The following is a 143202-nucleotide window of genomic DNA, read 5'->3' as shown; positions in this document are numbered from 1 at the left end:
TAAAATGTATAATTTATAAAATATTTATTTTACCTTCACTTTACACACAATACACAATAATGACACAGAGAAAACCTGTTTTCTTTTTAAGTTTGTCATTTAAGTATAAAAAGAAAAACTGATACATCTCATGTAGCCTACATAAGTTGTCAGACACTTTGCTTTGACATTCCAAACTGAGCTCAGACACATATCATGTGTCCATTGATGATCCTTAATATGTCTCTTGAACTTGATTGGAGAACACCTGTGGCAAATTCAATTGATTGGACAGAATTCAAAATGAAACACGTCACAATTAGGTCCACACTTCACACTGCATGTCAGAGTAAAAACCAAGCCATGTAGTCCAAGTCTCCATAGACCTCTAGTATTGTTGTAGATACTGTCAGGGGATCGGCTCTCACAGGGCTCTCATGAGGCTTTGCGGAAGGCTCTGTATAAATGTGTTTTGTCTTCACTGATTTCATCAGCTTCAACTGTGATGATAGACAATTCTGTTGTAAATACACTAAATGGACCACCAACGCAGAGGAAGGGAGGAAGTGTCCAATAAGAACTTCCTACAGGAGTTTTGTGGTGACTTCTGAAAATGAACCTGTGGTCTGAATCAGCCAGAAAAATGTGGACTGGTCAGCGACTCAGCCGGACATTGTGTAAGAAGAGTCAAGTGCACTCTACAAGTACTTAAGTCTTTCTAGTGCCCTACTTCACAGGTGTTTTAGTTGGTAAAACTCCAAGATGGCCCCATTTTCAGGACGATCAGAGCCCATCTGTCTTCCTGTGTTTGGCTCCTCTGGAACATAGTGTAGTTATGCAGGATGAGGTATAGCTGTATGTTTTGTCTCTGTGTGGAGTGGACCCCAGAAGCAGATGATGAGGATCCTAATAAAATAGCAGAAGCACCACCACCACCTTTCCATAGCATGCAAACACACACAAACACATGCAAACACACACACATACTCAATCTCACACACGTCCCATTCTCTCAGTGCCCCCTGACAGGAAAAATAAACTTGACCTGCGTATCCTGCTGAGCTGTGACCCCCCTCCCACCCCACCACCCACCCCAGCAACCCCCATATGTCCTTCTCTCCACTCCTTCCTTCTTATCCTAACAGTGTCCACCAATCCCCCCACACTCATCACCATCCACCCTACCCCCAGGAGGGGCCGGGAGACCCTGTTTACCCAGGTGCATGGTGGGTCAGAGCTCAGAGGGGAGCAATTCTCAATTAGATTTCCAATACCCTTTCTTGTCTGGGCCAAACTGGCAGCAGACCTGATGACACACACGGTGGAATTGTTTTGTTCCAAATTTATTACATTTTTTTAAAAACAGAAATGCATTGAAGATATGACTTAGACCTATATAATTGTGTATACTGGCACAATATATAAGCTATATAGTAGAACACCTTACTGAGAAATTGATTTTGATGTAGTAGTTTGAGTGTTATCAGATCACAGAACGGGCAGGAGAGGCTGCCAAACTACAGTGAGTTCCTATGCATTATTTTTACATACAGCCTTTTTTCATTGTTTTTGTTGATATTTTAGGTAAAACAATTTGCCTTTGATTAGGATAGGTGCACATGTAAAATATGTGATCTGTCCCTTCAAAGATTTTGGGCACTAGCCAGCCTTGAAGATGGGATGTCACTGGCCCAGTTTATGTAGTATGTGTGAGGTGTGCACACTGCAGGTACCTCCTTGTAATGAGACCACTTGCTTATCATGACATTGACTCTAATTAAGGCATGTATGACGTAGAGGTATCATTATTATCTACACAGATATCACAAAAATGTTAAGATAATCAGGTCATATAATGACAAAGACCATGGCATAGACACAGCTGCATAACCCTGGATTCATACTTTAAATCCGTGTGAGTCCATCATCCCAAGGGCATTATTACGTTTGGTTATGTTTCTATGTGTCGCATGATTCTGTCATGTTTAATTGAGCCGCACCATTTTCTTTGATTGTATTCAGAAGAATACATAGTTCTTGCGAACTGGGCAAAATAAGCCATTACGTGAAATGCTTTTCCAGAATACTTCATTTGTGATCTTTTCTGGGGAACCCTTACGAGACAGATATCAATAAGGCGTCTGTAAATATAGAAACGTATGTGATACAAACGCGTGGTGTAGGCTATATCAATCGAAAGGAGAGGGATATTTTCCGCTAAATGTCGTCAGTGGCGGTTGTCTTATCACATACAGACAATTGCCAAAACCAAATGGTTGGATCTACAAACTCCATTCGAATCAGCAACACGTGGATGTGTTTAGTTCTGCTGTAAAACGCCCACAAGACATGCTGTCAACCAAAAGCTAACCTAAGGAGTCAGTGGAAAATCACCCTCATCAGGTGCACTAACAAATAAATTCCTTAGAAATTACCTGTTGGAGATGAAAAAAAGTTATATATTCAGTAGAGCCTCTGGAACAAGGTGGTGGGTTTGGTTTTGCTCCACAGGCTGATCTACAAAGGTAAAGTTAAGCAAAGTAAGCTGTGTGAAAATGGACAATGAGGGTAAGTTTTCCCCCCAAACAATAATAAATAAACTTTTCCCCCATCTAGATGGAGAATATGCAACTTTTTTTCAACATTATGGAAAACTTGGTACATTTTATAGGATCTGTTTTTATGCACCATCTCACCAAAGGCACTTTCATTGTCATCTCAATTCATTTTCCATTATTTTATTCAGTAAAGACTAATTTTAGTTCAGACAGACCAACTGGTCAAACTGGGAGACACTTGATTGGTGAGATCTGCATGGCCATCATCAGGTCATAGATGTGCCATCCTGTAAGAGTTGACCTTTTTCATGGCGTAGAATCCCGTTTTACATGTTGCTATAAATGATGTGTCAGGAGAAATGTTCAACATTCTCTATTAAGGCTGGAAAGCTGGAGAGCCAGCCTTGTACGCAGTAGATGGCAGATTTGATTCATATTGTCAGACATAAACACAACACAAAAGTACTCCCCAATACTCTTTATTGTAGCAGTAACATACACATTTAAGTAAATATACAATGACATGCTTTACAACATATTATGAACTTTCGTGCAACTAATTACCAATTCACTAACTTGCATTGACAAGAACATGTGGATTATTATATGATAGGTTGTAAGGAAGATTTTAAATAGTTCCTGAACTAATGTGTTTTCACATATCTGTAAATTTGTCTAAACCCGTCATGTTTCCTTTGCTATTCTAATTGTTCTTGAAACCTACATACTGGAAAGCCTTTACAACCATGAGGTCACATCTACACACTGGAAAGCCTTTACAACCATGAGGTCACATCCTTGAACTTGCCTTTTTCTGACAAAATTCCTTCATGCTCAAGACTGAAATACATCTTCCTGAACTAAACCATGTGGTGTTGCTTTATTTTTTGTCCACCTGTTTTATTATGTACATTTGAAAAAATGAATACATTGTATTGAACATGGATGAAACAATTGGTAGTTGGCTGGCTTACTAGGTCTCACAACATATGAACCCAGTTTTCATGTTCCCAGATCAGTGACCACCTTCTCCAAGGTGGAATATGTCCACTCCATGCAACCTGACATAATGCTGCGTTGTCCCAGTGCTGACATGTATGTCTCAATCCATCCATTCATCCCCTGGGCTTGGTGTGTGTTAGCCACTGTGTCTAACGCTAAACTAATAAATTCAAGGCTATTTCATCATTGAACATTTCTCCTGTCTATTGAACAGTATCCAATCTAATAACAGTAGCAGTGCTGAGGGGCTTTAGCTTTTATAACTTTCCAAATCCTGTCTTATTGTGCAAGGTTTGTGCCATACAGGAGAGCCAGTTATTTTATTCTCTAGTCAGTTCTCCAATGTTAACAATGCAGCAGGCTGGAAAAGGAGCAAAAGTTCACAGAAGAAGAGAGAGATAGTGGTGGGAGGGAGGCCTGAGAGTGAAAGGAGGGAGGGAGTATGGAATGAATGAATGGGTGACCCTCAGAGAAGAGGTGAAAGGTGGTGAAGAGCTTAGAGGATCCATCAGTCCCATCTGTATCAGCTTCAGTGTGAGATCCATGTGGGAGACACAGGGGTGGAGGGGAGGAGGAGGCAGACAAGGGTGGGAGTCACCCAAGTTCCCACACTCCAGAGAAGTGTTCACCAGAGGCCTGAGGCTGCAGGGTGTCAGTGGGCCAAGCAGCCTGAACACGGTCAGCATTAACACTTGACAGCCTGTAGGGTTAGTACAGAACTTCAATTAATGACCTATTGACCAGGAGGCCAAGCAGCCTGAACACGGTCAGCATTAACACTTGACAGTCTGTAGGGTTAGTACATAACTTCAATTAATGACCTATTGACCAGGAGGCCAAGCAGCCTGAACACAGTCAGCATTAACACTTGACAGCCTGTAGGGTTAGTATATTACTTCAATTAATGACCTATTGACCAGGAGGCCAAGCAGCCTGAACACGGTCAGCATTAACACTTGACAGCCTGTAGGGTTAGTATATTACTTCAATTAATGACCTATTGACCAGGAGGCCAAGCAGCCTGAACACGGTCATCATTAACACTTGACAGCCTGTAGGGTTAGTACATAACTTCCATTAATGACCTATTGACCAGGAGGCCAAGCAGCCTGAACACAGTCAGCATTAACACTTGACAGCCTGTAGGGTTAGTACATAACCTCAATTAATGACCTATTGACCAGGAGGCCAAGCAGCCTGAACACGGTCAGCAGTAAACACTTGACAGCCTGTAGGGTGAGGAACACAACTTCAATTAATGACCTATTGACCAGGAGGCCAAGCAGCCTGAACACGGTCAGCATTAACACTTGACAGCCTGTAGGGTTAGTACATAACTTCCATTAATGACCTATTGACCAGGAGGCCAAGCAGCCTGAACACAGTCAGCATTAACACTTGACAGCCTGTAGGGTTAGTACATAACCTCAATTAATGACCTATTGACCAGGAGGCCAAGCAGCCTGAACACAGTCAGCATTAACACTTGACAGCCTGTAGGGTTAGTACATAACCTCAATTAATGACATGTTAGAGGCAACAGTATGTTTATGTGTTGCTGAAACTAGTAATGCTTTTATTTACCTGGCTCGTAATTCCCATTCTAATTTAGAACCCTTTATGTATTTGGGATGATATTCGTTCTCTCCCCTAGATGCTAATTCTTTTCTCCTTCAGTCTTTGTTTTTGCTTCCACGTACTACTAACTGCTTTACAATGAGGGAGATGTCAGAAAGTGTGTAAAATGCTGACCACATTTGCCAGAGAGTTGGATGCTACCACATAAACGTGATCTATAGAATGCGCTACTGACTGTGACTACAGGGCTATTATTGGGGCATTTTTAGTGATGCCGTAATATTTAGGTTTTCAACATTTAGATCATAAGAAAAATTACAAATCAAGTAGGACATCACATATGGAGACAATGGGGACAGTAGGACATCACACAGAGATACTGAGGACAGAAGTACATCAGACATATGGAGACACTGGGGACAGTAGGACATCACACATATGGAGACAATGGGGACAGTAGGACATCACACGTAGAGATACTGAGGACAGAAGGACATCAGACCTGTAGAGATACTGGTTACAGAAGGACATCAGACATATGGAGACACTGGGGACAGTAGGACATCAGACATATGGAGACAATGGGGACAGAAGGACATCACACAGAGATACCGAGAACAGAAGGACATCAGACATATGGAGACACTGGGGACAGTAGGACATCAGACATACGGAGACAATGGGGACAGAAGGACATCAGACATGTAGAGATACTGGTTACAGAAGGACATCAGACATATGGAGACACTGGGGACAGTAGGACATCAGACATATGGAGACAATGGGGACAGAAGGACATCAGACATATGGAGACACTGGGGACAGAAGGACATCAGACATATGGAGACACTGGGGACAGAAGGACATCAGACATATGGAGACACTGGGGAGAGAAGGACATCAGACATGTAGAAATACTGGGGACAGAAGGACATCAGACATGTAGAAATACTGGGGACAGAAGGACATCAGACATGGAGACACTGGGGACAGAAGGACATCAGACATGGAGACACTGGGGACAGAAGGACATCAGACATGGAGACACTGGGGACAGAAGGACATCAGACATGGAGACACTGGGGACAGAAGGACATCAGACATGGAGACACTGGGGACAGAAGGACATCATACATATGGAGACACTGGGGACAGAAGGACATCATACATATGGAGACACTGGGGACAGAAGGACATCAGACATGGAGACACTGGGGACAGAAGGACATACATATGGAGACACTGGGGACAGAAGGACATCAGACATATGGAGACACTGGGAAGAGATAATTGGGATGAGAGAGAAGGAAGAATAAAGGAAAGGGAAAGAAGGCTTGTAAATAGACAGAGAGAGAGAGAACAGTGAGTGCGGCACTAACATATGGTTCCAATTTCACGGCTGTGGACTGAGGAGTGCGGGCGGATGCAGAGGCAGGAACAAGCATGCAATCTGCAGACATTAATACCTCCATAACAGCCACATACGCTTCAGACCAGGAAACTGCTGCTCTTTCTTTTGCTCTGCCTTCTCTCCCTCACTATCTCTCTTCTCTGCACCAATCCATCTTTCTTTCTGTCTGTCTCTATTTATGGACAATTAAATCTTTCAATCTCTCACTATTCATCTATAATTCTCCCTCTCTGTTTCTTCATTTTTGTTCCTTCTACTCTCACTTATTCTCTCAAACCGTAACCCTAGCTTTAACAGCTACCCTAACTCTTATGTAACCCTCACCTTAACCCTTAAGTAACCCTAACTATAACACTTAGCTAACCCTCAGCATAACCCTTACCTCACCTTAACCATAATCCTTCCCTGAGGACGCGGACATCTTTTTTCAAAAGTAGTCTTGTTATAAAAACGGGTTACAAACTACAACCCTGTTTCTAAAAAAGTTGTGACGCTGCGTAAAATGTAAATAAATAATTCTTCCCTTTATTTAAGAGAAAATATTACAAAGACAACATATCAAATGTTGAAACTGAGAAATGTTATAGTTTTTGGAAAAATACATGCCCATTTTGAATTGGATTCCAGCAACACGTTTCAACATAATTGGGACAGGGGCATGTTTACCACTGTGTTGCATCACCTCTTTTTACTCTATAAGCATTTGGGAACTGAAGAGACCAATTACTGTAGTTTTGAAAGTGAAAGTGAAATGTTTTCCCATTCATTCATCCTTTGTCGTATTTATTGTTTCATAATGGGCCGAATGTTTTCAATGGGTGACAGGTCTGGACTGTAGGCCAGTTTAGCACCCAGACTCTTTTCCTACGGAGCCATGCTGTTGTAGTAAATGCAGAATGTGGTTTGGCATTGTCTTGCTGAAATAAACAAGGCCTTCCCTGAAAAATAAATTGTCTGGATGGCAGCATATGTTGCTCCTGTATATACTTTTCAGAATTAATGGTGCCTTCACAGATGTGCAAGTCACCCATGCCACGTGCACTAATGTCCCCACACCATCACAGATGCTGGCTTTTGAACTGCGCCCTGATTACAAACCGGATGGTCCCTCTCCTCTTTAGTCCAGAGGACGTGGCCTCCATGATTCTCAAAAATAATTTCAAATTTAGATTTTTCAGACCACAGGACACTTTTCCACTTCACCTCAATCCAGGGTTGAAACTCTGATATTAACTTACATGAAATTTTCCTTAAGAGCAATTCCTGAGGGGGACACCAAAAGTAGTGCTGTAATACTGTTTTATTTTGCGCCATCGGTTTGCTCACTACTGTAGCTCTGCAAATTCTGCTATTGTGTGTGAACCATTCCTACATAAAACAAACTGACTGGATTGACCTCACGTTAGCTATGTTCATTCAGTGCCTTTGAGACGGTAGACACAATCACATGCCAGCTAAGGAACACTACAAACATTGCATGGGTTCTCAACCACACTGACTCAAATTCAAACAGCTGCAAACAAAGGTTGATGTTACTGTAGCTAGCTAGCAAACATCATCTAACCGCTAGCTAACAAAGTGTGACCTGTAATTCAATGCAGCAAAAATGAAGACTGATAATGGTTATAAATGTATTTTTGTACTGAGTGTTAAAAGTAAAGAAATGTATAACATATCCCTTGTTTGAATTACTTACTGAAAGTCAGCCACCAACATCAGATTCCCATACATGCTCGGTACCTGCATGATGTGCCACCGCTGAGAGCTGGGGGGGGGCAGTGGATCAAACCATTGTGAGGCAAAGGGCGGGGGGTCGCAATCTTTAAAACCTTTTTAAAATGTTCTATAATTAAGTGGCTTTAATTAGCACAATTGCTTTAATTGCGTGTTATTAATATTATTACAATTAAATAGTTATGTTTACAGTGATTCGGGCGGACAAATCCTGGTTTTCCCAGGATGAGGGTCTTGTGTCCCCCACCTCCTACCCCGGGGTTTCCGCCTATGCCTCAATCCATCTTAAATGAGCTTGGGCCCTGAGGAGGCGGCAGCGGTTCTGGGTCTTGTTTCTATCTGGTTTCTTCTTTGTATGGTAGAATTTTTACTTGCATTTGTGGATGCAGCAACAAATTGTGTTTATGTGTTGGCTTAGGAGAAATAGGTAAAATCCTTTAGAGGGTTCCACAGAACACCATATGAAGTAAGAAGTTATTGCTTCTTCATCAAAGACAGAATTAATCTAAGATAACGTAAGAAATCTGGAAAAGGTTTTTGCCTAGAAGGTTTTAAAGTGTTTGATAACAGTATTTCTTTAATGTTTTCATCCTGCTTTTCACCCCTTTATTGGTCCTCTGTCAATACTGTGACATCCCTTTCTTCTCACGGTAACTCCCAACTGGCTCGGGAGCAGAATGTCTTCGTCCTAGATGTCTGTGCCAAACCACTCAGCTTTTTCCACACTTTACGTCCAACCAGGAAGTCAAGATCAGCCTGTGAGGACACACTCAGTCAACTGATGACTTTAGTTGCCTCTTGAAGGCGCCTCACCGACCTTAGGGGGTCATTAGGACATGATGAGACATGAGTATTCCCTGTTGACAATGCCCCCCCAAAAGAGCGGTATTTGAGCAATATCCAAGGCCCCTTTGGTCACCGAGCCACACATCAGGCTTGAATCTACTGTGGTGAACAGCATTGCACTACTAAAGGCCGGTGCACCTCCTTGGAGCTCCTTGGAGCCGGTGCACCTCCTTGGAGCTCCTTGGAGCCGGTGCACCTCCTTGGTGCAGTATTCCTTCTGGCTGCAGAACCATCTATTCTCAGTTCCACACGTGTACTTATTCTGCTATGGTAAAATCTCTCCACCCATATTGTGATATTATTGCGTGAGTTAAAATGACTTTTAATGGTCTGTCTCCTTACACCATAGGCTATGTGTTTATATTTGGGATGTAAATAAGAACACTGCAGGGTTCTAGGTGCTTCATGTTCCAAAACATGAAGCACCTAGGGATGAGTTGCAGCTAGCTTGCTATACGAAGGGATGAGTTGTAGCTAGCTTGCTATATGAAGGGATGAGTTGTAGCTAGCTTGCTATATGAAGGGATGAGTTGTAGCTAGCCTGCTATACGAAGGGATGAGTTGTAGCTAGCCTGCTATATGAAGGGATGAGTTGTAGCTAGCTTGCTATATGAAGGGATGAGTTGTAGCTAGCCTGCTATACGAAGGGATGAGTTGTAGCTAGCTTGCTATATGAAGGGATGAGTTGTAGCTAGCCTGCTATACGAAGGGATGAGTTGCAGCTGGCCTGCTATATGAAAAGACCATAAAGAGAATGAATAAATAAATGTGAAAGATGTACATGCACTTATTCTCTAAAGGTCTGGCAAAAAATGAATCACCAGTTATTCTTAACTGCTTGGCACTTCTCTCACCGTTTGGCCAGGTGAATAGATTGCACTCACTGCATGTGGTTCATTCTGTGTTAATGGGAAACCGGATATTGTCTAAATCAAAACCCAATCCTGAAATACATTGTGAAGCCAGTTTAAACACAAGTTTCTAATAACTATTATCATTTTTACACTTTGAACACCACAATGTTTCTGGCTCATATCGATCCCACATAGGCATTATAAAAAGGGATGTGTTGTTTTTCAAAGGGCTTTTCAGCAGTGCCGTGTTGTCAGGTTCCCATTAAAACCTTTCCATCCCTGACTCTCTCCCTCCCTCTGTCCCCCCAGAGCCACCAGGGCAGAGCAGGCTGTAGTAATTGTAGCTGTAGTAAACAGTGAGAGCATGGCAGCAGCCGGGCAGAAAGTGCAGAGCTGGCCGCTGAGAGCCGTACTTCCTCTGCCTCCTGTGCTTCCTGTGGCCTTAATGAGCTCTGTTACAGTAAACCGCCAAAGTCCACATGTTCCCTTTCCCTCTCTATTTCTTTACACAGCTCCCCTCTCCTCCATCTCCTCTCCTCTCGATTACCCCTCCATTCTCCTCTCCTCCATCTCCTCTCCTATCTATTACCCCTCAGTTCTCCTCTCCTCCATCTCCTCTCCTCTCTATTACCCCTCAGTTCTCCTCTCCTCCATCTCCTCTCCTCTCCATTACCCCTCAGTTCTCCTCTCCTCCATCTCCTCTCCTATCTATTACCCCTCAGTTCTCCTCTCCTCCATCTCCTCTCCTATCTATTACCCCTCAGTTCTCCTCTCCTCCATTTCCTCTCCTCTATTACCCCTCAGTTCTCCTCTCCTCCATCTCCGCTCCTATCTATTACCCCTCAGTTCTCCTCCATCTCATCTCCTCTCTATTACCTCTCAGTTCTCCTCTCCTCCCTCTCCTCTCTATCACCTCTCAGTTCCTCTCTCCTCCATCTCCTCTCCCCTCCATTACCCCTCACTTCCTCTCTCCTCCATCTCCTCCCATCCTTTCCTGTATTCACGTGTCTGGCACATTGTATAGGGAGCAGCCATAGAGAGACAGCCCAGGGACCCGGACACAAAGGATTAACAGCCTGCCAGATAGACAGATTCACAGGGAGACTAACTGACAGCACAGGCTTAGGAAAAAAACCTAGGGCCCAGAGTTTTTCCTTGCCAGGTCACGTGTGTGGTGAGCTCCTGCCTTTAGAAACGCCCAGCACAGTGGTGTGAGGGAAAAGAAACAGCTAGTAATTGGGGCTGAGCAGGAATGTGAGAGTTTTAGAGTTTGAGACTAATTAAAGTATCTGTGGTGCTGTGGTGCTCTGGTAGAATTGCTTTAGTGTCAGTCAGATGACGTGGTATTATAGTTTCTAAGGCTGTTGACACTGGGGGCAGGGGCGGATTTTGGGGGCTGAGACTAAGGCTGGGACTGACCATGGGGCTGGGGCTGACCATGGGGCTGGGGCTGACCATGGGGCTGGGGCTGACCATGGGGTGGGGGCTGACCATGGGGCTGGGACTGACCATGTGGCTGGGGCTGAGGCTGACCATGGGGCTGGGGCTGACCATGGGGCTGACCATGGGGCTGGGACTGACCATGGGGCTGGGGCTGACCATGGGGCTGGGACTGACCATGGGGCTGGGGCTGACCATGGGGCGGGGGCTGAGACTGGGACTGCTCCTTGATCTGGGGCTGACCCTGGGGCTGGGGCTGAGGCTGACCATGGGGCTGGGGCTGACCATGGGGCTGGGGCTAACCATGCGGCTGGGGCTGATCATGGGGCTGGGGCTGATCATGGGGCTGGGACTGACCCTGGGGCTGGGGCTGACCATGGGGCTGCTAATGCATCTACGCATCCATCAAAACAAGGTTTCTACAAGTTAATGTGGTTAGAATATATCTTTGTTGAATCTCGTTTGTTGTCATTTTAATTCCCAAATACCAATTGGAGTGTAACATGAGACCCCCTAGGGGAGACAGACCCCTAGGGGGTCTCATTTGGGAGATTGGGGGTAGCCACACCTGTCTGCCACATCCAGATTCACTGCCAATGGGACACAAGAGCTACAGAGATGGGCAGAATCCAGTTTTAACAAAATGAACCAGAGATGCACCCAGTGGGTGAGTAATTAAAACAAAACTTTCCCTCCCCTTCTGCTCCGCAGAGACCTAACAGGGTTGGTCTCTCTAACAGGGTCGGTCTCTCTAACAGGGTCTGTCTCTCTAACAGGGTCGGTCTCTCTAACAGGGTCTATCTCTCTAACAGGGTCTATCTCTCTAACAGGGTCTCTCTCTCTAACAGGGTCTGTCTCTCTAACAGGGTCGGTCTCTCTAACAGGGTCTGTCTCTCTAACAGGGTCGGTCTCTCTAACAGGGTCTGTCTGTCTAACAGGGTCCGTCTCTCTAACAGGGTCTGTCTGTCTAACAGGGTCTCTCTCTCTAACAGTGTCCGTCTCTCTAACAGGGTCCGTCTCTCTAACAGGGTCGGTCTCTCTAACAGGGTCTCTCTCTCTAACAGGGTCAGTCTCTCTAACAGGGTCGGTCTCTCTAACAGGGTCGGTCTCTCTAACAGGGTCGGTCTCTCTAACAGGGTCTCTCTCTCTAACAGGGTCCGTCTCTCTAACAGGGTCTCTCTCTCTAACAGCGTCTCTCCAGCAGGTTACAGCTCAGCTCAGAACAAGAATTGATATTTGGGCCCCAATGAGGCCCTGCAGGGGACATTCCCTCCTACTAGTAGGACAGACAAGAATGGTAAACTGTGTGTGTGCGTGTGCGTGTGAGCGTGCCTGTGATATCAGGTTGGTGTTTGTTTGTTTGAGCTCTTCGGGAAAGAGAAAGCCTGGTGTTCCTCCTCTCAGGGAGACGTTGGTTTTACCTCATTGTTTTACTTAATTCGACCGTTTCTCACCCTGCCTATCTCAAGACCAGTCCCAGCTGTCATTACCGCTCAATGGGGGACAGAGCGACCCTGGTCACACATCAAGCCAGGTCTCGCACACAAGGGTCACCCACCAGCATCCCCTCAAAGAGTCTGCTAGGCTTGAGGCTGCCGTTCTGTGAGATACAGGCTGGCGAGAGGCCTAGAGACCAGGTGACGTTTTAACATTGAGAGGTGGAATGAAAGAGTGAGCTGGGATTTTTCCGGTCTGTGTTGTACTGAAAGACAACCTGTTCATTCAAGGCCCAGAGGGCACTGACATTGACAGAGGAGGTGTCCACTCCGGACCGAAATGTTTTGATGAAAGCTCATTACCTCGCTCAAGCGTTTACGACCGCAACAGAATTCTGCAGTGGCTGGTCGTTTTAATTACGTCATGTGGTGCCGTGTCTAAGCTATCAGTCATTTTCGTGATGGCCTGACACTTTCATTACACCACGTGTTGGCATATCTTGGTAGTCATTCAGACTCATTTTATAACATTTTAACAAAAGTGAAAGTTAGGCATTCACTGAGAACGGTTAAGGTTAAGGTTAGGGATAGTAAAAAAGCCTTACACTGGCAGTGAACATGCAGCCTTTGAAAGACTAAAACATAAAAACCAGAGCCTGGTACTGGGACCGTACGCGGGACCCTCCGAGTCAGACTCGAGGGCAACACCGGTCTTCAGCCATACCTACCCACAATGCCCTGGGAAAGCGTCCAGCGTACTCAGTGGTAATACTCTACACACCAACAGTGCCCCAAGTGGAGAGTGTAGCTTCCTCATTTCGCCAGTTCCAAACGTAACCTGGTACCACCAGAATCGGCACCGTTTGCCGTATTCTGTAAAAGAAGGGGCTGAGTGAAAGACAGACAGACAGGTAAGTAACTAACTAACCCGGCTCCATGTTGGAACGTACGCTACAGGAGCCTCTCTGTCTGGAACCAACACAACTGAGTGGAAAACACAGGAGTCGCACAGCAGCAGGCAGGCTGACCAATTAAAAGGTGAGAGGGGAGGAAGTCCAGGATATTGGAAGCCAGAGGCAAGCTCCCTGAATTCTTCCACACTGTCCCTCATTGTTCTGGCCTGGCCCGTGCAGGCGTCAGGGCCTGGGGAAAACGGGGGCGGGGGGGGGGGTCCCAGAAAAGTCTGCGGTGGAGGAATTGAGCGAGCAAGAAAGCGAAGCGAGGCATAGAGGAGAGAGGGGTAACGGGACGCTCCTATAAAGCATGGTAGTGTCCTGGACCTGGAGGAAGGGAGGGAGGGAGGGAAGGAGAAAGAGGTACAGGGAGGCTTCGGGCCACATTCCTGCCCTGTCTCCTGGGTCGCTCTACACCACACAACTACTGCCTCCAGTCTAAACAAGCCAGTCCCAGAAGACTAGCCACCAACCAAACCCAAATAGAAATTGTCCATTTTTAAACGCAAGATTCTGGGAAAGGTTTTGTATCCTCTGTCACAACGCGCAGGCCAAAGTTAGTCCACGTGTCACATTACAAGCTTTTGTCATTGTGATGTTTAGCTTTTCATTGCATTGCTTTGGGATGTCTCCCAGCCACAGTTTCTTTTTTTGTTTCTCTCTTTCAGTATGTGTGTGTGTGTTTGTGTGTGTGTGTGTGTATGTGTGTGTGGGTGCATGTATTTATGAAAGAGAGCAGATAGGGAGAGAGAATGACACAGAAAGACGTATCACAAAGGCTTCTCACAGAGCCTAAGTATGCCTGTAAAAACATGTGCCGCCAAATCTCTACGCTATAAAATTTTACGAGGCCATTTTTGTTTTCTCAAATATTCTGGAAATTTCCTCCCATAAATGTGATTGTGCCAGGATTTAAAAACCAATGTGGCAAATTGAATGAAAAACACTTTCACCACTTAAAGAATGTTTGTTCTCCCTCAGCCACCATCTGGACAAAATGGGCGTGGCCAACAACACTAAAGACTCCTGACTCCTCAAATGGCCGCTTCATTTATTCAACAAATAGAATTACAGCCACACCGACATTCGCTCATCCTTGAATGGAACTAGGATATTTGTTTTTTCTATGCAGCCCAACCTCCACATGTCCCCTAAACAACAAACAGAGAAAGACAACTTCCTCAGCTGCGGCAGCCAGGTCCCCCCGTCAAAGTCTCAGACCTGAGGGGGGTTCTTCAATAATGTTGTGAAACGGTGTGGCGGCTGGGTACAAAGAGAACATTGAGGGTAGTTAAACGCCCAGTGAGTGTCCCCCCCCGTAACACCCACACGTAGGACAAAGGCTGAGGAGAGCTGAGGCTCAGTCAACCGTCCCCTGGTCACTGATGGAGACATTGAGCCTTGCCTAAACACGTGAGCGACGTGGCGGGCTCTCACCAACGGTGTCAGCCTTTTGAGCAGGAGGGGGCATGTGAAAGGAGCAGAGGACGGGCCAGAGGCGGTCAGCGTCGGTCACTATGGGGAGTGGATGCGTGATATAAGTAGCTGCGGACAGATGCTGGTTAATAACGTGTGAGGACGTAGTGTGGAGGGAGTAGTGAGGAGGTAGTGTTCAGGAGGTAATAGTGAGGAGGACGTAGTGTGGAGGTAGTTGTGTGGAGGTAGTAGTGAGGAGGTAGTAGGGAGGAGGTAGTTGTGTGGAGGTAGTAGGGAGGAGGTAGTAGTGTGGAGGTAATAGTGAGGAGGACGTAGTGTGGAGGTAGTTGTGTGGAGGTAGTAGTGAGGAGGTAGTAGGGAGGAGGTAGTAGTGTGGAGGTAATAGGGAGGAGGTAGTAGTGTGGAGGTAATAGTGAGGAGGACGTAGTGTGGAGGTAGTTGTGTGGAGGTAGTAGTGAGGAGGTAGTAGGGAGGAGGTAGTAGTGTGGAGGTAATAGGGAGGTAGTAGTGTGGAGGTAGTAGGGAGGAGGTAGTAGGGAGGAGGTAGTAGTGAGGTGGTAGTTGTGTGGAGGTAGTAGTGAGGAGGTAGTAGGGAGGAGGTAGTAGGGAGGAGGTAGTAGTGTGGAGGTAGTAGGGAGGAGGTAGTAGTGTGGAGGTAATAATGAGGAGGAAGTAATAACAGTGATCTGGACTACTGGTGGGAACCAGGAACAGGAAGGAAGGGTCTTCCCACCGGCTGTGGCCAAGGTCAGAGGTTAGGGGTCAGCTAAGAAATGTTCATCTTAACCTCATCTCAGGTGTCTGTGTGTGTGTGTGTGTGTTAAAGCATTTTTGTGTGTGTGAACGTTTGTATTTGTGTGTTTGTGCGTATGTGTGTCTAACCTTAACCCTGCACTGCCCAGGGGCACGAGCTGTCCACTCACTCCTTTCACGTTGTGCCTCCTCGTGCACTCTTTCCCTTCTATCTTTTCTCTTTCTTTTTCTCTCCTTCTCTCTCTGAGATGTCATGAGTTAATGCCTGTAAAATGTTGTTTGTACAACATTCCATATTCATAGATCCATACATTGATCCCTGTGTCTTCCCGTTTCCTTGTCCCTCATTGTGACTCTCTCAACCTGACTTTCCTTCCTGCACCTCCTCACGTGAATGCAGGGTCCCATTCAGGCTGCCATTTGCATGAATAGGCCACACTTTTACATTAAACAAATACACATATATTTTCATGAAACCCATTCAACCTCCTCATTCTGTCTCTCTGTAGAATGTGTCTATCTTCCATTCTTGACTGTATTTTCCCTGTAGCCAATTTCTTTCCCCCTAACTGGCTAAGCCCTGTCCGCATACATTTTTTTCCAGAGCTCCTGATTCGTCAAAAGACAAATGAGTTTGATTTCTGAAATGGGCTGACTGTGTTTATACAGCTACAAATGTCATCCAAACATTTGTCCTTGCTTCTGCTGAATGCTCTCTGTCTCGCGTGTCTCCATCACATTTTTATTCTCTGTCTGCATCAACTACTAATTCTATATCCATCATGTCTTCATTGTATCGGCATCATGTTTTATTCTGTCTCCATCATGTCTTTATGCATGTCTCCATCATGTCTTTATTCTGTCTCCATCATGTCTTCATTCATGTCTCCATCATGTCTTTATTCTGTCTCCATCATGTCTTTATTCATGTCTCCATCATGTCTTTATTCTGTCTCCATCATGTCTTTATTCATGTCTCCATCATGTCTTTATTCTGTCTCCATCATGTCTTTATTCATGTCTCCATCATGTCTTTATTATATCTGCATCATGTTTTATTCTCGGTCTCCATCATGTCTTTATTCTGTCTCCATCATGTCTTTATTCTGTCTCCATCATGTCTTTATCTGCATCATATTCCATTCTCTGTCTCCATCATGTGATTATTGTGTCCATCGTGTATTTATTCTCTTATTTTCTATTTCCATCATCTCTTTACTTATGTCTCCATCATGTATTCATACTCTGTCTCCATTTCTTTCACTATCTCTATGTCTCCTTCACTCTCTTTCTCGCATTCTCAACCAGCAAGCCTTATTGTCCTAGTAAATGTGGGATTTTGACATCCCTCTTTCTTTCTCATGCCCCCTCTCTCAATTACTCTTTTTCTCACCCCCCACCCCCCCCCCCCACACACACACACACACACACACACACACTGCTGCCCTCCAGTCACAAGTCCAGCAATTTCAATTGTCTGGCGTCTGACAGATGTTCTTTCAAAGGTTACATGTCAATCAGTTTTGATCGCCACGATGAAGATTTAAACCTGCAGCAACCAGGCTATGGTCATGGAATAACCCCTAAACCTGTAACTTTATTGCATGTTATTCCAAGAACATAAGCCTAAAATATGGTTAGAATATTCCTGCATTCTCTCAAGAACGTGATTACACTTCTGAATAAAACATTTGAATCCTATTTTGCCCTGTATTTCCATACTAGACCTCGAAAATAATAATAACAGATACAATCTTGCCAATATATTTTTTCTTCTCCCAAATATGTTCCGATTTGCTGAGTGTGAATAAAGACAGTGTCTCCGAATGGGACCACATACACAATCTGCCTCTTGAGTTTTTCTCCACTCCCCACACTGGGATCTGGTGCGTCTGTAACCATGCAGGCCTTGTATTTAGGGGTGGTGGGAGTGTCAAACAGGCCTCTTCAGTGGAGCCAGAAGGAAGAATAGAGAGGGGCTTGGTTGGCATTAGGTCATCACCCCTTCATACAGCAGCCTCCAGTCCAGACTCCCGACTAGGAGTGCATCTCCAGCTATGACAGAGCTCATCTCACAGTGCTACGATGCAGATTGACATCTCAATGAGAGGCCAGCGCCAGTCTTTTACCAGGACCATTTCACGGCTGCAGGCTTTGTCCCCCTGCGCCCCTCTGGACAGAAGCCTCCGGTTTTAGGGGTTTGGGGGGGGGACACCGTCACGCCCCAGTGCCTCTCAATCAGTCACTGGCCACAAAACGGGATCACTCCATATACCTAGCCTTAGCATATGAATGGTCCAGCCATTGTCCAGGCCTAAACGCACATTAAACCTGTCTGGAAACTAGCGAAAGGTGGCAAAGAAAAATTATCTCTAAATAAAATACTAAGTATTTGGACTGTGTGTTTCTGGGAAGAATTTCCTCATAGTGCAAATCTTTTTTTTTTGTAGGCAAAGGGGAAATGTACAGTGTAAAGAAATAGGATGTCTATTGTTTTACCAGAAAGAGAACACAGTAGTCGGTCTAGATTAGTTCGTTTATATGCCTCCAGATGAGATTGGAGTATTTATTCTTAGGGTGGTAACAGGCTTGTTGAAATCTGACTGGTCTGTGGACAAATTTTTTTTTGGTCTCAGATATTGTTGTCCACTATCATCCATTCCAGACGGACAGTATTTCAAAGAGTTTATGATGATTAGAGTCCTGCTCATTTTCAGTTTACTTCCTGATAATTCAAGTATATCTGTGTGTTTGATGGCTAAAAGTAAAAATAGCTCTAATAAAAAAAACTGTGGTTGTAGCCTTATACGCTGGGACGTCACCAGGCCTATTTTAGGGGGGCTTTAGCCCCACTCAATTATTACAGTTTTTTACAGTCGCTAGGACACATTTTCCAAAACTTAGGTCACTTTTTCAAAACTGTTCACACAGTGAGCACAACAGAAGTATAAGTGGGCTAAACTGAAGATCAATTACCTTTGCTTTGGCACAAAATGCATTCAATGACTACATCTTTCAAATTACATTAATTATTTTCTCACTTCGACACAACACCCGCCAAAACTCTGTGTACTTACAGGCCAATTTGCACATGCTTACATATTGTTTTCAAAACTGTTAAACTTAAGTTCAAAACAATAACATAATACAAAGCTGAATATGACCGCAATTTGCTACAATTCTACAGTCATATTTTAATGAAATATATTTAAAATCTTAAAATTAGATGCTATAAAAACAATTGGACCAACCCCAGCTGATTCTCATTGTAGAGGAACATCTACACAGTTGTTACTCTTTCAATTTCATTACAAAAAGGAGACAACTGCTGAGTAATTTTGCATTGTGATGTGGACCCAGCCAGAAAATGGACCCAGCCAGAAATAGACAAGTGGCTGAAAGAGGAAGAAGAGTGGCTGGGTGGGGGCAAGGAATACGTATGTGTGGTGGAAGAAGAATAAGAGGAAGATCAAGAGCTGTAGTCTCAGATGAGATCAAAACTACTGTAATTGATCATGTAGTAAATCATCGTCTCTCAATGAGAGAGGCTGGTCAGAGAGTGCAGCCAAATCTGCAACACTCAACAGTGGCATCTATTGTTAGAGTTTTCCGGCAAACCAACAGGTAACTTGTATTCTGCAAGGGCATTTGACTGAGTTGCACATTACAGAAGTAAATAGACTTGTGTGTAATTGCTTTTGCATATCTGCTTAGGACTCAATGGTTACCTCACACAGGTGGGAGAGGAAGGATGTTCACTGATGTGCAGGAAACTGCCATTGTTGATGTGGTCATCAGAAACAATGGCATAAAACTCACTGAGATTTGAGGCAGAGTCTTGGCAGACAACGTTACTTTTGCAAATATTCACAGTGTAAGCATAACAACTATATGTAGAGTCTTGAAAAAACATCAGGTAAGGATGAAGCAGTTGTACACTGTGCCTTTTGAGAGGAACTCTGAACATGATTGGGAAGAGAGCCACAGTGGATGTCCCAGGCCAGAGGGGTGCCAACATCACAATGTGCGCAGCAATATGGACTGCTGTTACACAAACCACTAATTGGGCCATACAACACTGAACGTCTCCTTGCGTTCCTGCATGACCTCTATGGAAGGGTTGTGCTAGGTGAGGAAAGGGATGGAGAGAAGAAATCAGCCAACATTTATAATTGTATGGGACGATGTGGCATTTCACCACTCCCGTGCAGTCACTGAGTGGTTTGCAGCCCATCCCAGAATGGTGTCACTTTTCCTCCCACCTTACTCTCCATTCCTCAACCCCATAGAGGAATTATTTTCCTCATGGAGGTGGAAGGTTTATGACCACCATCCACATGATCAAATATCCCTCCTGGACGCAATGAATTCTGGATGCCTGGACATATCAGCAGAAGATTGTCAGGGATGGATTTAGGCATGCCAGAAGATTCTTTCCTAGGTATATTGCCCTAGATGACATGAGATGTGATGTGGATGAGAAACTGTGGCCAAATAGAGAAGACCGAGTAGATTAGCATTACTATTGTATCAGTGGATGGTGTGTATACAAATTTCTTATATTTTGGAATTACTGCAAAAAATAAATAATGAATAAAAGACTTAAAACATATTGTGGCTTTCTGAATCATGTCTGATTCCTTCCAGTAACATACAGTGCAGTGAATGCAGTGAATTATAAACAGAGATGTGTCCTTATTTTACACAAGAAAACATTGTAAAATGCTATCTGTTGTTAGTGTTTTTTACGTCATTGTTTTGTGGGTGACAAAGTGTGTTTGTTGTCTGTCAACCTTTGGTAGTGTTCTGGAAGAATGAGTTGATTTGAGACATGTAAGTGATTTGGTAGTTTTATTGCATTTTGAAGTGTGAAGAGTTTTGAAAAAGTGACCTAAGTATTGGGAAATGTGTCCTAGCGACTGTAATTACCCCCTCCCAAATAAATCAATATATCAGTCAATATATTTTCTATGTGATTTCTTTTTTCGTCACACGTTCCATCGCATCTTAAACTTTTACAAATTGTAGGCCTATTGTATAGAATCATGTTCATTTGGCAGCATGTTCGGTTGAGTTTGATATTTTGAACGTAACTCGCTCATCTGAAGCGCCCTGTAATTAGTAGCGGAGGTCTCCCTACCACCCATCACCCCATTAACGGCCGTTTCTGGTGGTCCGAGCAGTAAATCCTCTCAAGTTCAAAATGTAAATGCACTGGATAGCAACAGTACGTTTTGCTAATCAATATACACTTTCAGCTAGCCCACTACCATTTTTGTTTTTAGAAATGTATGGAGGTTAAAAAAAATTCAGATTTTAAGTCATGTCTGGAAAAAAATTGACAAGTTGCAATTCGTGAAATTCGACTTGCGCAACAGACCAGACGTCATGTAATATCAAAGTGATCAGTCTTTTTTTCTTTACCAGAAGACAAGAAAGCTAGCTAGAACTTTCTAGTAAACACATCATTGATGACTTGATCAAATGATCACTCGGTACAAGAAGATGTTTTTCAAAATTGCTGTTGGATATGCCGATAATAGGGAGTTCTACGAGATTAGTTAAGTTCAATTCTTCGGTTTCAACGGCCTACCACAGTAGCAAAAGTGCATGTTTCACAGATTTATATGTGTTTGAGTATAAAGTTTACATATTTCAATGTATTCTGTTCATAGGAAGGGAGATCCAGTTATTAAATGTTTCTTATTTTTAATTATGATAAAAAAATGTATGACTTAATTCCGAGATGAATAAACTAATGACTAAATCAGTTTTTAAATGATTCAGAGAAATCATGTTTAAAAACAGAATATGTATGTAAATGTTCATTTACTTTAAACTTCGGTTTAGTTGACAGAAGTATTTTGGTAGTTTTTGTGCCTTTTGTTGGTTTTGGATGGAGTGGACTTTAATTTCTTTACTTGGATATAATTTAAGTCATTAGATCTTTGAGATAGGTGTACTTTTAGCCAACCTTGACCAAAAATAACTATATTCTGATAAATGTTACACCCATTGCTACTCTCAAAATACATGACGAAAATATGTTTAGGGGAGTATGCCCAGACTCCCCAAACCGAGGCTTAGCCCCACCTATCCATGAATTTCTAGTGACGTCCCTGCTTTTACGAATAATATCAGCAGGGATTTCCTGGTCACATTACATTCTAGTGATGACCTTGGTAGCCTGCAATGCTAATTCTGTTCCACAGGTTAGCTTGTCCTAACACACCTAGTGGCTTTTTAGTTGGATAAGCAGTATGGCCGTTAATACAATTTAATATGACAATAGTATTTATGAATTGCACGGGGATGACGGTTTCAATAAATAAAATAGTCTTTCTGGTAAAAAACTGGGTAAATTGCACATTCCAAGACATTTGGGACGTTTGCTAACGCAACAGTTTTTGAGGATAAATCATTAGTAGAGTTAACAACTACATTTTAGATTTTGTTTATAGAGCTGGAAGGATCGACAAAACCAGACTTTGTACCATTCCATTTTAATACTCATGGAACAAGAAGGTGCCCCACATTACCTTGGAATGTAAAGTTTAAGATTTTCACCCGTTTACACTATAAAAAAACTTAGCTCCAGTGCAAATTTGGCCGCAAGTCTCATTCATCACATTAAAACTATATTTTAATATAGTTGGAACCAAGCCTTAACCATCTTCTGCAATCTTCCAACTATGATCCTGTTTTACTGTTCAAAGCATGCTCCTCACTATTTGTTGGGGTACTATTTGGTCCATTGTAAAAATGTGTTCCCTTTAAAGGGCAGGCTTATCAAAGCTTCAATTGATTTGAACCACTCTTAGTTATTGACATTTATAGCACTTGCCTAATTCATGAAGTTCAACATCCTTTTGTGTCATTTGTGTGCTTTCTCCCATGGTGGCAGATAATTAAGGGAGGTTGGCATGTGTGTCATCTCAAATGTATACCCCAGTGGAACAAGAAGTCGCTAAAAAACATAAGGGTTCCAAATTTGCCAAAGGAATTTGAAAAAAATTGAGTTGGTTCATAACAATTTGTAGGAAGACCAATAATTGTGACATATAATTGAGATACTTTTTTTGTGTGTGTGTCTGTTCCAGCTTTTACAACAATGACATTTACAACAGTGAACATCTCTCTTAGCTTATCTTTACATAGGAGGCCACTAATTTAGGAGAGCACTGTATATTGACAGAGAATATAGTATTCTTATTGAGGATTCATACTTACCATAGTGGTTTTATTTTCAACCTTTTTTGTGCTTATTTATGCCAAAACACTCAGATCAAAACCTTTCTACTGTTCATTCAAAGGCATCTCTGTCCAGGGTGCAATAGTGGGGCAAATCTTTCTGGCATAGCCCCTAACTGATGCTTTGTGCTCAGGTCCACAGGCTGTTTGGACTCATAGAGCACCATGTGGGGCAGCCTTAGTCCTCTCTCTGGGGTCCTGAGGGGCAGGGTCCTGGGGGAAGCTGTCTTCAGCTCCAGGCCCGGCTATTGCAGCCATCAGCTGCCCAGTGGGGTTTGTTTATGACGGGTCCGAGTCGGTCCACTGCAAAGGTAGGACACAATGTCCAGCCTGCTGGTTCGGGGGGCTGAGCCCAGGAGCCAGCTGTAGGGGCCTCTCAGTCAGGGGCCAACAGGGACAGCACTGGGCACTCACCATCACAACACAGGCAGCTGCAGTATCAAGCGCTCTCATCTCAGCCTGCTTATTCTTTTAATTAGACACTCGGAGAGCTAGCTCCTGGGAGCCCCGCCCATTGCCCGCCACCCCAAACTGCACCCCTATGAGACGCAGCTCATATAAATAGTCCAGCCAGGCCCCCGCTCTTTGAATGGGGTTCCCCTCTTTCAGGGCAGAGAGCTGCTCTATAGGAGCCCACACCTCCTGGTATTGCAGTGAGAAAATGAAGACCTCTGCTCCCCTCTAAATCCCCAGGAATTTCTCATTAAGCACAGGTCTCAGCTCCTGAAGACCCTGGCCCCCCTTGAGGAGACTCAACCCGGGCAGAGAGAATGGCTACTCGAGTCCACTTTGTGTCAGCTGCTCTTTCCCAATGCCTGTTATTCACATCTTCCCTTTCTCCCTGCACAGGAGGCTTCTCCCAGTGTCGCTTTTCAAAGCCCCTCAAGACTTCCTCTTCTTTTCACTCTGTTTTCATTTGTGAGTGTGTATGTATGTGTGTGTGGAAGGGCCCGAGCTTTGGGTTGGAGAGAAAGGAATAATTGAAGTGACATTTTTTAATGGTCTCCTGAGATATTCGGTGTGGAAGTAGCCAGGGCGGATTCATCCGGACACTCGTATCAAACAATATGTTTTTTGGCGCCTTGTTCTCAAGTTAACGATAAGCTCAATGCATGTGTATAAAAGAGAGTGGAGAGCTCTAAGAAAGCCATAGAGTATGTTTAAGCCAGACGTTAATAACATCTCTGGCTATTATTCAGCCATGGCCATTATTACTTTGTCTAACTTCTTGTTTTGCTGATGTAAAAACATAAGATGCTAGGTCCCTTTGTCAAAACCACAAATCATTTATCCATTACTAATTGGTCCATTATTATAAGAAAAAATAAACAATGGAATATCAAACCTCTTCCTGTTTTAATGCTTTATTACATTAGTAGGTTGATGCGTACATCTTAGGATTTTTGCCACAATTTAAAGCCCAATACTATGTTACTATTAGCTATAAAAAGTTGTACTTTTAAATGTAAATCTGCTCAGATCCTCCTCTCTCGTCCCCATAGTGCTTTTAATTTTGCAAACAAATCTACTGTATGTAGATGCCCTTACCTCCCCCTAGTGGTGAACTAACATTCCTACAAGCGCTAAGAAATCATGGTAATGGTGCACATAAATGTTTGAGACTTTCACACAGCTGGAACATAATCCTGCAGCAACAGGAAATTAGAATTTTCAGGATTATAATAATGGACATTTTTGTAGGGTTGATAGATTTTTTTTGTTAGGGAAATTTGTGTCTGGGAATTCAGTTGAAATAACTCCAGAAACAATTAAAACAAAATCAAAAAACAAAAGGATATTGGATGATCCTTCACATTAAAACAGTGGGAGTTGTTCTTCAAGGAAAAACCTAGCAAGAAAAATTGAGGAAGCTACTTTCTTTTTTTTTATTCAAAAGGTTATTTGAGGTTAAAACGGTCAAATAATTTTAACATGGACTATCCGCATGCAGGTTACAACAACAGAAAGCAAATCAAATGCTGTCCCAGACTGCTGCACATAGTGCCCTTCCACATATAACAGTTTAGTTCAAATGTGGGTAGAACTGTGCCCGTTGTGAGGGGTTAGAATGAATGGCTTGGAGACTCATTACTTGAGTCCTGTCAACAGACTTGATGCAAGAGGGTACGTGTGTTCCTTTCACTCGCCGTGATCTCCACTGCTCCTAGCTGATACGGTACTACCTCTGGAAATCAAGGTCCCCTGTGAGGAGGGGAGAATAATAGGGACGGGGGAGACAATAAGAGTACAGTAGAGGAAGAGAGAGCGAGAAAGAGATGCTGAGAGAACGGAAGAGTGAGATAGAGGGAAAGGGAGAGGAGAGAGCTGTCACAGACAAGGACAGCTGACAGCTGGGATCAGGGAGGTCAAAGGTTGCGGTGGAAGCAACGGGGGAGTGGTGTGGAATTTAAAACAACAGGAAGAGTCTTCCACAGACTTGGTTCCGGAAGGGAGAGGAGGACAGCATGGGCCCCCGGACACTCCCCTTTGTGAAAGACTGACAGAGACATGGATAACACTGTCGTGTGTTGTCATGTTGGAAATGTTTCTGTCTCTTCGGTTTATTTGTGAAGTGAGGTATATACTGGGGTCTAATTGGTTTGAAATTAATAATTTCCATTTCTAGTCATTGTATCAAATATCTTTGCATTATTCTTTTTTAATAAATTGCCCATACATGCATTATACATAACACGCAGCACAGGGCTAACATACACAATACCTATCTATGATTTCAATAGTCTTCAAATGCAAGGAATAGATTGAATTTTGATTTGCCTATTTTTTGCCAGCACACCTTGACAGCACATTTTCTTTTACAGTAATGATTACAAATATATTTTTTGATACATATACAGTATGCACATCATATACCCACTTCATGAGAGATGTCTGTGTAATGAATATGAAGGGAGACGGAGTGCTGGTTTCAAGCATAGAGAGCAGCAGGTGTTTATTTTGTAAACTACCACATGAGGAGGCTGGTAAGTTGGTCAAAGAACAGGAAGAAGGTCATACACAGGGAATCCAAAAAGGTCAGGCAAAAGTACAACAGGGTCAAGCCAGAGGCTTCGTCAAAAAACAGTCTGAATATCAGAACTGGAGTCAAAGGCTATGTTGCAGGTAAGGAATCAGGCATGGAATCAGAATCTAAGGTAAACAGGCAGGAAGAGGTCAGTACATTCAGGTTAGAATATATGAAGTACTTCAAAAAGGCTTGTATTAGTTGTGATTGAACAAACAATACCTCACAAAGAAAATAAGAAGGACCGTAATCTAATAGAACTAAATAGGCAAGAGATGATGGGAACAGGTGGTGCAGAAAGCAGGTGAACCGAATGAAAGTAATGGGGAGTGGCAGTGGTTAAACAAAAGAACCAAGCATACATATACAAAGCAAGATCTACACATAGAACTATGAAAACTAGAACCATTAACTGAAACACATAGAAATAACAGACACAGACTAGGGAAATAACAAAAAGAGAAAACACCTTACAGTCTGTGTATTACACAATTCAATTTATTGACTGACTGGTTTTCAGAGCAAAATATCCCAAAGGTTAAATTAAAGATTATCCATGTTTATTATTTTAAGGTGTAATGGATGACGTTTTAAATACTATGATTCATTTAAAAAAAAAATGTTTTATGTTATGTCCCTCTGATTACTGGAAAGGTACACGGCACAACAGATTATTATGGGTTGTGCTGCCTCTTGGTGGTAGAATCATGACATCACTAGTTTTATTTCAATGGTTTTTTTTTCAATAGGCCTATGTATTGCATGACTTTTTATTAAAAAACTTTAGTGGGTGCCTACAATTCCATATACTTCGGCTATATTTCATTCAGTGTTAGTGGCTAATCAGGAAATAATGCAAACATCTAAACATAAGCCGTTATTTCCAGTAATTTTTACATTCCTTATGCTGATGTGATGATGTAATCTTGAATCCTATTGTTTTACTGAACAAAGCCATATCTTTTCATTCCTTATGAACAGACTTGGGCCAATCGAAACAATACTAGTGGCTTTGGGATTTGGTTGGCAGAGGTCAGGCTTAAATGTAACCACTAGGTGGTGTGAGGAAGTGAGTCGTGCAGTGGAGCCTCTTGGTAACAAGGCTCATTCATTCATGTCTAACTGAAAGTCTGTGACATTTGGTTGCCAAGCTTGAATTAAATCCTTTTTGTGACCAGAGTTCACTCTTGCCCATTTCTCCTGCATCCAACTCATTGACTATGAGAACTGATTGTTCGCTCACCATCTAATCGACTCAGACCTTGACATGTGCCCTTGTTAGGAAATGATCACCATCATTTGTTTCACCTTTGTGTGGTCATAATATTCTAGCTCTTAAGTGCTTAAGGCCCTCATGATTCTTAAGGTTAATTTTGGAGTTCTAAGACCCTCTCGGTTTTAAAGGCCCTTTGATGTTCAGAGAGAAGGTTTACCTATTCCATGCTAACTACATTGTTCTAATCTTTGTGTGTGGCCTTTTCCCACTTAAAGGTAGTAATTATTAAATAGTTTGTCCCAAAAAAAAGATTAGAAGCTAATTGGTTTCCTAACCCTGTAAGCAAACCTTAACGCAGTTTGATACGAGTTCATGCATCCTAGGGCCAGGAAAATAACATCTAATCCTGGATTGTGTTTTTAGATTGCTGACAGGGCAAGAACATCTGGGTGAATCATACCTTTAATATCATTGGAACCAATCAGCTTCTGTCTCATAGGGTGGATAATGCTGGGGGGAGGAACGGTGTGCCGCTGTAAGGGCTAGCCCAGTTCCTGTTCCCAGGACCGTAGGAGACACCCTCCCTCCACCCTTTTTCACTCCTTCTTGCTTTCTCTCTCTGGCTTCCACAGCAATGACAGAGTCACGAGTTTGTGATTAAACCATCCAGGACTTTCATTGACTGCTGCATCAACTACACAAGCGGACAACAATAAAAATGCACTGCATGCATGATTACAATTTGACAATGAGATTTTTGCACACAACAAAAATTTTACTGTTTAATACAGTTGATATGCCTTCCTCCTTCACCACCTGCTTTTGGAACACTGTATGGTATTATGCTCCAATGGCTCTGAATTCCAAGCAGAAGGTTGTTTTTATGTAAAGACACTGGTAGCAATGGGGCAAGGTGACAGATATATTGTTTATATCTGTTGTGCTCATATGTTTGCATACCCTGGCAGAAATTGTGAAATGATGGCATTGAGCTCTAAAGGTAAGAGGAATCTTATGAAAATTGATGGCAAGATGAATGCAGCATGTTATCAGAAAATACTGGCAGACTATTTGCATTCTTTTGCATGAAAGCTGCACATGGGATGCTCTTGGACTTTCCAGCATGACAATGACCCTAAGCACAAGGCCAAGTTGACCCTCCAGTGGTTACAGCAGAAAAGGTGAAGGTTCTGGAGTGGCCATCACAGTCTCCTGAACATAATATAATTCAGCCACTCTGAGGATTTCTCAAACTTGCAGTTTATGCAAGACCACCAAAGAATATGCATGACCTGGAGGCATTCTGCCAAAACGAATGGGCAGCTATACCACCTGCAAGCATTCAGGGCCTCATAGACAACTATTACAAAAGCAAGCAAGCAAGCAAATTTAGTTGTATAGCACAATTCATACATAGAAGCAATTCAATGTGCCTTAAAAAGAAAAAGAAACAAGAAACCAGGCAAGCCTAGTTCAGACGGCCCACAATAAAAGGTGTTAATTGTGGCTGCCCTCTCCAGAATCGAACTCAGGTCGCCCACGTGAAAGGCATTGTCATTAAGCACTACACCATCAAAATGCACAAGTTTGAATATTTTGTTAGACATTATTAACTAGTGTTAAACTGACTAAAGTTTCTTATTAAATTTACATCCACCACAAATAGTTTCTATGAACTGGCCGTTTTGAAATCTTATTTGCAAGTAATATGTCGCTAGACGCCATTATATTGTGTTAAACTGAGTAACGTTTCTTAATAAGTTTACCTCTAGCACAAATTGCATCTATGAACTTCATGGCTTTTGCCACTGGCCGTTTTAACAATAACTACTGTATCAATATAGGTGACGATAACTGACTTTTTCGTCAAGTGAAGCCAACAAGGTTTTTGTCTATCCTGAACAAATCCTCTTTTGCCACTGGCCGTTTTAACAGCTAATGACATAGATACAGTATCTATCAATATAGGTGACAATAACTAGTCACATGCAGAATATTATGCTGGCAGCACTCAGATTTTCTTTATCACAATAAAACCCATAATTGAAATGAATAAGGCTATATAGTTAACAATCATGTCTGTGGAAAAAGAACAGACAAGAATAACATTGAACATAAAATGCACAGACAAGATTGTTAACTATATTAACTTATATAGTTCAATGATGGAAAGAAAATCTGTGTTGGCACTGTGAGCATAATATCCTGCTGCTAGAAAAACGGTAATGAAGCCTCGAATGGCCATCACTAATGATTACTGACTTTTTTGTCAAGTGAAAAGACGAGAGAACCATGAAGTGTTTGTTTATCCTGAGCTGATCCTAATATCCACCAGAACCGTTTCATTTTAGACTTCCTGTTACGTAGCTACTTAAAGTTGTAGTGTTGAAGTCTAACACTTCCCCGAGTTGGTTTGATGGAAAGGAGAACCAACACACCAGGAGTCAGGTCAATGACCAATTCCGTATCATCCGTTTATTACAGAAGCTTCTGGAGACAGAGTGCCGCCCCACAATGTCTGAATATCAGCAGTAACACGAGTACTGTTTATACTACGAATACACCTAGAAGGCGGGGGGCGGAGGTGGCCAAGCATGTGTGCCGTTCGTTCAGTTTATGTTCTTTACCTTATATGTTACCCTTGTGATTTCTGTCTTGTGTCTATTCTTAATCCAGCCCTGCCCAGACTATGTGTATGTGTTATTAATCTGTCCCCCTCTGTTTCCTGTTAGTCTGACACAGGCTTAGTCTGCTCTTCTACCTCAGAAACAGCCTAAATAAGATTTCCTCCTTGCAACTTTCAGTTTCAGGTTATGCCACATACATTCAATATCTTGCTTTAATGCACACAACAGTTTGACAGTTTATACACTCACCTAAAGGATTATTAGGAACACCTGTTCAATTTCTCATTAATGCAATTATCTAATCAACCAATCACATGGCAGTTGCTTCAATGCATTTAGGGGTGTGGTCCTGGTCAAGACAATCTCCTGAACTCCAAACTGAATGTCAGAATGGGAAAGAAAGGTGATTTAAGCAATTTTGAGCATGGCATGACGGCCGGTCTGAGTTTTTCACAATCTGCTCAGTTACTGGGATTTTCACGCACAACCATTACTAGGGTTTACAAAGAATGGTGTGAAAAGGGAAAAACATCCAGTATGCGTCAGTCCTCTGGGCGAAAATGCTTTGTTGATGCTAGAGGTCAGAGGAGAATGGGCCGACTGATTCAAGCTGATAGAAGAGCAACTTTGACTGAAATACCTCGTTACAACCGAGGTATACAGCAAAACATTTGTGAAGCCAAAACACGCACAACCTTGAGGCGGGTGGGCTACAACAGCAGAAGACCCCACCGGGTACCACTCATCTCCACTACAAATAGGAAAAAGAGGCTACAATTTGCACGAGCTCACCATAATTGGACAGTTGAAGACTGGAAGAATGTTGCCTGGTCTGATGAGTCTGGATTTCTGTTGAGACATTCAGATGGTAGAGTCAGAATATGGCATAAACAGAATGAGAACATGGATCCATCATGCCTTGTTACCACTGTGCAGGCTGGTGGTGGTGGTGTAAAGGTGTGGGGGATGTTTTCTTGGCACACTTTAGGCCCCTTAGTGCCAATTGGGCATGATTTAAATGCCACGGCCTATCTGAGCATTGTTTCTGACCATGTCCATCCCTTTATGACCACCATGTACCCATCCTCTGATGGCTACTTCCAGCAGGATAATGCACCATGTCACAAAGCTCAAATCATTTCAAATTGGTTTCTTGAACATGACAATGAGTTCACTGTACTGAAATGGCCCCCACAGTCACCAGATCTCAACCCAATAGAGCATCTTTGGGATGTGGTGGAATGGGAGCTTCGTGCCCTGGATGTGCATCACACAAATCTGCAAGATGCTATCCTATCAATATGGGCCAACATTTCTAAAGAATGCTTTCAGCACCTTGTTGAATCAAGGCAGTTCCGAAGGCGAAAGGGGGTCAAACACAGTATTAGTATGGTGTTCCTAATAATCCTTAAGGGTGAGTGTACATTCAGTGTATCCACAGTAACCAGCAAAGTCTTTGTCTGTCCTGAACCTCAGGCATCATGTGTTTAGAATGTTACGGGAGGCGAACACGGGACCTGTTGTTTTGGAGTCCATGTCTCTAATCACAGCGCTACTTAACAAGAGGTAGTCAGTCAGTCAGACAGTCAGTCTTTCAGTCAGTCAGTCATTCACTCTGAGACATTCGCTCTTCTTAGCCGGCTCAGCTTACACGATCCGGCAAAAGCAAATACTCAAATGAAAACATCAAAACAACATCTTAATAATAAAAAATAGAATAAGAAAGAATAAAAACGGGATAATAACATAGGAAGCTGTAAAAGCTGTAAGGCTAAACAGTGTGGTTAAGTTTAAGTGCTCAGTCATAGGCGCGTGAAAAGAGAAGTGTTTTTAACCTGGATTTAAAAATGTATACGTTTGGGGCACGTCTAAAATGTTCTGGTAGTTTATTCCAGATGTGTACAGCATAACTGCTAAACGTAGCTTCTCCATGGACTGTGTTCAAGTGTCTAAGAGACCTGCTTGGTTTATATTCTTCAAACATATCAGAAATGTGTTCAGGTACTAAACCATTCAGAGATTTATAAACTAAAAGCACCACTTTAAAATCTATCCTATAACTGACTGGAAGCCAATGCAAAGATTTAAGAACCGGAGTGGTGTGCTCTGTTCTCTTGGTCCTGGTTAACATTCTAGCAGCAGCATTCTGAATGAGTTTTACAGTCTTTTTGGGGAGTCCAGTTAAGAGGCCATTAAAAGCATTGATGAGCTTCTCTTGGTCTTTTTGGGACACCATTTTAAGATGATAGAATGCTCTTTTGGTGACTGCTTTTGATATGACTGTTAAATGTGAGGTCTGAGTCTATCAGAACACCAAGATTATGCACTTGATCCCTGATTTTAAGGGCTCGAGAATCCAGCTCTTTACTAATACTTGTTCTTTTATTTTTGTTGTAAAACACAATCTCCATTTTATCTTGGTTTAATTATATAAGTCTGATGGCAGTGTGTTGAGACAGCGAGTTGAAGCTTTAAAATGTTGAACTGTTTCTTCTAGGGATTTTTGATCAATTGTATTAAATTGTGCATAACCAAGTTACAGTGGATATAAAAAGTGTACACACCCCTGTGAAAATACCAGGTTCTTGTGATGTAAAAGAATGAGACAAAGATAAATAATGCCAGAACATTTTCCACCTATAATGTGACCTATAACATGAGCAATTCAATTGAAAAACAAACTGAAATCTTTGGGGGGGGGTTGTATAAGGGTGTATACCCTTAAACTAATACTTTGCTGAAGCACCTTTTGATTTTATTACAGCACTCTTTTTGAGTCTATTAGCATGGCATATCTTGAAGTGGCAATATTTGCCCACTCTTCTTTGCAAAAGCGCTCCAAATCTGTCAGATCTTCAGATCACTCCACAAATCTTCAATTGGATTCAGGTCTTGGCTGGGCCATTCCAAAACGTTAACCTTCTTCTGATAAAGTTAATGTTGCTGTTGGCCTCTCTGACCAGTTATCTTCTTGTCTTTTCATAAATTTTGGAGGGATGTCAAGTTCATGGTAATGTCTCTGTTGTGCCATATTTTCTTCACTTGATGATGACTGTCTTCACTGTGTTCCATGGTATATCTAATGCTTTGGAAATTATTTTGTACCGTTCTCCTGATTGATATCTTTCAACAATGAGATCCCTCTGATGCTTTGGAAGCTCTCTGTGGACCACAGCTTTTGCTCTGAGATGCAACTAAGAAAATGTCAGGACAATCCTACTGGAACAGCTGAACTTTATTTGTGATTAATCAGAGTCACTTTAAATGATGGCAGGTGTGTAATGACTTCTATTTAACATGAGTTTGAATGTGATTGGTTAATTCTGAACACAGCCACATTCCCAGTTATAAGAGGGTGCGCACACTTGTGCAACCAGGTTATTGTAAGGTTTTTATTTTTCATTTTTCCTTTTCGAAGATTTCAATTAGATTTTCTATTGAATTGTTCACATTATAGGTCACATTAAAAGTGGAAAATGTTCTGACATGATTTATCTTTGTCTCATTCTTTTACATAACAAAAACCTGGCATTTTAACAGGGGTGTGTAGACTTTTTATATCCACTGTATGTCTTGGTGGTCGTATTGACGGTACAGTGTCCTTGTTAGACTGTAGTTCTGATGGTCCGTCTAATACTTTCACTAAAGAAACACGCAAATTCATTACATTTCACAGTGGACATGAGTTCTGATGCTATCTGCTTTATTGGGTTTGTAAGCTTGTCAACCATGACAAATAGAGTGCGGGTATTGTTGATATTCTTGTTGATCATTTCAGATAAATGTTGCTGTCTGGCCCTGCGTAACTCATTGTTGAAGCTACCAAGGCTTTGTTTATAAATGTCATAGGAAATATCGAGACCTTTAGAGATAACCAGATCCATAATGTGGCCTCTAATGAGTGATATCAAAAGTGTCAAGTAGTGCAAAAAGTTAAACAGGGGTGTGTAGACTTCACTTGCAGTTTAGAAATGAATGGCTGTGTTGTGTTATTCTGAGGGGAAAGTAAATGTACACTGTTATTCAAACTGTACACTCACTACTTTACATTTTAGCAAAGTATCATTTCTTCAGTGTTGTCACATGAAAAGATATAATCAAATATTTGCAAAAATGTGAGGGGTCTACTCCCTTTCGTGAGATACTGTATATATCTCAACTGTCAGTTCTCTGAGATCATGTTTTTTTAGATATTGATATAGAGATGTATGTGAGGGTTCCACTATCAGCCACTTTCACATCTAAAAAAAAAATCTGTGTCTTTAAATTCCATATTTTTTATTAGAGGGAGGCTAGCCTACATACAGCTATAGTATGTACAGCCTGTCAAACAAGACAGCAGTCAACAGTCATTTACAGAAAGTATTGGCTTTTCTGGCTGTGAGGTCTCTATGCCTTCATTATATTTTGGGAGTGTTTGAATAAATCACAGCCAATTTGTTTTAAAGATGTTTTATTATCAGTGACAAATATATAAATAATTACAAGTGTAGACAGGCTTGGTGTTTATATTTTTTACCTGCAAGAAGATTTCAAGACATCAAAAACCAAGGTACAGCCACCAGGGGCACCGTATAGGGGGGAAAGTTAGGACAATTCCAAGGGCCCATGACTGACAGGGCCCCCAAAAAATAGGTAACAGCTGCGCAGAGGTGGCCCAATTTGATTTTTTGTCATGGGGCCCAAAATTCCTGGCGGCGCCCCTGACAGCCACTAAAACACCCAGGGAAACTTTTTCCAAAACAAAGATGCCCTTTTCTAATGTTGCTGAATTTTATGTGCAGCCCTGGTCAGTCTTCCCAGACCTTGGTGGATTTGGGTCTGTTGGGACATCCTGGAAATCAGGGGGCATCCCAAAGTGTCCTGACCAGAAGCTGGACAGGTTAGGATACAGGGCCCAAAAGCTCAACCCTGGACCTCGAGGCCAGTTCCACAAATTTTTTTATTCCAACCCCTAAATCAGAGCCTTTTTTGACTAGGGACACCAACTGAGTGCAATTAAAGATGAGGTAGAACAGAAAGCAAGCAGGCTCTGGACCATGCAAGGCAACAGTTGAACACCCCTGGTATAAGGACAAAGCTGTGACTCAGTGTGCCCTTGGAAGCATGACAATTATCATATATAAGGGAGGTGTCAAAGATTGTGCTATGGAGCTCAGCCTTGGATTACTACAATCTACATGTGATTTTAAATTGTCTAATCCAATGTGTAGAGTTTACTCAATAAATGTATTCAAAGCTATGCTGCCAATCTGACATCAGTATTTTGGAGCCCATATCTTCCTCCCATTTTGCTTTGAAAGATTGTGAAAGGGCCAGAAGGTTTTCTTATTTGAATTGATTTATGATGAAGAGACATCGGCTACATAATCATGTCACTCAAATTAGTCAAGGACTGAGAATCAGAAAACCAGGAAGTTTGGGGATTTTGGAATTTGGACAGTACAATCAATAAAAGACCACTTTAAATGCAAACTGGACTGTTCCATCACCATAGTGCAATGTATTAGCAAACTCATTTGATAATTTTCTTGGGTTTGAGAAATATACTGTATTTACAGTATATCTATACAGCAATGAGCTTTTACTCTGTCACAGGCCATTGCCGGGCCTCGGTTGGCAGACCATCAGCAAGGAGGACCAGTTTTGTTATCTGGATTGTTGTCGAATGTGTAACCACAGTTATCTAAAATAACCAGCTGACTCATCTTTTGCATTGGCCATCAGCTTAAAACTATTACTAGGCAGTTATAAAATAACACATTACCTTAGACAAAAATCAGTCTGTGTACTAACCAAGTCAGGACTACGGCAGGTAACTGTTGGTAAGGCAACCTCCTAATGCCATCATCCTTCAATTTACTGAGATTGCCCAAGCTTGTCTTTTGTTTAATCTTCCCAAGTTCTCCCACGCCATCCTGCTCCTCTGCGTACTCCACTGGTATTCACTACAAAACCATGGTGTCTGGAGCAAATGCCAGTCCTATAATGTTCAAACCCTACATGAGTACATAGCTCATTATTCTGCAAGCTCTTCCTGTTGTTATATAGCCCTTAAAGAGAGTTCACTGTTTATTACATATGTTATATGCCACTTGCAAGGAGTTCAAATTAAACATTACCAAACAAAGTATAGCTATGAAGAATTACATTTAAGGCCTGTCATAGACAGCTTAGTTAATGTAAGTGACAACATTGAACTGCAGTAAATTGGCTGATGGACAGACGTTATAATGGGCCTGTCAATCATTCTTTCTTTACTTACTGTAGCCTATATACAGGTAAGATCTTATAGTCCACTTTGTAAGTGGGAAGATTAAAAAACGGTGGAGATGAATGAGCACCTGTATAAACCTGGCATGACAGTTAAGCTGGTGATATAAAAGAAAATACGAATTGAGTGGTCCATAAAAATAATAAATTACTGCCGAGTAACGTTTAGCAACTCATTTGCGCTTTTAACCACCATTCTCTGCTGATTTTAGTGACTCGCGGATGTTACGAACTGCATAGGGGCAGCAGAGGTAAACACAACATATAAGTTGATGTAATACTTTAAGACGGATATAACTGCCTACAAGAAAAGGGTAGGTTGTATTTCATCTTATGGCACTTTTCTTGAAATTGCTGTCTTAAAACCAAAGAAATTCTTATTTTATAGGGCTTGAAGACGCATGAACATGTTTGATCTGTCGGGGCGCTGTTTTGACTGAGTGCCGCACACTGCAGGCCCTCACTTCCAGCAGGCTCATGCGAGCGAGGCTGAGCCGTTCGAGCCAGCGCAGTTCTTCCGTATTGTTCAGTTTCCCTCTCGACCAAAAATATCGCACATTCGTCACATAGACTGAGAATACATACGCCTTTTCCTAATGCGAAACTGTTCAAATGTTATTTCAGTAACGTAAGATCTGTGTATTTTATATGGTTAGTAAGAACACGCAACACCCATTACCCGAAAAAAAACAAAGTGTAACATTGTCTGGTCCTAGTTTTTCATTAACCAAATATCTGATGGGAGATTGTTGTCATGATTCGCTCGTTGTGTACCACTTTCAGAAACTGCAGGCTTAATAGTGGCTTGTGGCTTACACATCCACGGTGTCTACCATTATATCCCACCGTTGCAATTCACACAAATAAGCCAATACGTGATTAAAACAATATTAAGGGCATGATGGATTCCTTATGAAAATGCGCATTATGGTACACTGCCCCCTACTACACACACCAGTTACATTTGCCCGACGTGAGTCTTCTATAACCTGTCATATGATACACTAATACAGTAAATATTATTGAAACGTTATCTTTGATGGTGTGTGTGTAGAATGTACCTTTGCAATTGGGGCTTTGGGATGTTTTTAATGGATAGGAAACGTTTGCGTAATTGCCGTTCAACCTTTTGCGCTTTGATGTGAACTTTATATCGAGCATATTTTAACACTTTGTGGCCTGTTTTTTGTGAACAGACTCCATTTTGAAGGACCCGGTGAGCAGCAGAGAAAATGCTTTGCAACTCGTCTAAAGAAAAGGAAGCCGTCCGTTTTCCGGGTACAATTTACATAAAGATATTCTTATCCTATAATATTAAAGCGCACGAGTTATCCATATGAGGTGTGATATGATGCCATTGTTGAGAAAATGGCACGCATGTCATAATGATTAATGTGAATGACAGTAATTGAAAATGTATGTAATCATTTCTTAATTAAGGAAATAATGGACCAGTAGCGAAGAATGTGTCCGTCTTTTTTTCATTCCATTTATCTTTAGGATTTTTGGTGGCAGTCAAAGCCAAAGCAATACTTCAAGCTGGGGGTTGGGAGGCAGTGCCGATTGGTCCGCTTTCACAGACAGACACGGGCAGTCAGGGGCTGCAAGGGGCAGGTCGACAGCTTGGAAATAGTAATCATTTATTGGAATAAGGCATTGAGTGTGAGGTAACAAGGAATTGGAAATATATAGCAACGTAAATGGGTGTTTCGCTTAGTAAGTAAAATGCGTGCATATATTTATCTTTTGAAGGGGCCGCTGGTGGAGTAACTGCTATCGCAAGTAGAGAGAGAGTATGTCCACAGGATCCTGGCCTAGTATTGCTGCTGTTGGCTTCTCCTCATCCGGTTTCACAAATTTGGAAAATATCATATTAAATGATAGAAATGAAAGGTTTGACAGTTGTTTTTGCGGTGACCGACTTTAAAATGGTAAGATTCTTGCGGCATATCATTATCATCCGCGTTTTTTTGTTTAAACATTCCGTGATTGTGCATGCAGGCTACAGTAGACATCTGTCGGTGGAAGTCTGTATGTGTGTGTGGCTATGTGAACTTGTGTGTCGAAAGACTAACTATGTTCGCGTGCCAGTAATATGCACTATCGCTGTGGTGCCTCGTGAGCCATGGCACAGAGTTGATGCACAGGCGCTGTCAAGAGCTGTCCATTTTATATTATGGAGATTCGCGATTTCTACACTAGCATTTTTAAATCCACTTTAACCCTTCGTTGTCTCTGGGAAGGACATCATTACAGTTACGCTGATCTAATTTGAACATGACTGGCGGACAGCTACTGTTGCAGCAATATCCTTTTTTTATTCTTCACCTTTTTTAGGCGGGGCCAGATAACCGTCTCACACTTCCACAGTTAACGACGCACACTAATTTTAAACCTTATATACTTTCCCAATTTTAGAACACGATTGTTTTTGATAACTTTTGAATAATTATTTCAAATGTTACCCTTTTTGCCCTCCTCCTTAATAGATAAAAATACACCACAATTAAAAGAAAATGAATGTAATCCAAATCGGTTAAATTAATCTTTCCATCACATTTTAACAGTTTTTGTTTCATTTTTATGTTTAGGATGGAGCCTTGCCAGCATGAGTCGGCCCTATGAACTGCCCACCAGAGATGCTCAGGCCTGCTGCTCTGACCCAACATTGACCTCTGGCCCCAATGACCCGGTTTCCTTCTCCTCAAAGCGCCATAACCCCAATTCTAGACCAGAACCACAACGTGCCATGCAACTGTCCACCGCCCCTGCCCTCAAACCTCCATCAACCTATGGGTTAATCCATAAGAAAATATCTTCCTCCTACAGCCCACTGCGAAGGCTTCAGGACTTGACAACCATGGTCAGCCACCCAGACCTGGTCATTCCTGGTGTTGCGGATATGGCCTCCAAAGGCTGTAGGGATGAGTCACTCACCCAGAATGCTGTTGGAAAACCTGACATTAAGAATTCCTTGGCCCTCGTGGATACCCAGCAAGGCAGCAGAGACAACGATAAAACGAATCCCATTGTGGAGAAGAAGAGTGATGGTTGCTTCTCTGACCCACCCAGTCCAGCATTCTCATTGGACAGCAACAGCCCCTTTGCAAATGGTTACCTGCACTTTGAGTCCACTTTGTTTGATGACGACGAACAAGAGGCTGAGGATGCAGCTTTACCTCTGACAGGCAGACAGAAAACAGTTGGAAAGTCACATGAACCTGTTCCTGGATTTTTAAACTTGAAGTTACAGAATATACCAGAGCCAGGGCTATCCACTATCAAAGGCTCCCCTGGTGGCCCCCCATTAACAATGTGTGATGGGTCAGACGAGGAATGGGGAAGTGACTGTGAGCCGCTATCTCTTGGTAATAGCCCCTCTGGGCCTGCAATGGCAAGTCCTATTACTGACCTTTTACTTAACACGGCTATTCACAGTCACATCATACAGTACCTTACAGCCATCATATGTCATGTTATGAACTGTCACAAGGAGAGATGGAATGGCTGGGGAGTGGTATAACTGTTTAGATAAAATTATTGGGTGGAGTACCTGGTCGGGGATTTATTAACAAGAAGGAAAAAATATGAATTAGAAATTATTTAGGGAATGTAATTCGATACTTTCGGTGTCCTTGAAAATTAGCCAGAAAGGTCACACAATGTCAGTTCTTAATAGCTGGAGAGGATAATGTCCTTCAGTTCCTGTTTTGCTCAGTATATGCCAGAATCTCCTATAGAACATTGGAATCAATAGTTGTACTATTTGCAGTCAGGGAGTTTTGCGTGATTAGTTTATACAAAGTTAGGTAATACAAATCTGATTAGCAGTTTAATGCATAACTTTTTTTTCAAAAGGGTGCCGTTAGTTGGAAACTTGAATATATAGGTTTGAACTTTTTTTTGATTAGCCACATTTTATTTTGTATTGAAATCACAAACACTAAAAAACTATATTCATTTTTCTTGATGTATCATTATTATTTTTGTAAGTTATTTTTTGGTGGAACAGTCCCGCTTATTTTTCTTTTCATTTTTAAGAATGGAACAGTATTGGAAAGACAGTGATAGTCGAGTCAATTTAAACCCTTGCTGATTCCTAAATATGTGCTGTCTCCCAGCCTCCTAGACCACTGGACCAACTTAGTCCACTCAATATATTATTAAACATAAATTCTACGGCATATCAAACAGCATATCTATACTAGCTTTTAAATACATAGTTGATTGTATTTAAAATAAGCATATATTAATATTCTTAAATTGATACACATTTTTGCTTTGTACTATAGCATCTACGATGAAATGTTATGGATTAGTGGAGATATTGGTAATGCCAAATGTCACGTATTTCAATTACATAAATTATGCTTCAGGATACCAAAGTCATATACAGTGGGTATTGAAAGTCACCACCCCTTTCAAAATGTTCACCTTTTGTTGCCTTTAAGCCGGAAATGAAAACACATAATCAGACTTTTCCCAACTTATTTTTATTTCTTTTTTTTAACACACACAGTAACCCCCAATATACATGTGAGTATTTATTTTTTAAATGTATAACAATCTAAACAGTAAAATACTCTGTTTGGATAAGTAAACATCCCCACCATTTAATACTTGGTGAAATCACCTTTTGCTTGAATTACAGCCTCAAGTCTCTTTGATTGAGTCTCTTTGAACTTCGCACACCTGGACAATATTTGCACATTCTTCCTATCAGAATGTTCAAGCTCAGTCAAATTGCATGGTGACTGCATATGACCTGCACTCAAGTCATTCCACGGATTCTCCATGGGATTTAGGTCAGGGCTCTGACTAGGCCACTCAAGGACATTCACCTTCCTGTCTGTCAGCCACTGTACTGTTGCATTATGCTTTTTGTACTGTTGAAATCCTCAATAATCTGTCAGGATTCTGCACTGTCCATTTTCCCTTCTATACTGACAAGTGCTCCCGTCCCTTCTGTAGAGAAACCTTCACAACAGGATGCCTCCACTGCTGTGCTTTAGTGAAGGTGGAAAGATGTATTGGGTTTTTGCCATACCCTCCCATAGAGGCCAGATTTGTGAAGCATGATATTGTTGTCACATTGACCTGTCTGTGCCATTGGCCTGAAGCTCCTTCAAAGCTGCCATTGGCTTCTTGATTGCCTCTCTGATCGGCCTTCTCCTCCTTGCCTGGTCATCCAGTTTAATGGGACGGCCCATCTCTGTAAGGTCTGGGTGGTGCCATACGCCTTCCACTTATTAGTAATGTTCTTAACTGTGCTCCAAAGGGATGGACAAAAGCCTTTGAAAAAAATTTCTGTCCATCCCCTGACTTTATCTCATAGATCTTTTGAAAGTACTTTTCTGCTGACAGTGAAATCTTTGCTTTGAATTGCACTACTAACCCATGGAGTTCTCTAACAAACTACTGGATTTATTCTGAATTTAACAAAATCACTACCATTGATCACGTATGGAACCCAGTTAGCTTGATTTATGATCTGGAACATAGTTGGTTACTAAGGGGGAAGTGTTCACTTATCCAAATAGGGTATTTTACTGTTTTAATTACATTTTCCAATTTTTTTTAATTGGATATTGTGGATTACTATGTTTAAATGAAGCCCCAAAAAAATCAGATTTCATTTCAGGCTGTAAAGCAACAAAAGGCAATTTGATAGTAAAAATGCTGAAAATCATGATTTGTTTGGTAGTTTCAGAAGGAATCACGCACATGTAGAGCTGAGTCCAAAGAGTGTGCGCAGGGTTTCTACAGTGTTAAGATAAAAAAAAAAAACTTTTAGGGTGTTTAAAACTGTATTAAAGAATTTTAAAAGCTAATTTATGATATAATTTGAGCTTGCTATGTTCCAACAGATGAAAATTGGAAAACCGATGCAGGCATGTAAATTTTTTTAAACTCTCAGCCACCAGTTGGCTCTTTCATGCACTAGCAATTAATGCCTGGGGATGAGGTTAAATGTTACCTAACTTCCTAGTAAACTCCAGTAGCAACCAGATTGATGATCTATTTTAATGGTGGTCCTGGCCACTTACCAACTGTAGAGTCTTGGAAAATATTGGAATGCTTTTATATATTTGAAGATAAAGATTTTGACAAACTTTTGACAATTGTTTAATTGTCATATGGGTTGAACTTATTTCAGTATGGACACTTATTTGGTGTCTGTCAACAGATGGGCAGCCCAAAGAAGAAACCCCATCCACCTGTGAAGTTTTTAGAAGGTGAAGTTATATGGGCAAAATTCAACCGAAGACCCTGGTGGCCTTGTATGGTGACCATTGACCCAGTACAGGGAACCTACCACAAAATGAAAGGTATGCCTGGTCCTGGGTACTAATTATGTAAAATATTGTTTGCTTTGAATTGATCTTGTTGGACAGATTTACACTATCACAGTCCACATTACATTGAAATGGATACATATAAATATATTTTATAACTGTGACAAAAGTTAAATGAAATCAACAAACAGTAATACCTAGTACCCTTGGTCCTTACTGTGTGGCTATATTTTAGAGCCCAGTGACCGGTCTTGTCGACAGTACCACATCAGGACCTTTGGGGAGCCTGTGGAACTGGCCTGGGTTGCAGGCAAAGCTATACACACATTCAATGGAGGCTTTGAGTTCCAACAGCTCCCTATGCTACGCAAGAGAGGAAGGCAAAGGGATGTCGACTACAAATATACTGTAATTATGTGGTACAGCTTTCGCATTATGTTTATGGACAATTACCAATTATTATTTGAATACATGTATATTTACTGATATTTGTGATTACAGATAAGCTTTATTCACCTTTATAGATACCCGAGCGGTTTAAGTCATCTTGGAAAACCAGTGTGGCTGATGCAGAATCTTTTCTCTCAGAGCGACCCAAAACCTCTTTATCTTACTGTATAGATACAACACTACATGATGGGTCCACATCAGGAAAAGAGGGCAGGGCCCTTCCAACTCCCCCTTCCTCCATTCTCTCAACATGCATACCCACTGCACAAAGTAACTCCATAAATGGAACCTTGTCACAACAAAATAAACCTTCCCCAACAAAAGGCACTTCCAAGATGCCTAAAAGGAAGAAGAATCCAAGTAAAGGACTGAAAGCAAAAAATAAGTGCAACACTAAAATTACTTTTGGCAGTACAGACAAGCCAGAAGAGGACATGAAAGACTGTCCATATTCAGACCTTGACTCCATCCCGAGTATTTTGTGTCCTAAAGCACTTGAGCGTCACTCCAAACCTACTCTGACTCAGCCATCAGTTCTAGCAGTAAAAGAGGTGAAGAAGCAGCCTGAAGTCCACACTGGCCTGTGGTTCAGCAAACCAGGAAAAGATAGGCGACTCAATACTACTGCGTCAATATCTAACCACATTCCCTTCAGCAAGGGCCCATGCAAGAAAAAGACTCAAACAGCAACCAGTATCAACAAAAAAACTCATGCCCCCAGTGTGGCCATCAATGAAGACTCTAATCATCAATTAAAGTATCCAGTGTCCAGTGTAATAGTCAAAGATTGCCCTGCTGATGAGTCAAATACTCCAGTGTCCAGTGCAACGGTCAAGGAAATTAGCAGTGGTCAGTCAAATACTTCAGGGTGTAGTGTAACAGTTAAAGAACAATCTGTTGATCAGACAAAGACTCCAGTATCCGGTGTGACACAGCTGTCTGATCAGTCAAAGGCCCAGGGAAAACCGTCTACACATCTGCCTGCTAGCAACCGCCTGATGACTAGAGCTCTTAAAGCTATGGAAGAAGCAGAACGGAAACAAAATATTTTGTCCAGCTTAAAGCCTGGCTGTTTTTTGTCAATGGCAGAAGACAAAGGCAAATCTACCCAAAAAAACTCTGAAAAACCAGAGACACAAAGTCACAAAGTAAATTATACAGAGTCCAAACCCTCAGAAGTTGACAATGATCAGAATAGAGGTTTGACAAATGGCTCTACCTCATATTTTCACAACTCAATGGATGCAGAGGTTAAAACTGAAGATGAAGGCTTTTCGGTCTCCCAGACACCTGTGGATTTTATACCTCTGACTTCTGGGAAGGCAAAGAAAAAAAACTCTGTGTCTGATATCTCCTGTTCCTCTCCCTCACCATGCTTCTCTCCCATGGATGCTTTCAAAGACATGGAAGAGTTGTCTTTTGAGTCCCTGAAATCAAGTGAGGGTGATAGGAAACCGGTGTCTTTTAAACCAGACACCAACTACAAGTTCAGCACATTTCTCATGCTTCTGAAGGACATGCATGATACCAGGGAGAAAGATGGTACTCCTTTGGAGCTGGAAATTGGACCACCTAGTGCCCATGTAAAAGAGGAGCCATCTGTGATTCCACCCTTTCTATTAGAAAAGTCACACAGTGAAAGCCCTAGCTTCAGCAAAAGTCAAAAGGTCAAGAGCAAAACCAAGACCAATTCTAAACCTTCTCTGAAGGTAGAAATCCCACATCTACAAGGTAGAACAAAGAAGGTCTTGAAACGGCCAGCCAAAAAGAAAGGTTTGCCCAGGGCAAAAAAGACACCTAATGGAAAAGTGCCTTGTGGTAAGAGGTCGCCTGGACCTGGTTTCCTTGGCCTGGAAGCCTCACACCACATTCCAACCAACGCTTTGCAGAAGTTTGACCAGGATTCAGGGACAATTGGGGATGTGGCAGAGGAATGCACTGGGCTAACAAATGAAAGACTACAGAAATCAGTGCCTTTGGAGGAGGGTGGAACAGACTCATCACTGTCCTTTCAGCCAAAGACAGGGTTGGACCAGCATATCATCTCTGCCACAAATTCTGAAAGCAGGACTCCATGTACTGGGGAAGTGCAGGAGGCTCCCACAGGTAAGGAAGCGTTTTTGTTAGTTGTTTACATGGTATGACACAAGCCTATGCCAAATTATGTAATTACTGATAAAATAATTTGGGAGTTATTTGGAGCTACACTACCGGTCAACATTTTTGAATACCTGAGTTTTCTGAAAAATCACAGTTTGTCAAAATGTGCTCCAACAGTTGGAGACAAATTAAATTGTCACGGTTGTGGAGGCAGGACCCAGGCTCAGAGACGTAGTTGTGGCAATCCATCATTTAATGTGGCCAAAACAAAATACCATCCAATGGCGTTAATAATAATAATAATAATCCACACCGGATGTGGACAAGAACTGAACATAAATGGGATCCCCAATTGGAGGCAACGATGAACACCTGCATCCAATTGGGGAGAACAAAAACAACTATAGAGGTGCCTAGATGCATCTCTTACTGCCAGGACCTGACTATGGCCCCATCCCAGCGCAGAGTTGACTAGGGGCATAGCCAGGACGTGACAGAAATCATGGAATTGTTTTGTTTAACACAATGAAATCTAAACCCATCAAAGTAGCCACCTTTTGCAGAAATAACAGCAGAACATTCACTCTACAATAGAAATCAAAAATTGTTTGAAAAGGTCTTCCCAACACTGTTGCAGACGTTCACACAAATGTGTTGCACTTGTAGGTTGCTTTACTTTCATCCTTCTGCCCACTCCATCCAAACCAGCTCGATGGGGTTCAAGTCTGCAGGCTGTGCTGGTCGTTCTGTGATTTGCCGCCCACCGTCTTGTTATTTTCTTTTAAGCTAGTTGTGACATAGCCTGGAGGTGTTTTTTGGGTCATTATCTTGCTGTAGGTTGAACCCCTGAAGAACTAGGCATGCACCAGAGGGTATGGCTTGATGCTGCAAAATGCTGTGGCAGCTGTTTTGGTTCAGGGTGCCACTCACACGATTGTACAAGTCACCGACCCTCGATCCAGCAAAAGAGCACCAGACCATCTTGCTTCCACCTCCATGTTTGACAGTTTGTGTCACAAACTGAGGATACATTCTTTCGCCTACTTGACAGCAATACCCTGCTAAATGAACCGAAGATTTGTCTGCCAGACCTCTTCCTGTCAGAGTTTGCTTCCAGTTTCCAAGTGCCATTTGATGGTGTAGGAAACTGTACTCACTGAGATCTTGGCATTGTTTACAATTTTTCTAAAGGAAAGACCTACACTTTTAAGGGTTACAATGGTCTGTCTTTCTACCTTTGTTAATTGCCCTTTTCTCACCTTTATGATAGCAATATATTACTTGCTGCAGTACAATACTGTCCACATAACGCTTAAGAGATTGTAGTAACACTGTCTTTTCCAACGATACTTTTGTACAGACAGGGGGTTTGTAAATAATCAAAAGCTGGGACAACTGTAGGAATTTGAACTTTTTTGTTAAACCTCTGGCAGTTTATCGCTTACCTTTGTACCATTTCAGGTCAGTGACTGAAATGGTAGAGTTTAAATTAAAACTGGAAAAGTGGGGGTGTTTTAAAACTTGACCGGCAGTGTATTATGATGCCTACGATTCTGTAGATAAAATATTTTTACAGTGGCATAATTTTGTGGCATTTTACACACTCCCCCACAGTTCAAAAACGAATTCGAAAACCAAGCAAAAGACTGATAGAATGGACTGAAGAGTATGATCAAATCTTCTCCACAAGGAAGAAACAGAAGAAGTCACTTCAGTCTGTGGGAAAGGTAGTTCTCTCATATTAACATAACATATTACATCTCTTCGATTTTCTGTTTTGTATCATAACCCTTATACCCTCATGTTTTCCAGGTGGAACAGTCCAAAAAAACAGATCCCCAAACCAGATCAGGGAAAACCACACAGGACCACACCCCACCAAAGTCACTTTCTGGAATACAAACGCTTCCCCCAAAAGAACCATCAAAGTCCTCCAGTGGACAAGCCCCTGTCCCAATAGTGGACATTCTCCCTCAGGATGCACCCACCCCATCCATAGATACTCCAACTCTGCTTTCTAATGCAGACTGTTCACTGTTGAGTGATGGCCTGGCAAAGAATGTTGGTGAGAAAACATTTACATACATAACATTTATACTTTGCTTAAAATACAAAATATTTCATTACTCATTAGTTTGCTTTGAAACCAAGAAATAACGGTAATTTCTTAACTCCTTTGTAGTGGTAATCAAGAACACATCATAATCCCAGATGTTTGGAAATGTCCATAAATCACTGTTGTCTTGTTGAAGGTGATGCTCCCTACTTGGAAACCATCCAGAAGAGACAGAGGAAACCCACTCCAAAGATTCTGGAATACTCTCTTGAAGCAGAGGCTGCTACAATCCTAAAGAAAAAGGTGTGGAGAAGTGTGATGGTAATTCCATCGATCGACACTCTTAAAGGAGTAAGAAACAGAGACAAAATTCTCGAGGCACCATTTTAATATCATTTATTAATATTTGCAAATATGAGAGACGCGTCAAACGCTTACAAACATAATCATCAGTCTCTAACTCCATACATGAACAATCCGTATTTATTTCAAATGTTAGAAGGGGTGTGGTAAGTTGTTGCCATCTGTCTTGTGTAACATTTACCCAAAGGGCAGCTGTCACCCCACCTTATCCTTCTCAACTCCTGAGGAGACACAATGTCTGGATATTCAACAGGGACACTAAAGGGTTAACCTGTTATGGATGGGTGAGGAGTAGACGTCATAGACGTCTTACAGTTGTGGCTAAATGTATTGGCACCCTTGCACCTTCTTCATATTTTTGACTCAGAACCAATTATATCAGAAGATCAATAGAAATGGCATTGACAAAATGATTGACACCCTACACTCAATATTTGTTTACACAGACTTTGGTCAAAATAACAGCAATCAAGTGCTTCCTATAGCCAAAGATGATCTTCCTGCATCTCTGTACCGGCAGTTGATCCCACTCTTTTTGGGCAAACTGCTTCAGTTCTCCCCGATTTGAAGGCTGCCTGCAGCCAAATGTAGAGGTGGTGTTCTTTACCAAAAGGCTCTTATTTGGTCTCATCTCGCTACACAATATTGTCCCAGAATGATTGTGGCCTTTTCAGGTGTGTTTTGGCAAATTGCATTTGGCTTTCTTATGTCTCCCTCAGCAGTGAGGACTCCAACCATAAAACTCCTTGTCAATTAGTTGTTGCCAGATGGTGTAAGTTGAATTTGTCACACCTTGTGTCTGAAGGTCAGCTTGAATCTGTATGGCAGTTGATCAAGGTGATTTCTCTAACATTTGAACAATCCTTCACTGCAATCTTCCATCAAGGTCTTTCTTGCGGCATGATAACATTAGTAAGTTGCACAAAGGAACATTCATCAAAAAAAAGGAGAAACCTCATGTTCTCATTAATTTCTTACTACTTCAATGCCAGTGATATTGTTTGGGACATTTTCAGTTTTCTTAATTTAAGATTTAGTTAACTCAACTGCAAACCAAATGAATACATAAACTACTGTTCAAAAGTTTGGGGTCTGTCATGATTTGGTGGGTGGTGGAAGTAATCACAGGCAGTGTTGTGTACAAAAAAAAAAAAACAACCAGCCAGCCAACACCATGAAAACCAGGACGACTTAGATAGGGTTCCCAATCAGAGGCAACGCAGGCCAGCTGCCTCTAATTGGGGACACCTGACACAAAACACAGAGATGTCTAGAGGTATCAATACTCTCCCAGGTCCTGACCATGACCCCCAGACCAGTGTAGAGATGGCAAGATGCCTTGTTTTTGAAAGAGAAGCATATTTTTTAAATAAGATTAAATTGATCAGAAATACAGTGTAGACATTGTTTATGTTGTAAATGACTATTGTAGCCATAGGCATACAGAGGCCCATTATCATCAACCATCACTCTTGTGATCCAGTGGCACATTGTTTTCAGCACAACAGTTTTCAGCGGTGCTAACATAATCACAAAAGAGTTTTGTAATGATCAATTAGCCTTTTAAAATTATAAACCAGGATTAGCAAAAACAACATGTCATGTAGATATTCTATTGAAAATCATCAGTTTCCAGCTACAATAGTCATTTACAACATTCACAATGTCTTCACTGTATTTCTGATTAATTTTATGTTATTTAAATGGACAATTTTGTTTATTTTCTTTAAAAAATAAGGACATTTATAAGTGACCCCAAACTTTTGAACGGTAGTATATGTGGATACTTATTTTTCAATTTCAACAGTTTTTCTTAAAGAAATGCATTATTTGAATAAAGTACCTTGATGCCTGTCTGCGTGCTTGAAAAGCTAGCAACAGCCACTTGACTAATATTTTCTTGGAGCAATACCTTTTCATAAAATGAGTGGTGTGCCTATAAAATTGTCAACTCGGTGTGTATTTAATTTAACATTTACAAAAATTAAGTAGCAATTGGAGAATGTCCTTTTGATTTTAGAATCTGATGGTTTGATAGATGGTTCCATTGATTAGTAATGAAGATTTTACAGTGGGGTTATTCATGTATTTCAGGTCAAGTCCCTAAAGACCAGCTCATCAAGCCATGCTGTACATTCAGGTCAGTGTACAGTGTAAGAATCTCTCAGAATTGTTTGAATTAAAAACTGTCTGCATTTATATCCCATTTTTGAGAAAGATGAAAACAAAAAAGGGGAAACAGTAAGGGTATATTTTGCTTTGTTTGGAGAATAAAACAAACAGATTTTTAACCTGCTGGATTCTATCTTGGATGCTCAAACCACAAGACTACCTGTTGGCCTTAGGAGACAACGCTTCAAAAGCAATTTGTTTAAATAAATGTTTTAATTTGATGTTTAGTCTAAATTCTATTTAAAATAGTTTAATATATATATATATATATATATAATAAAACAATAAACAACACCTTCAACATGTACCTCAAAGTAATTGAGATATGTCAAATAGTATACATCTCCAGGTCTGGAAATTATAATGTCTAGATTATATACTGTTTATCACAATGCTTTTGATATGGGTGTCTTTAAAACATAACAATTAAATCAGAGAGTTGACATGTAAAGTTGAAATGTTTTTGTTCTCAGGCTCTGGCCGTAACTCCTCTAAATTCAAGATCAAGCAACCCACTACAGTCCCTCCTGCAGCCTCCCTGCCAAAACCCTGCGCCCTCGAACCCTGCCCCCTGGCCGCGAGCAACCTGGAAAAACAGACTGACTGTGACCTCACCACACCCTCCACTGAAGACACCAAACTGCATAATGATGGGAGGAACACCCTAGACCTGGAGGTCAGAGGTTATCTGTAGCTCCTTTTTACCCAATTATAACATATTAACATGGTGATTAAATTATAATAAACAAAAAGTAACAAAAATAAAAAACGAATAACAAGTCACGCTTGTGCTTAAACCTTCCTGCTGATTTTCAATCTTCTTTGCTCTTAAGGGTTCTACATTCAGTTTGGATGACAGCTTTTCATCCACGATGGAGGAGTCCACATTATGTGACGATACACATAATAAGGTCATTGAAGAAAAAGGGGGAACGGCCTTACTGAAGGAGAATGTGTGCCAAGTGAGTCGGCCTCGCATCACAAAAGGGCTCGTTTAATGAGATACGTGATTATTAACACAATTTCCTCACACTTAGTCATGTGTGTGTGTGTGTGTTATTTCCATGGTATGTTAACCCTTTATTGTCTGTACGGTAGGTGTGCGAGAAGACCGGGGAGCTGCTGCTGTGTGAGGGCCAGTGTTCCGGGGCCTTCCACCTCCAGTGTGTCGGCCTCACAGAGCCCCCTAAAGGGAAGTTTGTCTGCCAGGAGTGCAAGTCTGGTACGTGGGACAGTACGCAGTCCGCAAAAAACGTGACACGTTAATGCCCCGCCGCCACGCCGACAAAGCCACGGGAAGGCTTTTAATGCGTCCACGCAGAGTAACCCGTGTGCCGCGCAGCTGCTTTCACACGCCGTTAGGCCGATTCGCTCCCTTTAATTGTCCGTTCATGTCGAGTCGAAGGGGAACTGAAGTGCCGTGTTTGGGTGCTAGGTGTCCACGCCTGTTTCGCCTGTAAGAAGCCCGGGGAGGACGTGAGGCGCTGTGTGATCCCGTTGTGCGGGAAGTTCTACCACGGGGAGTGCATCGCCAGGCTCGCCCCCGCGGCCGCTCTGCAGAGGGGCACCCGCTGCTCCCTTCACGTGTGCCTGGCCTGCTTCATCGCCAGCCCTGTCAGCCCCTCTGTCTCCAAGGGTGGGTCTCCGCTCTGCTCCACACCGTATAGCTTGGTTCTGGTTTTTTACAGGGCTGTTAGGAGTCACTGTTTAGCAGATATCTGACGGCTCATTCTGCACCCCCCCCCCCCTCGCCTGTGTTGTGTGTGTCCTGCAGGTCGCCTGGCGCGGTGCGTGCGCTGTCCTGTGGCTTACCATGCCAGCGACTACTGCATGCCAGCGGGCAGCGTGGTACTGGCCAACAACAGCATCCTTTGTCCCAACCATTTCACCCCCCGCCGGGGCGTCCGCAACCATGAACATGTGAATGTCAGCTGGTGCTTCGTCTGCTCCGAAGGTGCGTCCGTCTCCGGCTTGGTCAGATGTTCTCGTATAGTCAGCGGATTCGGGCCTGTCATGAAGCTCACTCACTAGAGCGTGCTTTGCGCCTTTTTGCATTGCCGTTTTAATTCCTTTGACCGGTTCAGTAGAATCTGTTACTCCACTCCCATGCTCCAGGGGGCAGTCTTCTGTGCTGTGAGTCGTGTCCTGCAGCCTTTCACCGGGAGTGTCTGAACATCGACATGCCAGAAGGCAGCTGGTTCTGTAACGACTGCCGGGCCGGGAAGAAGCCCCATTATAAGGACATCTTGTGGGTCAAAGTAGGAAGATACAGGTCAGTACAGCCTCCTTGGAACCAACCTCACTGGCTTAGCACTCGTTGGTAGAAACAAACTGGCAACCAGTATATTAATGAATGTCCTCCCCTGCCATTATTACATTAAAGTGCCGAAACCCCGACTTGTCTAGACATTAAACATTCAAGGTACTGTGAACAGAAATGCAACTGCATTTCTCACAGTGGGCCTGTGACCCATTTTCTATTTTTCCCATTCATATTGTATTTTCCTCTGTCTAGGTGGTGGCCTGCAGAGGTCAGCCATCCCAAGAATATTCCAGACAACATCCTACGTATGAGGCATGATGTAGGAGAGTTCCCTGTGCATTTCTTTGGCTCCAATGATTATCTGTGGACCTACCAAGCCCGAGTCTTCCCATACATGGATGTGGACACCAACAACAAGGAGAAAATGGGGAAAGGTGTAGATGCCATCTATAAGAAAGGTATTTGCACAAACTTGGATTGGCTGTAAGTGAACTTTGAAAAGGAGTATTTACATTTAAGGGGAGTCTTCAGCTGTGGAAGTGTGCGCGCTGTGGGTGTGTTTAGACAGTAGGAGTGTGTTGTTGAAAGGAATTGTGACAGGATTGTGGTCAACTGAATGTTAATCTTCCCCCAGCTTTGGAGGAAGCTGCTCGCAGGTTTCTGGAACTGCAAGCAGAAAAAGAACTGCGACAGCTTCAGGAGGACCGAAGGAACGATAAGAAACCCCCTCCATACAGACACATCAAGGTTTTACAACCGCCACAGATCTTGCTGCATTAGACAGTGTTTACAGTTTGAGACTAATGACAATGTAACTCCCCTGATATGACCCCCCCCCCCCCTTCAGGTGAATCGTCCAATCGGGAAGGTGCAGTTCATCACGGCTGATCTATCAGAGATCCCACGTTGTAACTGCAAGGCGTCAGATGAGAACCCGTGTGGCATAGACTCAGAGTGTATTAACCGCATGCTGATGTACGAGTGTCACCCCCAAGTATGCCCTGCAGGTGCCAGCTGCCAGAACCAGGCCTTCACTAAGCGCCAGTACAGCCAGGTGGAGATCTTTAGGACCCTGGCCCGAGGCTGGGGCCTCCGCTGTGCCCACAACATCAAAAAGGTCCATGGTGGTGATTTTACACGTTATCTATAGAGCAAATGTGTTTGTTTCATAATGTAAAGATCAGTGTGACACACTGAAACTGATAGCTAAGAAATAGCTTCTTTCTTTTTTTATTCCAGGCAGATTTTATTCTCAGCCGACATTTTCATCTAGAAAATGTACACAATATTTTGTCTCTGCACCTTATTGTCCACCAAAATGAAATCAGAAGGGGGTTATGGCTCTGTCTTTGTCCAACTTCTATCACAAAATATATGACAGACACCATTTTCCCTAACTATATCTTAAATAGTTGTGGAATAAATAATTAATATGAATTAGATTGGCCCAAAGGGATTGCATTGATTTGGGCCTGCTCTCCTAACTGTGTTAGGTAAGGTCAGACTCATGTTCTAGAGTTTGATCTTGCAGGAGTGAGTCTTCACCTTAAACTTAGCAGAGAGTGACAGGGTGTTGTTGAAGGCCAAGGTTCTTTGCAATCGGGGAGGGGTAAACAGTATAATTGTCTACTATGATGGAGAGTCAATTTTGATTTAATTTTGTCATACAGTAAAAGGATGACAATTCCAAAGGGGGGTAAATACTTATGAGAGGCACTGTAAATAAGATACTCAAGTGAGAGTGTGGTGTTGAGCCTTCCGCTCTTCTCCAAACAAGTGGGCTCTACTTTCTTTGTTTCAGTGACTTTGTTTTTGGTGCCAATAATATTGCTTAACATTACTGCTACCGTTGCTCAACTTTATAGAAACATCTTTCAGCCAAGAGGCTAACAACCTAACAATTGACCAGTAGACTTAATGTGGTAGGCCAGGATTGCCTAACAGAAAATAAACCACTCCCCCTCCTGTACAGGCACTGTTTACCAAACAATGACAGACTGCCTTGGCCCTTGGTCCTAGTTTATCTGTCTAGAATCAGCTAGCTGCAAGTAATGAGCATTCAGCCATTCACAGATCAAGTAGGATACTGGGAGTATAGTGCTTAAAGTCGATGGGCCCCAGCTAGCCAAGTGCATTACTGAACAACAGATTTAAAAAAAATATTGATACTTATCAGTGCAGAAGAAAACAGGTATGATGTCAATAATATGAACATAACGAGGCAAAGTCCTGTAATCCTGGAGATCATGGCCGTGAAATATATATTTGCAGGTACCATAGCGGTTAGAATATCTGACCAGTGACTGAAAGGTAAATGCCTTCAGAAAAACCTAGATGAAATGTCTGAGCCGGCACAGTGAGACATGAGCAAGGCAGTTAACCCTAATAGTTCCCAGATCTTTGCTGTAAATGTGAAAGTGTTCTCAGTCAACACTCCTGGTATGATAATGGTAAAGGTATTCACTCTGCCATTCACTTATAACAATTATTTCAACAATTATTTATTTAGTCAGATGTTTGATTTGTTTAATGGGTATGGTATGATTAGTGCTAGAAGGAGAGTTCCATCGTTTTCCCCCAGGCAGGATATAGACTGATTGCAAGTAGAACGTGTGTTCCGCTGTGTCTCTTGCTGAGTACAGAATGATTATTAGTAAATGTGGTGCTCCACTGTACCCATGCATGTGTGTGCCGTTTGTTCGCAGGGGGAGTTTGTGAATGAATACGTAGGAGAGGTTATTGATGAGGAGGAGTGTCGAGCCAGGATCAAACACGCCCAGGATAACGACATCTGTAACTTTTACATGCTGACTCTGGACAAGGTGGGATTCAGGTGTCAGGAGTTGAGAGATCTCATTAGACATCTCATTTAGCCCAAGGTGTCGCTGTAATCTTCTGACCTTTTATTTCTGTAACTTACCTCTGGACATAGTAATAGGTTATTAATGCTACTGGTTAAGTTACTAGTTATTACTAATTCTATAGATTTATCTAAAATTCTTGCTGTTTTGTCTGTTTTTCACCTTGGAAAATTGCATCTGCTAATCATTTTAAAACAAATAAACCCAATCAGTTAATAATCATTTATTATTGTTCTCGGTGTGTTGTGTTAGGATCGGATCATTGACGCTGGCCCGAAGGGGAACCAGGCCCGCTTCATGAACCACAGCTGCCAGCCCAACTGTGAGACCCAGAAGTGGACGGTGAATGGAGATACTCGTGTGGGACTCTTTGCTCTTATAGATGTCCCTGCAGGTGACTGGAGCTTGGGCCTCAACATTTTGTGCCATGTTACAGCTTTGGATTTTGGCAACCATTTTCGTTGTGTAGATCTTGGCATAATAACTTTAAGGGTAGCAGGTGAGGAAGACTCAGAAGTTGCATAACATTTTGCACTGCTAGGGCACTGTAGTTCACAAGCAGTATAGTTTCCTTACCAGTCTGTTACAAAGCAATTACATGACAGTTCATGTCTATCTTAGCCTCACTTGTTGTGGAGACTAGTTCATGCAGTGTCTGTTCACTAATGGTGCGTCTGTCCATCTCCAGGCACAGAGCTCACGTTCAACTACAACCTGGAGTGTCTGGGGAATGGGAAGACTGTTTGTAAATGTGGAGCTCCAAACTGCAGCGGCTTCTTAGGTGTCCGACCAAAGGTCAGAGCTCACTGGGAACAAATGTTGTTCTTGAGTTTGATTACGTGAGCTTCAGTATAAATAACAGAAATCAGAGAAACAATTTAAGGCATTTAAAAAATATATTTTTATCTAAGCACAGTTGATACTGTAGTCAGAATGTTAGGTACAGGCAGTGATTCATTTCAGCCAAATCCGTCTGGAACAGTTCTGGACTGTTTCATTGTAGAACCTATTTGCCAGGACCTGGGAAATATCGTGGCACAAAAAAACCAAACAATTCTTACTGTTTGCAATGCAAAAATGATGTTATCCCTCGTCTGATGTCCTTAGGGTTGATTCATGTTGGGCCCACCCAGGCCTATGGTTTGCATGACATTGTAGCCTTGAGACTAGTGCGTATAATGAGCACTGTGGGCTCCATCAATGTGAAATGAAAGCAGTTTGGAACCACCAAGACTCTTTCTCACAGACAGACACACAAACAGGAGCGACAAACAGCACAAGAGGCAGTTGGCTTTTAAGTAGAGAACCTGTCACTTGCCCAGAAGGTTCTCTTTTTAGCTGTGAAGAGGCATCTGATGAATTTGTCCAATTGGCAACATAGCCACTACAAGATTTGAGTTTTCAGTGTCTCTGTCAGATTTCAGTGTCTCTGTAAACATCCTGCCTCGTTGTCCTTCCCAAGAACAACCCCCCAGCTGATGACAAGGGCCGCAAGCTGAAGAAGAAGGGCCAGGCCAAACGGAAGAACAAGATGGAGGTGACCAAAGAGAGGGAGGACGAGTGCTTCAGTTGTGGGGATGGGGGACAGATTGTTTCCTGTAAGAGACCAGGCTGCCCCAAGGTCTACCACGCAGACTGTCTGAACCTCACCAAGAGACCTGCAGGTTAGTTGCCCAGTAACATTCCTGTGTAAGGAGATGAGGGCGTTGTTATATGAGTTTCTATTCTGTTACTGTAGGTTTCAATGATTAGAGAATGATGCAGGTTCTCTGTTGGATTCTCAGTGGGATGATTGCCATTTGGCGTTGCAGGTTGTGTCTCTAACAGGCTTCCCCTGTGCTGCAGGTCGATGGGAGTGTCCTTGGCACCAATGTGACCTCTGTGATAAGGAGGCAGCCTCCTTCTGTGAGATGTGTCCCAGCTCCTACTGTATACTCCACCGCGACAGTATGCTCTTCATTTCCAAGCTAGACGGACGGCTGTCCTGCAGCGAACACGACCCCTGTGGGCCAGACCCCTTGGAGCCAGGGGAGATCCGGGAGTACCTACCAGACAGCAGGCGTCTCTCACCAGGCCTGGGGACTGACATTGTCCCCCCTCCTGCTGCTTTTAAGCTCACTACCAGTGGGACGGGGGAACTGCAGCGTAGCCCTAGCCCTGAGTATTTTCCCCCTCTCCCCATCTCTGACCCCATCGCTGGCCCTCTCCCTATCGCTGGCCCTCTCCCCATCTCTGACCCCATTGCTGGCCCTCTCCCCATCTCCGGCCCCATCTCTGGCCCTGTCCCCATCTCTGGCCCCATCGCCAGCCCTCTCCCCAACTCTGGCCCCATTGCCAGCCCCTTCTCTGGCCCCATCGCTGGCCCTCTCCCCATCTCTGGCCCCATCGCTGGCCCTCTCCCCATCTCTGGCCAAATATCTGGCCCCATTATCACCCCTGTACCCAGCACTGAGGTGCCCGATAGCCCTCACCTGTTCCTTCCCCAATACTCACCAATCTCATCCTATGGAGATGAGAAAGAAGACATGAAGGAAAAGTTGGGAGATGAAGAATGTGATGAAGAGGGTATAGAAGGAAAGTTTGGGAATGGAGAGATGGAGGGCTTTAAGCTGAAAGATGAAGAGGAGGAGCATGCAGAGGAGGAGGTTGAAGAAGAGAAGTAAAGTTTTTTTTTTAAACCACCATTTCTGTATCTTGGCTTATAATTCCATACAGAACAGGGGGAGACACTGGCCAACCCAAACATAGAATAGCTCTGTCAATCCCACTCTTCTTAGTGTCCAGTCCAATGTGATTGATCTGCAGGCCTGCCATGGGGGAAAGAGGGTACTATCTTGTTCTTGAGGGTGGGATTTAGTACACCATCATGCAGATTACCACGTTGGTTAAGGATCTTTTAATTCCAGTCCTCCTCGTTAGAAAAATAGAGTGATCTATTGAGGGAGTTCCAGAGTTGCAGAGTGGTAATGTCACTGCCCTCCAGAACAGCTGCAAGACAGCTGTTCAGCTCCTGGTTGCAGTATACAAATAATGCCGGGGGCCTCGCATGTGGCATTGCAGATTGGTTCAGCTTTGTCTGGGGCTGGTAGATGTGGTGTTGGGTAAGGGTTGTATTGCCTCATCACATTCTAGTGACTCCTTGTGGTGGGTCAGGCACCTGCAAGCTCAATTGTGGTTGTCAGCCCATGAACTTGTTCTCCTTCAAGAACAAAGAAACTGGCTAGTATATCATGGTTAGCGAGCATTGTGATGAAAAGCAGAAATGTCCTCTGGTGGGCACGTCTTGACTTTAAACCCCAAGCTTGACAGTTGACAATTTGCTGTGAAGCAAGGCCATAAGGGCACATTTGATTTCATGGAATTGGGTAGAAAAGTAGGTATTAATTGCATAGAATATATTGGACTTCATTAAAACTACTGGGCCCGGTGGATTTAGAAATTGCAGGATGGTTCAATGGGGACTAGAGTTGGTGTGCTGAAATCATGTAGGATAGAGGTTCCCATGGACCCCTGAACACTTTCTGGTCAGTATTAGCTTTCTTCGCTAATAGTCAAGGTTATTGTTTGAAATGTGCCTAACCGCACAATTGGCTGTAATGGGAAATTTAGTCAAATAGTTTTGACTGAGTTTTGCTTTTTGAACGTGTCATTTCTGAACATCGAAATATTCATATTTGAGTTCATAGCAGCTAACTCATCTGAAGCTTCATTGTTATCAGAGCGTGGGACTGAAGAATAGAAGAACAGGACTGATATTCCACAGATATTCTTTTATTAAAAAGTAGCAAAAGTGTGTTTGATCTGTCTGTCAAGCTGTTTTTCAATGTAGCAACTCTCCCACATGGCACAAATGAGAAAAGCTGTGAAATTAGTATGTTAGCCATGGAAATTATTAGTCACACTTTCAATCAGTCATTTCATTGGTGTGCGTTGCACAGTCTATATTCATTCCTGCTGACATCTGCCTTACCATACCAAACTATACAGACAACTAGGTAATACATTTTAAATCAAATGGCTGTCAGTAAATGTAGGCAGGAGCGAGGCATGGTGTTGAACAGGCCAGTATCCTGAACCTCGACAGCCCTTTTCCCCTAACCCTGGCATTTCCTTGACAGTAGTTCTTCTGTACGGATGTGTGTTTGGGTGTGGTTGGCTGTACTGTAGGTCTTTGAGCACAAGCTTCCTCACATGGTGGAGCTATCCCTTCAAACTGAAATGAACCGTTAATGTGAAAGTGCTGGTGTGTATTCAGCTGTTGAGTAATCTACTCAGCGTAAAACTTAGCACTAAGATAGCTAGTTCTCTGGTGTGTACTAGACACTATATGACATATTTATATTGACTTTTATAACGCACAAATGACTTATAATAGTGAGATTGTCTATTAAAATAACCCATACTTTTTCAGTCTGTCTAGTTTATCACTACAAAGGACACATCGGGTCCATTAACCTGCTGAAATGCTTGCACTACAGTTTGGGTTTGTCTCGGCTAGGTGTTCTGTGACTGTCCCTCTTGAAGCTTGTCTCTGTCCAGATTTGTGTTGTGTCTGAGGTATACATCTTTTATTTTATTTTACCTGTGCTTATGCCTTTCCAATTGAGTAAATCAGTGTTGGGGTTTCTGTGAAAGAAGGGAAGTGATGTTGATTTTGGAAGGCCAGAAAACAGAATTAAGTGGATTTGCCAATTTCCAGTTATGGGATAGTTTTCCTTTTCTGAAAATCATAAAATGCCTTTACCCCAAATCTACACAATAAGCAATATTTGTACTGCTTTAATATAATCCAATCTTGTCACTTTAGTCATGATAAATTAGGCAGTGTCTTGTATTCTTTACGTATTAAAACATAGCGGGTTTAGTTTGAATTTATCATGAATGGGATGATGCAGATGAAAAGATATGTGCAATTTCATATATTTTAATAGAAAAACAACCTTTATATTACTTAAAAAATGGGTGAAATGTTTCCATGGGTCTGTTCTGTTTCGTAATGGTTGCCATGGTGCCCCCTGCTGTTTCTCCAATATACAGATACAGGCACCCGTATTCATGGCGACCAATAGTTAAATATTTATTTATCTGACTTGAACGTTTTAACCCAAGAGTTATCCAGTAACTCGTACTTATATATTTATAGCACTAAAACGCCTAGGAATTTTAACAACACAGATATAACTGAAGAATCAGAATCTGTTGGGAGAGTGTTTGTACATTTTAGGCTGGCCTTGCCTGTCCTTCCAAAATCTTATGTATATACATTTGTAGATAAAAGTTATATGATGAATGAAAAAAGCAAGAACCTAAAAAATAGGAGCATGTAAATAGTATGCATTCTCTGGTCACAGCTTTGTCATCAACCTGTTCAACAAACAGGATTACTTCAATTTTACAATTTTACATGTTGCTTATGGTTGAGTTGCTGTCAACATATGTGGTTTATGATATTTTATATAGGCTATAACAGCATACAGAATGAGGAGGTCAAGTGTCAAGAGTCAGAATGAGAACCTCCCAACTATCACTAAAAAATATTTGGCACTTGATATGATATGAGCCGTTTATCTATTTCCTTTAATACTTTGTTTCTACATTATCAGTTAGACTACTCCAGCCTCTTCAAATGGATTCTCTGATGTGGCACAAAATGAGCGGACGCTGTATCACTTTTTCAATATAACTAGCTACTCTAACAAAGCTGAATATTGATTTTGAACAGCTTTTATATTCATTTCTTTGCTGTCATGCATCTTAGCTACTGACTCCCTTCCCCCTCTGCCTTATTTAGCCTTGTGGAATTAATCTAGTCAAAATGTAACTGTTAAGGAGCTCAAGAATATCCTGCTGCCTTGTGTGGAGACAGAAGTGTTGTAGTCCTTTGTACATAAAGAATATCTTGCTGCCTTGTCAGGAGACAGAAGTGTTGTAGTCCTTTGTACATAATAAAGAATATCCTGCTGCCTTGTGAGGAGACAGATGTGTTGTAGTCCTTTGTACATAGTATTGAAAATATTCAAGATTCTGTTGAATTTGTTACAGGTCCCGCAATCAAACTCTAAAGGCAATGTCCAGTCTAGCTGGTATATACAGCGGGGAGAACAAGTATTTGATTTTGCAGGTTTTCCCACTTAGAAAGCATGTAGAAGTCTGTAATGTAATGTAATGTATGATTCTTAAGTAATTAATTTGCATTTCATTGCATGACATAAGTATTTGATACATCAGAAAAGTAGAACTTAATATTTGGTACAGAAACCTTTGTTTGCAATTACAGAGACCATATGTTTCCTGTAGTTCTTGACCAGGTTTGCACACACTGCAGCAGGGATTTTGTCCCACTCCTCCATACAGACCTTCTCCAGATCCTTCAGGTTTCGGGGCTGTCGTTGGGCAATACGGACTTTCAATACGAACAGCTCCCTCCAAAGATTTTCTATTGGGTTCAGGTCTGAAGACTGGCTAAGCCACTCCAGGACCTTGAGATGCTTCTTACGGAGCCACTCCTTAGTTGCCCTGGCTGTGTGTTTCGGGTCTTGTCATGCTGGAAGACCCAGCCACAACCCATCTTCAATGCTCTTACTGAGTGAGACCCATCTTCAATGCTATTACTTGGTGAGAAGGCAACAGTTGTTGCCTTCTCACCAAGCTGCTTGCCTATTGTCCTGTAGCCCATCCCAGCCTTGTGCAGGTCTACACTTTTATCCCTGACATCCTTACACAGCTCTCTGGTCTTGGCCATTGTGAAGCGGTTGGAGTCTGTTTGAGAGTGTGGACAGGTGTCTTTTATACAGGTAACGAGTCCAAACAGGTGCAGTTAATACAGGTAATGAGTGGAGAACAGGAGGGCTTCTTGAAGAAAAACTAACAGGTCTGTGAGAGACGGAATTCTTACTGGTTGTTAGGTGATCAAATAATTATGTCATGCAATAAAATGCTAATTCATTATTTAAAAATGTGATTTTCTGGAGTTTTGTTTTAGATTCCGTCTCTCACAGTTGAAGTGTACCTATGATAAAAAGTACAGACCTGTACATGCTTTGTAAGTAGGAAAACCTGCTAAATCAGCAGTGTATCAAATACTTGTTCTCCCCACTGTAGTAAGCAGCATTTACAAACTTATCCAAACACTGGGATACTTTGCCTGGCCTGTTAAGCCATTCTCCGTTTTTCCTTGTTTCTGTGCTTGGCTTCAACACATTTCCAGTGCACACTGTATGTAAGTCTTGCTAACCAAGTTGTCCACGGCGCACCACTGCTTTACTTTACTTGCTATTTTTAAGTAGTATTTTATTTCTCAAAAGGGTTAATAATAAATGCAGATTAAAAGCATTCTACTTTGCATCTCATTCTTAATAAACCAAATATTGTGTGTTTCCCTGTCTTTCTGATTCAATGGGGTATAAAATAATTATCACCAAGGGGAAAGGCTAAGAACTACCAAAAGGAAAAGCAAAGAAAAGGAAAGGAACTTCATTAATCGGGCGATGGAGATAAAGAAATAGGAAAAACCTAAGTACACCTAAGCATTGGCACTGGCTGCATATTGAATGATCTCCAGGATCTGGAAGGATTCTGAATGGAAGAATAGTCAAAACTCCCTTTCAATCTCAGGGCCGATTTCACCACCACAGATTAAGCATAGTCTAGGACAAAAGAAATCAAGCTCAATGGTCCATGAAATCGGACCATTAACTGATAAGAAAAGGCTCAGTGCTGTTATCATTGCTTGGTTTTAAAAAGGGCTTTATGAAATTCATTTGATTTATTGACTGTAGTCATAGACACACACACACACACACTCTAACTTGAATAAATCTAATCTTTAATTTTTCAATTTACAACATGCTACAAAACACTTTTCAATTTACACAGGAGTCAACACAATGAGTGATATCAGTTGACTCTGTGGACTTGTTGGAAAAATATGCATGTTGTCTACAAGGCCTCATATCGATGGCTAACAACCTCTGCTCCTGTGGCCTTTCCAATAGGAGTCTGGTAAAACACTCATCTTTCTCAGGGACCAGGTCGGCATCCTTGGGGAGTGGCATCATATCAGATGCTGTGTAGGTGTAAACAATAACTTGTCTGTTGAAGTGAAGGTACAATTGAATGGAGTCTTGTATATACAGCTGTTTCCCTCATTTCATTTTTTTTCAGTCTGTTTTTGTTTTGCACTCAAATTTCATAGGTCTAACTAAACAATGTTTCACACATTGGCATAATCAAGTAAAATGCAGCCTTTGGATCGGCTGTCTTGAAAGGTCAAAGGTGTCTTAAACTGTAAACATTAACAATACATTCACTGAACATTGCAACGACTCATTGTGTATGTAGGTCGGCCACAGTGATGAGGCGTCTGTAACGAATTAGTGACTTGACGGTTGTTTGACTGTGCATTAGCTACACATACGTAGCTACATACAGGGTTTCTCTGAATCTCCCAATAGCTTTGCCTGGTACTTTCAGATATGTCAACATAAGTATCAAATTACACCGTTTACCCACAAGCCTTTTCCTGTGTTGGTGCAAGCGTTTTAGTTGTGTCCTATACTTGTATCAGAGCTTATGACTCAAATAAAAAAAGAATTTTACAACACATGTGCAGGTACACAGTATGGCAAGAACATTTCAGAGTAGACAGTGTCAATAGTGTTTGCGGTCCCGAAACCCTGAAAACACAAATTAAAATCAAGTCATTAAAACTTAGCATACTCGCTGAAGGCATTTGACTACAGGATAATGACCTACATATCATTGGCATAATTGATTTATATAAAGTAGATTTATACACACTTAGGAAAACAAAGATTTTTGAAGTGGGACTGAGGTGCTATTTCCCCATCTCAATTCCAATATCAGGTGGTGTGTTCTGTTGGGAGAGGGGAGGTCCAACCATTCTGAGCACTCTCAGGTGTAGTGAGCATGTAACCTTCTATGGCAGAACTGAAAAAAGCAACCGAAGTAACGAACAGCACTGCTTGGACTCTTCTTTCTCTGTTTTGAAATGGCTCCGACTGGATAGGATGTGTAGCATCCACCCAGGACCTCCAGGACCTCGGTTTAATGGCAAGTGATCTCTGTTCATTCAGTAAAGGCTTAACTGTGGCAGCAGGTATAGAAATAAGAGTCCTTCTTCTGACCCAAGTCGATACCTGTCTCTTCTGTGGAGAGAGACAGAGAGAGCAGAGGTGTCAACCAGATAGTAACATTACCATTGCAGACAAAATGTCCACAGACAGCTAAGCTATAGAAGTGTTATCTGGAGAGTGAGACAAAAGTCTCACCGGTCATGAATTGGAAGGAGATGCTGTTGTAGTCTTCCGCAACCTTTTCAAACAACTCGTCTGAAATGCAATTAGAATGGAGTATGGGTCTTCTGCTGGACTTTGGGACATTTTCATGAGATGTGGCTCATACTCATGAGGCTACGCAAATTGGGAAATGAACTGATGAGATTTCACTTACCTACTTTGCTGCCTGTTTTACTTGATGTTTCAAAATGCGTTGCCCCAATCTCTGTAGATGAGAACGAAGAAATATAAACCAGGGTTTCTTGAAAGTCAGGACAATCCTTGTCCGAAAAGACAAACTTTATTTTTATAGTTGGGGGGGACTCCAATGTAAATATAAGGTTATTTTAGTTTAAACTGTATTTGTTACAGTACTGGGACACTCGCATTTTCTGTAAATGAACCACAGTCTCAAAAATAAGTTGCAATTTTGAAAATATTTTATCTACACAATATTATATTTCCCTTATATTACTGAATCTATGTTTTTGGAACCTAATATGTCCTTTTTAATCAGAAAGTAAACAGAAATTGCAAAATTGACACCCTAGACTCAACATTTCTCAGCACAGCCTTTGGCTAAAATTACTGCTATCAAGCCATAAATGAGTCCTGTACTTGCAGTTAAGCCCTGTCTTCTTGTATAAACAAATCCAGTTCTCCCAGATTTTAAGGGTGCCTCCCTGCAGTTTTTCAACCTCTCCACAGAGTTTCAATAAGATTGAAATCGGATCTAATTGGTCACTTCAGAACAGTCCAGTGTTGTTGTGAACCATTCCTGGGTGTGCCTGGAGTCACTGTTCTGCTGTAAGACCTGTGACCTTTGTGTTGAATCTGCCACACAGACTTGTATCTGAAGGTCACCTGGACTCTGTGTGGCAGGTGATTTAGGTGTTTTCTTCACCATTCATGCAATAGTTTTTTTCATGCAATCTGGAAACAGGAACATCAAGGTCCTTTTATCTGTTCAAACAGGTTTAATGAGTAATTTCCCACAGACTAGTTAAAATCCAAGACTTTTCAAAAATAAATTGTTGATTAATTGGAAACGGTGCCACAAGTGCAGGGGTGCCAATACTTCTGGCCGCAAAACAATGCTTACTGTACTAATAATTTACGGATTATAATAAGACTGACTAGATTTTCAAAACTCCCTGAAACGTAAGAGTCTAACAAAGACAGCATTAATAATAATCAAGGGGGATGTATAGTAAGATTCCATGATTCGGTAAGAGTTAGTGATTCACCATCGGCAAAGTCCTGAACATCATGGTAATCCACCTGCCGCAGGCCCCGATCACTCTCAATCAGGTCCAGCTTTGTGCCACAGAGATATATCTTGCAGTGCTTCAATTGAGAACAGAAATCTGTGTCATTTTGACAAGATACATAGGCAGTACTATATGTGTGGCAACACAAATTATGGTGTGTTATGTTTTCATGAAAAGGTCTCAAACCTCTTCACAGTTCTGCAACTCGTTCACCCAGAATTTAGCTCGCTGGAAACTGCTGGTATCAGTCAAATCTACATAAATAAAAAGTCACATGAAGATTAATTTTAACTTAAATCTTCTCTCAAGATCAAAAATCATTGTGTTCACAGTTATAAAGATGTCCTACAATATTCTGTGATAGTAAAACCAAACTGAAAACAGAACCACCAACAACTAAAAGAGACATGAATTGAGTCATCCACTAAGGAAATGTCTCACCAGCGGTTTGTCAAAAATCCCCCAATGAGGAAAATATGAGAGGAGGACACTCATACATGCAAGCTACACTGCTCTCAACAAAAATTGCCTTAGTTAAAAATGTTGTATAAAAGACCTCAGTAGAAGGAAACAAAAACATAGACAATGTTCAAAACACAGTGGGGACAAGGACTTACCATAGCAAACAATAGCAGCCCTGGCTCCTCTGTAATAGATCCTACTCATAGCTTCATAGCGCTCTGATCCAGCTGTATCCTGGGTTGGAAAGGAGGAGTCACTAATCCCCACATAGCCTGAAACTACCCCATATATGTCTACAATAGCTTCATTCATAAATCTACTATCCGGAGATAGTAATCAACCAGACAAAACCATACAGAGTATTGAGATTCATGCAAACATATTTCCCCATTTATCAAAGGATTACAATGACGTCAGTCAATGTCACTTACCCATATTCCCAGAGTAACTACCTTGTCCGCCACCTGGATTGGTTTGGCAACAAACGCTGCCCCGATAGTCTACAGAAGACATTAGGATTTCAACAAACACCAAAACAGCCTTGGAACGAAAGACCAAGCATTCCACACAGCAAGTTACCCCGCCACTCGGCGTCAGCTGATACTCACGTTCTGGTAGGGGCCGACGAGGAAGCGATGGTGGACATATCTCTCAACAAGGCTGGTCTTGCCCACACTCTCCTTCCCAAGCATAACTACTTTGGCATCCACACGCATGGTCATAGTGCACAGGACTAGGACAAGAAAGTAGTGAAAAGGAGGAGCCAGGGAGGGTTAGAAGACCAGGATGGTGAAATGCTGTGGAACAAATGAGACAAAACGGTCAGACTTTTATAGAACATCAAGTAGCTAGCCAGTATTACTGAAATATTGGATACTATTAGTTTCTTCTCATTTTTTAATAATTTCTCTACCACATATAAATTCAGTGTAGCATAACGTAGCAGCCAGCCACTGTGTTTTGGGTGGATTTTCAGGAAACCAGTTTTAAACATGTCCTTAACAAATTCATTCACAGTTATGAGGAATGTTATGAAAGTTAAAGGGATATCCCTATTTTGCTTCCACATTGTGCAATTTAACTGAATTGAATAATCTTATTTCTGAGGTCCTTGTTAAGCTCTTTTGATCTTGGCAGGATGGTTTAACACACACCCATATCATTAACACCAAATCAGACCAGGTTGTCCATCTTAATGGAAGGCTGGACCCTCCCAAGTTACTATCTAATGATTTACATCTGCTTTGAGCACACTCATTTTATGTTATGTAAATGTAGGGGGCACTAACTTTTTCTGCATAGGAAAATTGTGTTTCTGACATGCTTAAACATCCTGTTTAGGTCCAAAAGCAATGGGACTCCCTAAATCTCTGTCAAATCATAACCAATCCAACAAGGTGCTACTGTCCTTGATAAAATCCTCACAAATAACCCATATAAGACTGTTCTTTTCTTAAATTACCTTAGAGATCACTGTTTTATTGTTTGTATGCATAATGGCTGTTAATTAAAACAGCCTGTCCTGAACTGTTAGACACTTGATGAAAAACTGCTGAGCAAGCATTCCTTTGCGACCTGGCCTCTGTAAATTGGTTTAGAATCAGTTTGATCCCCTTTATTGAAGATGCCAGTCATTTAATTACCGTTTCAGTAGTATTGTTAACAAGCATGCCCCAATTAAGAAAATCTGAATTAAAACCTGGTTCTGCTGCTGGTTTGATCATGATCTGGGAGTTGCTGAGTCAGAGGTGCTGAATGAGCCCCTAAAACTGGACCTTTAAAAAAAATATGGGTCTTTCTTCCTCAAGGTAGCACCCCCTATCATCGCAGAGTATCTCTCACACATTTTACTTATCAGAAATTCCAAATGCTTGGAAGGCAGCTACATTGCATCTTTTATTGACAAAAAGGGGGACCTCAAGCTTATCATGGTGGTTATAGACCAATCTTAATCTTACCCTGTATTTCAAAAGCTGCTGGAAAAACGTCAAATGGAAATGATTGTATGTTTCTTCTTAATGTTTACAGTATTCCCTTTAGTATGCAATCTGGTTTCTGTTCTGGTTTTGGTTGTGTCACAGCACCCCTAAAAGTATTAAACGATGTGATGTTACCACTTCCCTTGACAAGAAAATGTTCTGCAGCTATTCTTACAGACTTGGCCAAAGCTTATGATATGTCAGACCATCCTTAAGGCCCAGCTAAGGAGTACTGATGACTGTGAGCTATCCTTGACCTGCCCATTTCCCCTCTAAAAGAGTCCTAAATGCAAAGTCTGAACATCTGCTGTCTCTGCCTCTACCTGTCACCTAGGGAGTTCCACAAGGCTCTATTTTAGGCCCCATACTTTATTCAATTCTCATAAGTAACACAGCACAGGGAGTAGGAAGCCTTCTCATCCACTTACATGCAGATGATACAATGTTATATCCCCTGAATTTGTGTTAGGTGCCCTACAACAAAGTTTTCTTAGTATCCGTCATGCTTCCCCTGCCTTAAACCTTGTTCTAAACAACTCTAAATCAAAGGTCATGTGGTTTTGTAGGAAGAATAGCCCTTCTTTCCTTGTTGTGATGAATATAGCTAAGGTTGTGGAGCTTAAGCTGGCCATGTCATACAAGTATTTGGGAGTTTGGCAAGACAGCACACTATACAGCTCTCACCACATTGCCACGCTACAGGTGAAGGTTAAAGTTTGACATGGGTTTCTCTATCATAATCGTTCATTCTTTAACCAAAGTCTTAAACCTACCTGGATTCAGATGACAACCCTACCCATGCTACATTTTAGAGATGTCGTTTATAGGTTGGCAAGTAAGGGGTTTTTGAGCAAGATGTTCTCTACCAGTCAGCCATCAGATTTGGCACCAATACTCCATAAAGGACATCAATGCACTCTGTAAAACTCCACAAACTGGCTCTCTCTATATACCCAAAATCCACAGGTTAATGCTTATTTACAAACCCAGTTATTTCTCACTCCTCTCCATTCAGATACATCTATTGCACCCCTCCTCCTTTATATACAGCACCGCTCTGCTAGCCACATCCAGTGACAAGATGTGCCTGTTCATTGTAGTTGTCCTGTTCTGTCTTTCCATACATGTTGTAAACATGTCTTGTCTTGCTATATTGTTTTTATGTTTGCTGCCAACCAAGTCTATGTTTAATCCTATATGCTGTCATGTACAGTACCCTTTAAAGGTTAGGACCCACTGACTTATTGAAGGATATTTCTTTATTTTTACTATTTTCCACATTGTAGAATAAGAATGAAGACAAAACTATGAAATAACACATGGAATGATGTCATAACCAGAATACGTGCCTTAATGTCAGCTTTGCACACTCATAGCATTTCCTCAACAAGCTTCATGAAGCAGTCACCTGGAAAGCATTTCAGTTAACAGGTGTGCCATGTTTAAAGTTCATTTATGGAATTTATTTCCTTCTTAATGTATTTGAGCTAATCAGTTGTGTTGTGACAAGGTAGGGATGGTATAGAGAATTCCATAATAATGTATGTACTTTGCATGTACACCCCATATTATGGCCAGAACAACTCAAAAAAATGAAATCGCTATGATAAACATGTCTCTTCTAAGGACAGCCACAGGACAAGAAGACCCAGAGTTACATTTGCTGAAGAGGATAACTTCATTAGAGTTATCAGCCTCAGAAATCGTCAATTAACTGCTCCTCAGATTTCAACAGAGTTCAAGTAACAGACATCTGAATATCAACTGAATTAGGCCTTAATGGTCAAATTGCTGCAACAAAAAAACAAAAACACCAAAAGTGAACAAGAGACTTTCTTGGGCCAAGAAAAACAAATGGACATTTGACGGGTGAAAAGCTGTCCATTGGTCTGATGAGTCCATATTTTAGATTTTTGGTTCCAATTGCTCTGTCTTTTTGAGGGGCAGAGTGTGAACGGATGACCTAGGCATGTTTGGTTCCAACCATGAAGCATGGAGGAGGCGTGATGGTATGGGGGTGCTTTGCTGATTACATTGTGTTTTATATAGAATTCAATGCACACTCAACAGCATTCTGCGGCGATAGGCCATCCCATCTGGTTTGCACATAGGGCTTGTTTACATTACGAGAGAGAGAGAATAAAAAGGCAAAATAGGCTTATCTTAGTTTGCATAGGCTTAATCTTTTCCGTGGCATTTTAATTTACACCACCATATTGGAGACATACCACGCAGGATAGTGTCCATCAGACGTGTGAAAATGTAGCAATGTGTGTGCACACAGCAATGAAACTTGATACAGTTCTCACATAATTGTCTTCATATTTGCAAAACTACAGGGTGCTCTAATCGAGCTATAAATATCGTAAAGTTTACACAATCTAGAGGTTCAAGTCTTCTTCGATAAATCTCAGAAAATGTCATGTAATGTAAATAAGCACTTATTGGGACTATATTATCTCAATGTCATGGACCATCTCCTATTCTGCTAATTACATATGCCACTGACCTTAACTTTCCAAAACTTAGAGAGTGTTAGGGTAAGTACACAATACTTACTGTAAAACTAAAGTGTATTGATACAGTTATACCCGTTTTACATTACGAGAGAGAGAGAATAAAAAGGCTAAATAGGCTTATCTTAGTTTGCATAGGCTTAATCTTTTCCGTGGCATTTTAATTTACACCAGCATATTTGAGACATACCACGCAGGATAGTGTTCATCAGACGTGTGAAAATGTAGCAATGTGTGTGCACACAGCAATGAAACTTGATACAGTTCTCACATAATTGTCTTCATATTTGCAAAACTACAGGGGGCTCTAATCGAGTTATAAATATCGTAAAGTTTACACAATCTAGAGGTTCAAGTCTTCTTCGATAAGTCTCAGAAAATGTCATGTAATGTAAACAAGCGCTTATTGGGACTATAATTTGTTTTTCAACAGGACATGACCTAAGAAACCCCTCCAGGCTGCAATCTATAGATCTCAAACCAACTGAGATGGTTTGGGATGAGTGAAGGAAAAGCAGCCAAAAAGTGCTCAATATATGAAAAATCTAAAATATCCTTGTATTTTAATTTGTTGAACACTTTATTGGTTACAACATGATTCCATATGTTTTACTTTATATTATATTTATATTTTCTCACTATATTTACACGAATATTATAAATAAATAAATATCTACATCGTTTTGTTGAAAAGTATCTTACTGTTTACACTCGTACTATATGTAATTGATATCGCAAATGTAAATAAGCATGGGGTGGGAATTGTATCTCGACAGGTAAGTTCGCTGGTTAAATTTCATTTGCACAGTATGGAAAAATATTTACCGGACTGTAAATGAAAATTAAATCCCGTGTAACCTCTACCAAATACAATAAATATACAACGTTCTGTTTCTCCACTTAATAATGAATTAACCAATTAAAAAACGACACGCGAGCGGTTACATTTCATTACGTTTAGCTGCTGTCAACAATTCTATACAAATTGAAAATGGGCATGCGTGCGTACCTAACTGTTAGCCATAAACCGGAGAGATAAATCCAATAAAATTACAATGAAACAATTAAAAGATCTAACAGATAAGCTAAACAAAATAAAAATAAAACATGTCGTTTGTTTGACAGTAAACGGACATTATGCAAGCTAAAATAAATAAACGTTATATAGCGAGCTTAGCGGTACGAAAGAACGTTCTCTATTGTGATGATTTCATAGTTAGCGAGATAAAACTAAAATACTTACCCACTTAGCAAGCTCAGTTAAATTTGTTGAACTGAAGTGTGAGATTAACGTTGGATTATAGGCAATTGCTTGGTTGAATAACGGTAATTAAAAATGTAAACACTGTTAGCTAGCAAGCCAGTGTTTGAGACCCTAGCCTAGGTCGGGTTGTTGATGTTGTCAGATTGCGCAACTCCGTTTAAGGTACAACTAAAACGACCAACTAGAAAAAACATAACATGTATATTATCTATGCCATTGCTATGTCGTATGGTAAAGCTTGATTGACTACAATTCCTATATAGGTTCATCTGACTGTAGCAAGCAAGATAAAAACAAATGTACGAGAGGCTTTGTTACTGGGAACTCATATCTGAAGCCGTTTCCAAGAGGAATTATTTCGAAGATACACATTACACAGGACGTGATGTTAGTTCGAATTACAACCGATTATAACGACGTTCTTATAAAAGTCCACTTTGTACAGAAGCTATTAAAAACTGTGTAATGTCATTGGTGTTTAATTTTAAAAACAGACTTCACTCGCCATACTATACAAATTTCCAAATGACCTTACTATACAGTTAAAACATAAAATCCTAAATCCGTTAAATGCATTGGTCCCTATAAACCTACACTTGCCGTCCGAATGAATGTTAATAATGACAAATGCAAGAGCATAGTTTTTGTTTATTTAATAACATGTTTGTGTCATTTAAAAACGTATTATTTATTTTAATTATTTAATTTATTACAGTCGTATGGCGTCATCACAAAATGTAGATTTGAACCTGTTCATGTATTCAACATGTTATATACATAATGTATGTAGGGGTTAAATTGGGCTGGAGCCAGTGGAGGCTGAGTCGATTGAGCTCCTGCACATATAGCCGAAATGAGTAATAGTGGGTGCTGAGCTCGCGTATGTCCACTGGTCTGCAGTTTAACATTTTAGGTACAGCTGGAAAGTATTAAGTACGGCTCCTCCACATCCCAAATCCCAATGTAACCGCTTAATATATGTAATACATTTCTCAAAACTACAGTTCCAACATAAAAAACAACATTGTGTTTTTCGTCACTTTTAATGTTGCATTGTCATTGCACACTCCCCAGATAAACCTCGGGTGTATTCATTCCGCAAAAACGAAAAACGTGTTTTTAGTTAAACGTTTGGTCAAAACAGGACGAAAACGTAGTCACCTACCTGCATTTGTCCAATATAACTTTTGACGAAACGTTATCAACTAAAAACGTGGGCGGAATGAATGCACCCCTCATGTCCCAGCACATTGCAGTCCATTATCTTTCCACCAAGCAAGCATAGAGAAACAAACATGGCTGATACAGAGGGAGCCGAGGAGTCTTCTCCAGGAATTGTGCAGGAAATTTTCACATCCCCATTGAATTTAAGTCTTCTTGGTCTTTGCATATTTCTTTTGTACAAAATCTTCCGCGGTGACAAGACTGCGGATTTGGGCGAGGTTGAGGAACCTTTGCCTAAACTCAAAAAAAGAGATTTCACGTTAGCGGAGCTTCAACAGTACGATGGGCTGCAAAATCCAAGAATTCTCATGGCTGTAAATTCAAAGGTTTTTGATGTTACCAGAGGAAAGAAATTCTACGGTCCAGGTAAAATAATGTGTAGGCTACATGTGTTAATGTGCTTTTTATGTCGAGCATGGACCTGGCTGTTTCTGTGTAAAACGGTAGGTTTGCCAAAGTGTGACAAACTGGCATGCTGCTCAGTCAACTTTATTCCTAAGAGTGTTAATTTGTGTTTATTGAAGATCTGCATTATTTCTTTATTTACATTTTCTACATTGTAACTACTACAATTCTAAAACGCCACACCCCCTTCATGAATCATCCATGATCGCATTTCACAACATGCGAGCTGGCGTGTTCATCGGTTGGCACATAACCTTTCACCGAGTAGACTGATCCTGCATAGTCACGCAATCCCTTCTGATTCACACTCTCTAAACTCTGCAGACATTTATTATCTTCTCAGTTTGTCTTTGATGTGCTTAAATTGCCTTCATATAATTTATAAATCGTTTCAAGCAGGTACTTGTTTGAAGTTTAATTCAGCAACAATATTGAAATATAAGCTTTCATTCCAAGTGGTTAACAAGCAAATGTGGGCTAAACACCCTGAGAACATGTCTATTGACATTCACATAAGGTTTTAGTAAAATTTACTTTGCTGAAATTTCAAATCAATCTCTGTGTCAATGTTTTCAAGAGGGTCCCTATGGAGTATTTGCTGGTAAAGATGCATCCCGGGGTCTTGCCACATTCTGTCTGGAGAAGGAAGCCCTGAAAGATCACCATGATGAGCTCTCGGACCTCAATGCCATGCAACAGGAAAGCCTCAACGAATGGGAAACCCAGTTCACTCGTGAGTTTGGTACAAGTGCCCTACCAAACACAGGTCTTCAACTGAATACTGTTATTTCGTTCTGTACCTCAAGTGAAATTGACCTTTTTTGGTGGATGTTGTACACACACTTCAAAAGAACATGTTGTGGATGCGCCAACTAGAGTAATGTTTTTCAGGTCATAACTAGTTAAGTCTGTTTGTGCTTTAGTCATCTCCTCTGTGTCCCTGTGTTGTATGGCTTGGCAACGACATAAGTGTTTGCATACAATCACGTACAATAATGTCAAGACCTAACACAGTAGTTGGCATCGAAATGAACCTGTTTTCTACACTTGTATCTACATTACATGCCGTCATTTTAAAGCCACACATGCTAGACCTTCTGGGCCAAGGCTGTTCTCCACCAAGTGCCCTTGAGACGGATGCTGGTGTTGTGTCTGGCATTGGTTTCTGAGGCTGATCCATTCAGATCTGTTCCCTTCATTTAAATTAACAGTTAGCTTGCCTCTCTTTTTAAAATCTGGTGTGTTTTTTAAAATACAAATCAGTGTGTGTGGGGGGGGGGGGGGGGCTCAGCGTTGGAAGGCCTCTGTAAACACAGCATGAGGGACTTTATCTCATGTTCTACTTTCTGCCCTTTACAGAAAAGTATGACTATGTTGGCAAACTCCTGAAGCCTGGAGAGGAACCCACCGAGTACACTGACGATGAGGAGGTCAAGGACAAAAAGAAGGACTAAAACTCAAGTGCACAAGGGAAATTGAGATGCCTTAATTTGGGGATAAAGTGATGTGCATTGCCTTGTGTTGCAGCCACTGGGCCAAATGCTTTCTATTGTATGGTTTCTGTATTATCTCAATGTCATGGACCATCACCTATTCTGCTAATTACATTTGCCACTGACCTTAACTTTCTAAAACTTAGTGAGTGTTAGGGTAAGTACACAATACTTACTGTAAAACTGAAGTGTATTGATACAGTTATACCCGTTTTACTATTAATGTAGAAGCTGTTGAGGCATTTATTTCTGTAGCTGGCTAGAACGCCTCTGGACAATTTTTTTTGAGGTCTTGAGATGACCGCAATTACAGAAGCTGATATCATTCCATCAAAAATATTATTTTTTGTTTTGGGTCTGGTGTATGAGCATCCATTCAAATGTCTATTTTAGACCTGGATTATCCATCACAAAACATTGCTGAAATTCACAGTCACTCTGACCTGCAGTGTTTCTTTGTGTAATATATTCTCTCTAGCATTAATTTTCAGCATAACTTTATAATAACACAGTTGGTTAAATATTTTCACTCTACTAGTGTGTGGATTTCACTGGATGAAGTATATTTTTATTCATATTGTAGCACCATTGTTTAATAATGTTAAGTGAACAAAGGATACTTGTACCCATTATGAATGACATGGCAAATACTCCCAGGAATGGGCCAGAACCAGGCTAGGGGAACACTAACATTTCCTTATAAGTGAATGTCATAATTCAGGGGTCTCTGACCACTGAATGTTATTTTTGGACCCACACATTTGTAGAAAGCTGTAGTCTGTATAATCACCTGGAATTTAGCTTAGTGTTTATTTAGCAAAAAATATTCTCTCTGACTAGCCTTTTTGTCCAAAATAAGCTGAATCTAGTTGCCTGCCATTTTCATAGCTTGTGTAATAATGAGACTGATATTTTGATAATTAAATCTACCCAAATGGATGATCAATATATGTATACTTTTGGTTCTGAATGTTGGGTCAAGGCATGATAAATTCAGTACTCTACTGATAAAGATTTGTATGCAACCTGTGATAGATTTTAATTGGTTTTGTATGAGCTAGTACCTGGCCATAGCATGAGTCTCTATGTCCAGAAAAATACAGTTCTTGGTCACTTTAGACAGTTTTGCTGTCAAAATGTTGGTTATTTACAAAATCTGGAGATTCAGTTTACACACTTTTTGTGTAGTAATGTGTGGCCTGCTCCAAAAACAGTCTAAAATCAATTTGACAAGCAAATTAGTATTAATACAATACAATGTTTTTTCATTATTGGAAATAATTGGGATAGTGAAGTGTGTTCTCTTTATTAGGCTCTATACTTCAGAAGTTACTATAAGATTAAAGATTCAGCTTTAATTATAGGGTATTTGTGTACACACTGGTTTCAAAATTTACACTGAAAAAAATATGAAAGCAACATGTAAAGTGTTGGTCCCTTGTTTTGAGTTGAAATAAAATATCTTTTGAAATATTCCACACAAGCGTAATTCTCAATTGTTGCATTTCTCTATTGTGTTGCACAAATCTGTTTACATCCACCTAATGAGGATTTCACCCATGTCAAGATAATCCCTTCAACTGACAGGTGTGACGTGTCAAGTAGCTGATTGAACAGCAGGACAGGCTCACCTGGAATTGGGGGCAGTAACAGGCTTATCTGGAGTGTACATCGCCACAAGACGTCTTGCATTTTGTGGAACAGTGCAATTGCCATGTTCTCCGCAGGATTATCCAACAGAGGTTTTGCCAGATACCCTAACGTTAATATCTCTACCATAAACCACCTCCAATGACGTTTTACAAACTTGGCAGTCTGTCTCACCGGCCTCAAAAATGCAGACTGCATGTATCCACTCCAGGCCAGAACCTTAAAATAAGGCTGCATCTGACACATGCCACCTGGTTAGATGAAGAAACTTCAGGAACTGTCTCAGAGAAAGCTCATCTGCATGCATCGTCCTCACCACGTGTTTGATCTGTCCAGTTCAACATGGTCAACAACTTCAGCGGGCAAATGCTCATGGTTTATGGATTACGGATGAATTCCGGTTTCAAACGTACAGGGCATTGGGTCAGATTGGGTCGAGTACGCAAGTGATTTCCTGATGTCCATGTCGTCCCATGCGTTGTTTTAATGGTTCGGGCAGGAATATGCTACGGGCAACAAATGCAATGACATTTTATCAATGGCAATTTTAACGCGCAGAGGTACTGGCACAAGAACCTGAAGCCCATTGTCTACCGTTATCACCATGTTTCAGTATGATAATACACGGCACAATGTCAGAAGGTTCTGAATTCCTGCAAGCTCAAAATGGCCCCGTTCTTCCGTGGCCTACATACATATGGACCCAAATTGAGCTCAAATGTATTGATTGTAACAAAAGAAAAATGTAACTGAAATAATTCATTGTTTGAAAAAACTAAACTCTCCAAACAAAAATAGACTGATGAGTTTCAGAAGATCTTTCTTTCTGGCCATTTTGGGCCTGTAATCAAACACACAATTGTTGATACTCAACTAGTCTTTATTACTACTTTAATCAGCACAACCGTTTTCAGATGTGCTAACATAATGGCAAAGGGTTTTCTAATGATCAATTAGCCTTGTAAAATGATAAACTTGAATTAGCAAACACAACGTTCCACTGGAACACACGACTGATGGTTGCTGATAAAGGGCCTCTGTAAGCCTATGTAGACATTCCATTAAAAATCTGTCATTTCCAGATACAACAGTCATTTCCAACATTAACAATGTCTACACTGTATTTCTGATCAATTTGATGTTATTTTAATGGACATAAAATTAGCTTTTCTTTTGAAAACAAGGACATTTCTAAGTGATCCCAAACTTTTGAATAGTAGAGTATGCCCTCTGACATTTCAATGGCAAGGGTTAAATTTCTCTTAATTAGAGATCTACTAACAAGCGTGTTGTGTTCTTCTCCTCTCAGATGTACACCTATTTTTTCCAAATTTCTTCTGCATTTTATTTTTACAAATATTAGTCTTCCAGTGCTGTCACTTAAATCACTTTTTTTTATAGATTCACATCCAGGTGACAGATATCTCTAAAACCACTTCTATTTTTGTCATGGGCCTTTATATAGAATGCACCCATTTGATTTGACATTTTGAATTTTTACCAGGATTTATTCTTCCATAAAATTATTTTTAAGAACTCACTATCCATATGAGGTAGAGATCTATTAACAATTGTGGTGTGTCCCTTTACTTCTCTCACAGGTACACATCATGTTTTATCCAAATTAAGACCAAATTAAGTATTTTTGTACTTAAAAATGTATTTTTAGCCAGCTATGTTATTTAATTCACAAACGTTCTGAATGCTTTATTTCAGTACTGTCAGGTATTTCAGTGTAAAATCAGATTGAATAAAAATAGCAATCTACAGTATACCGTATATTTTAGTCAAATAATATAAATTTGTATATGTTAATGTATGATTCATTTTTTTTGTTACTTTAGAAACATGTATGAAGTATAAATTGTTAGTGTGAGTTCCTGTTCTACATCTTTTATTCCTACTTTATATGTTCTATACTTGTTTTGTACACTGTATTCATTATTAATTGGAAACTATTTCAAATAGATTTTCTTAATGAGTTTCTATGAACTATTAAGGACTTATAATAGACTTTATAAAGACTTATTACTTTATACTTCTGTTGTGTTTCTATTGTTCCATGTAAGATGGCTGTTAAAACATTCTCCATTCTGATGTATAAGGACTCTATTACTGTACATCAGCCAACATAATGTTCTAATAAATAAATCAGAAAACGTTCACCATTCTTATTTTGGTTATTTTTGGCTTAAGTGTTTAAACCTTACATTGATTTACACCTAAAATGTTGATGTTAGGTTTAAGGGTAGTTAGGATAATTGTTATTTTTTTAGGGCAATCCACTTTGGTGTACCAATGTGTTTACTTTTACCCCTCAGAAAAAAAGATTTTCTTAATAAGTTACACCGACAACATAAATATATATGTTTATATGAATTATTTCAAGGTGTATTCAGGTATGTTTATGACAGTTTTTACTCCAATCTCAAACTTCCATCTACCGTGTGTTGATCATGCCAACAATTAACGATTGGAATGGTTATAAAACATATGTCAGAAGTGGGATTTGAACCCACGCCTCCATTCGGAGACCAGAAACCCCGTTCAATCGGAAGGATTCAATCCTTGAGTCTGGCGCCTTAGACCACTCGGCCATCCTGACACTGATGCTATACGGAGGAAATCTTCAATATTTGTACCATTGAATGGCCCAAATGTATATTTTAATGTTAATCAATGTGTGTATTCATACTCAGACAGTGATAGTCCAAGTTCGCATTTAAAAATATCAGAAAAGCGACAATAAATATATTGTCTATATAAAAAAGCAAACACGCACTGTCATGTGACGAGCTTTTACGCGTTTCCTGGATATCCGGTAAACGTTCTTCCATTTTGTTCTTCAAGGGTATCTACGTGATTGAATCTAGCCAACATGTTTCGGTTTGCTAAAGCAGCGCTTAACCTCTCCGGTAAAATATTGTTGAAAATATTTTTTGTAAAAACAGGTGTACTGGTTTTTGTTTAGTAGATTAAATGACTGATGCGCCAACTGTTTTGCGTTTGTATTGTTGACTGAGTGAAAGTTGTAGCCTTGCTAGTTAGCTAACTACAGTGCGGTGTTGTTACATTGGACATCTAGACATTTTCTTAATATGCTTTATGAAACATTATGCATTGTCCACATTTAGTCTTTGCAATCGTAGTTAGTCAGCTTCTAGCGCATTAGCTAGTTAGCGTAACAATTCTCACGTAAACATTTTACTAGCGTAACAATGAAATAATTTCATTTATAAAAGTATTTTTTTTTATTTTGACTATTTGACGTGTTTACCAGTAATTAAGACTCATGGCTGCTGAAAAACTGTGTCTTGCCCCTATATCGCAATTAAAAATGTTAAATATATTTATTGCAGGACAAGGTGCCCGTCAAGTTCGGTTCAATTCGTCTGAGGCCGCCGACTTCCATTCCAAGTATGGTACTGGATTATTGGTTGGCGGATTTGCGTTCTGTACAGCTGTGTGGGCATTTGTAAGTATTGTTTAAATGGAATCTCTTTGGCCCATAACACATGGCATTTAGAACAATGTATAGTCTGCTGGGGAACTTCTGGTGACCCTAAAATATATTTTACTCAATGGCTTTTCAGTGATTTAGCTACAGCTAAATGCTGGTCCCCTGCCACAACATGTATCAACGTAATCCTCACTTAATGTATATTTTTTTTATTGCCTTACTTATCTACATATACACCCAGAACTAGTGTCAGCTTTAGTGTGATGCTATAACGGCTTTCCTAATTTTCAGGTAATAACACAAACCGGTATCACATGGAATCTATCCCCAGTTGGTAAGGTCCAGCCCAAACCCTGGAGGGAGGAAGAAGAGTAACAGATTCACTGCTCTCTTTTTCCCTGTGGAAAATCAACCTCAGCAGACCAATGTCCTTATCCCAGATATTTCTATAAGCATTCTGGTTGTACAGATGTATACCCACTTTGTCAGCATGTTGCCATTCTGTCATTACCAATGTAAAAAATAAAGTGTAAACCAATTGTTGACTTATCTTTTTACTTGAGCAGACAGTTTTTTGGTTCAGCTGAAAGGGGACTTTGGTAACAACCAGGACTGATTTGGGCCATCCCTATCTATGTATAATCCAACCTACACTGCAACAAGATGTGAAGGAAAAAAATATTCTAGTCATTTAAACATATAAAATATTAGCTTTTAGTGTAAATTATGTTACCAGGACACATCATTCAGTGTTCTAAAGGAATTCCTGAATACCTTCTTTCTTAGCTCATAGTTGTTGGGTGTCATGTCACAAGAATTTCATTGTGCAATATGACACGGTGTTTGGTGCATTTGACAAATAAACCTTAACTCTGGCAAGAAGTTGTGGATAAATATCAGTCTGTAAAAAGGTTACAAAGTCATCTATAAGGCTCTAGTTCCACTGAAATTGTCATTCATATTTCCCAAATGGAGTAAGTGAAGGTTAATAGGGAATCTCAGGAATTGCGGTACTCCTGAAATCCAGAGAGCAAGGCTTACAATTTACGAAGTCACAAAGAACCCTATAATAATGTCCAGGGATCTGAAAGTCCCACTTCCTTTGTGGTCAGTATTAATGAGTCCACCATCAGACACTGCAAAATTGAAATTCATGGCAGAAATTATGAACTTGAATGCTCTCATGCTAAATATGTTTTTGAAAAATGAATCTCAAGTTCTCTTAAAAATCTCTTGATATTTGAATTCTGGAAAAATTTTGACATGTGGGTCAAATGTGGAAACTGCAGTCCATGGTAGGAACCTCACACAAATGTCAGGCTATCTATGACCTGACGCAGAAGTGCATCTGGGTCACGTGGTAAGACAAAAGTATGTCCACATCAAATTGTTGAAGAACATGAATTTTTTATTTATGTAATAACCTTGTCAAAATAGACCTAAACTTTGTATCTGATTGTCTTGGTGCAAGACTAATCAATAACAACATTTTGGTTGCAATTATTGCTAATAAAATTGCAGAAAGGAAGAAAATCAGATTTGAAAATCCTACATATTGTAGAATGTGAAGGGGTGTGCACTGGTAGTAGTTAAAGAGCAGTACCTGCGCCAATGTTAATTCTCAGAACATGTTTCTTAGTGTATTTTAAGTAAGACACCACAAGTGATGGTGAGGAGATGCATGCATTTTGTTATAACATTTTAACATATTTATTTTTCTTGATGCAATATCCCGTGGGCAGAGTTGATATCACAGCAAATTACACAAGATTTACTTCTGTTTCAGAGATTAAACAATGTGACCATGAGAGGGTGCTGGTGCTTCAGTTTCATACATGCATGTTTCATATGTTGTGGTTGCCTAAAGGAAAATGCTTAGAGCCAGTGCTCCCCTACTGCATTCATAAGAACTGTTGATACTTGTCTCTGACATGCATCCTTTGTCTGTTACCACATAAGCTCTGATCACAATCAGATCACAATGTGTATTTTATTTGGCTAAACACATCTTAAAATGTAGGCACAATCAGAATGCAGAGAAGATTTGGGCAAAGGCTGCATGTTTGAACTAGGTATGAACAGGCTTGAGTAGAAAAATCACATTAAATATGTAAAAAAAGTTATTTATCCCATGGAATTTGTTCCAAAACTGTATGTTTTGATATTTCACCAGAGAGTTTCTTCCAGCATGTCAACAACACACATATTTACCCAGGAAATATGACTGAAGTGGAATGCTATAAGGCACCAAATGATTATATCTCACCTGACTCAGCACTTATTTGCCTTAAAAGGCATGCAACACATTTAAACAAAGCTGGGACAGGGGCAACAAAAGACTGGAAATGTTGTGTAATGCTAAAAAAAAAAAATGGCAGAACATCTCATGACAAATTAAGAGAATTGGTAACAGGTCAGTAAAATGATTGGGTATTTAAAAAAGCATTGCAGAGAGAATGAGTCTTTCAGAAGTAAAAATGGGGTGGGGTTCACATCTCTGTGAAAGACTGCACTGGCAAATATTGCAACAATTTAAGAAAATACTGTTCCTCAATGTAAAATGTAAAAGGTTTTGGGGATCTCATTATATACAGTACATTATATAATTAAAAGTTATTAAAAGTAATTTAAAAAGTAATTTAAAGAAATCTCTGTACACAAGGGACAAGCCCAAAAAACAATACCATGATTTTCGAGCCATAAGACAGCACTGCATTAAAAACGGACATGGTTCTGTAGTGGAAATCATTGCTTGGGCTCAGGAACACTTCTGAAACCTATTGTCTGTGAACACAGTTTGTTGCAAGGTAAAACTCTCCCATGCAAAGAAGAAACCAGATAAAACAAAATCCAGAAACGCCAATGTGTTCTCTGGGCCCGAGCTCATTTAAGATGGACCGAGGCGAAGTGGAAAACTGTCCTGTGGTCTGACAAATAAAAATGTGCCATTTGTTTTTGGGAATCATGGACGCCGCATCCTCCGGGCTAAAGAGGACAGGGACCATCTGGCTTATCAGTGCACTGTTCAAAATCCAACATTCATGATAGTATGAGTGTGCATTAGTGCACATGGCATGGGTGACTTGCACCATTAATGCTGAACAATATATACAGGTTTTGGAGCAACAAATGCTGCCATCTAGACAACGTATTTTTCAGGGAAGGCCTTGCTTATTTCAGCAAGACTCTACCAAACCACATTCTGGGCCTATTACAACAGGCTTTGTAGTAAGAGTCAGGGTGCTAAACTGGCCTGCCTCCAGAACTGTCACCCATTGTAAACATTAGGCACATTATGAAACGAAAAAATACGACAAAGGAGACCCCAAACAGATGAACAGCTGAAATAAAAAATATCAGGTAACAATGGGAAAACATTTCACTTTCAAAACTACAGCAATTGGTCTCCTCAGCTCCCCAACGTTTACAGAGTATTGTTAAAAGAAGTGGTGATACAACACAGTTATGTATATTAGGTATTTAATTATATTCTACATGTTGTTTAAGATACTATAGTCATGTGAGAATATGGTGAGAACAGCTACTCATTGAATCATCCAATTTAGTAGATTGGGCCGGAAAGCGCTACCACTGATAGACCTTAGTCAAAACCAATTGCAGTACTATAGGTTATGGTCATTCAAGGCTTCTTTACCATTCATCTAGCAGCAGGATATCATGCTAGCAGCGCTAACTCAGATTTTCTTTTTCAAAATAAAAGCTATCATTTAAATATATATGGCAATATAGTCAACAATCTAGTCTGTCAATCTAGTCTGTCATTTTATGTTTAATGTCCGTTCCAGTGTTGTTCTTGTCTGTTCTTTTTTACAGACCAGATTGTTACCTATATGGCCTTATACATTTCAATGATGGCTTTTATTGTAATAAAGAAAATCTGAGTGCTGCCAGCATAATATCCTGCTGCTTAAATAACGCTAATGAAGCCTCGTTTGGCCATCACTAGCGTCTGGTACTACGCTCGGGGTGTTGTATTCGTTCAGTCAAAAAACGTACTGAAAAACGTTTTGCCAAAGAGAATCGTTCTGTTGGCTTCTATTACAAAACGTTTTGTTTGGTGGAATGAATACATTCTGACGTAGCAGGCGTTGGTCTCGTACACGCTCTTAACAAACCAGGGGATGGAGGCGTTAAGTCCCGCCCTCCAGAAGTGCCTCATCGCTACTTTAAGGTCATTTCCATTCGGGAACTACTCACCAGTCGAGTAACGTTTAGACAGCAACGAGGAACACAGTAAAGCAGGTGCAAATCATTATCCGAAAATGTCGCTGTCGAATAAACTTACCCTGGACAAGGTGGACGTGAAAGGAAAGCGGGTGATCATGAGGTGAGCTAGAAAAGAGGCAGTTGAAATGTAGGTTGCCATTGCTTGCAACCATTTTAGCAATGTGATTTGTAGGGCAAGATAGTTGGGCAGATGCTTTATATCGTTGAAAATATTCACAATACATTCGTATCCAGGAACAGCACTGGAACGAATTTCCTTGACAAAATGTACGTGTGTATTTGTGGAGGACAGATTAACTGGCTAGTAAATGATGGACTGACGCACTGCTAACCTAGTGATGGAACACAGGAAGTCGAACCAGACAGTTACGTGACACAGGAGCGGCACAGAATGGTTGCGAGCATCCCTAAAAATGTATATGTATAATTTCAGTTGCAATAAATGTATCTCATACATTCATTGGATGATGTCAGATCATCAGATTTGTAGTTAAGCCTAACGATATAGCGCTAAGCACAATATGTAGCCTGTACGTTAACTTTACTGTATTAAATTTAATTAAACAAGTCTCTTATGTTATTAATATAACATCGTATACAATTTACTCGACCATATTTGCTAGCTAATCTATTGTTTGGATATATCATAGTAAAGGGTGCTTTAGTACACTGAAACGACAGCCACCTTGAAACGTTAGGCCATCCTGGACTCTCCAACTCCATGCACCTATGACGTATGCAGTGGATGGGTTATGGACTTCTTAAAGGTCGAATTCACTCTCAAATTGGCACAATTTATTTTAAGTGGTTGTGAGGTAAACTAATTATACTATAATATGCTTGCGCATGTCGTAAATGCAGTTTTGTAAATTTTCCATTGTGCGTCTATGAAGCTGCATGTGACTGACTCATGTATTAATGGTTGCTATGGAATCTGCTGTGGTGCAGGTTTGTAAGTATGTATTGAAAAAAAAAAAAGTAGGTAGTGACAGTCTTGGTTTGTGAGTTGTTGCTTTATTTAATGTCACTTATAGCCTTGGCCTGTATTAAAACAAAACACTTACAAATGGAAACAAAAATATATATTCGCAAGCGGAAATGTCGGAGTCCTTTCCTTCCAGGATCAGCATGGCAACCACTTATTCTTAATTCATTGTCATTCCTTCCTGATTGATTTCCATTAATTTGTTGACTATAGCACCACCATCAGGCCGATCAGCTTGAAAGTTTGTGGAGGCCTTCCTGTCTTAGGCCTGAACCCGTATACTAAGTTTGGTTTTCATTGGCTCATATCAGCCATTTTGTTAAAGATACCAACAATCCTTATACCGAATCTTTAGATACTTGTCCCAAGATGATATATGCAGATGCAAGATTGTTGCAGAGTTCTATTTGAAGGTAACTTTTTAGTGAAAATCCAAGATGGTGGACTTCATGGGTTTCTTGAGGCAAATTTAGGTGAAGAGGTACCTGTGGACTGAATTTCAGACCTCTAGGTCATAGGGGGTGGATAGATTTCTTATTCTAGCGCTACCTAGGGTTAAATAGAACCCATAGTCTAACAGATGAATTCAGCAGACTGTATATAATTGTATGTGAAGTGGCGTGTCTGTAGCACATGCCATCTCATGGGAATGTGTGTCCAAAAAAGGAATAATAATAATAATAATAATAGGGCTAATTTCTAAGTATTTCCATATTTGTTGTTTAAGTTTGTCAATCAAAGAGACGCTAGTGGTGCTGAGTCTGAAAGGCGCGGTAAGTACTGTTAGCATGTATAACTAATTCAAGAGAAAATGGAATACAGTCTAGCTTGTTGATAACAATTTCTTTAACTAAGAGTCATTTTTTGCTGGATGTCGTTTTATAAGAACACTAACCTATTTGTGTGCTTTCTAGAGCTAAAGGATTCCCTTCCAATTGAAATATATAAAAGATAATGATCTACAGTGTAAACTATAAATTGCACAAATGAACCCTGTGGAACTCTTTGCGGACTACTAAGAAATTCAGATTCAATCAGTTACTATAAACCCGATGTAATTTTGAAACCTGTGGCAATAGTCTTTGTCCAGGCCCAATGAAGACCTCTTCCATTATGATTGAGTGATTAACTGTATTGGATGCTTTCAACAGGTTAACAAACAGGGCAGCACATTTACGATCACTTGGCTGAGGTAGATTTTTTTCGTAGTAGTTCTGTGATAATCTTTTGTCAATATTCTGAAATTAAGAGACGTCTTGGTATATGCAGTAATCCTGCAAAGTGTAATCCACTCTTGACTTTTTCAAATGTTCTGTCATTGACCTGGACAGGTGTCACCATGACATAAAGCCCAATTGTCTCAGTCAGTGAGAGCGGGAGACAAAACGGTGGCGTACACTTGAATGATTTCTGTTGGGTTCACGGCACGGGTTAACGTGGGAATCAATTAAACAAGGTGGTTACATATGCTCTATCTTATTTTTTAAATCTGTTACAGAATGATTTTAGTGTGATGAAAACCAAATAAAAATGTTGGGGAAATTAAGGATTTATCGTAGTCTTTATTTCAGACTTTTTTTTGTGATTGGGCAATCAGGTTCTCATTGATTTTGATCATGTTTGAGCCTACAAATGCATCACTACCCATTTGTTCTCTCTGCATTTAAGATAAAAAAAATAAAAATATGTGACAGTGTTGTGTAATCCAGGTAAGATTAACATTCTCCCACCACACTTTAATCTATTTAGGCAATAATGGCTTTTCAACTAAGCTAATCAGGGTCCAAACTGTCAAGCCTCCACTGGGTTGCTGCTATTTGGTGGAAATCATTCTGTGTCTAGCTTCACCTCCTTCTCCATTCCTCTTATACAAAAATCTGCCTCTGTTGGGGGACATTAGGGGGAAAAGTTTCCATTACACAACTGTGACAAACTGTCAATCAGTAACACATTGTAGGAGGCAGTGACAGTATAACTGACTGGCAGACTATTTCACTGGTTTGTGATTGGGGGAAGATGGGGCAGCAGCACTAATAGCCTTTATCAGGCATGTTGCGTTGTCCTAGTGCTATTGACCATTTGACCTGTTCCCTGTCAGTTGTGACGAACTGACGTTTAAGTTTTTTAATATATTGAATGACAGACTAGTTAAGCATTTAGCAGAGTCTAGTGCATAGTGGTTTATAATAATGAATGCATGCGGTTTCATACTGACTCACACTGGAAGTACAGTGTAAGAGTTTGTCAGTGTTGCATCATTTCTATTCAACACTTAGCTTAACCCAGTGTCATAAACGCATCTAAGTTCAAAAAAACAACTAATGTATGACATTTTTCTTTTGCAGGGTTGATTTCAATGTGCCCATGAAGGACAATAAAATTACAAACAACCAGAGGTAATAATGTGCTGCTTTTTTTTTTTTTCTTCATCTTCTGTAGGTAATATGAATGACTATGCTTCACCTTAGACCAACTGCTGCTAGTTTATTGTATGGGAACCCCATTTCCCTCCTTTGCTCATACTGTGTTTCCATTCATTCCAGGATCAAAGCTGCTGTTCCCACCATCAAGCACTGTCTGGATCATGGGGCAAAGGCTGTGGTGCTGATGAGCCATCTGGGTCGTCCTGATGGGATCCCCATGCCAGACAAATTCTCCCTGCAGCCTGTGGTGGCCGAGCTCCAGAGCCTGCTGGGCCAGTGCGTGAGACCGTGCTGTTGTCCGTGTTCCTTTAATATCTAGGCTGATTCACCTGTACGCCACAGACTAGGTTTCAGTTAGTGTTCAAACGTGCACGTGTTTGCTTTGCTCCGGTCCTCAGGGACGTGCACTTCCTGAAGGACTGCGTCGGACCCGAAGTAGAGCAGGCCTGTGCTGACCCGGCCGCCGGTTCCGTCATTCTTCTGGAGAACCTGAGGTTCCACGTTGCTGAGGAGGGCAAGGGCAAGGATGCTTCCGGAAACAAGGTGGGTACATCGCCAGGGCGACGGCTGCAGCAGCTTCAGTCTTTCCCAAAAGTTACTTTATCTGACACGGAGGCTTCCTGCCATTCAGACCAAGCTGCATCTCTCTCACTGTCCTGTGACATTTGGCCTCAGCAGAGAAGTACACCCCAGCAGCAGAGCAGTGAGAAGCCAGGAAAATGTCTGAGCTAAATAACAGGACATGTCGTTTGGAGATCAGGTTAAAGAAAAGGGTGTGTCATCTGTTTGAGGAGTAATATATCAGTGTGGAATAGAAGAATAGGATATGGGAGGATAACCTGGCCAAGTTTTCCAGTCGAAGCACATTTCAAGTAGGATAGCAGCTTACAGGAGCTGTTGTTGATGGTTACCATCTGGAGGTCACAGTGATTCAATCTCAGTCTGGAGAGTCAGTTTGTTCCTGTTTGCTGCTGCGCTGTTTTCTGTGGTTCCCGGAGGGAATTAACAAGCCGATATTCTAGTGACTACTAAAGGACTGTCCATGATTGTATCGGTTTTAAGCTGTAAATGTACAACTGCAGCCTTTTGTTGGGGGCGGGTACAACACAAAAATAATTATCAGTATCCAAACTTGAGTAATTGTGGGCCATTATCATGTAAGTGTAGTTGGACTAGTCTTCATATTTTAATGGGTACTCTACACTTGCATGGACTGTATCCCGTCTAGCCACGACCCTTTGCCTTGGGGTAGCCCTGACCTGTTGACATTTGTCTGAAGGGTAATGGGCTGTCTAAGGCGATGTGTTGCTTTTCTTGTCCTGTGAGCCCTGGCTGGTATGCAGCCATTTGAGGTGGGGGAGGGGGAGGGGAGGGGCAGCTGTTGGCTGTGTAGACTGACCGCGGCACACTGGTGGCAGACTGAAGACTGAGTTACCTTTAACCACGAACCAGCATTGGATCCCGATGTTTAGGATTGGCGTGGAGCTGTGGGCAAGTGGCGACACACCCGTGACTTCAAGAACCCATGCTGTCCCTGCTGGAGACCAGGGTTCAATCCCCAGTGTGTCCTTGAACATGGTCTTCCCCTCACTGTCGATAAATCATGACGAAATACAGGTGAATGACTAGGGTCGGGGCTGGTGGAGTCTGAATCCAGGTCTGTAATTAAGGGAAAACCTCCACTGACCTGCCGTTGTGCTGGCATTTGGAAGTTACACCAGCGATCAGCTTTGACCTTTCTGTGAAAGAGTCATGACCTTTCCCTGCTGAAGTGCAGTGGGAACCTGATCTGAAGTGAATACAGAATGGTATATTTACTCTGTACCTGAATCATGTTGTAGTGCGACATAGAATTCAGAGAGCTCAAACCGAAATAGCTGCAGGCATTAATGGATGGATGAACGGTCCCCCTCATGGACAGGGCCCCCCCCGGCGTTGGACAGGCCCCCCCCTCATTGTTTCATGGCTGCAGGAATCCGTAGCACCGATGAGCTGTTCATTTGACTTACCTTTTATGTAGTCCACAGCAATTTACTGCAGTGAATGCATAGATTTTATATTTGTAGTATGTGACTCAAACCCATAACTGTGACATTACATACACCATGCTCTTACAAAATGAGCTACTCAGCACCCAGTGTCCCTGGGTGTAAGCTGGGTAGAGGGTATATGGCACTCGACTCCTACATGAAGGCAAGTAGTTTGTCTGGACTGGTGTTGTCTGCGTAGAGCTAGATGCTCTGTTAACCGCCGAGAAGAGGAAGAAAGCTTTTTCTTTTGTGAGCAGACCGATTTCTAGACTTGATGAATGTCATAAGAATGATGTATCGCACCTGCCTGCCCAAGGTGAATGGGAATGACTAACCACTGACACTGTCCGTTTCAGCTGATCAGTGCGTGCCACTTTTCTCTTCCTCTGTTAGACCAAAGCCACCCAAGAGCAGATTGATTCATTCAGGGCCTCTCTTTCCAAGCTGGGAGATGTCTACGTCAACGACGCCTTCGGCACAGCACACCGAGCCCACAGGTAGGATGGAGCTGTCTCCGGTCGCATTCCTGTGGAAGGATTGGAGTCGTTTAGGAGAATCATTCTGAATCAACTCCCAGTGGGTTTGGGAGAGTCGACTAGAAGTCATTCTGATTGTTATTCAACTAGTTGCTGAACCAGGAAGAAGGCCAGAACCAAACTCTCAATGCCACTTTTAGTCTTTACAAATGAATGCTTCTGCTCTTTCTCTTCTCTCCCCTACCTGACTGTCACTTCTCCAGCTCCATGGTTGGAGTGAACCTGTCTCAGAAGGCTGCAGGCTTCCTGATGAAGAAGGAGCTAGACTATTTTGCCATGGCCCTGGAGAAACCTGCCAGGCCCTTTTTGGCTATCCTTGGAGGGTAACTTGTCCAAGAACATTTTGGTGGATTAGGTTATGGTTATAGAAGGGGCTAAGATGGCTCATCTGTGTTAATTAGGGAATAAAGTATCCAGATGACTGTATCTGCTTCTTTAGTATCACTTCCCAGGCTGAAAAGCAGCGCAAACTGTGGAATCTGGCTTGACTGAAGAGAAATACTGAGGCCAAATATGTATGAATTTATGCTAGCTCTCTAAAAAGTCACTTTGTGACTAAATACTATCCCTGATGTCCAAGGAGACAGGGAAAGCATTCAGTTTTGTGTGGTGATGCAGCTGTGTTCGAATATATAAGGCCTGTTGCTCTCTTGTTGTTCTCTACAACTTGATTACTTTTGGGCTGTTATAGTATCAAGGTCCATTAACACCCAAGAGGCAACCCAGGAGACTGGAGGCATGTTATATAATATCTCAGTCTGTGTGGCCACTGTAGTGTTTCTTTAACACTGGGCCCCTTCCCAGCTTACATGGTGGGAATGTTAAAACACCCAACTACTGTCAGGCAAATAGGATGAAATTTGTACATGTCAAAGTCCATTTTAGCTCAGTATTGTCCAAATGTTATATCTGGCTGCTGTCAAAGACACTGATTCATCTGGTTGCTTTACTGCCACAAAAATGACCCCAGTGTTCTGCACAGTTCAGCTTTTTTGGCCTGCCAGTTACAAAGTACATGCTGTGTGTTTTCTAATAACAATGGAATGAGAAGCCAGGAAAATGTCAAATGGAGGCTCTTGACAATGGGTGTACGTCTTTTGGATTCAGCACTGAATAGGAGATGTGTGGGATTCATTTTAAAGAGACGCCATGAGGTGTCAAATGTTTTCTTATGTTAACTGCACGTGTAAACGTTTGTTTCTTTTCTTTGTCTGTGTGCAGTGCTAAGGTGAAGGACAAGATTCAGCTGATTAATAACATGCTGGACCAGGTCAATGAGATGATCATTGGTGGTGGTATGGCGTTCACCTTCCTCAAGGTCCTCAACAACATGGAGGTGAGGACTGGGGGGGGGGGCTACGCTTTGTGTTTGAGGGAGACACCACAGAGGAGAAGATTGTAGGAGGTTCTGCTGCTTTTTTAAAATATTTTTCTAGGCCAGTTGTTTGAAATAATGTCTTTAACCTCTGAACACTTGCGCATATTCCCGATGGAACTTGTTGAACGATTGACTGTGGGATTCTAGTTGAAATGCTCCCGTGACTGAGCCTGTCTTCTCCTGCAGATCGGCACATCTCTGTACGATGAGGAGGGCGCTAAGATTGTCAAGGAGCTGATGGCCAAGGCTGAGAAGAACCAGGTGAAGATCAACCTTCCTGTGGACTTCGTAACCGCTGACAAGTTCGACGAGCATGCCCAGACTGGCACAGCCACGGTGGCGGCCGGCATCCCTGCAGGCTGGATGGTGAGGAAAGGGGGGAGGGGGGTACATGGGTCATGTTCATTAGGGCATGAATGGGAAAGAAACAAAAACAAATATTACTGTCCGACAAATCCCGGAAGTTCCTCCAAATGTCTGTTTTCTTCCGTTTGGTTTCCAATGATTGGGTTTTATTGTCTTGTATGGTTTTCATGGGAATAGGTGCATGAATTTGCTAGCAAGCGATTTAGGAAATTGTATCACTTTGACTGTGGATAATTTTTTTCCCCCTAAGTTTGGAGATGAATTCCCTCCATAACCACCCATACATCTGTGGTTGATCTCTTTCTGGGTTCTCCCCAGGGTCTGGACTGTGGACCAGAGAGCAACAAGCTCTTCGCTGAGGCTGTAGGCAGAGCCAAGCAGATTGTGTGGAATGGCCCTGTGGGTGTGTTTGAATTTGAGAACTTTGCCAAAGGAACTAAGAGTCTGATGGACAAAGTTGTGGAGGTCACTAAGTCAGGCTGCGTCACCATAATCGGTAAACCCCCCTCCTACTGCCTTCATAAGACAACAGTTGTCATTTAGCATATGTTCTCACAGTACTGAGAGCAACAATGATGGATTACAAATAAATGCATGCAAAATTTAAATAATTTAGTTAACACAACGTGCTGTTGTCTATAATGTTTACGAGTCTTATTGAAGTGTTTTCTTCTAAGTGTGCTATTTTGACTACTTATGTCATTCATCTACTCATTTCTTAATTTATTTTTTATATAGATATCATTATCTGATCTAGATGGTGCAAACGGCTCTCCTTCTTCCTATAGCAATGAATGACAACCATTTGAGTGTTGGCACTGTATGACATTAACATGAACGCGTGTTGTCTTGATGCCCAGGGGGAGGGGACACAGCCACCTGCTGCGCCAAATGGGGCACAGAAGACCAGGTCAGTCATGTCAGCACAGGAGGCGGAGCCAGTTTGGAGCTTCTGGAGGGTGAGTGACATCACTACGGCTTCTGCATGACTTTTGAACTACAGTCGCGCACATAAGTTTGCATGCCCTGGCAGACATTTTTTTTAATCTTGGCATTGATTTAGAAAATATGACTGATCATTCAAAAACTATTTTATTGAAGGATAGTGATCATATGAAGCCATTTATTATCACATAGTTGTTTGGCTCCTTTTTAAATCATAATGATAACAGAAATCACCCAAATGGCCCTGATCAAAAGTTTACATACCCTTGAATGTTTGGCCTTGTTACAGACACACAAGGTGACACACATGTGGGCAGTTAAAGGTGAATTTCCCACACCTGTGGCTTTTTAAATTGCAATTTGTTTCTGTGTATAAATAGTCAATGAGTTTGTTAGCTCACACGTAGATGCACTGAGCAGGCTAGAGCCATAGGGAGCTGAAAATAATGGTCAAAAGACCTGCGTAACAAGGTAATGGAACTTTATAAAGATGGAAAAGGATATAGAAAGATATCCAAAGCCTTGCAAATGCCAGTCAGTACTGTTCAAGCACTTATTAAGAAGTGGAAAATTCGGGGATCTCTTGATACCAAGCCAAGGTCAGGTAGACCAAGAAAGATTTCAGTCAAAACTGCCAGAAAAATTGTTTGGGATACAAAGAAAAACCCACAGGTAACCTCAGGAGAAATACAGGCTGTGTGGTTTTTTCAATGAGGCCAATATGACAATACTTGAACAAAAATGAGCTGCATGGTCAAGTTGCCCGAAAGAAGCCTTTACTGTGCAAATGTTACAAAAAAGCCTGGTTACAATATGCCTGACAACACATTGACACACCTCACAGCTTCTGGCCCACTGTAATTTGGAGTGATGGGACAAAAATAGATTTGTTTGGAGAGGGGTCAACAAGGCCTATAGTGAACAGAATACCATCCCCACTGTGAAGCATGGTGGTGGCTCACTGATGTTTTTTGGGGTGTGTTAACTCTAAAGGCACAGGGAATCTTGTGAAAATGGATGGCAAGATGAATGCAGCATGTTATCAGAAAATACTTGCAGACAACTTGCATTCTTCTGCACGAAAGCTGTGCATGGGATGCTCTTGGGCTTTCCAGCACAAAAATGACCCTAAGCACAAGGCCAAGTTGACCATCCAGTGGTTACAGCAGAAAAGGTGAAGGTTCTGGAGTGGCCATCTCCTGACCTTAATATCATTGAGCCCCTCTGGGGAGATCTCAAACGTGTGGTTCATGCATGACAACCAAAGACTTAGCATGACCTGGAGGCAGTTTGCCAAGACGAATGGGCAGCTGTACCACCTGCAAGAATTTGGGAACTCATAGACAACTATTACAAAAGACTGCACGCTTTCATTGACGCTAAAGGGGGCAATACACAGTATTAAGAACTACAGGTATGCAGACTTTTGAACAGGGGGTCAGTTAATATTTTTTTCTTTGTTGCCATGTTTTGTCTTATGGTTGCGCCATTCTGTTGTGACCTACAGTTGAATATGAATCCCATATTCATGTTCAAGGGTATAACTTATGAGCACACCTGTATGTCCAGTGAAGTCACGCCCCTAGTGTGTGTGTGTGTGTGTGTGTGTGTGTGTGTGTGTGTGTGTGTCGACTGGCAACAACAGGGTCCATATTGCCTCTGTCATTCCTTTGCCCACAGGTAAAGTGTTGCCAGGTGTGGATGCCCTCAGCAGCGCCTAAGCCCCGTTACCTTGGAGAGGGCGGAGTGGCAACATTCTCTCCCACCGGCGTTTGGACGACCACACAGCCCACAAAGGGACAGTTATTCCCCAGTCTCCTACCCAGCACTTGTCTACCACCACCTCTAGCACTGCCCTCCAGTGACCGGATGTCAACCCCCTGCTCTCTAGTGTGCTGCTTTACAGACGGCTGACAGAAACTGCAGTGACCTTTCTCTCGCTCTCTCTTTTTGCTCTCAATTTCCTGCACCTGTTTGACATCTCTATCCACGAGGACAGGGAGGTGTTGATGGCACCACTGTTCCTTCCTGCTGTGTTTCTCAGAGAGATGAGAGCCATAGACCAATTTACTGCTGTTTTCACTATACAGGAGTGTGGGCTTTTGTCATCTGTATAGCCTATAACCTAAGTATGTGTATATGTGTGTTTGCACTACCATTGTATAGACAACCAGAGCTGGAAGTATAACAATCGTTCTAGATTAAAAACATTGTGGTAACTATCTCCACTTGTTGTTGCTATGTCACAGTTGCGCTGCTTGTCTCAACCATATTCTCCTCCCTGTGATGTCATCCATCATGTGACACTGGTTTGTAAAACTGTTGGTCCCTAGTTGGAGTTTCAGCCGCTGAGCAACTGTAAGTCATGTGACCTGAGCAGATACTCAAAGAATAAAACCCTTTGAGTAAAACAAATGTTTGGCTGTTAATTTCTTTGTAGATGTCATCTGTGACGTGGTCATGCAGAAATCATGGATTTCAAGTTGGGTAACAATCTCTTTGTGTTAGTTAAATGTATGGTTATTGCATAGATGACATTTCACAGGTCTAAGGATTCATGCATGGAAGATACACTGCTCAAAAGAAATGAGGGGAACACTTCAATCACACATCAGGTCTTGATAAACTAAATATATTAAAGATCAAAGTCTTTACTGTACATTTTGTCATTTGTTGAGAACAAAATCACGTAGCAACGGTCAATGGAAAGCAAAATCACCAAACGTTTTAAGGGCTGGATTCAAACGCACACCTAAAATCAAAGTGAACAACTGAAATCACAGGCTGTCCCAACTAGTGTGAATTTCATCACGGCAACTCAATGTGACTCCGTAGTGTGTATGGCCCCCACGTGCCTGTATGCACTGCACTCCCTACAATGTCTGGGAATGTTCCTGATGAGATGGCCGGTGGGGTCCTGGGGGATCTCCTCCCAGACCTGGATCAGGGCATCAATGAGCTCATGGACAGTCTGTGGCGCTACTTGGTGGCTTTGGATGCACCAATACATGATGTCCCAGAAGTTTTGTATTAATTACAAAAAATGTATGCAAAAAACAGATTAGTTTGTAATGCATATGTAAAACCCTATTGGGGTAACAAACCCCACTGGACCAGTGACCCCATGGTGGGCCAGGTACCCCAGTACAAAAAACAATTTTCTGATAACATTTCCTCAAATATCTAAAGTATAAATTGCATCCATTTGGTTCCCTTATGGGTTTTTTTTGTGTCTGCAAGTAGACAATGCTCCTGGGGGGCCAGTTACCCCTTTACAAAAAAAAATCAACATTTCATCCAATATCTAAAAAAAAGTATAAATTGCATTCATTTGTTCCATTTTTATTTTTGTGTCCGCAAGTAGACAATGTTCTCAGGGAGGGCTAGTTACCCCATCATGCCCTATATGTGGTGTCCTCAAATGTAAATTTAGCGTAGTAGGCTAATCAACGTAACTTAGAATAACGGAGATGCACGACATTCTGCCACGATAAATGTACTGTATTAATAGCTTACATGACATTGCGTTTGAAAGGTTTGTTCTGAGTTGGCAACATTTTGACAAAGTTGTCCTTAGAAATATGAGCCTTTGCATTGAGGAACCGGTTAAAAGTTGAAATGGCGGTTATTATAGTAATTTTTCAACGTGCAAAAATACACTTTTTTTTACAAGCCCCAATTGCAGTTCATATTTCCACCACACAGTGGTGCAAAGTGAACGCGAAAAGTAGCCTACAGTTTACTGACCTAGCCATCAGTAGCTATTTGCTTCAGCCAGTGTTGCCAGGTCGGGAGATTTCTTTCCCAATTGGGTATTGCGGTTAATGACAGTGAGCGGGTAAAATGGGTTTGGGCGGGACGATTTTCAGGTAGGGTTGTCTAGTAAAATTGCGTTTAGTCGGGTTTTGTGAAGTCAACGATTCAAAGTTAGATGAGTTACATTAATTTGCGATTCCCAGACTTCTTCGGGTACCACAAACATAAATTTGCGTTGTCCGAAATACCGCTGTTCACACGTGTTAATAGTAAACCTATAGTCTCATGAGTCTCCTGTGAATAGGTTTAGTATGCTACCCCTTTTTGGGAACCACTGGCTATTTAGTTTTTTTGATCGACATAGAAATCACATAGCCTAACAAATAGTTGTTATACACTGTGAAACCTACAGTATTTAACTGAGTTTTTGTTCAAAACTACTTATTGCCTCCCTTAGGGTGGAGAATATTGTTATGTACCGAAAGATGTCTTAGTCCTAATCTTTGTAGTTCCTTTTCACACAACGAGTGAGATGTTATATCGTTTACTGAATGTTTTTGTAGTCAGTTTATCTAGGATGGGCAGTCACCTCTGTTTTTCTCTAATTATGCATTTTTTCCTCTTTGAATAGCTGGCGAGTAAACATTGGTCAACTGAGTTCAGCTTGGAATTTCTAGGCCTGCCACGACAGGCTTTCACCAAGTTTATTCTACAACAAAGTATCCTCTAGTACCCTCAAACTGAATTTGGACCTCGAGGTAATTTTTGTCATTGCAATCCTCCAATCAGGGACTTAATTGGACTTGGGACACCAGGTGGGTGAAATAAGACAATGTAAAACAAAAAACCAATTGGCTCCGGACCTGGCAAAGTAAGAATAGCGTACGTCTTCCTAGTACTAACCTGATCCCGGGCATGTCAAGTCCGAGTAACTCAATTTACCACCTACGAAAACACTAGGCTAAGTGGCGAGTTAAGGCCAAATGAAATCAGAATCCCTCCCTCTCGTAAACATGTCGTCATCAACCCCTTGATATTGGGAAGGTAACTGATTACATATTAATCCATGTTTTTATTGTGTTTTGGCAAAATCATATTTTAAAAAGAACTGTACCGTTATACATTTTAATAACAATATGAATTTTCATGTTCATGTAGCCTACAGTAAAACGTTTACTAGAGTTACAGGACAACATTCAAAAGAGAGGGAAGGATCTAATCAAAGCACATATACTCACATCAAATACAGCATTAATGATAGGTATTAAAACAAGTGTCAGAGTCGAATGCTGATAAACGCATCGCACTGGATTTGACATCAAGCAGTCATCAAATGCACTTATTGAGTACATTTATTTGGAGTTAAGTGTCGACTGTACCAATACATTTGAATAAAAATGTGATTCAGTGGTGCAACTCATTCAATAGGGCCTATGAATAATTTGCGCCGTTAATTCCTCGTTTTGAGGAAATAATATTTTAAAATGGTTATGGGTACGTTTTAGATGTGTTTCTAAAATTGGTTTGGATTAGCCTACATGAATTTGGATGGGGCAGGCTGTTGTATAGGCTGCAGTTATTTAATGAATTAGAGGTTCGCTGCCTACTGATGAGGCATGCCTCTGTCTCAGAGAAGCTGCAATACTTTTTGATACGGTGAACTGATCTTGGGAGATATTTGACTTTCTAAACCACCAGACCATACTTAATCGATTTCAAACGGAAGCCTGGAGACTCCTTTATCTTGAAGTACTTACACCCCTCGCTTTCAACTAGCCAAGCTCTCTCCATTCCTTAGCAATAAAGACGCTTCTGTATGCCCAGTAGTTCATAAAAGACGCACAACAGTGGCATTGTATGTGAGCTTGTAAAGGGAAAAACGACATAACCTACATTTACGGTTATTTTTCTTTGTAGGCCCTAACGATTTTCACATCTAAAAGTATTTAAGTTACATCGTATATGGCTTTGGGGTAGGCCCGCAGAGTTGATCTCTTTTTAGCATACAAAAGACTTTTGTCATCTTTTTTTTTCTTTTTTTGTTATCGCCTGAGCGACGTTTCCAAACGCCAACAGAAACGCCAGCAAAATTGTCTTACTTCCTATACCAGACTGGAGAAGGAGGGATTTCCCCTAAATTTAGGATTTTTTTTTCCAACGCGGGGGTTGGGATTGCGCTTGCCCGCCATGCCGGGTTTCCAAAGCATACACTGCTGCCGCGACTTTGCGGTTGGTTGAAAGGGGACGTTGTTTCATGCATTCCCTTCATAGCGCAGTCAAGTGGAAAAAGGATTCCTTAACTTTTTCAACATTTGGAATATGAAATGGGAAAAGAACACGCATACCCGACATTAATTCAAAAACAGCATTCAATTAGAAGGAAACTATCCTAACATGGATTGTTCATATTAACATTTTTAGAAGAGTTGAAGAAGTTTTGCCCATTATCGCTGATCAAGTCTATGGAAAACCCAAGTAGGGACGTCAGAGACGGAGCAGCGATATCGTGAAGTATCATCAAAAGGTGAACATAAATAACGGAATAGTCCAGCCTACTTAAGATTTGTTTATATTGTTTCCTATGACATGTGAAACTATAACTGTGTTGGCTTTTTGGTCATTCTACCAGAAGTAGTTTTTGTAATGTATCTAATTTATCAGAGCGAACAAAACGGTAGTCCAATATACATTATAGCCTACATTTTAACGGCATAACAGTGATATTACAGTATACATAACATTGATCAGATGATGCTCATATTTTGACCTGTGACAGACATAATAGCCTGCACCCTGGATATGACAGTCTGCAGATCTGTGTTTGACTGTGTGTTTGTATTGCCTCCTGCCCCCAAATGTAATGCTTGCAGTTCGAGTTCCCAATATTATTACCACTTTTTCATGACTTGCCTACATTAACATTGTTGTATCACACACTGTTATGTTGACATATTCCACATGTTCTAAAATAACAGTAGGTTCCTATCCATGTACATCATTAACCCGCTTGATTACTACACATCCCATGATTCTATGGTTGTGTGTTCTTGGACCACTGCCCTGCCTTCTTTCAATACGCTTAATTGTCCCCCCACGATGAACTCAGGGAAGGGAATGTGGATTGGACTCGCATGTATGTCAGATATCTGACACCACTTGGCTGATTTTGATGACATTTGTGTGAATGATGTCTTGCCATGGAGGCAGAAAAGCAAGCCATTGAAAATGCTAATTTAATAGACTCTAGTACTGACATAAAACTGGCTTGCACGATTTCATTTCAATCCTGAGATTACGTGACAGATGTGATTGTTTCTATAAAAGAAACCAATTTTATTCTGCAGCTTCTTAAACAACTCAGTAATGTCCTTTTAAGATAGATTATCAGCTGACCAAATACCAAGGAATTTGTAAGTGGGAACACATTCTATAACAGATCTGTCCAGGGTAGTAATGTTCAATCTTCAAAATGTAGATTTTAGGACCTAGAAGATAGTAGATATTACATTTTAAGATCTATATATACATTTTTTTAGTTGTTTGAAATCAGACTGTAGGTATGCAGATTCTTGCACAAGAGATCAGGCAGCAGCATACAATAATTTGTCATCAGCATTTTTGACCACAGGGCCAGTACAGTGTTATTTTGTTTTCCCCCAGGGCCAATACATGGTTCTTCTATTTGTCTATTTGACCACAGGGCCAGTACAGTGTTATTCGGTTTGACCACAGGGCCAGTACAGTGTTATTCGGTTTGACCACAGGGCCAGTACAGTGTTATTTGGTTTCACCACAGGGCCAATACATGGTTCTTCTATTTGTCTATTTGACCACAGGGCCAGTACAGTGTTATTCGGTTTGACCACAGGGCCAGTACAGTGTTATTCGGTTTGACCACAGGGCCAGTACAGTGTTATTCGGTTTGACCACAGGGTCAATACATGGTTCCTCTATTTGTCTATTTGACCACAGGGCCAGTACAGTGTTATTTGGTTTCGCCACAGGGCCAATACTTGGTTCTTCTATTTGTCTGTTTGACCACAAGGCCAGTACAGTGTTATTCTGTTTGGCCACAGGGCCAGTACAGTGTTATTTTGTTTGACCGCAGGGCCAGTACAGGGTTATTATATTTGACCACAGGGCCAGTACAGTGTTATTATATTTGACCATAAGGTCAGTACAGGATTTGGATTCTGACGGAATTCCAATAAATAATCACATGACAAAGAACAATGATGTGATTTGGTCCTGGATGTGAACCAATGAGGAGTGTCCCTGTCCTGTCCCCTTCCTTCCTCTGCATGGTGGCCCAGCTTGGACCAGTGGGGAGCCATGGGCTATTGTTGAGTACTAGAGGTGGTTGTGAGTGTCTGCCAGAGCTAGTGCCTAGCGCCATTGACTCACAGCACAGGAATGTCTCTGACTGTTCCACTCACTCCCTCTCTGTCTTTCCTCCTCCCTTTCTCTCTTTCTTCCTCTCTCATTCCTTCTGTAGCGCTCTACTCTTTTTGTCTCTCACTCCCTCCATATCCCATTACTCTCCTTTCCATATATATCTAGGTCTTGCTCATTGTCTCAGCCTCCCCTTCTGCCTTCCTTGTTGTTAGTCATTCTCTGTCACCCTTAGTCCCACATATACATTTCTCTGTCTTATGGACGAGGCCTGTGCAGCTCAGCAGCTCCGTTGCAAGAACATAGAACCTGCCATGCCAGGGTTGTGGGTTTGTACGAAAAAAGTATGCAAAATGTATGTCCTTACATTTTAAAAAGTTGGACTTTAAAAACCACTCAACACCTTCACGCAGCCAGGCGCGCCATAAAAGCGGGCAGTCACGTACCTCACTAGTTACTCTGCCTTGAAATAATGCAGGCCTGCAATCTGAAGATCATGTACTGTCTGTGAAAATGTCACTACTGCAGGTTTGCACGGATAACTGAGGCCGTTCAGGCGTAACATGAGGGGTTGATAATGAAGCAGTTCATCAGAAAAGGCCTGCTCCATGTAGCGCTTTAACTAACGGCCCACTTCCCTCAGGCCTCCCAGAACAACAGTATCTGGCTTATTTGGTATGCCACAGAACACATCCTGAACAGAATGAACAAACGTCCCCTTACACATGACTGCTTATGTGTCTTTGGCGTTATAGAAACTGTCACACCTCACTAGTTCACTTATTCTATGAACAGCAACCATTTACAACAAGGGCAGTGAAATTAATGATGCAGATTAAAAAAAATATTGAAGGGATCATTGTTGTCTGGGTGCCAGAGTGCTAGATTTCACTTTATTGGTGGAGTCTGTAACTTTATCTTAACGGTAAAGGTGAGAATGTCCTCCGTAATCGCAGCATTCCGATACATGGAGTGTGAGACAGAGAGGTCAGCACAGCTCAGAACAGTGAGTTTCCCTGTAGCCTGAGGCCAGAGTAGCGAGTTATCCCCAGTGTAGGATGAGATGTTCCATCATGGGTGACAGAAGCCTCCACAACCACAAAAGGGTCTGCCAAAACTGCATCAATGCCAGTCACTGGCTCAGTAACACACACACACACTCACACACTGTTGAAATGACTTTGGAGGAATGAGGTGGTGTACACTAACCCTGCTAACCCCTAAACCTATTTAATGAGCCTCACCGTGGTGGTGGGTGACCCAGTGCCTGCGACAGGGGCCGGTCAGCAGGCAGTTTCATGTACCCACTAACCCGAGGGGTGGAAAAGACACTGTCACCGTGTGGAAGACTGAGTCCTGGAACTCATGGGAACCAGGGGAGACACACACCAGACCATCCACTGACTAGGTCCCCAGATGCATGTGTCACGTTCAGTAGAGTATCAGTGTAATGCGCCCATCCCTTTCCTGCTCTGATCCCCTTGTCCAGTTCCACTTCCAGATGGAGTTTGTTTTGGACACAGAAACATTTCCTGTCATGGACACGAGCACATTTCCATTCCCGTCATGGGATGGACTCCATCTCACTCCTGAAGCATGATGAAGTCCTAATGCAAAGCCTGTTTTCCGGAGCTCGAGTCGTACTGCAGCCAGTATATTGCAGTTGTAGTTTCATTCAGTCATTAACTACTCTCAGTCCACTGGTGGGTTGTGAATGTGCCATTAATAGATTAGACACCAGGTGATATTTACTCTGCTACTCCAGGAACATGGGTGGGTGAGGTGAGGAAGACGGGTGAGGGGTGGGGGTGGGGGGCGAGGTGACAGGCAGAGGTGAGGAGAGATTAGGGTGAGCTGAAGAAGACGGGGGAGAGGCTAAAGTAGAGGTCCTAGTGACAGATGAAAAGCAACCTCGTCTCCACACCACATGCTTCCCATTAAGACTGTGTGTTACGGTGCCTTTGCAGTATGGGGTTCAGTGAGTTACATGTTAAGGGGGTTTGTTCTGTTTCCAAAATGATGGGCCCGTATCAGAAAGGTGTGTGTTATGAAGCGGGCGAACCTACATGACACAGATTGAGTTGGAGAAGGAGAACCAGGGAGAGAGAATGGAAGGGCGCTGGACTGAGGAAACATGTCAGCTTCGTCAAAATGGCTGCTGCTGTGTTTGGTCTGTTTATGACCACTGTTTCTCATTTAGCAGAGGGCGATAAAATCACGTTCCCCATGTCAGCACCTCTGGCAGCGCCCAAACCCCCCTGACCAAATAGAACTGTAGTTTTAAGCCTATCACACTGAGGGTTATTGAATTCCTTCACTCCCCTACAAAGGGCTCTGACAAACTGTGAAGCGAGATAGCTCTGATATGTAGTTCCAACTCATTTGGAGGAATACTGGTTCAGGCCTGCTGTTTTGAGAAAGTAAGGGTTCTGATTGACAGATGTAGTATTTTGAAAGAGGAGATGCCGGATGCCCAACCTGCTTTCAAACAATGGCTACCTTACTCCTGCATGAATATCCTCACTGGAGCTGAAGTAATGTGGTCCCTCTGGAGGACCGCTGTCTCTCTCATCCCACCCCCCACCCACACACGCACTTTGTTCCCTCTCTTTTTGCTGCCTTTTTTACCAACCCTTTCCATGTTTAATGGAACACGATCCAGCTCCTGATATTAATCATTGCAACGGCAGGCTTGTAGGACAGAATGGAGAGAAGAAAGGAATATGGAAAGAGCTAAAGGGAGAGAAACGGAGCATAAGTGAGTGTGTCAGAATGTTCTGGCCTGGTTCTGTTTTCCCCAGTTGTGCTGCTGTGGGAGAACGTCCCAGGCCAGAGCCCAGTGTAATGGACACCAAGGGAGAGTGGGCTTCATGCTCCTTCTCCACCACCACAAAGAGAGGGAGTGGGGGGCAGGCCGGGGGCGGGCTTTCCAGATTGGAATGTTGCATTTCCTGCTTGGTTCCTGCCATGTGTTTCTCAGTTTTACCCTGTTCCTGATCTGTCTCGTTCTCTCTCTCTCTCATTCTCTCTCTCTCTCTCTCTCTATCCTTTCTTCTCTTCCTCTCACTCTTTATATCTGTTCCACATTCCCTTTACCCTCTGTCAACCCGTCCTCAGTCTTCACTCCCTTCATGTCTGTTTTTGGGACCTTCCCGACATGTCGGGAACACGTCCCCTGTCACGTTCCTGACTCTGTCCAAAGTGTCTTGCTACCCGGATTCTTATTCCAGAACTACATTGTCAGGGTTATCCTGTCCTAGTTGAGAGAAAAGCTGACCGTGGATGCATTTCTGGAGTTCATTAAACCTCTGGAAGTCTTCCACTAATGTTCCCCTCTTACGTAAACACTGCCAGAGAAAGATGACTGTGCGTGTGTGTGTGTGTGTGTCCATGCATGTATGTGTGTGGTGTGTGTGTGAAGGGGGCCAGAATGCTTTACCAAGCAGACTTTGGGGTCAGCTGCCTACTCTCCCAGTGTGTTTCTGTGTCAATTGGGGGTTGCCTGGTTGGGATCAAAGATCTACACATTCCCCTTGAAAGTGACCAAGTCCTCCCCTGTCCTCTGCTTAGGAGGGGTGTTCAGCTCTGCAGTTCCTGTTACAGGACAGAGGACAACCTGTCTGTCTCTTCCCTGTGGCTACTGAGGTCTGAAGACGACGTCTCCCCAAATGTGTGTTGGAGGGAATGAGCCGTGATGTAGGAAGTCAGGCTCTGAAGCCCATGCTCCATGTATAAACAGGATCAGAAGGAAAACTAGTTGGGAAGCAACCAAAACATCTCAGACTAGCACTGAAAACGATACTATTACTAGTAACTGCACTTGTTCGATAGAGAGCGCCATGTTCGTTAGCAGGTAATCCACCTAGTCAGTGAGTTTATACAACTTCCGGGGCAGGCGTCTGGCCTTACCGCACACCTTTGACACAGCGGGAGTTTCTGCTTGCTAGTGTGAATAGGAGATTGTATTGACATATTGTGTAAATGTTATTCAAATGTCGATTGATGTCACGACAAATGCTGTCTTAAATGTGCAGTTTCTGTAAATCAGCGAACTTCCAAGTGGGAGCAAATTAGGGACATCTCCTTTAAACTGCTGTCCTTCACATCTATGATTAGACGATTAGCATTAGGACTTCTGAGTTGTTGTTTTGTACAAATGCCACCATGGCTTTAACATGGTCAGTAAGGATGTTCGCAGGTTTTCCATTTTGTTATTATTGGTGTGTGCACTATCTAACATGCCTTTGTGTAGATGTCTGTCCTGATCTGTCACGAATGATATGTAGGGGTACGAGGCAACAGGATCCGCCATTAACCGTGCGCATGCTTGTCTTATGTATACATTAGATTAAGTGGGACCCCCTTTTTTTGCTGAACGGCCTCTGATGTTAATTTTGGAATTGGCGTCTCCTCTTTGGCACTATCACGGGTTGAGTTGCGCTATGAGCTCGGCTTCCTCGCTCGCTGGGCTCTGCCCTGGCTCTGAAAGCCCCCGGCGAGGCAAGCAGCCCCTCAGATGGTCTCACCTGTGGTTGGAACTGCTGTTGTATAGCTTAGAATCTCGGGCTTAAATGAAGTTGATTCAGTCACAAAGTTTGAATTACCTGTAACCACAAAGCCTACAGTAGACGCAGTGCATTTCGTTGGTCATGCTGTCATACCCAAACGCCAGTTCTGGTTCTGAATCTCAACCTGTGTTCTGGTTACTCTCCTCGTTGAGGTACTTGGCATAGGTGGACAGCATTTTTCTTAAAAAAAACAACAACATTGTAGATGGTTTGCTTTGTTTTGAAATGTAGGCGATCTCAGAGTCATTGCGCAGGGGACTACATGCCTAGCACCTGCCAACGGGTTGCTGTTGTCACGATTGCTTCCTCGTCGGGAAGAGGGGTGACTGATGGGGAGTCACTCACGCCGCCAAGCAACTTGCCTAAATACACAGAAGAGATTTAGATTTCAGGACAACAATGATTTACATTACCATTCACCAAACAAATCAGGGAACTTGGGGAAAAAATACAAATAATTAATTGGTTGCAATTAATTATTTGAATCTACCAATTGAAGAGATCTCAAAAGCCCAGTGAAAAGGGAGGACAATTGCCACAAAATATAAAGCTTTCACATGTGTGTGTTGTTTAACAATGTATATCAAGGAATGTGTGGTTCTGAATGGATTACCTCTTTAACTGGTCTCCCAGCCCCAATACCGGCCACATCTGGGTTCAAATACCTATTTGAAATGGGTTCAAACATTTTGGATGTAGTTGACTGAGCTTACCTGTTCTATTAGAACCAATAGAAACCAATAGAAAATAGAAAGATTTCAAATGGTTTATTCACATAGGTCTCCCCCCCGGGTCATGTCTGAATAGACAGTGATTCATCTTCATGTAACCTACTGCCTCTATTCACGGCTCCCCTGGGGACAACATAGTGTCTGGGTTTGTACTTAGTGGTGAGTGATGGGTTCTGAGGAACCCACCAGTAATGTTCAGTATCACCCTCTAGGGGAAATGTGTGTGTCTGTCTGTGTTTATGGTGGGGACTGTGTTCCCAGGACCCCATGTGCAACCTGTACCATGCCTTCGATGGAAAAGTAGGTGCGTGTTTGTTCTCAGGATAGACATTGAGGACCCAATGTTTGTATTCTGCAATATGTCTTCTGAGGAAACCTGCAGTTGCTCTCAGTGACGAGGTCAAATATCAACTTTAGTGTCAGATCATGTTATTCAGCCTCTTTGTCTCTCTGTCTGCCTGTCTTGGTCTTTATGTCTTTTACTCTTTCTGTCTTTCTCTGTGTCTTTCTATCTCTGTCTCTATATTGTGTTTCTCAGTCTGTGTTTCTCAATGTTCAATTGAATTTAAAATGCTTTTTGAACATGGGAGATATGCATTGCCAAATCATTGCTGAAGAAATATTGGGGAAAAAAAGAAAGTCACATCTTGCTGCAGTGATTGCACATTGCCTTTTTTTGTACTATATTTCTCCAACAGATATGTGGGTTCATCACTGTTTGATTGGATTTCATTTTTGGAGTCTGTGTGATTTAATGAAAAAAAATAGTCTCTTATGTGGTCATCCATTTGGCAAGGGATGATTTGGAGTTTAATTTACTTGCTGTCCGTCAAATCTTTGAAGTCTGTTTCTGAAGAGAGCCCCAATACCAGCTGCCTGAGGGGGTTTTCCAGGTTTGTCGCTTTTCTTGATGAGGGCTTTGTTTATGGAAGGTTTCAGAATGTTCTTTAGTTTTTGTTATTTTGGTCATTATTGTGCATAGCCCTTATTCAGCCTTACAATTCTTATTTGGGTTTTGGGGTTTTACTCTGATGAGAATTTAACAGAATTCTGTATGGTGTCTCAAGTATGTTTGTCCCATTCTGTGAATTATGGTTGATACATAGACCACAGACCTCACTACCAAAGTGGACACTGTATTGAACTGGAGTATTTAAAGGCAGATCCGGGTGATATTGATTGATATTTTTTCGACAGTGTAGAAGCCTCTTCTGGTCTGTCAGATCAATAGAACATTGAAGTTACAGCAGTCATGTTTATGACGAGGTGGGTGACTTTATATATTTGCTGTAGGGCTACATTGTCTAGGTAGAATACGATTAGGGTCCTGGGATCTGGACCTTTTCTGGAATGCCAATTATTTTTGACCAACTGGGATTCACAAGACTGACAGACCTACAGAAGTTGACCTACAGAAGTTACTTATAATGGAAAAATTTACATTTAATGTATATATTTGAAGGGTTCTACAATTATACACAGAGGAAGTATAGACAAATTACAAAATTGTAAGTGAACCCACTGTGAAAACAGTCTCTGAATCTTACGTTCATAGGATAAAATATTATACCCATACAAAAATCTATTATGAAAATATTATAAAATATTATATTTAGCTGAAAATGTGTTTTACCTCTAAGAACCAAGGCATTAGCACACAATTGTAAAAAAACAAAAAAAGAGTTGTATTTATAGAAATTTCTTCATCCGGTTGACCTTATCGAGGAATTGCCCAAATGGATAATGCCTTGGTTGCCTAAGTATGCCATGGTGAGCAGGCACCTTTTGCTTGGATTACAGCATTAAATCTGTGTGCATAGGTCAACATAGCACTCCTGGATTTTGCTATTTTATTCCACTCTTCTTTGTAGAAAAGTTTTAGCTCAAGCAAATAGTGAGGAGGTCTCCTGTGCACAGCCCTCTCTAGGTAAGTCCACAGATTTTCTATAGGATTCAGGTCCTGGCTCTGACTAGGCTATTCCAGGACAGTGATCTTCCTCTTTGGCAAGCCGTTTCATGGTTGATTTTTGCTGTTTGCTTCAAAGTGTTGAAAGGGGAAATACTTCAGCTTTCTGGCAGAGGGCAGCACGGTTTTAGGTAATATCTATTGATATTGGCAGCTATTCATTGCCCCTCTCCATTCTGATCAGTACTTTGGGTAGTAGCCGTGTTGGCTTTGCGACAGTCAAATATTATGGAATCAAGTCCAAAAGGTCCTACTTTGTTCTTATCCGACCATAACACATTTTCCCATTTGGTTTCTGGAGATTGAAAAATGTATACAGGCTTGGATGTACTTGTTTGTGAAAAATGTCTTCCATCTTGCCATCCTACTCCCAGTTCAGATTTGTAGAGAAACATGCAATTTTTATAAAATGCAGGGAGTGCCCAGTTCCTGCCAGAAATGCCTGCTGTTGCCCTCTTGGTAGCTACCCTGCTTTCTCCTGGCCCTGTGATCAGTTTACGAGGTACGTCCTGATCTTTGCGATGTCCTGTTGGTGCCATCTTGTCCATGATACATGGAATGCTTTCAAAATTATATTTTATCCCTCTCTCGATCTGTACCTTTCCACGATAAGAGCCCATAGATCTTTTTTTATTTTTTATTACTGGGGACCATTTCTAACTCTGTAGTATGCAAACAAAAAACCTTTAACCTTTAGTTTTGGGTTGTAAGGTTTATATTTTGTCCTGTAGTTAGTTCAATGAGCTTGGAGAATGCACTGGGTTCTGGTAGTCCTGTAATTTAGTTCAATGAGCTTGGAGAATGCACTGGGTTCTGGTAGTCCTGTTGTTTTGTTCAATGAGCTTGGAGAATATACTTTGGTCTGGTAGTCCTGAAAGGATCATTAATGTGTTTATTTTTTTATTTTTGCTGAGTAGCTTTTTTTCCTTTTCCCCAGAAGTGATTTTATTCTATGAATTCCTCAGTCACAGTGAGCTGTTTTCTGTGCTGGTGTATTTCTGTGCTGTTTTAGTGTTCCCCATAGTAAAGGCACATGTGCTGGTACCGGATTCTTAGTGAATGGGTCAGAAATAGTATTCAGGCTTTAAACTGTTAAGTTAACAACCTTCACTATTGCAGGGAAAACAATAATGAAGGAAGTGGTTTCTACACTAGCTTCCTTCCAGCGCTGCTGGACTTTTGTCTAAGGGTCCAATTGGGGAGGGAAGGCTGTTTCTCCTCCTTTTTGCTGAGGGTGTCTGGTTCTTGTATTAGTTTGTGGTGACCTAAACACCAGAACTGGACAGATCTGTAGGCCTGGAAATGATTGACCCCTTTTCAGAATAGAGAAGCTTAAATGAAGTATGGAGATTTTAAAGGGGGGATGGGTGTAGCTAACTCACAAGGATATTACTGAGACATTTGCTCATTCGTAACCAGACATAACATTATCCTGTTCTGATTTATTTAATTGAGTGTGTTAGGTCAGATCTATAACAAATGACCCGTGAGTCCCTTTCTCTTCTTTGGGTGGATGGGACCATCAGCTCTCTTTTAACCTAGAGGGCAACCTCTGTCTGTCTGGCTGATTCTGTCTGTCTCTGTCTGTCTGGCTGGCTGATTCTGTCTGGCTCTGTCTGTCTGTCTGGCTCTGTCTGTCAGTCTCTGTCTGTCTGGCTGGCTGGCTGATTCTGTCTGTCTCTGTTTGTCTGTCTGGCTGATTCTGTCTGTCTGTCTGTCTGTCTGTCTGATTCTGTCTGTCTGTCTGTCTGATTCTGTCTGTCTGTCTGTCTGATTCTGTCTGTCTGATTCTGTCTGTCTGTCTGGCTGGCTGATTCTGTCTGTCTGTCTGTCTGGCTGATTCTGTCTGGCTGGCAGATTCTGTCTGTCTCTGTCTGTCTGTCTGGCTGGCTGATTCTGTCTGTCTCTGTCTGTCTGTCTGGCTGGCAGATTCTGTCTGTCTCTGTCTGTCTGGCTGATTCTGTCTGTCTGACTGGCTGATTCTGTCTTCACCCCCCCCCCTTCTGTGGTTCACCCCTGCTGTGCATTCCTGGCGTATTAGCAGAATAAACAGCCGTGTGCGGGGTCGCTGGGAAACTTTCACATGGAAGGCAAATATTTACGTAAGACATTGCAACCTTAGGCTCCATTCAAATTATGAAAGAGCATCTCATAATCGATCGAGCTAACTACTTATGTAAAATTAGCGTGTCTCGAAGCTCCAGGTACATCTCTGGATGATGCTGAAAGGAGATGTTGCAATAGTGTCTTTCTAGACAGGTTTGGGCCTTCAGAGGAGATTTGACTGTGGTGACATTGGCCATAAGCCTGTGGGCTTGAGAACATGGCTGGCTGGCTGATAAAGCACTCCTCTCTCTGGGTCCTTGTTAGTCTCTCTGTTTTGCATTTTCTGTTCACTCTGCTACATTCCCTCTCTTGTGGTTTTTGGAAAGAGACTGACTAACTATACAGCTGTTCTAGCCCTTGTGTCTGTGTGGCCTCTCTGCCTGACTCACTGATCCAGGGTCAGCAGGAGCCTGCAGCCGTGCCCAGTCCACTCTCTGTCCCACCTCACCCCAGACCTGTCTGCCAGCACTGACTTTGTTCCCCAGCCTGGCGCCGGATAAAAGACAGGGGAGAAGTACTTCCTTTGCCTTTTAACTGGAACCACAAACACCTGACCGTGCCATGAGGAGGCTTCAGTTGGACACCTTTGGTCATGAATTTAAGTATGTATCCCCCCCCCAACCCCAACCACCCGGGGGGGAAACGGTAGGCCTGCTGATAGCTGATAGCCTAGCCACCAAATGGCATTAGACGTTTTTCTGTCTCTCTCCTTTCATCAATTTTCAGTTTCCAAACTGGAATAAGTGGATTATATAAACCCACTTATTCCATCCTGTCTTAATCACTGAGAACAATCTAATCTCCACTTGGCTACAATATGATGTGTTTGGTACGGCATCCAAATATCTCAACTGTACTGGGCAACACTGTTTCAAATGTTTCTTGAGGGGGAAAGCTTTTGGCTATTGGTAGTATTCAAAAGTGGTAATTCTTAATAATACTCTTTACTGGATCAGATTAATAGGCCGCTATTAATCTGATCCAGTAGATTTGAGCACAGGCAGCCCAGTTCTGATCAAGTATTTTGACCCATCAGATTTGCTGTTTTGCAAAGATCCAAATTAGGTGTAAAGCTAGACTAGCCTGTAATTTAGCATGACATTTGTGTGTTATTAGACTTTTTTTTCTTTCTTCCTGTCCATTTCTAGCCTTTAATCATGGACTTATGGTAGATCTGTGTTTGTGAAATTAATTAGTTAACAGAAAACGAGCAAGCCCCAGGCCTCGTCAGAGAAACAGTTGAATACCCCTGACGTAGCATGTTATAAAATGCATTTATGAGAAGCAAATGTTTCTACACTCTGTCAACATCCTAGGAGTGCCTCTGTGCCGATATGCATAGATAGATGCAACCTGCCCTCCCCGCTGGCCACGGATGTACTGCTCTGCCACCTCCCAAGTCCCAATTTAACCACTGGCCGTAAGCCTAACCCTTAGATTTCAGTTGAATGGGTTATTTAGCCAACCTGACTCACCGTTTGTTTGGGTCCACCAGCCATTATCACCTGCTGGCTATTGTCCATCCAGTGGGTTCATTATAATATGACTGTTTACACTCAGTGGGTTTTATCATCGTGTGACTGTTTTAGTTCCACCTAAAGCACCTGTCTGCAGAAGTCCCTCTCCCCTGACTCATAATTGTCTTGCTTAATCATTTCTTCTTCCTTTGTTACTCTTCCTGTCTTCCCTTTGTCTCACCCATCTCTGCGTCCCTCCTGATTGGTCTCTCTGTGCATCAGTGGGACAGGTGAGGGCAGATGATGAAGCAGCAGGTAATTGTGTATTGGTAAATAGTCTACGCCAGCTCAAAGGTATGAGGGTGTGACGATAGGCTGGAGGGCTTCCAGATTCACCTGTCCTCCCAGCCTGAGCTCCACCTGCGGGAGGGAGGGCGGGCGGGAGGGAGGGCGGGAGGGAAGATGGGAGGAAAGGGGACAGAGAGTTGTTCTGTGGTAACTCTTTGTAGAACTAAGGAGCGAGCGAAGAGCAGTGGGACAAGCTTACTTAGCTGGTACGTGGGAAAGATTTCAAGGTGATTGAATACAGAAGGCTGGATCTCCTGACGGCTTTTGGTTCTCTGGAATATCTCCTATTATTTCAGTGTAGCTTTCTGCTCCCTTGGTATGTGGTTCTCTTTAATACTTTGTCTGAAGCTGAAACATCATGACAGTGGTATTTCAAACAAGGGAATAGCTGTGAGACATGAAATTGAATGTTATTGCTTAAATTGTGACTGGTATTTCAAACAGTGTGGCTGTTGAGGTGAATGTTATTGCTTTCCTATCTCTGCTGCTTAGACCCAGACCAGACCTAGACCAGACGCAGATTAGTCCTAGAAAACCCTTAATATACTGTACTAGGGGTTTCTGCTATTAGCTTCAGCCACATTGACTGGACTCTGAGTGAACTTTAAAACCAAAGCTGGGTTTTACATTTAAATACAACAGTAATCATTGCTGTGGTTTTGGAAACATATGGCTTAGCTTATATCTTTCACATCAACTAGAATGAATGTAAATAAATAAAAATGATACACTCACTGTAGCAGATTAGCACAGGTCCATAACTGGGTGCCTCCTGCAAAGGAACTACACTTTCTCCCCAGTTAGCTAACAGGTGTTCTGAGCATGCCTTTTATTGTCTATGAACAGTTTAGGCGAAGGCTAGACCTAGGCTAACTCAAGGATGTATGGAGCGACTCTGTATAAAACACAGAACACTACGATATAACATATTTAACATGCTCTGACAGCATGTGGGGTTATGAAGAGGCCTTCAGACCTGGAAGACACAGAGGCATCATGCCCATCTCTGGTGTAAAGGTACACCAGCATGTCTGTGTTGTTACCGCTGGCTGACATCACACACACACACACACACACACACACACACGGAGGTCAGAGGTCATAGCCACTGGTAACACTTTCGGGGAGTGACCATAATGTCAGATTCCCAGAATCCACTGTGGCCAGCTTTGGCTTTGGGATAAACTGTTTATCTGAAACAGTCAAGGATCTTAAAGTTGGAGCATCAGCAAATGAAAGGAGAAGGGCACCGAAGAGAGGTGGGAGTGAAGGGACCATCTGGAAGTCATTTTTTCAGAGGGGAGGTTGATTGGTCCTTGTTGTGATATTGATTGTCTTACTCATTACTGCTCTAGTGGGTTTTGTGTGTGTGTGTGTGTGTGTGTTTGTGTGTGCATGCCTGCATTTGTTTTCATCTGTATGTATGCACTTCTTAGAGTTAGTACGTTAAATCTTTGTGTGTGTTTTGAAAATGAAACTGTTTTTCCCAACTGATGGCTCTTGCTGTGTTAAGGGAAGGTTGGTTTGTGTGTGTGGTATGGCTGCCTGGTCAGTAGGATCTATTTCTGTTGCTGTTGAACCCAGTCAGAGTTTCACTTTGACATTCTCCCCAGGATTTCATCCACTTCCCAATTCCTGTTGACAGAGAGCCCAGTGAAGAACATTTATGCTGACATTCTATTTCAAAGTTGTTTCTCCAAACACTTGAACCCTTGTTTTAGTTGTAACTGTCTCTCTGTTAGCGAGTCGGATGACCATCACGATTCACAATAACACCAATGTTCAGTAACTTTGCCGTGAAAGATCAGTCCAGAAAACCACCTCTGGTTCATGCAGTGAGGGAAGTTGTCTTGTTGTGTCAAGAGCAGCTCAGATCTCCTCTCTCTGTTGCCACTGAACCTTGCACATCCTGGGTTTGACTCTGGCCAAAGACCAATACATACACAAACACACAGAAACACACACACACACACACACTTTCCCAACCCGGCCTAGTCAGTCACACAGCTGTGGGGGACTCATTGCACAAACCAGAAAAGAAGCAACTTCACTGAAACTGCCGCCTATTTCACATTCCCAAAACCCCTGGGCCCCTCCTCCTCCTCCTCCCCTGAGTGGCCCCTGCGACCGTGCGTGTGGGGCCCCACCCCCATCGCTGAGGCTGTTTGGTTGAGAGTGGCTCTTCCTGTTGCAGAGTGGCTGCGGCTTCAGCGACGGGTCAGAGCGCCTGGAGGACCTGGTTGGCACCACTGGACCCGCTGGAGACACTCGTCTTGGTACGCATTCAGCAGCATGAGCCGCGGAGCCCAGTGAGAGCAGGCACACAGGTAGGTGATCTGGGGAGGGGGAGGAGACTTCTAGGGTCAATATGTAGCAGGGCAGAGGGTACAACGCATAACGAGCAGCTTCTAGGACAGACAGTACAGTTGGACTGAGGTTTAATCTCAAGCTAACACAATTCACCTGGCACATTTTAATGAATATCGCTGAGTAGATGTTTCCAGTCCCAGTCACTGTGTGCCTGTGTCAGAGTCCCCGGGTTCCTCTGTGTCAGAGTCCCCGGGTTCCTCTGTGTCAGAGTCCCCGGGTTCCTCTGTGTCAGAGTCCCCGGGTTCCTCTGTGTCAGAGTCCCCGGGTTCCTCTGTGTCAGAGTCCCCGGTTCCTCTGTGTCAGAGTCCCCGGTTCCTCTGTGTCAGAGTCCCCGGTTCCTCTGTGTCAGAGTCCCCGGTTCCTCTGTGTCAGAGTCCCCGGTTCCTCTGTGTCAGAGTCCCCGGTTCCTCTGTGTCAGAGTCCCCGGTTCCTCTGTGTCAGAGACCCCGGTTCCTCTGTGTCAGATTCTCTGGTTCCTCTGTGTTTACACAAGCAGCAGCCTTCAAACCAGCCAGAAGTCAGTCGCTGTGCCAAAACAATGCCCTCTGTCATGCCACTGCATCCTTGAGTTCTCTGCCCAGTTATTTTCAGTTGTGTGTCTTTGTGTTTTGTTTCTGCTCCATCCTCCATTTGTCCTTTGTCCTGGTTGGTACTAGTTGGTTCTGAAGAGGGGGAGACTGAGGAAGGAGAGGATTTGGGGGAAGAGCTGCAGGAAATAGCAGTGGAAGTATGTAGGGGAGAGTATACTACCATTGTGACATTCATTTTTCTTCTCTCTTTTCCTTCTTCAACTTGGAAGAGAGCCCGGCGAGTGGACGGCCCCAAAGCTGACTTTCTTATATATTTATTTACCACAGATGTTTCGGAAAAAAGCTTCATCCTCCTTGAGAATGCGAAGAATATCAGAAAGCAATAGATGTAATAATTTCACCTTCATTACTTTGTAGATGGTGCCTCTTTAACCACTAGATCTCTTTAATGACGTTCAAAGTTTTCAGTGGAAACCACTCCTTAGAACCGAATTTGCAACTACCCAAAAACATTAAAGCAAGAGTTTCAAAAGACATCCTTAATCTAGTAAAGCCTGTTAAGTGTAACACTTGCTTGTGGCTTTTTATTGGATGCAGTTAAATGTTAACTCAACTGAAATGAGTTTGTTTGATTTAGACCTGCATTTCAGCTAAGCTAATTCACAGCTAACATTCCCTGGGTGGTTTCTGCTTTATGACTTTGTATGTTTTTACTAAAACACATGTGCCTTCCCCTACTGTATAATTGTAATATGCCTACCAATCACAATGTCAAACTTGGGATCAAGGGAGTTTTGTTTTTGAAATCAAAGTTTTTTCTTTCTGCAAATGATTTGCTGGGTAATGATAAATTAGTCACCTGTGTACAAATGAACCCATCCTGTAGAGCAAACAGACAATAAAAAAAAAAATTGGCTCCCCAAAGTTTTTGGAGTCAAGGTATGAAAAAACATTTTGGGCATAGTTGTGGTTAATCTGTGTAGAAACATCATTTAACGATGTACAATACTGGCCCCCAGACTCTCTGCACCAGAAATCATCCGGCAGCTGAATATGATTGCCTAACCCTGCATTAGACTTTGATGTAATGCATGTTGACAGTAAGACACCAGCCAGGTGACCTTACAAACTATATTGCTGAATGGACCTTAATGCTCTGACTCTGGGATTTAGATCCACATAACCAGAGGGTTTGGGTGACCATCAATTTAAACATTCCGTATAGGTCAGTACTGACAGTCGTATCATACAGTCAGGTGTTCTGTTTGGCATGAATATTTTGGACACCAACCTACATTTGGCTTATAAAACCCACGATATACCCCGTAATGCTACCCAGCTGTCAAAGTGTTAAGGATTTAGTCTTTTTGTTGGTTTGGGCTCAACGACCTAGAGTGGTAGCGGGAGGAGCGGGGTCAGAGGTTTCTCAGAGAAGAGTGGTGGTGCATTCTGGGTCATTGTTTTCATCTTCATTCTATTTCACCTTCACTTCTCCCATGTCTGCTGTTCAGTGTGGCTCTGGGTATGAGTGCCGGGTGTGTTAAGTTTGGTTGGTGGTGTTCTCTGACAGCCTCTTCCTCTTTTTTTCTCTCTTTCCTTCTCTCTCTCTACTGTCCATCTCTCCCCACCTCCCAACACTAATGCCTCTGTCCATCTCAACTCCACACTCAACCCCCCCCCCCCCCACAATGATCCACCTCCCACCCCCTCCCCCTCATCCCAGGGAACATCGACCGCGGGCGTAGCTCGTCCTTCCATGAGGTGCGTGGTCTGCGGGAGGCTGAGATGAGAGCGGCGGCCGATGAGACGTCCAGCAGCAGCAGCAGCAGCAGCAACACCGTCCTGCAGCGCCTCCTACAGGAGCAGATGCGCTATGGCGAGGGACGCAACTACCAGCTGGCCATGCAGCAACAGCAGGAGCAGCAACGGCAACAGCAGAGGCAGCAGGAGGGAGGGGTGAGCGGGGCCTACCTGGGCCAGGGGGGACCCAGTGACGACCGGCACGACGCCATGGTGCCCCACATCGCCCGGCAGGAGCCCCAGGGACAGGAACTGCAGGCAGACAGTGGGATGGAAAAACTGGGCTCCCGCGGCGGCGGTAGCAGCGGTGGTGGGGGGAGTGGCCAGGGCCCTAACCCGGAGGACTTACCCACCTACGAGGAGGCCAAGGTGCAGTCGCAGTATTTTCGGGGCCACACGCACCACCAGCAGCATCAACAGCACCAACAACAACAGCAGCATCAACAACAACAACAACAGCAGCATCAGCAACAACAACAACAACAACAACATCAACAACATCAACAACAACAGCAGCAGCATCAACAACAACATCAACAACCGTTGCCTCCTTCGGTGGGCACAGCATTTTACGTAACGGCCGTGGCCAATAACGGCAAGCTGCGTACCGAGGGGCGTCCCACCGTGCAGCGCCTGAGCAGCGGGGGCAAGGTGCACCAGGACGATGGGCTCAAGGACCTGAAGCAGGGCCACGTGCGCTCCCTCTCGGAGCGCCTCATGCAGCTCTCACTGGCCACCAGCGGGGTGAAGGCCCACGCCCCCGTCACCAGCGCCCCCCTCTCCCCCCAGCTGCCCCCGCCAGGGGACTACTACAAGCCCTCGGGCCAGCACCGGGGCCCCCCGCCTGACTACCCCTTCAAGAACATGGGCTCGCCTCCCAAACAGCAGCCTCAGGAGCAAGGAGGCCACTACTACCAGGAGCATCGGCCCAGAGAGCAGGTCCGGAACGAGGTGCCACACGTCCGTTATCAGCCTCCGCCAGAGTATGGCTCCTTCAGGTGAGAAAGGCACGGTCTGTTCCTCACTGTTGCCATGGTGTTAAGGGTTAATGCCGTGCTGTTGACGGTGGTTACCAGGACTTGTTCAGCTGAATGACATGTCTGGCTCAGTTAAGGCTCCGTCGGACGGGCTGTGCTCTGTCTGGATAACAATGTCTGTTTGACAGTTCCCATTCCCGCTGTGCCTTTTTGGACAAGGTGACATGATTGAGTGATTCTCTTTAACCTTTATTGTGGGATATCGGCTATTACCCAGTGTATTGTGACTCATAATGGGGTTAACAACCAGTGGTGGATTAAGGATCTATCCTCAAGATATGGTCCTGCCATCCTCTCCCTACCTGACAGGATGTCTGTTGAGGTGAACATGTTTGTTGATTAACTGGAAGGTTTAGAAGGCAGGCATGTCTACACTGTTTTTTGGTTCTCACACACTCTCTCACTCACACACACATATACACACACACACACAAAAGCATACTGAGCCAGTTGTTGGGATTGATGGGATAGAGATCCTGTTCTGCCAGTTTCCCGCCTGCCTGCTTATTGCTTTACCTTACAGTAAATCACTGGCAAACAGACATGAATACCGCAGAATTTTAATCATCAGCTAAAACCTGTGGTGACATGATTGTTGTCCTTCTGATGACGTCCCATTTAGACACAGGAATGCTTGCATAGTTGTTCACAATAGCTTTTTTCCAGTTGGGAGATGAAAAACCCCCAAACTTGTTTGAAGTATGGCAGATGAATCACCATCATTTACCGTGAATAGATAGTATTATAGTAAATGTTTTGTCTGGTGTGTGGCTTGTTGCATTCTAAATCAAGCACTAATATATAAGGCTGGATACAATCTATGGTCTGTTTTTGCCTTAAAGACCCACATACAGTCACACGGTAAACAAACGACCATTCATATTATCCACTTTTCTGATTGGCTCGTGTCCACAGGTCAAATAAGGATGGCTCGGTCCACTCCCAGAGGTCTGTCCATCATCACAGCCCCACCTCCTCCGTCACCTCAGTGGGCTCCCTGTCCCGGGCCCAGTCCTCCACCCTCAGTAGCCTCCTCAGTGCCTCCCACTCCTCCCACCCGTCCCACACACAACCCCATCCCCAAGGGGACCCGTATGGCCCGGCGGGCCCCCGCAGCCCTCAGGGCCCAGGGCCCCACCAGGGAGAGCCGTATGGCCCAGGGCCTATGCACCCTCAGCTTCAGAGGGGCCACGGCTTCTCGCACGACCCCTACGGCTCCACCTCCAGGATGCAGCAGCAGCACCACCAGTATCAACATCAACAGCAACAACAACAACAACAACAACAACAGCAGCAGCAGCAGCAGCAGCAACAACAACAACAACATCAGCACCAACAGTATCATTCCCAGTCCTCCCAGGGCCACCCCCCCCAGCTCTACCCCCACCCTCAGGGGGAGCCCTTTGCCATGATGGCTCGAGCCCAGCAGATGGTGGACATGCTCTCGGAGGAGAACCGGCTGCTTAAGCAGGAGATGGAGGTGTACCGTGAGAAAGTCACCAAGCTGCAGAAGGTACTGGGGTTCATGTAACTAGACAGATCGGTGTGTTGGACACCTGACGTAGACCTGAAAGGATTGAATGGAGGGAAGCAGAAAGGTTGCAACACCACCTGGCCTACACCCATCCAATCCTTTCATATCCAAACAGGTGCCCGGTAAACTCATTTTGTATACTTTTCAGTCATCTGAAACATTCAATTACAACCAATATCAGATGTTTAATGTTTCAAAAAATCTGGAAAGAATTAAGAGACCACCTTTTTCTTTCCTTTCCAAAAAAGTCAAAAAGGAAGGTTTTGAGTGAGGAACAGAAGGGTTAAAATTAAATTGAATGCTTCTGTTCCTCACTCAAAACCTGCTTTTTTGGAAAGGAAAGAAAAAGGTGCATTGGTCTCTTAATTTTTTCCAGAGCTGTATATATGTTTGAAATGTATATGCGAAGAATGCAAATAAATTACATGTACTGAATTATGTTGTGAAAGAAAAAATAACAGGCAGACAAGCAGTAAAATATAGCATGGATATAAACTGTATTTTGTATTTATACAGACCCTAACAATTCCCCAGCAAACCCTAAGAATATTCTTTCATTGTCTATAATAGCGGGGCATTGACATAATAACATCCCTTAAATGGGAAAACGGTTTAAAATTATGTTTAATAGCTAGGCCAACAACTGTTGATTACTGAGGTTCAGTTTGGCTCAACTCTTCTAAATGTTTAAAAACAATATGGGAGTCTGATAATGAAGACCACATGATCGCTTTACTAAATGCCATTGCTTGAAAAGATGAAATATGCCAAACAAAATGTAGGTTTTATTGCATTTAAACTCACTGGACCACTCAGACATAACTCTCTCCCTCCCCCTGTCTTTCTCCCTCCCCCCTGTCTTTCTCCCTCCCCCTTTCTTTCTCCCTCCTGTCTCTCTCCTTTCCCCCCGTCTCTCCCTTCCCCCCGTCTCTCTCCCTTCCCCCCGTCTCTCTCCCTTCCCCCCCGTCTCTCTCCTTTCCCCCCGTCTCTCTCCCTTCCCCCCGTATCTCTCCCATCCCCTGTGTCTCCCTGGTAAGTTGGAGACTGAGATCACGCTGGTGTCAGAGGCCTATGAGAACTTGGCTAAGTCATCCACTAAGAGGGAGGCTCTGGAGAAGACCATGAGGAACAAGCTTGAGTTGGAGGTACGCAGGCTGCACGACTTCAACCGGGACCTCAGAGGTAAGGCCAAAGTCAACTGAAACATCCATGGAATGAAAACAGATCCACCCGGTTCTACGGGTCCAAATTATAATTTCGTAGTCAAATATCAAGCCTATTCTATCTTCAATATATTTGAAGGAAACATAACTTGGTTAAACAAGTATGCGTGTAGTAGGTGGGCAGCTGGGTCTGCATTCTATTTAGGATAAACAGGATTACCTGTTTGTGTTCAGTTTCTGTTTTCCTGTTCAGACGCAGTGTGGTTTGTTTTTTGCACCCACTCCATGGGTTTTTGTGGACTTCACCAACACGGCCTGGTGTGTGAATGAGTGGTTGACAACAATGTTAGGATGTTATTGAAACAGATGTTGTTCATAATGTTTTGACTGGGACAAAAGAAAAATACAAGAGTAATCAATTGATCAATCTGTCAAATAATCAATATGGTCACAATATGGAAAAATTAGTTCTGAAGTCCAATTTCTCAACTTCATAACTAAAGACTGCTAAAGACTTCCTATTTGTGTCAGGTGAGCTGAAGCCCAGTGGAAGGGGGACTGGGTTATCTGAAATCTCTTCCGCACTGAGCAATCCAGTTCTGCACAACTTTCCACGTCTATTTCGACAGGCACCAGACCTTGTACTGCTGGTCTTTCGCGATTTGCTTGCTTGCATGTCGGACCTGAAGAAGAAGCTTGACTCTCGATAGGCGCAACCGCAGCTCTGCATTCATGGCTCCCAGCCCAGATCGGGTCCATGGGGAGATTCCATGCTTTTACAAATCACAACGTCTCTCCTTCCTTTCTTTTCCCCCTTGGTTTTGGCATTCATAGCTATCTTGCTTCACTTTCAGTGTTTAGGGCAGTGGTTTCCAAACTGTGTTGTCGGCTGAGGAGGCACAGGTCTAAACTCATTCGGGTCTAAACTCATTCGGGCACTATTAGTAGAATGCACAAGGTGACCTTACTACAACAGTAAGAATAAATGTAATGTCATTTATTGCAGACCTTTGAAAGGTAGTCAGATCAACTAAGTTTGCCCATGTCAGCAAATATTCTTTAGCTAGTTTTGGAGCCGGTTGATTTTCTTTTAAGATTTTAGTCCCAATATCACATGAACACATAAGTAATGGCAACAAAAAAACAATTGTAGAACTGCAAGAGATTGCAAGTTAACTAAATATTCTCCCTGCTAACAAGAGAAGTGTGAGCAGTTGGTGTAATGGACCATTCTGGTGCCTTCAGAAATAAATGTTGTAGGTTGTGCCAAGAGGAAAGAGTTTTGGAACCACTGGTTAAATGTATATCCCAGTCATTCTTGTATTTCGAGAAACACAGGGAATTGAAACGGAACGGCTGAATATTTGTTTCTGGAATGTTCTCTCTGTGTGTCTCGTGGACCAGCCAGGTTGACTTAACACGCAACAAAATGTTATTTTAACGTTTGGCCCAGAAATAATGTCCTGTTTTGTTTCAGAGCAATTTTTTCCTGACTGCAGTAGAGAATGACCTCCACACCCACTGTGGGGAATGTGGACATGTAAAGTTATTGTTTTATTTTTGTTGCTCGATTCTGCCGAGCAACCAGGCTCCCAAAGTTTTATGTGCTTGGAACGAAGGCTGGGATCTTGAGAACTTTGTCAAATCCGGACCTAATAAATTATCTTCAGGGGGCTGAGAATTCCCTCCACCTCCAAATTCACTTCCTTCCAGTTGCCCATTTGTTCGGTAGGGCTGCATTCACAAACCATAAGATGTGTGATGTTTAACAGTACCAGCAACATTCCCATACATACCCTGCGTATTAACTCCTGGCTGACTGTATGGAGCTTTGCAAGGAGTTTTACATGTTCCCTTTAACGAGTTTAATTCCCATGTTTGGCAATTTTTGGGAACATGGGATATTTTCAAATATTGGACTGTGTCTGTGTACGCCTGTCTGTGCCGTGGGCGTCAAGCTGGCTTTGACATGACTTTGGAACTGACATTTTCTATTGCAGAGCGAATGGAAACTGCCAACAAGCAGCTAGCTGCTAAAGAGTGTGAGGGATCAGAGGACAACCGCAAAACCATCTCTCAACTACTCACCCACAGTAAGTACATCCCACAGACAGTAACCAGGGAATTCCAGTCCAGGCCTCGGACATTTTGCATCCACTCTGGACATAGCACTGTGTGGCCTCATCTGTTACATAACCAGGCTCAGGAATGGGCTTCCTGTACTGTAGAACACTTAACTAGACGTTTGACTTAATTATTTTGAACACACTGTTTCTGGTACTTAGCTTGCATTTGAAAGAACTATTTTTAGTGAATGATAGATGTCATGTTGAGCACGCCGGTCCTCAGTGTGTTGTGTATGTGTCTCCTAGATAAAGAAGCGGTACGTGAGAAGGAAAAACTGGAGATAGAGCTGAATGCCCTGCGCTCCACCACAGAGGACCAGAGACGACACATCGAGATTAGAGACCAGGCTCTCAACAATGCCCAGGCCAAAGTAGTCAAACTAGAGGAGGAGGTGAGGATCGGACTCTTACAAGCTTCACTGGTTCAGAATGTTGTTGTTGCTTTATGTATAGGGGATCTACAACGTGTGTTGGTTACTTTGGTACATCTTCACTAATAAGGCCCTCGTTGCCACTGGCAAACAGTTATGCTCAGGGGTATATTCATGCCCCCTCGTGGACAAGCAGAGGAATGTGTTTCTTACCTAGCTGTACTGTTTCTTTTCCTTGTTGTGTTACCATTGACCTTCACAGTTTGAGAATCTCAGTTGTGAGACTCTCATCCATCCTATCACCTGGTACAATGAAGAAAGTGTTGTGATGAATAGATTCTGATGGACAGATTAAATGGCACAGAAACTGTCATGAATCAGTTTTTTCACCCCTAGTTTACTAAGTTAACATTCTCATTTACGTCAGTGACCTGAAGAGCAATTAGGTTTAACTCCCTAGCTCACTGAAAGAACTCTGGATGTTTTTACCTGGCTACGATGAACATGGTCTGGATGTTTTTACCTGGCTATGATGAACATGGTCTGGATGTTTCTACCTGGCTACGATGAACATGGCCTGGATGTTTTTACCTGGCTACGATGAACATGGCCTGGATGTTTTTACCTGGCTACGATGAACATGGTCTGGATGTTTTTACCTGGCTATGATGAACATGGTCTGGATGTTTTTACCTGGCTACGATGAACATGGTCTGGATGTTTCTACCTGGCTACGATGAACATGGTCTGGATGTTTCTACCTGGCTACGATGAACATGGCCTGGATGTTTTTACCTGGCTACGATGAACATGGCCTGGATGTTTTTACCTGGCTACGATGAACATGGCCTGGATGTTTTTACCTGGCTACGATGAACATGGCCTGGATGTTTTTACCTGGCTACGATGAACATGGTCTGGATGTTTTTACCTGGCTACGATGAACATGGTCTGGATGTTTCTACCTGGCTACGATGAACATGGTCTGGATGTTTCTACCTGGCTACGGTGAACATGGCCTGGATGTTTTTACCTGGCTACGATGAACATGGCCTGGATGTTTTTACCTGGCTACGATGAACATGGCCTGGATGTTTTTACCTGGCTACGATGAACATGGCCTGGATGTTTTTACCTGGCTACGATGAACATGGCCTGGATGTTTTTACCTGGCTACGATGAACATGGTCTGGATGTTTTTTACCTGGCTACGATGAACATGGTCTGGATGTTTTTACCTGGCTACGATGAACATGGTCTGGATGTTTTTACCTGGCTACGATGAACATGGCCTGGATGTTTTTACCTGGCTACGATGAACATGGTCTGGATGTTTTTACCTGGCTACGATGAACATGGCCTGGATGTTTTTACCTGGCTATGATGAACATGGTCTGGATGTTTTTACCTGGCTATGATGAACATGGGTGATATTAGTGGAAGGGAGGGATTTGACAGTTTCCATTAGCGGGGGAGGATAATTAATTTCCTTCCTTTGGTAATATTTTTTGTTAACAGCATTCCCCCTTAGAAGTAAAACAGGAAATGACCATCTTCCATAATTTTTTCTTCTAAAGGAGAAAGTCAGGCTGTCTGTTCATGAGCTGAAGCTGAAGTGCTGCTCGGTCGGGCAGCAGGACAGTGATCAAACCACTCAGGCATTTATATTTAAGAATGTCTGAAAAGCAACGTATCTAAAATGTTGGAATGACCTAGTCAATGGAAACATCAGTTAGGTACACAGCAACCAGTGGTAATCATGCTATTCAACACATTTTGCCATGAGGTTGACAGAAATGTTGCAGTTTTCAAGGAAAAAATTGTTTCCATGACTTATGCAATGTTCATATGCTATTTGAGCAGGATCGGCTTTAGACCCTTTGGGCTTCTAAGAACGTTGGTTGTTGTATAACGTTTCTAAGTAAAATGTATAAATGGTTCATTTGTTCACTGAGGTTCCATTTATCTAATATTAGGTTTTGGTTGAAGATCTGATGATATTCAGTGGAAGAAATATGCAAATATAGAGAAAATCAAAAAGAGGGCAAACACTTTTCCATAGCAGTGTAAATTTACTCGACATCATTTGTCACTTGAACCACTGCTACCAGTCCTTACATACAAAACACAGTAAAAATGACAAACAATCTCCAAAATAAAGATTTTTCCTTTTTGAAGTTGCTTCCATCAGAAACCAGTGTTTCTGATGAGGTCAGCATTTTCCACTCCATTGAGCTGATAGTTGGCCTCAAGTAGCTTGATCAACCTCCATTCGTAGCAGATAGGCTGTGTAAAGAGAAATCATATATCTTTTAAAATACCTTTCAGTGCCTTCCAATAGAAGTATTTGTTTCAGGACGCATTATTTGAAAATACCCAGATACACAGAAAATGTCATTGTATTGTTGTCATGCAGTAATGTTGTGTTGCTGCCATGTAGTCATATCTTCTCATGAAGTACTGTGGTTTACTTGCTCATCTATTTGTGTTGCTGCCGTGTGTCTTCTGCCTGTCTCCCACCATTTATTTTAACTCAGTACCCATTCCCACAGGTCTCTTTAAGAAGGAATTTGGGTCCTAATTGACCTGCCTGTAAGAATTATTGTAAATAAACAACTACTGTATTTTATTTACATAAAAGTTATAACGTTTGCTTTCAAGCCTATTAAAAGTCTATTGAGATTTTATGTAAACATAGCTGTAGTATCAGAAGTATCAGTTTTGACTTTTACAAGTATGAGTGATTTTTAAAGTTGTGCTTAGCGTTCAGCAAGCACATCTAATAAGTAAAACATATTTCCTTGAATATTTAAAGGGTGATTGCTTTGCAAGCCGTGTAACTAAACATTTCTGCCATTCGTCTGGCCTAGTAAAGGCCTGAGCATTGCCCCAAAAGGTTAGCGTATATGTCTGCCTGGCCTTGACAGAACTCCACAGTGAAAAACTGTTCCGAGCTTTCATGGTCCGAGCTGGTTTGTTTTGTTGGTTTGCTGTCTGAAATAGCCTGGCTGAAGCCCAGAGAACCAGTCAGCCAGTTGGGATGGAGTGGGAAACGGACCTGGATTGTCCTAAGAAATACTGAGCTGCTCCACTTGTGTTGCCGGCCACCGCCACAAACGTCTGCTTGTTTCCTTGAACAAAGGCTGTTGAGCCCGAGTTTTATATCCGCCATGAAAGGACTCATTGGCCAGATTTTTTTCTCTTGCAAACTCTCTCCTTCTTTCTCTCTCTCTCTGGGAGCTTTGTATATGCTCCTCTATTTCACAATCGTTCCTTTTCTCTATTTCGAGACCCGCGGGGCCAAATCATTCCGTTGAGTGAGCCACAGGTCTAGCTCCGGCTGCAGTTCAAAGAGGCTGCATTGCAGAGGAACCTGCGTGCATACTGCATTAACTTGGAGTTGAGTGTTGGGGCTGGGTACTGGGGGCGGGGGGGGGGGGGTTGTTTCACTCCTTGGCGGACCGGAGGGGTGTCAGCAATAACACTGTGCCACAAAACGTTGCGTTGCTTCAACCAACTAAGACTCGGGAGCGAGTCGGGTCAAGCTAGGCGGGGAGGGGGCAGGTTTCTGAAAGGCCAAGCGAATCCCCTTACTCTCTGTTTGCGTTCTGTCCGCTGTGCTGCAGCTGAAGAAGAAGCAGGTGTATGTGGAGAAGGTGGAGCGCATGCAGCAGGCCCTGGCTCAGCTCCAAGCAGCCTGCGAGAAGAGAGAGCAGCTGGAGCACCGCTTACGCACGCGGCTGGAGAGGGAGCTGGAGTCCCTGCGCATGCAGCAGGTGAGATACGTGCACGCGCATACACACGCACATACACTGTGCACACACACGCACGCGCATACACACGCTCTCTGTGCACCTATTTACATGCAGATGGAACAAGATACTTCAACAAGGGGCCAGATACGCGCTTTGTGTTAGAGATGCCAGTGTTTTTGCAGGATATTGCCCTGACCCAGAATTCCAGGCTCTTTTTCCCAGTCTCAGCGGAGATGTTCTCTTCCATAAGTTCCATCCCCTCTTCCTGTGCAAGCGGAGCCAAACGGATCACTGCGGAATGTTTTCCCATTATTCAAGCTCAGCCAGGTCCTCCAGGCCAAGCCAGGCCAGGGGGTTGCAGGCATGTTGGGGAAAGGTTGCAGCTAAATGCTGGTCCTGTGTAGGGATGGAGAGGGTGGGGTGGGGGGGGCACAGCTGTATATTCCATTAGATCCCTTAGAAGACAGACTTCCTGGTCCACAGTTAACAGACTGATACCAGTATTGCCATAGACCATGGTACTTGCAGTTATGGTGTGTATTTTAAAAGGAATGCGTCAGTGACAGACCATACGGAATTGCCAATGTTCACCGTTGATCATATTCTCCGCCCCCATCGACTCCCCAGAGACAAGGCGGCTCCCAGAGCAACAACAGCGGTGGTCAGGAGTACAACGCCACAGCCCTGATGGAGCACCTGAGAGAAAAGGAGGAGAGGATCCTGGCCCTGGAGGCTGACATGACCAAGTGGGAGCAGAAGTACCTGGAGGAGAGCGTGATGAGGCAGTTTGCCCTGGACACAGCCGCCTCAGTGGCCACCCAGAGGGACACGTCCTCGGTCGTAAGCCACTCCCCCAGCAGCAGCTATGAGCAGCAACTGTCAGTGGAGGCTCGCATCCAGAAGGAGGAGGAGGAGATCCTGATGGCCAACCGCCGCTGTCTAGATATGGAGAGCAGGTAACGTATTACAGAGGAAAGCTAGGAATTTCATCACGTTCTGAAGATATACAGAGGAGAGTTAGATCAAAATTGATTTTTTTTTTGGTACTGATCAACACATTAAAAGTGTGTGGGGGGGGGGGTTTATGGGGACTGCCCCCACTCCCCATAACCTCAGGAGGTTTCATTTCACTGTGCTCATCTCCCAGGATCAAGAACCTGCACGCACAGATCATTGAGAAGGACGCCATGATCAAGGTGCTCCACCAGCGCTCCAGGAAGGAGCCCAAGGACCGGGACACCCAGGCCACCATGCGCCCATCAAAGTCCCTGATGTCCATCGCCAACACGGGCAGCTCCGGCCTGCTCTCCCACAGCCTGGGGCTCAGCAGCTCGCCCATCACAGAGGAGCGCAAGGACAGCAGCTGGAAGGGAAGCCTGGGTAGGAATGCTGTTCCTTCTACTAGGTTAGGTGTTATGCGGCACACCTATTCAAGTTTCCCCTTCTAGTATTTGATGTCTAGTGCACTACTTTAGACTGAGCCTCGGCTGAAAGCTAGTTCCCTATGTTGGACAGAGGGTGTCGTTTCAATACAGGGTGGACAGAGGTATTCCAAAACGGGCTGGTGGTCTGGACAGGAGGAATAGGGCAGGAAATGTACAGAAGGTTGATTCAGGGACCTCTGAGAGGTGTTAGAAAAGGATGGACAAGACAAAGCGTTGTGGGGAGTGTCAGGCGCACGAGGTGTGGTCAGCTGTGGGTATGGAATGCACCGTGAAGTAGGATCATGGAGTCATCAGACGGAGTCACAGTCTCGTGGTCGGGGTGGGGGTTATGCAATGGTGCTGCGCTGTTGGTTTAGACAGATCTATTTACTGATCTATTCAGTGTTGGCACTGATGGTGCCACCTAGGGTTTCATTCAAATGCATTTCAGATGAAAGGCTGACTTACTTGCTTCCATGTGTTTGAATGAACAACTTGAGAGCCTGTCGTGTGTAACTTGGCCACAAGTTAACCGGGCTCCCGTGTTCCTTCTCAGGAGTTCTGTTGGGTCCAGAGTTCCGTACCGACTCTCTGAGGACAGAATCCATCTCGTCATCTCCCTCTCCGGTCCTGCCCCTGACAGCAGGCCACTCTAAGACCGGGAGCAGGGACAGCTGCACCCAGACAGAGAAGGGTCAGGAGGTCAGCAGCAAGCCCAGTACCCCGGCCCCACAGAGCATGACCCTGCCCAGCCGTCTCTCCAGCCCCAGTCCCGTCTACATACCAGACCGCATCGCAGGTACTGTAGAAAAGGGTCTGCCGCCATCTTAGGACTGGATTACTGTGTTTTTATTCTGTCCATGCTCCATGTAACAAAGGTGTACTGTAGTATGCTGTAGACCCAAGCAAGGCCAGGTGTTAGTCCTGAATTTAAGTTTCAACTATAGGCTTAACAACGGTCCAGTTATTCTGGAGTCCGATCTAGTTAACGTGGAGTGTTTGCGGTCCGCATGTACAGAAATATTAACTTTGATTTCTAGATGTAACCTATGAGAATGCTGCTTCACTGTGAAGTGCTAAGGTTGTGGAATGGCAAACAATGCTTTTGATTGTTTGTTTGACCCATAACAGGCAACAGAATAATTATCTAAATAATAACAACTAGACATTTGTTTAAATCTATCTTGTTGTGGTGTGAGACTTATTCAAGAAGTAATCCAAAAACTACAACATTTCAGCTATTTAAATACACGTTATGAAACCAAAACTGTAGCTGGGGGCAATGTGAAGAGAGTGGGTTGTCAGATGCTATCTAGGGGCAGCCTGGGGTCACATCTGTTTTATTTACCCGGATTCCCTTATGTTGCCCAGGTAATGTGGCCCAGGACAGAAACAGTGCAGGAGACATTGTGGAATGGGGGAGTCTTTGTTTTGAGGTTAGACTGGCCCTGACTTCTCCTAATGTGTCTTTAGATGTGCCAGTGTTCCACAGCAGTACTCTGGAGAGGCGCACAGCATTGCAGCCCCAGACACAGCCCCCATCAGCCTCTCAACAAGAGGTGGACAACGACATGGTGGAGATCCTCATCTGAACCAGGTCACAGGAAACCAGGATATTGTGTGTTTGTGCCTTAGACTAGCATAAACACCTCATCTCTGTCTCTTTATGGCGTCTGTTAGAGCATGGGCAGCACCATTTTGAAGTAGTCAGTGATCCATTTTGGAAGTAGTCAGTGTTCCACAGCTTGTAGGAACTGGCAGTGGACAAACTGAAAGTACTGCTGCTGGTTGTTTGAAGTACAAAGCCAAGGTTTTACTGCCACATCCCTTATGATAATTAATTTGCTGATCCCTCCTGATGACTGGGATTGGAATTATGGGATCCTTTCTTGACCCCCATGAAGCCCCACCCACAATCCACACGACTACTTTAAAATGGTACAATTCCTCAATGGAGCTGCACATGCTGAAACAGTCTTGGGGCCAATAGAGGCCTCTATCCATTTCAGTGGGTTATGCAAAAAAACACATTTTCACGCACACTTTCAAAATAGGTGAAGGATTACTTTTGTTTCTTTTTTTTCTCTGTGTTTGGTGTTTCAGTTGTCAGGTGACTGAAGGTGTGTTAAAATGCACTATTTTTTAAAGCTGTGTTCTATGGTTGTGCACAGTTTGAGTGTCATCAGAATGATACATTTATTTGTGTTTTGCTGGAGGTTAACTGCCATCCGTGGACCAAATGTATTGACTACAATTTGTTGCATTTATTGCACTACTTATATATATATTTTATTTTACATTGAGTCTGACTTAGGTATTCTATTTATGTGTAGTAGTACTTTATTTACCTATGTTACATGTGGCACTTGGGTAATCAAAGTGACCGTGTCCACTACAATTGAATTTAACCTGTACATACTGTATTTAGATACTGTAAGGTGTGTGTGTCATTTAACACAACTGAATGGAATAGGTTTTTACAAGCCCTTCACTTACATGGCACTGCCAGCCAAGGACCACAATGCACTGTTTAAAGTATTGGAGGCCTGCCCCCCCCTCCCCCCCACTTCACTGTGGAGAACTGGGGGGTGACAGTCACACATTTCTACTGTGGTCCAATGTGCTGCATCTGTGAGGGTTTATGTGGCCTGGCTTGTTGAGCAGCAGTAGTGAGAGGTTTGGTATACACTGATGTGACTATGCTGCAATTAGAAGGTTCTCCACTATTCCCGTTAAGTGTCCTTCATTCCATTCCACTTTGGTAGGGTTTTCTGGTAATCAACCAACAATCTGGTAATTAACCATAATTCTACTCATACAGATGTACAGGCTTGTTTGACATTTTATACAGTATATGACACACAGGGCCGCCTCTAGCCTTTTGGGGGCCCCAAGCTAAATTTATTTGGGGCCCCCTCCCCTAGCGGTCCAGGGCCCTATGCGACCGCTTAAGTTGCTTATGCCTAGAACCTGCCTTGATGACACATGAAGTACAAGACTGTTTCATATCATGGACCTTGCTTTTGACCAAAGGTAACAATACATTTGTTACATCCGCACATTTTTAAACAGTGACTTTGAAATATACACCCACGTTACAATCTAGGTAGCAGTTGTGTATATTTCCAATCCAAAGCTGAAAGTGTGGGACCAAAGAAACTCCACCAGCTGGTCACCTGGCCTATAGTTTTAAAAGCTTACACGCTAAATATTGTTCTTCATGGAAAAACTGCCCCCATACATTTCTCCAGTGTGTGGAAGTACTGTGTGTCTGTTAAAAAAAAAAAGCACAATTCCAGTGTTTAGAAATGTTACATTTCCAGCACCGACAGCAATTTCTGTGTGGTTTCAAGTTGCCTGTTGAGTGTAGACAATGGACCTGGGGATTGGAGACTGGGCACAGGGAGGTTGAAGGAGTGACATCAGCTACATTTGTTGCTTTCTTGTTATTTTTCAGCTTGGTGCTGAGGCTTATTTGAATGGTCGTTTGTGTAAAATACACATTTTCAATTACAACATTTTCAAAAGGCCATTGTCAAACTTAATGGCAGAACATCAAATGTTCTCTCGTGCTGTAACTGACAATCATAAAGACATTTCCAAGTCCCTATTATTCAATAATGTATCAGCCCACACCTGAAGCTTCACAATATCTATTGAATACTTCAATAAAGGAAAGGCAATTTCCCTTCCAATCTGTATGGATAGTATACATGTTACTCCGAAACTCTTTGTCCCACCCCAGTGCCAGTCCTTGGGTCTTGCTTCAGATGTTAACCCTAAATAATTTGGCCCTCAGTGTTCTGAGCCGTTAGCACAAGATGATGACCTGTAACCATTGGTTACAACCTCACCCCCAGGCTATTCAGATTCAGAATTGGCCTTGGTGGGCAGGGCTTTCTGCATTAAGCAGTCTGTGGTTATCAGACGATTTCACAAGTACTCAAAATGTATGCAAGTCTCAAAGTGAGCTGTGCCTCCTCCAGACTTGGCTTATCAACGTTGATGGAAAAGATTCTCATTGAACTTTGTATTAACATTTGTGGTCACTGAAGTGCAGATAGTTTACCAGTGCATCTGGTAAAAATGAATGTTATTGGGGGGGGGGGGGGGGGGGGTTCTAGTAATTTTGTGCCTTTTCACAATCTGTACAATAGATGCTGCTTGACAATGTCATTACTGTACAATTGCCATTCATGTTGAACTAAATTGTATTTCTAATCAAGCATCTGGTTTAAAAACAAAATTATCATCTCATGCCATTTCCATTTGTGGTTTAACTTTTTGTACTCCTGACAATATTCCAAATAAGTTTGAAAATGTTTCAGATAGTGGGTTTACATGGTTTAGTAATCATTTAAACAAAAGTGAAATAAATATACAATGTAGCTTTATGTTTGTTCTGTGCATGCTCACAGAGTTACAGAATTCATATTTCTATTATAACCTGGTTGCTTTGAATCCTGATAGCCGTGATATGAGACTGTACACCTAGGGCATGACACCTCAGCACTTTACTAATTATTGCATTGGTAACCAGTTTATAATCGCAAAAAGGCATATTGGGGATTTGTGGTATATTGGCAATATACCATGGCTAAGAGCTAAGTCCAGACTCTGCGATGCATCATGCCTAAGAGCCTTTAGTCGTGGTATACTGGCCATATTCCACACTACCTCATGCCTTAGGGCTTCTTATTAGGGGATCCAACATTTATTGTCGGTAACTAGATGGGACTGATCACTCCTGATTACCCAGGTGGACATTACTAACCATGCCATCAGGAATGAACCAATGAACAGTAAACCATCAACGGCCATATCCATGCGGAGTACAAATTCATAAGAGGCCTCTATCATTCTCTATGATTAGGCTCAAGTGTACTGGAATGTACACTATACATCAAACACAAGCAAATCACACTCAACATAATATAAAATCTAATTTATTAAATATACAAGAAAAAAGCCAGTACAACATCAAAAATGGATAGATCAAGAAACCTCATGTAACAACTTACTAAATGTAAATTCATGGTTATTAGTGTTGTTTGACTTCTGAGAAACATGCATTATCATTTGATTGGATAAACTTGTCTGTAAGGGTTCAAAGCCACAGGGGCCTTCAGAGGTCGCACAGGGGCCTTCAGAGGTCGCACAGGGGCCTTCAGAGGTCGCACAGGGGCCTTCAGAGGTCGCACAGGGGCCTTCAGAGGTCGCACAGGGGCCTTCAGAGGTCGCACAGGGGCCTTCAGAGGTCGCACAGGGGCCTTCAGAGGTCGCACAGGGGCCTTCCAGAGGTCGCACAGGGGCCTTCAGAGGTCGCACAGGGGCCTTCAGAGGTCGCACAGGGGCCTTCAGAGGTCGCACAGGGGCCTTCAGAGGTCGCACAGGGGCCTTCAGAGGTCGCACAGTGGCCTTCAGAGGTCGCACAGTGGCCTTCAGAGGTCGCACAGTGGCCTTCAGAGGTCGCACAGTGGCCTTCAGAGGTCGCACAGTGGCCTTCAGAGGTCGCACAGTGGCCTTCAGAGGTCGCACAGTGGCCTTCAGAGGTCGCACAGTGGCCTTGCAAAACCCTTAAATAGTGATGGGCCTAAGGAGACCTTATCAGCCATGCTGCCTGACCTGACCAATCCCACCATCCCAGTGTACTAGATACTAGTATCCTGACATACAGTGGCTGTTGCATAAACTGCACTGACAGACCCCTGACGTGAATCTGATTTCCCTAGTCAGCCAAAACAATGTAACAAAGCTTCAGCAGTGACACTATCATTTCTTATCACCCCCTCTGGCGGTGGTAAACACTAGAGTTAAGGTCACAGAGACAACCAATCCTTTAAGCAAACAGGACACAAATCAATTCTGCATGTTGAAATTGGCCTCCACCTTTGACTATCTATTGAATGCTTTTGTTAGCTACACACAGCTCCAGCTCCATTCTATCTTCATAGTCCTCAGGCAGGCTTACCAGTGGTTCCTTTCCCAATGTTCTGGCCTTGCAACATTAGGGACGATGGACCACTTCATGTGCTCAGGATCTAAGTGTGAGGACTAACTACCCAGCTGGGTGGAAGTGTAAATCAGTGGTGAGCCAAGCAGACGGAGGACGTGGATGTAAGACGGTGTTATCTGCGTATCCAGAGCCAGCCGTTGAGCAGGCAGGCAGAGACCAGAAGGGAGAAGAGCACCAGCTCAGTCTGTCTGCGTTCAGCGTTCTGCCTCTCCAGACCAGCCAGACGACGACTCATCTTCAATACCTTGGACACAAAGTCTGATCTGTTAAGACCAATCCACAGTCTACCTACGTCAAAACCAATCAGCGTAGCGGTTCATAATTACTAGGGTTGTTTGACATGGGGGTGAGGGAATCTAAAAAGGCTAACTGGCTTCCTATGTTATCCTAGGGAAGACTAGTCTTGTTTTGCCAACAATTCCAAGGTAAAAAACTCTCACCGCCCCCTTCTGAACGGGAGTGGGACAGTCAAGGGTATCAAGTTACGGAAACATGTCTGAGGCTCCATGGGAAAACCTTCCTACATGCTCCCCTGTGTTAACTCAGAAACTATAAGGGACTGATTACTTTAGTTTTTACTCCGCGTTTTTCATAGCTTACAGCCTTTATTTCTAAGCATAGAAAGGCATTTGGTTAACAAGGGAAAACATACACAAATTGAACATACAAGTATCCATAACAAGCACCATTACTGACTTTACCAGACGAAAACGTATAGAAGCTACGGCTTCTGGCTCCATCTAGTGGCCAAACGCCATGACGACAGCCACAGAGTAAGACCCCCACAGTGAGGGGGCCTGGGTGTGCTTCCTACCTGCCTCCTCAGTACGATCAGCTCCACAGCTGCACTGCCTTCATCATCTGTGCTCACCAGGAGTCCTGCATGGCTCTGCCAACCACACACACACAGACAGACAGACAGACACACAAGGTGAATGGTGCACAACCACATGGGAGGGCTTTAAGCTTCGGAAATCATTAGCTCTTTTTCTACAGCTAAATAACAGGAAACAGTGAGCCAGAAGTACCTTTTCCGGGCTGGTTGGACACACGACAGGGGCGCCTCAACCACAGCCGTCGTTGGGTGCTCTGGGTAGTTAAACCTTTAAACCAGGGAGAGACCACAGTCTACCAATGGGCCCTCAACACAAGGCAAAGGCACGACAGGAGACTGATCCAGAAGAAAACGGAGAAATGCTACAGCTTCTGGCTCCATCTACTGGTCAAACACTATCCACCATGATGATGGCAGAACCACTGAGTAAGACAGGTCTGCTAACAGAAGAGGCCAGCTAAAGGCAGCAACTAGCTGTAGTAGGATTAAATGGCCACCTAGGTTAGAATCTCCCTTCCACGTTGCTGCCTGTAAAGACGACATTTAGGATTAAGGCAGATAGAGCTGACCCTAGATCTGTGCCTAATGACAGCTTCTACCCAGAGCAAGCGCAAAGCGGGGAGAAGTAGTTTAGGGGGCACAGAGTTGGGACAGTCTGTCAAGGCAGAGGGTTAGTCAGCAATGTATGAACGCTGTCAAGTTGTGAATAAAGAAGTGATAATGAAGGGAAAAAAATAACTGTCCTCTCAAAGCAAACGTTTTGTAGAGAGACAACTAGTGGTGTAAGGACAGAGATTCAAAGCCAAGCATGGGGAAGTTACGGAATATGTTCAGATTTAGAAGTGGGTTGTTAGGGGTCACACAGGGGTCACTCAGAGGAGTAGCCACTAGCCCCTAACCTGTATTTCTGAGAGACAGTCTGCAGGAGGCGCTGTGAAGCCTGCTGGCCCAGTTCCTTGGCAGCCTGCAGCATGGTCTGTGGGGAAAGGAGACTGGGTGGGGGGGCAGGGAGCCCCGGGGGCTTGGGCGGTCGATCTTTATCAGAGGGTTGCTGAGGGTGTTCTACCCCACCATGACTACGAGGACTGTGGGAGGGGTGGGGTACCACACGAGACAGAAAGCACACAGACAGGAACACAACAGTTACCATGGCCATAAACGCCACACAACCTCAAATCACCCACAAGACTGTGTGCCTGGCTTCTCTCTGCCTCCCATCGAGCCTACACGCAAGCTCAAACTAAAGATCAGAGGAACTAAAGTTTCCCCTCTTAGAAACAGTGTCGGAAAAGGACATTGCGCTCACGTGCCTGGAGGGGTAAATACTATTTATTGTACCTATGCATCTTTCTCTGAAAATGTCCAGGCTTGAAAGAAAAGCAGGTTTAAAAAGCAGGCCATCTTTGTGGCAAAGGACACAATGAGGATCAAATCCATGTTGCTATGCTTACAGACAACCAAAGTCCAAACATAGTGACAAAACCCCTAAACATTCATGTTAAGAAGTTCTGTGTTTTGGGAGCTTATTTCCTCAACTTCTCAGGACATGTTGGATTTCTAGTCCCCCTGCTGGGGGGGGAGCCTGCTGTACAGGAAGGCCCTCAGTGTTGTCCCAAGAATGATCTGGAATGCTTGGTGACAATCACAAACTTCCCAAAAGGTGTAAAGGAGTGCTTAATCTAGTTGTTTCCAACGTGGGGGTTGCATCTGTTACTAAATGACTAAATTATCTACTTAAAAAAAGATGGATTCTAGGTTAAATCAGAGTGCTCACCGAATCACAGTTGATGGCTACCTATAATTCTTTAATAAGCTGAAGATGCATTCAGTGATTTTTGGCCACTGGTTGTATAATTGGTGCTTTCAGGCCAAAACAAGTCCCCGAAAATTTTGGGTACCGTGTCATGTTCTAATTTCTGCTCCATTTCATCCAAACCACTGGATTGGAATGCCATGGCCAACTGACCTATGATAGGAACTCTACTCATAGTTTGCACATATGAACAACACATTACACATCCAGCCCAAAATAGGAGGATGAAAAACAAAAAGTTTGTTATTCACTGTGAAGTCCCAGATTCTAAGTTTTACTAGTGACCTTTGGTGGGTGTAGGTACTGACACTGACATCAGTCTGCATCAAAACTGGCAGCGCCCCGCCAGATCAATCTGGCTTTAAACCTTTATAATCTGTTTAAACTTTGAACAAATTCAAAGAGTCCAATATTATACACTTTGGTCACATGATTGTTCACTTGAAAACATTCCAGGTGAAAAGTTCCAAAATGCAAACAAAAATGTTTTAGAAGACCAAAAAGAGTGACATCCAATTCTAATGAATGTGAGATCAGCTTGTTATTAGAGGAGCTTGGCAATTTCAATGGGGTGACCATGTGAGAGGAGCGCACCTTTAAGACATTGTAACAGAGCAGGGTCCTGAAAGGGAGTCCTGTGTAAAAGGCGTTTGAACCATCGGCCCAATCCAGGTCGTCTTGTACTTACGGGGTGAGGGTGTGTGAAGAGTGTCTGGAGTTGGGAGTGACAGGGTCACCCCTGCCAAAAGCCTGGTCACTGTATGACCTCCGCATGGGACTCTGTTACAAGAGAGAAGAAAATAGCGAGTTACAGTAGGATTGGGTTAGGAATACATTGACATATCCTAAATCCCTCTAAAAGAAATCAGGATATACAGCACCAGTCAAAAGCATTTTATGCTGCTTCGAAGAGTTTCAACCAATCGCAACGCTACATTTGAACAACCTGTGGTTGCAATAAATACATAAAAATGTGGCGCACGAGAACATCTCCGACACACCGAATCCATTATTATTACATTCATAAGTAAGTTCAACTCAAGCTAACTAAAGGACCGGGTTTCCCTCCAGGCCATTCTGATGCTCTCCCCAAGACATCCAGGTCGCTCCAATGTTCATCCAGCTGGAGCTTGATGTGAGCCTGTCAGCGGCATGGACATAACGTTGAGGCTGCTTTCCAGCTCGCGTCCAGCTCGATGTCGGTTAGCGCCAGTCCGTCTGTCCGGCACTACAGGGCTGCCAGATTTCATTGACAGCATACCTGCCAAACTCAGCCTAAATATGTCCCCATCTAATAAAAACCCACCCGAATTCTAGGTAAGCTGTACAACACAAACCTATAAGTAAACAGGCCCAATACCTTTCCTTCATGCACACGGTCATTAGAACTAGCCCAGTTGGGCCGGCAACTCCCACACCTGGTAACACTCACTATTTTCCATTGAGGCCTACTTCAGTCCCACAGTGCAGTCCATAAGAGTTTGTACAATGACACAGGTTTTATAGTCCATCGCACCAAATTAAATTTTAATTAAATAAAACCAAAACCAATAGAAGAATTTGTTCAAAACAGAACAATTATCTATGCAGGCTATGCATGTCTTATTGTGAAGTTAAAATCTAAATTAACAATTATATATCCGCCTTGGTGTACTATAAAGATACATTACAAGTAATAAAAAGCAATTAAAAAAAACTCTTTCATTGCCACACTCCATAAGGAACAGAATTTTGAACTAACAAGTTATTTCAAGGCTACATACATAGAATATTCTCAATCACAGCTTTGAGAGACAGAACAAATCATTATGAACCATTTATTGAAGCAAAAAGGCAATTATTATTCTGTACATAAGACAAGACCGTTTCTATCCTATTGAAGCAAAAAGGCAATTATTATTCTGTTCATAAGACAAGAGCGTGTCTATCCTACCCATGATGTAGGTTATAGACTGACAAACCCACATACAGTGCATTCAAAAACTACTCAGGCCCCTTCACATTATTAATCCTACATCAAGTAAGAATGGGAATACATTTCAAAACTACAGCAATTGGTCTCCTCAGTTCCCAAACACTTAAGAAGTGTTGTTAAAGAAAGAGGAGATGTAACACAGTGGAAAACATGCCCCTGTGCCAACTTTTTTGAAACATGCTGCTGGCATCAAATTCAAAGGGGGCATGTAATTTCCATAGACAATAATATTCCTTAAGTTTCAACATCTGATATTTTGTCATTGTACTATTTTCTATTAAATACAGCGATAAATGATTTGCACATCATTGCATTCGGTTTTCATTTGCATTTTACACAGAGGCCCAACTTTGTTGGAACCAGGGTTGTACTACAGTTGTGCTCATAAGTTTGAATACCCTGGCAGAAATTGTGAAATCTTGGCATTGATTAAAAAAATGACTGATCATGCAAAAAAAAAAATATATGTTTTTTATTTAAGGACAGTGATCAAATGAAGCCATTTATTATCACATAGTTGTTTGGCTCCTTTTTAAAATCATAATGATCACACAAATCACCCAAATGGCCCTGATCAAAGGTTTACATACCCTTGAATGTTTGGTCTTGTTACAGACACACAAGGTGACACACACAGGTGAAAATGGCAATTAAAGGACAATTTCCCACAAATCTTAGAGTGTTCCAGAGATCCTGTGTGTAGATGGGAGAACCTTCCAAAAGGACAACAATCTCTGTAGCACTCTGCCAATCAGGAGTGGCTAGCACAAATGCAAGGCACTCCTCTGTAAAAGGCACGACAGCCTGTTTGGAGTTTGTCAAATGGCACCTAAAGGACTTTCAGACCATGAGAAACAAGATTCTCTGGACTAATGAAACCAAGATTCAAGTCTAAGGCCTGAGTGCCAAGCATCATATCTGGAGTTAACCAGACACTCCTCATCACCTGGCCAATACCAACCATACAGTGAAGCATGGTGGTAGCAGCATGATGCTGTGGAGATGTTTTTCTGTGGCAGGGATAGGGCTGTCACGATTAGGACATTTCCGTTGACGATTAATTACCAGAGACATATTTTTAATTAACTATTTAATTGTCTATATTGTAAATTGTTATGCCATTATTGTAGTGTAGCCAAATAATATTGTAAAAATACACATGGCGGATCTGGAGATGATTCTTCAGATTTGTTGTTGTTTGATCTTTTGAGCGCCATCTTTCTGGAGCAAATCTGTCAAATTAAAATATTGTGCAAAAAGATTGTTAAAAGATTGTCGTCTATAAAATAATTGCGATCTGGCAATTATGTAATGATTATGTTATGTAATAATTGCGATAGCCCTAGGCAGGGAATGGGAGACTAGTCAGGATTGAGGGAAAGTGTAGACAGACCCTTAATGAAAACCTGCTCCAGAGCGCTCAGGACCTCAGGCTAGGGCATAGACGTACCTACCAACCAGACAACGACCCTAAGCACACGGCCAAGACAATGCACAAGTGGCTTAGGGACAGGTCCGGAAATGTCACGAGCGGCCCAGCCAGAGCCAGGAACCGGACTGAACATCTCTCTGGAGAGACGAGAAAATATCTGTGTTGCAACATTCCCAATACAACCTGGCAGACCTTGCGAGGATCTGCAGGGACCAGTGGCAGAAACTCCCCAAATACAGGCGTGTCAAGTAGCGCCGTACACAAGACTGTAATCGCTGCCAAAGGTGCTACAGCAAAGTAATGAGTGAAGTGGTCTGAATACTCACAAGTGATTTTTTTGTGCTTTGTTATTATGGAGTACTGTGAGCATTGGCCACAAACCACTTAGAACAATTGGCATGTTCTGCACATCAAAACAATTGCTTCACAGCTGTTTCTTATTAGGCAGGCGTGTTTGTTCTCTTCATAATGCATGCACAAAAGAGTTGTCAATGTCTAATCTTGATTCTTGGCTTTGAATTTGCAGTCTGAGGACCAAAGGAGCACCAATACAATGTGACAGACCCACCACAATGCATACATTTTACTTGCATATGTACCAAGATGTTTTTTCTGCACAACCTGGAATTGTGACTCAATTTCAGCAAAATTAATAACACTGGCTTGAAGACTTCTAAATATGAGTGTAAAAAAATATACCTGGTAAAGTAACTAAAATTCGCCAGCAATAAAAGAAAAGTGGTTCCTACAAAAATTAAATAACCTTTACTTAAGAAGTATAGACAGGCCCAGGCTAAATCAAATTGAGAAGGTTGTGTATTGTACACATTTTGGCCTGATGATCTTCCTTGTGTTTTTTCCTGAACTTCCCAAATTCATGATTAAATCATACTAGTACCTCTACTTAAGAATGTAAACATTGGTAATTGAATACTTCCTGTTTCTGAACAGTAATATAATTGTTCTGAAACCCAATTGAACCCATGGGTTGAAATAATGTTCTCATTCACCTAGCAGAAAAGAATGTTGTGGATTATTTACAGAGAACTGTGCATATCTGATCTGATGCAAGACACTATCATTAACAGTAAATTTCACCCGAAGAAAAGGGTCAGTCTGCAGTCTTGCATACCTGCACCGGTTCCCTCATGTAAGGATCTCTTTCTCTGTTCCAGGCACTTTGCTGCTGAGCGTCCCATGCAGATCCCAGGGGGAAAGTTGAGCCATGCTTGGAGGGCGTAAACAGTGGACGGGGGCTCATGTCTGGGGCATCTATGGTCACAAGTATAACAGAACACATATGACAGGGTCTCTCAAATCCCATGAATGCTCATAAATCCAGAGAAAATTGAAGAAGCTTTAATGACTAGCATTATAAAGTGGCTTTCCAGTTGTTACTCTGTACTTTCCATCTCAACTCTACTTGTAATTATGTGACATGTCTGTTTGGCCTTGTCAGTAGGCCTGTCTCCAGGCCAGCCATGCTCCCACCTGTGAGAGAGAGCCGGTCTGGGATGTGCATGTTGTAGGATGCGGGGCGCTCTGCACGCCATTGCCTCTCCTCTTCACGTCCTTGACCCATGCCTGGCCCAACCCTTAGCCGGTCTGGGACACGCATTTTCCGATTGATTGCCTCAGAAAAGATGGAGTCACGGCTAGCAGTCACACGGTCACCTCCGAACCCCGAAGAGGTCATGGTAGCACAGGCAGCTGCTGTTTTAATATTCAAATCTGTTAAAACTTCTGAAGGCACAGTGCATCTTTGTCAACAATTTTTTCCATGCGAAAATACATTTAAATGTGGTTAGTTGATTACGCAACAGGACTAGTCAAACTACCATAGTACATTGGTCTTCCTACGGTGTGGATTAGAGCTGAACCTATCACTTAATACAGACGCATGTCAACTCACATTACGAAGAGAACTGCGTGGCGAGTTACTAGTCAGTTTATGAATGTAATTTTCATCGACAATGGAGCTCCAGCCCGTTAATACTAACCCCAACAACAGCGATTTAATGTGGCAAGCTACCTACCCAACTCCTCCAGTAACATTACGTTTTACACTCAAACATGAAAAGCTGATACTAGCATTTTATTTATCATTATCATGTTGCCATTATAAATTATCATGTTGCCAGTTTCTACAGCAAAATAGCCCAAAGAAATTACATATACGCTAGCTAAAGTTAGCTTTAAAGAAGTCTGACCTATAATGGACAATTAACTTGCAGGTCAGAGGTCTTTGCTTTGATGCAGATCACGTTAACTTTCAAGTACCTTGGCAATTAGCATGCGAGCTAAAGTTAGCCGGAGTACAGTACTGTACAGTACTTAAAAGCTTATGACTAGCCTGACCTCATTGGTAAACCAATATCAGAGTTGTCACCAACCATTTTTGAATGACTTTTCACAGCAATATAGTTACAAAAGTTTATCAAGACAACGACAGCTAACGGTAGTTAGCGAACTATCTAGTTTAAATGAACTTAACCAGCTAAATGTATTTTGTTATCTACCCACTAACCTTCATCAACGCGAATGCCACATTCGAAGCAATTGGGAACTCAGAAATCTCCAACCTCTGATATCGGCGCTTTGATCAGCGTCTTGTGAGCAACATTAAAAAAACACTTCCGGGTCATGGAAATTAGGAACGTTTCTAAATAAGAGGCCGACGAATTCAAAACTGACAAATTGAATGTATTAATTGTTTAGGGAAATGCACCTCTCAAAACATTTACAACAAACGATATTTTATCACATTTAAGAGTAATTTCAATAAAAAGTGGGTATTAAAACACGTTCGAAGGTCAAAATTCTGACAATGCG

The 143202-nt window shown here is 42.4% G+C and overlaps 6 protein-coding genes and 1 long non-coding RNA gene across 25 annotated transcripts; 5 read left to right on the top strand and 2 right to left on the bottom strand.

Annotated features, from left to right (window-relative positions):
- Nucleotides 1-36628: 36628 nt before the first annotated feature.
- Nucleotides 36629-60910, top strand: nsd1b (nuclear receptor binding SET domain protein 1b). Of its 4 annotated transcripts, none has more exons than XM_029120925.2 (24): nucleotides 36629-36687; nucleotides 37570-37651; nucleotides 38965-39767; nucleotides 42531-42702; nucleotides 42905-43077; nucleotides 43194-45225; nucleotides 46834-46946; nucleotides 47032-47284; nucleotides 47472-47596; nucleotides 49733-49778; nucleotides 50284-50486; nucleotides 50644-50772; nucleotides 50909-51032; nucleotides 51246-51446; nucleotides 51585-51764; nucleotides 51926-52082; nucleotides 52326-52531; nucleotides 52708-52820; nucleotides 52921-53190; nucleotides 54779-54895; nucleotides 55187-55328; nucleotides 55623-55729; nucleotides 56397-56598; nucleotides 56780-60910. In XM_029120925.2, exons 2-24 carry the CDS (start codon nucleotides 37606-37608, stop codon nucleotides 57595-57597), a joined length of 6732 nt encoding a protein of 2243 aa, XP_028976758.2. In that variant the 5' UTR covers nucleotides 36629-36687; nucleotides 37570-37605; the 3' UTR covers nucleotides 57598-60910. The 4 variants fall into 4 exon arrangements, with proteins under 4 accessions (XP_028976758.2, XP_028976760.2, XP_028976759.2 ...); XM_029120927.2 differs by lacking the exon at nucleotides 36629-36687 and adding an exon at nucleotides 37874-38304 and having other exon boundaries at nucleotides 37465-37651; XM_029120926.2 differs by lacking the exon at nucleotides 36629-36687 and having other exon boundaries at nucleotides 37465-37651; nucleotides 42561-42702.
- Nucleotides 60911-62736: 1826 nt separating this feature from the next.
- On the bottom strand, nucleotides 62737-72080 carry rab24 (RAB24, member RAS oncogene family). 3 transcript variants are annotated; one of them, XR_828067.4, is made up of 10 exons: nucleotides 71702-72079; nucleotides 66572-66760; nucleotides 66395-66463; nucleotides 66119-66197; nucleotides 65688-65755; nucleotides 65478-65577; nucleotides 64406-64456; nucleotides 64225-64284; nucleotides 63734-64101; nucleotides 62737-63609 (listed from the first exon to the last, which is right to left on the bottom strand). XR_828067.4 is itself a non-coding variant. In XM_020047721.3 (9 exons), exons 2-8 carry the CDS (start codon nucleotides 66683-66685, stop codon nucleotides 64228-64230), a joined length of 534 nt encoding a protein of 177 aa, XP_019903280.2. In that variant the 5' UTR covers nucleotides 66686-66760; nucleotides 71702-72080; the 3' UTR covers nucleotides 62737-64101; nucleotides 64225-64227. The 3 variants fall into 3 exon arrangements, 2 of the variants coding, with proteins under 2 accessions (XP_019903280.2, XP_010869239.1); XM_020047721.3 differs by having other exon boundaries at nucleotides 62737-64101; nucleotides 64410-64456; nucleotides 71702-72080; XM_010870937.4 differs by having other exon boundaries at nucleotides 62737-64101.
- Nucleotides 72081-72954: 874 nt separating this feature from the next.
- On the top strand, nucleotides 72955-76045 carry pgrmc1 (progesterone receptor membrane component 1). The gene is made up of 3 exons (XM_010870936.5): nucleotides 72955-73312; nucleotides 73929-74084; nucleotides 74711-76045. The coding sequence occupies exons 1-3, from the start codon at nucleotides 73018-73020 to the stop codon at nucleotides 74803-74805; spliced, it is 546 nt and encodes a 181-aa protein (XP_010869238.2). The 5' UTR covers nucleotides 72955-73017; the 3' UTR covers nucleotides 74806-76045.
- A 3284-nt stretch (nucleotides 76046-79329) lies between these two features.
- Nucleotides 79330-80497, top strand: LOC105011120. The gene is made up of 3 exons (XR_828066.3): nucleotides 79330-79409; nucleotides 79854-79969; nucleotides 80246-80497. It is a non-coding gene; the product is annotated as an uncharacterized LOC105011120 (long non-coding RNA).
- Nucleotides 80498-84120: 3623 nt separating this feature from the next.
- On the top strand, nucleotides 84121-95089 carry pgk1 (phosphoglycerate kinase 1). Its single transcript, XM_010870935.5, has 11 exons — nucleotides 84121-84302; nucleotides 87533-87583; nucleotides 87731-87886; nucleotides 88009-88153; nucleotides 90034-90137; nucleotides 90380-90499; nucleotides 91398-91512; nucleotides 91741-91920; nucleotides 92239-92416; nucleotides 92781-92879; nucleotides 94546-95089. Exons 1-11 carry the CDS (start codon nucleotides 84238-84240, stop codon nucleotides 94584-94586), a joined length of 1254 nt encoding a protein of 417 aa, XP_010869237.1. The 5' UTR covers nucleotides 84121-84237; the 3' UTR covers nucleotides 94587-95089.
- A 2555-nt stretch (nucleotides 95090-97644) lies between these two features.
- amot (angiomotin) lies at nucleotides 97645-132409 on the top strand. Of its 8 annotated transcripts, none has more exons than XM_020048286.3 (14): nucleotides 97645-97665; nucleotides 114384-114516; nucleotides 115216-115286; nucleotides 115417-115477; nucleotides 116813-117887; nucleotides 118842-119439; nucleotides 120498-120642; nucleotides 122624-122716; nucleotides 122996-123141; nucleotides 126747-126896; nucleotides 127503-127831; nucleotides 128023-128255; nucleotides 128856-129098; nucleotides 129773-132409. In XM_020048286.3, the coding sequence occupies exons 4-14, from the start codon at nucleotides 115417-115419 to the stop codon at nucleotides 129889-129891; spliced, it is 3192 nt and encodes a 1063-aa protein (XP_019903845.2). In that variant the 5' UTR covers nucleotides 97645-97665; nucleotides 114384-114516; nucleotides 115216-115286; the 3' UTR covers nucleotides 129892-132409. The 8 variants fall into 8 exon arrangements, with proteins under 8 accessions (XP_019903845.2, XP_010869233.2, XP_034149204.1 ...); XM_010870931.5 differs by lacking the exon at nucleotides 97645-97665 and adding an exon at nucleotides 98767-99145; XM_020048285.3 differs by lacking the exon at nucleotides 97645-97665 and adding an exon at nucleotides 112374-112416.
- Nucleotides 132410-133916: 1507 nt separating this feature from the next.
- LOC105011117 lies at nucleotides 133917-142996 on the bottom strand. Of its 7 annotated transcripts, none has more exons than XM_013134629.3 (8): nucleotides 142898-142996; nucleotides 141862-142083; nucleotides 141503-141642; nucleotides 137652-137743; nucleotides 136050-136235; nucleotides 135344-135418; nucleotides 135130-135204; nucleotides 133917-134559 (listed from the first exon to the last, which is right to left on the bottom strand). In XM_013134629.3, the coding sequence occupies exons 2-7, from the start codon at nucleotides 142064-142066 to the stop codon at nucleotides 135183-135185; spliced, it is 720 nt and encodes a 239-aa protein (XP_012990083.2). In that variant the 5' UTR covers nucleotides 142067-142083; nucleotides 142898-142996; the 3' UTR covers nucleotides 133917-134559; nucleotides 135130-135182. The 7 variants fall into 7 exon arrangements, with proteins under 7 accessions (XP_012990083.2, XP_012990084.2, XP_012990086.2 ...); XM_013134630.3 differs by having other exon boundaries at nucleotides 141862-142080; nucleotides 142898-142977; XM_013134632.3 differs by lacking the exon at nucleotides 142898-142996 and adding an exon at nucleotides 142764-142855.
- Nucleotides 142997-143202: the final 206 nt, after the last annotated feature.

Source organism: Esox lucius, chromosome 7 (assembly GCF_011004845.1).
Source record: "Esox lucius isolate fEsoLuc1 chromosome 7, fEsoLuc1.pri, whole genome shotgun sequence".
Lineage (NCBI taxonomy): Eukaryota > Metazoa > Chordata > Actinopteri > Esociformes > Esocidae > Esox > Esox lucius.
The sequence above is the reverse complement of the archived record's forward strand: the minus strand, read 5'-3'. Positions and strand labels throughout refer to the sequence as shown.

Bases quoted from the DNA above. Each gene is read 5' to 3' on its own strand.
- nsd1b (XM_029120925.2), top strand. From the start codon at position 37,606: ATGCTTTGCAACTCGTCTAAAGAAAAGGAAGCCGTCCGTTTTCCGG. The intron at 37,652-38,964 runs GTACAATTTACA...TTTTATGTTTAG, and splicing joins GGAAGCCGTCCGTTTTCCGG to GATGGAGCCTTGCCAGCATG. The intron at 54,896-55,186 runs GTGGGATTCAGG...GTGTTGTGTTAG, and splicing joins ACATGCTGACTCTGGACAAG to GATCGGATCATTGACGCTGG.
- rab24 (XM_010870937.4), bottom strand. From the start codon at position 66,685: ATGACCATGCGTGTGGATGCCAAAGTAGTTATGCTTGGGAAGGAGAGT. The intron at 65,578-65,687 runs GTTTGAGACCTT...TCTCAATTGAAG, and splicing joins AGTTGCAGAACTGTGAAGAG to CACTGCAAGATATATCTCTG. The intron at 64,285-64,405 runs GTAAGTGAAATC...ATTGCATTTCAG, and splicing joins TAAAACAGGCAGCAAAGTAG to ACGAGTTGTTTGAAAAGGTT.
- pgrmc1 (XM_010870936.5), top strand. From the start codon at position 73,018: ATGGCTGATACAGAGGGAGCCGAGGAGTCTTCTCCAGGAATTGTGCAG. The intron at 73,313-73,928 runs GTAAAATAATGT...AATGTTTTCAAG, and splicing joins AAAGAAATTCTACGGTCCAG to AGGGTCCCTATGGAGTATTT. The intron at 74,085-74,710 runs GTGAGTTTGGTA...TGCCCTTTACAG, and splicing joins ATGGGAAACCCAGTTCACTC to AAAAGTATGACTATGTTGGC.
- pgk1 (XM_010870935.5), top strand. From the start codon at position 84,238: ATGTCGCTGTCGAATAAACTTACCCTGGACAAGGTGGACGTGAAAGGA. The intron at 87,584-87,730 runs GTAATAATGTGC...CATTCATTCCAG, and splicing joins AAAATTACAAACAACCAGAG to GATCAAAGCTGCTGTTCCCA. The intron at 92,417-92,780 runs GTAAACCCCCCT...CTTGATGCCCAG, and splicing joins AGGCTGCGTCACCATAATCG to GGGGAGGGGACACAGCCACC.
- amot (XM_020048286.3), top strand. From the start codon at position 115,417: ATGTTTCGGAAAAAAGCTTCATCCTCCTTGAGAATGCGAAGAATATCA. The intron at 115,478-116,812 runs GTAATAATTTCA...CCCTCATCCCAG, and splicing joins AATATCAGAAAGCAATAGAT to GGAACATCGACCGCGGGCGT. The intron at 129,099-129,772 runs GTACTGTAGAAA...ATGTGTCTTTAG, and splicing joins CATACCAGACCGCATCGCAG to ATGTGCCAGTGTTCCACAGC.
- LOC105011117 (XM_013134628.3), bottom strand. The intron at 137,744-141,502 runs GTATGCAAGACT...CTCTTGTAACAG, and splicing joins ACATGAGGGAACCGGTGCAG to AGTCCCATGCGGAGGTCATA. The intron at 136,236-137,651 runs GTAAGTACAAGA...CCCCTCCCACAG, and splicing joins TCTTCACACACCCTCACCCC to TCCTCGTAGTCATGGTGGGG.